This window comes from Cibotium barometz, chromosome 17 (genome assembly GCF_041138505.1).
Source record: "Cibotium barometz isolate CiBa-2024 chromosome 17, ASM4113850v1, whole genome shotgun sequence".
Lineage (NCBI taxonomy): Eukaryota > Viridiplantae > Streptophyta > Polypodiopsida > Cyatheales > Cibotiaceae > Cibotium > Cibotium barometz.
Window position 1 is genome coordinate 46076563 of NC_141062.1, and position 144179 is coordinate 46220741.

At 42.6% G+C, this 144179-nt stretch overlaps 2 protein-coding genes across 2 annotated transcripts; both read right to left on the reverse strand.

The window, feature by feature from the left end:
- Nucleotides 1-299: 299 nt before the first annotated feature.
- Nucleotides 300-70989, reverse strand: LOC147630074 (uncharacterized). Its single transcript, XM_086811697.1, has 20 exons — nucleotides 70550-70989; nucleotides 70109-70196; nucleotides 66931-69458; nucleotides 53995-54109; nucleotides 51208-52146; nucleotides 37998-38376; nucleotides 37391-37911; nucleotides 36974-37106; nucleotides 36744-36868; nucleotides 35911-36557; nucleotides 29656-29770; nucleotides 29418-29534; nucleotides 11633-11736; nucleotides 11309-11466; nucleotides 11134-11189; nucleotides 10805-11015; nucleotides 1166-1630; nucleotides 765-1045; nucleotides 561-646; nucleotides 300-477 (listed from the first exon to the last, which is right to left on the reverse strand). The coding sequence occupies exons 1-20, from the start codon at nucleotides 70840-70842 to the stop codon at nucleotides 315-317; spliced, it is 7524 nt and encodes a 2507-aa protein (XP_086667823.1). The 5' UTR covers nucleotides 70843-70989; the 3' UTR covers nucleotides 300-314.
- A 57700-nt stretch (nucleotides 70990-128689) lies between these two features.
- Nucleotides 128690-132306, reverse strand: LOC147630075 (putative serine/threonine-protein kinase PBL18). Its single transcript, XM_086811699.1, has 4 exons — nucleotides 131007-132306; nucleotides 130588-130845; nucleotides 129660-129797; nucleotides 128690-129511 (listed from the first exon to the last, which is right to left on the reverse strand). The coding sequence occupies exons 1-4, from the start codon at nucleotides 131694-131696 to the stop codon at nucleotides 128870-128872; spliced, it is 1728 nt and encodes a 575-aa protein (XP_086667825.1). The 5' UTR covers nucleotides 131697-132306; the 3' UTR covers nucleotides 128690-128869.
- Nucleotides 132307-144179: the final 11873 nt, after the last annotated feature.

Genomic DNA, 144179 nt, shown 5'->3' on the forward strand with positions numbered 1-144179 from the left:
GGGATCGGGCCTTGCTGGTGAAGCTACAACCGTGGTCGGCACAAAAATTCTGTTGGAGTAGTTTATAAGGGTTTCACAAACCAAGACAAGAGGTGAAACTTTGAAGCATCAGCAATCAATCATATATCTGCATTGCATATTGGTGTCACAGTCTTTGCTTTATTCTGCATTCATTGAAAGCTTGTGATTGCACATGCAACATGTTACTTGTTAGAATGCTGATTAACCCAGAGTCAATGGCTATCCTAAACACAAATAGACATTGAAATACACTTTTCTGACTCAGTGATAAGTTTTACAGAAAACTTCAGATGTTACAGCTTGAAAATAAAGAGAGATATTTTGATCCGTCTAAAGAGAGGTATAGTAGCAAGCCTTTCAAGCAATGAGATCTTTACACCGGGGTGAAGAACCATCCCAGCCTCTCCCGATGGCCACTGCATCTTGCTGCCTCTATTCCATGGAGCTCTGTCACCCCTACAGCAACAATGCTTGCAGTATTCAATACCTGAGCAAACCATTTGCACAATTATACCAACCATATCAAGAAAAGGAAATACCAGAGAGATCTTGATCGCTTTGGTGCACAACAGAGAAGAGCAGTGTCACTCTTGTTCTTCAATGCATATTGCGTGTACACTAGCACCTGGAAACCTCACAAGCATGAGATGTCTGTGTGATAACATAGGCAAAAATAGCATAACCGGAGATGTATTTTCAGAATGCACAGTTTCAGCACAAAAAGGCTTTGTTTCTAGCTTTACCTGTAACACCCCATCATCTGCACGAAAAATTTTGAGCTTTGCATAATGGTGATTGTCCCCAAAGTCTAACTCCATTTCCAACTCCTTCAAGCCATCAACAGGTGGAGAAGCACTAGAGTGCTCAGAGCTCCTTTTCCAATCCCCAATACTAATATAATTACTTGTAAGCATAAGATCCTCAATTTTCACAGAAAAGGAGAGCTCTGCAAGGTCTGCATACAAGGAGGCTTTTCCTGCTTGTTCAATATGCATCTCACAATCCAAAAGATTGTCTGTCTTCCCTGTAGCCCACCATAATGATTGCTTCTACATCAGCTCTCGCAAGCAGAAAAATAAGAGACACAAAGACAAGCATTGCATGCCATTGCATGTAAGCAGAGATTAAGTACAAATAAAAAAACCTTCTGAAGTAGCATCCAGTTGAATTGAAATTTTTGATTCAAGCAGATTGTAAACACGTATGGTGGGCAATAGCACCAGCTCTTGTTGCTCTTGCCATGCAACAATTGAACGACTTGCTTCATGCTTGTCATTTGGGTTCATGGATGCAACAGGGACATGTCTGCGTGTGCTCCGAATAAATAGGTGCACTCCAGGTGTACTCTTTGAAACGCCGGCCTTACCACTCTCGTTTACTTTCGGGGCACAGTAAACAGTGCCAAAAGAATGTGCTAAATTACGTCCTTTGAGAGATTTTCTTAGTCCATACTGCAGTTTCTCAAGAAATCCTAAGCTACGGATAGGCTTTGCTCCTTTGATGTCTTCTGACCAATCAAACTCAGATTCCTTGATTTCTTCATTGGCTGACATGAGAGAAGAACCAGAAAGTGACGGTTGTGTAGGGCGTATGGACAAAAGATAGTTCCCTGCAGAAAAAAACTTGTTCTTTTAATCCTGATTTTGTAAATGCTGTCCTGAACCTAATTTTTAAATGACAGAGATTGTAACCACATTAAATGTTAGTCAAACAACATGTAAGGTGCTGTGATGTTTGAGCACCTTGAACTTGACAAATCAGAATTAATCATGACACGAGTAGAAGTTCCCCCCCCCCCCCCCCCCCCCCCCCCCCCCCCCCTTTGAAATGGCAGAATCCATGTAAGGACATGTCAGAGTCATTCAAAGTAAGGACATGTCAGAGTCATTCAAAGTAAAGGCCTCTCAAGGCTGCTGTGCCTTGGCAATTATCTTAGAAAGGTGATAAGGACGTCCTGCCATGATGGTAGACAACTGGACTGGGAAGCTGGTCTCTCCTCCATCCCGACCTACTTGGAAGCCTTGGATTGATTCACATTAATTTTTGTTTGCGCTTACTCTACATCCACATCAGAGCCCACCACCCGCACTAGCGGTCTGGCCCCATGCCCAGAGGGGTCCTCAATGATAGAGCTTCATATATTTTGCACACCATACACCCCCGACCCAAAGCATCGCGGCCCTCCACCCACCAGATACAGATCCACAAGGCTCTTTGACACCATGACATGCTTCCATCACGAGACCTAATATTCTCTTGGCCATCAGATCGGTATTGGCTGAGGTGGGCATTACCATTAGTTGATCATGGCTAGTTTACCTCATACACAGGGTCATATGCTGATATCCCATGTATACACACTAGTGATAGTTTTTTTTTTAATTCTCTCCCATTTAACAATTTTAAAGCCAGAAGCTATCCTCTCCCATAGTCTTTCCTCGACTGGATGGCTCAACCTTTCTTCAAAAAATGGAACAGTCAATCTTCCCAATGTCTTCACACAGAAAGGGCATGTCAACCACATTATATCTTTCCACAGGAGGGGACATCTTGCGTATCCCATATTTACCATTTGATCCAGGTGGTTGGAGGGCCATTCTTTTAGAGTTTGCAGATTTCCATTTGATCTTTAGTCCAAGCTGTGCAGTGCTATAAATGGAAATCCCATCAATGATCACTATCAACCACATGATGGCATAAGAATCTGAGTTGCAGTTGAGAACGCACTTTTTGTCCACCCATGCAAGATAGGTTTGACATTCTCCACTTGTTTTACGGCAATATTTAAGGGTTGTTTTAGCAGGTATATCACATGACACGCTTTTTAAATAATATTTTTTTTTAAAGGATTTCTGTGGAGAAAGAATACAGATGCGCACTCGACCAAACAGCCACTATGCACAGCCTAAAAAGTCCACTTACTTCATACAACTTGTAGTTTAGATGATTTGTGGATGGGTCATCATATTTATGTCTAATAGTAGGATGAATCACATCAACATTGAGTTGCGATGCTTACTGCCACAAGAAGATAGTAGTTTCTTATGTGAAAGGCCAAATGAAAAGGGTGGGACTCATGGAAAAAGAGTGCCACAACAGGATAAGCCATCTCCAAGTATCAATCGAATTCAATTTCATTTGTGGCATCTAGAAGATAAAAATGGTTTTCTCCCTAACACGTTCACAGCTAGAAGTGACTCCGGGCCTCGTTTGACCCCACATACAGAGACCATACAAGGTATTAGGATTTCGCAAAAAAAAAAATTATTTAAAAAAAAAAACACACACACACACACACATTGATACCTTGAAATACAGAACCTCAAGCCATAAAAACCTCACATCAAAAAGCCTGTAAATTAGAAGGCTACAAACTACTCTTAGACATACCATCTTTCAACATCCTTCACATGCACTATAAATAATTATAACTAGAGCTCATTCCTACATTACTCTTAGATATACCATCACCTATGTTCATAATAATGTCTATTTGGGATCAAACATCAACATATGCATACTGTGAATTTTTGCCACCACCACATATGTACATGATATAGGCTACAATTTCTTCCTGCCACCCTTATCCATATTGCATAACAAAAATCCCCTTCATGAAAACAAATGCCTATGTGGGTCGAAATCTACACCCATAGGCTATATGATGTCTGCCTCTAAGATTGTCCTGCTGAAAAAATATCTCTTTTAACATGCTTAGGTTTACTCAGAGCCTCCATAGTTACCATCTTCTACATATATATATATGAATACAAGTCAACCTTTGCACACCTATAAGTTGACCTCTTTAAACACTTAGCATTGGTTGTACATCATGCCCACTATCTGCTTATAAATAATAGAGCAAATAATTATATCATGCAAACTGTCAAGGTAAGTATATACTAAAGGCTTTACTATTTGACTCAAGGATGTTTGTAGATTTTTTCATAAATTATGGAGCTTATATTGTTATGTATTCTAATATTTTTTTAGTACTTATCAAATAATGTGCATATTTATACATAGTGGTAGATTTTGTCCCAAAAAGTCCATTAAAAAAGTCTTATTTTTATTTGACAAAGATTTATATTTCTTTAAGTTATGTAGACTCCTATATAATTTTGTAAGTCAAGTTTATTTTTGTCACAAACAACAGCAGTTTATAAATCTACAAAGGTCACACTTGTTTTCATTCTTGAAAAAAAATACCAAAATTCATGTATTTTTTAAATTTATACATGGAATTCTAGATGTGTTTTCAAAAAACTATGTTTTTAAGCCATTTTTTAGATTTCACACATATTGGGAGAGAATCTTTTTAGGTAACCCTCGTCAGTCACCTATTTTGCTTGCAATAGTGTTCACATGCATGAGACTTGTGAATATGCCACATGCTGGTAGCTTCCAATGCATGTTGGGTACTACCAATGCATGTCCATAGCTGGCTAGGCCGGCATGCCGATAGCTTCCAACGCATGCTGGTAGCTACCTAAGCATGAAGTAGCTTCCAATGCATGTCGGGTGCTTCCTAGGCATGTTGGTAGCCTCCAATACATGTAGGATTCTTCCTAGGCATGCCGATAGCTTCTAGTGCATGTCGAGAGCTATTATGAGCATTTGGCTAGAATTTAATGGAGTGCAACAGGATGTGTTTTGCGAGAGTTATGGCAAAAAGGACAAGAGCTAAACTTTTTTGGCAAAAGCAATATTAGAATTTAAGATAGACAAGTACCAAAAGAATTAATTTTTGAAAGAATTAGAGAAGCTAGATTTATTAACACATTTTTGTTCAAACTCAAGAAAAGCATACCGTGCTTATCTCGTATAAAATATGGATGAGGCATGCTATTTGTATCATTCAATTTTTGGACAGTCTCCTTCTTGGCATAAGAATAAAGAATCTACATCAAGTACATGGGAATGAAATTGAAGGCATTCCCATGAAGAGACATTGTAAGCATTGGAATTCATGTAGACTCTTGCACCACTTGGCGTGCATGTGTTGTCTTGAGCTTTTGTATCAGTGTTTTTCAAAGTAATTTTTAATAAGCAAGTCTATTCCCATTGTATTATAGAACAAGTTAGGACTATATTTCATAGCAATGTATGTCAGCATGAACTTGACATACTCCAAGAATCCCATTTTGGCATAGAAGGTGGGCATCTCAATGCTTGCACCACACCACTTAGAAAATCCTTCAAAGCCATCTCTAGTGGCCTACACTCTTTAAGGATGTCACATAATACATCAAATGTTGTGACAAGTGCCAACATTTAAGGCCCAAAAAAAAGCACAAAGGCAAGATGGAACTCACCTTGGCATTTGCTTGCAACCATTTGGGAAATAGGGTATAAATATTGTTGGACCCATTGTCTATCCGATGAAGTAGATTTTGGGAAACACGAACTGGATCTCAGCTGTCTGCTTGTTGCTCATTTTATGAATGATAGAAAGGGTCAACTCTGGAATGGAAGTAGGTGGGAAACTGTATTAGATCTGTCACGGAAGGATTCTTTTTAGGGGAAAAAATGGCCATGCCGGGATCCTTGTAAGGTACCCAAGGCTATTCCGAGCAGTTATTGTAAAGTAGCTAGTGAAGACGTGATCATTGTAAAGAGGCTTGACCTGATAAGTTTCTCAAAAAGTTTTAAAGGGCCATAAGAACTCGCTGCTAAGTGGGATATATCAACTTTCCTTTTTTCCTTGTTTGCAATTGGTTTCTTTTTGCCTTGATGAGGTAGGTCCTTCTTGAAGAACAAAAGCATCTTCTATTAACAAAAATAAAGGGCCATAAGAATTCGCCACTAAGTGGGATATATCAAATTTTCCTTTGGGAGTAGCTTCTTTTTTTTGAGATCCGTATTTAGTTCATAGTTAAGATGAATTGCATTGTTTCCTTTGGTGTATTTATGTCCTCAAATTTATTTTGTGTTAGGTCTTCTCAGAAAGATATGGCTTCATCATCAAGGATTGGTCGCCCTAAAAAGGATGCTCAACAATTAGTAATTGCACACTTTCAAATTCCAAGATAATGTTGTGAATTCCGTGCTCGCTGAAGCTCCCGCCCCCCTCCCTGCTCGCGTTGCCTGCACAGCTGCGCCCGTCGCCTTCCCTACCTGTTCGCCCCCTCGCCTCCCCTCGCTCCTCGCGCCTCCCCTTGCCCCCCCGCCTGCCTTCGCTGCTGCGCCCTACATTGCCCGCCGCCTATCCATTAGCCCCCCCCCCCCCCCCCCCCCCCCCCCCCCCCGCCTGCATGCGCTGATGCGCCCCCTCCCGCCTGCCTTCGCTGCCGCCGTCCTGCTTTGCTCGCCGCCCTTCCTCACCTTCGCGCCCCCCCCTTTCTTCGCGCCCTCCTCCCCTCTGCAGCGCCCCGTCCCCCCCCTCCGCCAGCTCGCTTTCCTCCCCTCCCTCTTGCGCGCAGCTCCCGCCCTCCCCCCCTAGGGTTTCTCCTTCGCCTCCCCCCCCCCCCCCCCCCCCCCCTTTTTCTTGCTTCCACCCCCAGGGGGTTTTGTTTTCCTTTTTGCTCCGTCTTCCGCCTCTCTGTGTGCAACTCGGTTCTAGCAGGATCCCGCCTTCACCGCAGCTTCAGACTCTGATGGAGGCTCCTCCCGCCCCGCCTCAGAGGGACTCATCCGCAGCCCCCTCGCCCGCCCCTGAGGACACCCCCATCAGGCTTTCTCTTTCGCCAGAAGAGGAAGCGAGCCTCACCGCAGAGGTGGAACGCCTCCAGGCTCATTCCACCATCTGCCGTATAGTCGGCACTCGCCCCAGCAGAGGGGAGATCAGGGATCTTCTTCAGGCCTGCCTTCTTGCAGATGTGGGCAAGATCCTGGACGTACAACTACTGGGCCGTGGACATTACCAGATCGAGTTCGAGGCCGCCCAGAGCGTTGCCAAGGTCCTTGCCATGAGTCCCCTTGACATCAGGGGTGCTCGGGCTTTCTTCAGACCTTGGCAGCATGGATTTGACCCAGCAGCGGCGGAGCAGGGAGAGCGCCTTTTCCATGTTACAGTTTGCTTTCCTGGACTCCGCCGGGAGTATCTTCCGCTCCTCTCCAGGCTCGGAGCATTGGTGGGCTCGGTACTAGAGACTGGCCCCTCGCAGCTTCAGTGGTGGCCAGAGCAGCTGGGCTACCTTCGGTCAGAGTGTTGGTGTCTGACATCTCCTTCCTTCCTAAGGTCATTCAGCTACCTAGGATAGAGGGGGATGGATAGATCAGAGAGTGGAGTTCTCGGGGCTCCCGAATCAGTGCTTCATTTGCAGGCAGGTCGGCCATCTGGCCAAGGCCTGCCCTCGCAGGAGACCCCGACCCTCACCACAGCAGCAGGCTACTGATGGCCCGCCCAAAGATTCGGCTTGGCAGGCTGCCTCCGGGACACCTGCTTAGGCCACAGAGACCTCGGAGTGGCAGCCTGGACAAGGGCGCCGCCGAGGGAGACAGCCACAGTCTCAGCCTCACTGGGTTCCCGTGAGGAACAGCTTTTCTCCCCTCCAGGAGGAGACCCCCGCGGCGACGACTGAGGACCAAGAGATGCCAGCACCCCTCCTTCACCCCCCCCACCCCCGTCCCCTCCCACCGCCTCGCTTCCACCATCGCCTCCTCCCGTCTCCGCTCCGGTTTCGGCAACGGCTCCCCCTCCACCCCCCTCGCCCCCCCTCCTCCCCCTCCGCCCGCCTCACCTTCCCGGGAGGTCCTGGCAGTCCCCTGGCGTTCACCTGCAGTCCGGAGGGCGCTGAGCACTGACCTCGCTCGAGCATCACAGAGGAGACCTACTATGCCGATTCGGGCTTCACGGATTTCATCTATCCGCAGTCGGCTGAGTCGCCTTGGCATTAGACAGCGCTCGGAGGCTTTTGATTATGCCTTCACACGGCTTTTTGGAGCATAGGGCCCCCATGAGCCAGCCCCCATCCGAGTTCATGTAGTGATACCTCCGGCCCGCGGGGAGGAGGCACTAGACTCAGCGGTGGCCTTCTCGTTCCCTCTATGTGGCCCTTGCGACCGGGAGTGGACTCTAGAACTCGCTCTCAGCACTTTGAAGACTCAGGCAGTTGAGTTTTCTCATCACACGAGCGATCTGGAGGTGACAGATGTGATAGGCCGACTTGGATCCCGGGAGTGTGGATACCTCAGGGATTCGACATTTGGTCATTCGCATAGTGGCAGACTTAGCACGCGACCCTGGATATGTGTGTATACACGAGGTTGCTCTGTCAGAGCGAGAGGCAGTCGCCATGGGCCACAGCCACTGGCGCCTGATCCGGGATTCTTGCAGTACACCGGGTGCGCAGATTCGCAGCCGCTCGGATGGGGACTACTCTCCATCAAAGCCGCTTGCGAAGGCCCGCCGTACGGCTGAGACAGCATCCACCTCAGCAGGGCATCCATGAGGATCATCTCATGGAATGTACAGGGCCTTGGCGGAGCACATTTTATACGCTATCGTGGGTGCTTGAGGCAGGAGCTTCAGAGATGCCTGGTTGGTGGCAGCATTGATATTTTGATGATGCAGGAGCACCACTTGGGTGAGAGCAAGATCCGGAGATATGGTTCGGTGATGCCTGGTAGATGGGACACTTTTTGGTCTGCAGGGTTTGGTCCTTTGGGTGGACAGGGAGGAGTATGCATGGTCATTGGAGATGTATGGCGGCAGGCCATTGTGGATCGAGAGATCATTGTGCCTGGTAGAGCACAGTATGTCATTCTGAGGATGCATGATGAGCTATTGGGCGTGCTCAACGTCTATGCGCCCAATCATGCTAGTGCCAGAGCAGAGTTCTGGACCCAGGTTACGGATGCATTGCGAGAGGCCGCACATTGGTGTGTCGGGGGAGACTTCAACATGCTTGAGGACCCGGCAGATAGGGTGGGAGGCAGTCATGTTACAGTGCACGGCACGAACCTTGCAGCTTGGGACCGGTTTTGCATGTCACTGAGGATCACTGATGCATGGCAGCATGGGGCTTTCTCCCGGTCTCAGGACAGTCTTAGTTTCTCTCGGTCGGATCGCCGGCAGGGAGGGACTAATCTATCACGGATTGATCGCTTTTATGTGGGTGACTGGTTAGGGGAGCGAGGGGGCTCTGTCGGCATTCTCGCTGGCACCTCATTTTCAGATCATGCGCCAGTTATCTTGACATTGGAGGAGAGGACACGGGAGCCCAGCTTGCAGTTGAGGATCCCAGAGAGGGTACTTACAGATCTTAGTCTCGCTGAGGACATTGAGAGGATCTGGCATGATAGTCAGTGCTCTGACCAGGATGCAGCGGGCTAGTGTGCCCAGGGACTCATCGATCTTAGCTCTTTTCTGCACGCTGCAGCTTTGACACGGCTGGGAGAGATTCGCGAGCGGGAGCATCGGCTGAGACGCAGCCTTGCTTCTCTACAGCGCCTTCAGGAGCAGCAGCCTGCATGTGAGTGGGTGGCGTCCCAGCTGAGACAGGCACGCCAGGAGGTTAGAGAGGTAGAGGAGCAGAGACATGAGTTTTACTATCGTCGTCAGGCCTCTCAGTGGACGCAGCTTGGTGATAGAGTGACTGGAGAGTTTTTTGAGATCACTGGACCCCGTCATGCGTGAGCAGGAGTCCGCCAGCTTGGTAGACCGGATGGATCGGTAGCTACTGAGCTCGGGGAGATCAGAGCCATTGCCATTGCATTCTATAGAGACCTGCTTTCAGCGGAGCCAGCCACTGAGGATCGAGATGTTTGCAGACAGACTGTGTGGGCCCATGTGCAGAGGAGGGTCACAGACCGTATGCGTACAGTTCTAGGTGCGCCTCTGTCAGAGATTGAGCTTGCCGAGGCCTTGAGGGTCCTGCCGCGACATAGTTGCCCAGGGGAGGACAGACTGACGCCGGCCTTTTTTATGCGCTATTGTGACCTTTTGGGACTAGGCCTCCGCAGGGGCTTTCAGCATGTTTTGGACACTTGGGTGATGCCGCAGAGCTTTTCAGAGGGCTTGATCTATCTTATCCCCAAGGGGGAGGGAGTATCAGATGATATTCGGCATTGGAGGCCTATTACGATCCTCAATACTGTCTACAAGGTCTTAGCAAAGGCCTTGAGTTTGAGGATCCAGCCCTTCCTGGGGGAGTTGATTCATGCTACTCAGACAGGATTTGTCAAGGAGCGCAGTATCCTTATTTGATAGCTGTGGAGGTCGAGATTGGGTTGCCATAGGAGGATAAACTACCTTAGCAAATTTGGTGTGCGGACGTTGTGAGTCGTTGTGTCTGACTTTGTGTAAGTGTTCGCATCGATTTGTTTGATGTGAACGTGGGATTTGGGGTGAGACAAGAAGAATTGTAAGCAGCGCACATAGAGCAGCAATAAAGAGAAGCCATAGCTTTGAAAGAGAAAATTTTACACACAAAAGACAACAATGAGGAGCTCGAGTAGATGTATCAAACGGCTTCCTCTGTAGTGTAGAGGTTCAATGCAAACCTCAAAGGCACAACAAGCAGTTGGAGAAAGAGACATATGAGGGAGGAGTGTGTAGAAGATTTCAGTTAGTCTACGCAACAACTTTTTAGCAAAAAAATATCACTAGTAGCACACACATGTAAGATCTGCCGTGAGAGAGAGAGAGAGAGAGTAAATTAATGATATTACAGTGCACCCTCGATTTCATGATAGTCTACAAGAGAAACATTCCATGATGCGATCTTGTAGATGTAATTTGCATGAAAACAGATTGACGAGGATAATTTTCACACATTACCTAGATGCATCCTCAAAATTCAAAGATGGTTGCTAATGCCAATCAACAGGTCAAACCTACCAACATTGAACGAGGACAAAGCCTTTCTCAGCTCTCCTTGTAAATTCATCGCATCAAAAGCTCCCATGGAATCATCAATCACGTCACCATCTTCCAATAATACAACAGCACCCTCACCCTCACGATTTGGCCGTCTGCATCGGAGCTCCAATGCAAGACCACTTGCATTATGAATCCGTACCATAGGTGAAACTGTTACAACAATGCCATCCTGCATGTTGGCAGTCCAGCATGAGACATTTTAACGTCAAAACCACAAAATATATACACGTAAAGGGAGATGATAAAAAAATGCAAAACATGAATGAAACGTAACAGGTCTTTTCTACCTGGCTTTGTTTAGAAACATCTACCACGATTATAGGGCCAGAAGATCTTTTATGTCCTGTTCAAATTTTTCAAAAACTGTGATCATCTACAAGGAGTTCTCCCCATTTGGAGGATACAAAGATGCAATCCCTTATGAAATACAAAAATTGAGATATCCAAGAAAAGGATGTCTACCTTCTTTGCTTTCCAAGCGTGTTCGGACAGCAGTGACGCCTGGTTCTGCTAGTGATATATGGACAGAAGAAGACAGGGCAGTGTCTGTCTTCTCAAGATAAAGGAATACTGATGACGATACTTTTGCTGGCCATAAGTCCCTTCGAGAAGTCATGTTCCTTGAAGTGATGACCCAGAAATATGATACATCAGTACACACATATTCTTAAGCCTTCATTTAATTGCCCCTTGAATCTCTAGTTTCTTTTTTCTAAAGGCAGTAGAAACCTAGATTACAGGCTTGAAATGGACAGGTAACATTTTTTTCAAGAGTTGTGAATTTACCTTACAAGAAAGGTATCTGTTGTCCAAGCTGGAATCTTTACAACCTCTTTGTGATTTTTGTTATCAAAGCTACAACAAAGATCCAACCCTGTGTGATTTTCAACCTGTTCACAGCAAAAATGAAATTAAACCATAGTAGCCTTACTGATCCTCTATAGATGTGCGATGTCAAGCTTGTCAAACACAGAAGAAATGTAAATGTGTCCAGAGTGCTTTCAATTGTGTCCCCCTAAAAGCTGACCTTTTTTTTTTTCAGAAAGTGACTTCTATTAAGTATGAAAAAGACATACAACAATCAGAGCTATAAACCAGAAAAGAAACGAATCACCCCAATATGTAAGCTAATTTCAACCACTGAGGAGCATCATGATGCCATGAAAGACCTGTGGTACTAGAGGAAAAGAAGACGCCATGGTCCCACTCCCACATGAATATCACACGCTTTGCCTACGCAAAACGAGAGGGCCCCTGAATACGAGACCAAGTAGCTATAAGAGTATAGATGATATCACCCCATATAGTACTAATGCACTGAGACCCAAAATCTAGACACCCTCAATAGCCTCCGTGCATCTAGCTCTCCAAATCTGCCATGCTGTAATACTCGCAACAATCTCCCAACTGGTGTCAATCCTTTGTCTCGGGGGTGTATAATCAAAGTGAGGGACATCCTGTAATAAACCATGATGGGCAATACCTCTACGAATGAAAATAGCATAATCTGTACCACTGGCCTCATAAAAAAGTTGCGGACTGGACTGGGAGAGCCAAGTAACTGCCCCCCAAGTCACATGCATGTCTTGGCCACTCAATTTGCCCATAAGTTGGGCTACAGAACCCCAAATCTGTTGTGCAATGCTGCATCCCCATAAACAATGTTGTACAGTCTCAGAATCTGCCCCACACCTAGGGCAGGAAGGTGCTACACCAAAAACCGATCTCCACTGATTGGTGGGGAGACCACCATGCAAGAATAACCAAAAGAAATGAGAGATCTGGCTCCTTCTGTATGAGTGCCAAAGTCTATGCCAATATCAGCACTATATCACTGGAAAAATATCATAGCTCTCCCAATGAGGCCTGAGAGTAGGGATCCTATGCATCTATCGAGTGAGGAGAAGCCTGGCATTCCGGACAGCGGTGAAACTGAAAAAAGGAAGGCTTTTCAAAGGATCGAAGGCATCAATCCACTCCAACTCTCCTGGATCCCACTGAAGATATCTGATAGGACTGCCACCATATAACCAAAAACACCAAGAGCCATAAGTCACTATCTGAGGAGAAGGGTCAATCAACCAATGCTTCCCCGAACGACCAACAATTCTTACTAGACTAAGCCTAGTATCTGGGATGATCTCCTCAATCTCCCTCCAAGCATGATAGAGTAAATGATACAATCTGTAGCCTCCTAGCCCAGGAGAGCAATGACCTACAGAGGTATGCCTATCCTCGAAAAACTCGAAGTCAACTCGGATGATAGTCTCCATGAAAGGTTCCAGAGAGTCACTCATGCGGAATAGCTGTATCAATCTGATCGATACGAATGCGAGAGCCCCTAATGTCACATGCACTCTGCACTCAGTGCATGGTGACAAGATGGCTCATCATTAGAAGTGCAGCAGTTGTACAGTTTTAGAACCCAATAGGATGATAATTGTCGTACGCCGTGACCCCATTGTACATCCTCAGTCCAGGATAAGTCAGGCACGAGCTACGTAGGTCATTCCTCAGCCTTAGTGGGTCAGTCAGTCAGTCAAGTCCCTTAACCCACTTGGAGAGAATCATTCATGCATGTAGAGTCAGTAGAAGCCTTAGGGTTTGCATCAGAAAGCACTCTGCATCTTGCATAATATGCATACATATGCCTGTGCATCATTTAGAACATCCCCAAAGCCTTAGGGAATTTACTGGGATTTATCTGGTATTTTTCCCATATTTATTAGTATTTATTTAGCATTATTTGCATTATTGGGCATTTATAAATATTAACTTTATTAAATGACCAACCTCCAGTTAGTATAAATAGGCTTGCCTAGAGCCTCTTTTGTCATTCAGTCTTCATTGTGCTAAGAGCTCTCCTCCTTCTTGCTTTCAGCCCAAGACTAATCCAGCCCTAGAGCCCATAAGCTTTCTTCTCCAGCCCCTTGAGAAACCATAGCTTCAGTCAGCCCTAGGCGCCTGCTATCAGCCTCCAATCAGCCTGTTTTCAGCGCCCAAAGCAGCCCTGATTCAGTCCTCTACAGTCTCCAATTCAGCAGTACATGCATGCGTTTCTGTCCAGCAGCCTCAGGACCTCAGCGTTTCTGTCAGCAGCTTCAGAACACCAGCGTTTTGCAGTCCAGCAGCCCTACAGGTCTGCGTTTCAGTCCACAGCATCCTCTACACTTCAGCGTTTCTGTCCACAGCAGATTCCAACCCTGAAGATTCAGTCTACAGCAGTTTCCAGCCCTGAATCTGTTGTTTGCATCAGTGTCCAGCCTTCTGTGCATCATCCACACATTCAGCAGTCATCTCGTGAAGGTAACATAGCATTCATAAGTGTTTTCAGCATTCTAACATAGTGTAGAATAGTCCACCTTCTTCTTCTCTCAGCCTCAGGTGTGCAGCCCTTCCTCATGCCCTTGGGAAGAGTGCATAGGCTCGAGATCAAGTCATCGAGGTGTTTCTACAGCAGTGTACAGATCACCCACTCTCCGATCCTCCGAGATCTTGCGTTTGGCTTATCTACAGTCCACAGTCATTCTCTCTAAAGAAATAAAGCAAATACTATCTTGTTATCGGGATAGGGGGCCCTTCAGTGGGTAATTCGGGACCCAATCTGGTGTACAGTTCTCATATCTCTCTCTCTCAACTCTTTAAAGTTTGAAGTAATGAATTGGATTGCTAAACTCACGAAACTCAGGATACAGAAGACGGTGTGAGCATTTGTGTGACAGAATCAACCAATACAAAGACTTCTGCTGCATATCACATTGGTATCAGATTCAGATTGTCCACACACACCGTATCCTAGCGTGGGGGCATCCTTGGATGGTTAGATTGCGTTCCGGCACGACCACCAACTTCAGCATCATGTCTACAGGAGAGAGTACTCATCAGCCGGAAGACGTCTCCCCCGAAGGAGACCTTGTTCTTCCGCCTACAGCAGACACCATAGCTCTTCTTAGAGCTCAGAACTAGCTTCTCATGGAGCGTCTCCAACTCTTGGAGGCAGCAGCAGCACGTCCTTCTACACCTCCAGCAGCACCCGACTACATCTCCCTCTTCTTATCTGCGTATCATGAAGCAAAGATTGAAACAAGTGGACAAACGTTGTCCCAAGCTTTCATTCCGTAGTTTTGGCCCTTTTCCAATAGTTAAGAAGATAAGTGATGTCTCAATGAAGTTAAAGTTGCCTGCCAGTTGGACAATGCATGATGTTTTCCATGTTTCTTGGCTAAAACCATATGTTGGTCCAGAAGTGTTTGATGTTTCAGATGAACAGCAGCCAGACGTGGTAGACGAGGCAGAAGTTATTGAGCCTGAGCAAATCCTTCTTCATCGATGGAAGCATGGTTCCAGTCGACGAATTCGTCAGTTCTATACGAAAATCCGAGATCGAGGCACCCACGAAGCCGTATGGCTCGACGAGGAGTTCTTCCAGGAGTACCCCCAGTTATTGGCGGACTACTTGGAAGCCATGAACCTGCCGCCAAGCTAATCAGGAGGGAATGTCACATGCACTCTGCACTCAGTGCATGGTGACAAGATGGCTCATCATCAGAAGTGCAGCAGTTGTACAGTTTTAGAACCCAATAGGATGATAATTGTCGTACGCCGTGACCCCATTGTACATCCTCAGTCCAGGATAAGTCAGGCACGAGCTACGTAGGTCATTCCTCAGCCTTAGTGGGTCAGTCAGTCAGTCAAGTCCCTTAACCCACTTGGAGAGAATCATTCATGCATGTAGAGTCAGTAGAAGCCTTAGGGTTTGCATCAGAAAGCACTCTGCATCTTGCATAATATGCATACATATGCCTGTGCATCATTTAGAACATCCCCAAAGCCTTAGGGAATTTACTGGGATTTATCTGGTATTTTTCCCATATTTATTAGTATTTATTTAGCATTATTTGCATTATTGGGCATTTATAAATATTAACTTTATTAAATGACCAACCTCCAGTTAGTATAAATAGGCTTGCCTAGAGCCTCTTTTGTCATTCAGTCTTCATTGTGCTAAGAGCTCTCCTCCTTCTTGCTTTCAGCCCAAGACTAATCCAGCCCTAGAGCCCATAAGCTTTCTTCTCCAGCCCCTTGAGAAACCATAGCTTCAGTCAGCCCTAGGCGCCTGCTATCAGCCTCCAATCAGCCTGTTTTCAGCGCCCAAAGCAGCCCTGATTCAGTCCTCTACAGTCTCCAATTCAGCAGTACATGCATGCGTTTCTATCCAGCACCCTCAGGACCTCAGCGTTTCTGTCAGCAGCTTCAGAACACCAGCGTTTTGCAGTCCAGCAGCCCTACAGGTCTGCGTTTCAGTCCACAGCATCCTCTACACTTCAGCGTTTCTGTCCACAGCAGATTCCAGCCCTGAAGATTCAGTCTACAGCAGTTTCCAGCCCTGAATCTGTTGTTTGCATCAGTGTCCAGCCTTCTGTGCATCATCCACACATTCAGCAGTCATCTCGTGAAGGTAACACAGCATTCATAAGTGTTTTCAGCATTCTAACATAGTGTAGAACAGTCCACCTTCTTCTTCTCTCAGCCTCAGGTGTGCAGCCCTTCCTCATGCCCTTGGGAAGAGTGCATAGGCTCGAGATCAAGTCATCGAGGTGTTTCTACAGCAGTGTACAGATAACCCACTCTCCGATCCTCCGAGATCTTGCGTTTGGCTTATCTACAGTCCACAGTCATTCTCTCTAAAGAAATAAAGCAAATACTATCTTGTTATCGGGATAGGGGGCCCTTCAGTGGGTAATTCGGGACCCAATCTGGTGTACAGTTCTCATATCTCTCTCTCTCAACTCTTTAAAGTTTGAAGTAATGAATTGGATTGCTAAACTCACAAAACTCAGGATATAGAAGACGGTGTGAGTGTGACAGGATCAACCAATACAAAGACTTCCGCTGCATATCACACCTAAGATGTTGAATGGATGCAACTCTCCGATCCTCCAGAAGACTCCTGAAGGTCTTCCAAGCAAGAACTGTGTATGCACATCTCCCATCCTAACCCCAATGCATATAACGAGATGCACCAAGTGGCCAACCGGCCTCATCCCTGATGAGCTCATTCCACATAATAGGTTGTCTATCAACCTCATCCAGAGACCTATATGTGAAGCCTCCAAGAACATGGCTGTGTCATCAGCTAACTCAGAGCCAACCAATTCCTCTTGACTACGAAGGGGCAACCTCAATCCAGAAATACCAGCAATGGAGCAAAGAAAGATGCTCATTGCCTCTGCAACTATGATATATAATAATGGGGCTAAAGGGCAACCCTGCCGTACTGAGCGAGAAATCTAAAACCGAACTCCTCTATCACCACAAACGAGCACTCTAATGTGGGCATCACGATACGTGCATGAAACTCCAAGTTTGCAAAGCAATGCCCCACACTGAACATCTGGATCGATAATATTCAAGCCCCCCTCTCATTTGGGCTGAATAACTGTGAGCCAAGCTACCCTAGCACGAGTGTCTGAGGTGCCATCCAAACACATCCAGAGAGAATTGCGGATCAATCTCTGCAATTGGCCAATGCACGCACGAGAGAAGCACCAACAAGAGACAATAAACCAAGCTGAGGCAAGCAAAACCTGATTAGCCACCAAAGCTCTGGAAGCTAAGTCTAATCTCCTGGAGATCCAATGGAGGAGCTTCTTCCGGATACTCATAAGTACGGGAGCAAACTGTTGTGCAAGAGAAATATCAATCCCAACTTGGCATCCCAAATATCTAGCAGTGCATCCTCTGCTGATGCAAGTAAAACCAAGCTCTGCACCCCAAGCAACTCTCGGTGAATCACTAACCCAAAAACCAACAGATTTGTGCCAATTAATGAGTGCCCTTGCTGCCAAACAGAACTCCTCTAGTGCTACCCGGAAGGAACATAAGCATATATGTGAAGCCTTCAACAACATGGCTGTGTCATCAGCTAACTCAAAGTCAACCAATTCCTCTTGACTATGAAGAGGCAACCTCAATCCTGAAATACCAGCAGTGGAGCGGAGAAAGATGCTCATGGCCTCTGCAACTATGGTATATAATAATGGGGCTAAAGGGAAGCCGTCCCGTACTGAGCAAGAAATCTCAAACCGCTCTCCTCTATCACTCCAAGCGAGCACTCTACTGTGGGCATCACGATACATGCATGAAACTCCCTTGATCCATCTTTGAGAGAAGCCCATATGACTAAGAGTACCCTCAAGGAAGTCCCAGTGCACTCTATCATAGGCCTTCTCAAAATCCAAGAGCAGAATGGCTAAGGGCTGATTGCTAGCTTTAGCCCAATTGACGATCTCCCCAAATGAGAAAATGTTATCAAAGAGGCTCCTGCCATGTAAGAATCCATTCTGAGTATCATTAATGACATCCTACAAAATTGGCTACAATCTGATGCTCACTGCCTTAGCAAGAATCTTATATGCAGTCCCAAGTAAGGTGATAGATCTCCACTGGCCAATCAATGTCTTATCCCCACTCTTAGGAATAAGATAAATAAGCCCCTCAGTGAGAGAAGAAGGCAAAGAACCTATGTCCCACATCTTCTGGAGAGACGATGTGATCTGAGCCCCAATCTCATCCCAAAAAGTAATGAAAAAAACAAGGGAGAGGCCATCCTCCCCTAGACACTTACCATGAGGTAAGGCATCAAGAGCATGACTGAACTCCTGCATAGAAAAAGGGGCATCCAGAGCAGTACACATCTTCTCAATGATAAAATGTGGCAATGCATTCCAAACCTTCCTCTGTGCCCTGTGTCTCAAATCAAAGTGCGTCTTAGCACTAAGAAGCTAGCAATACAAATCAGTGGCAATCTGTCTAACCATAAGAGGATCTGAGTGAAGAGTGCCATGTGAATCCTCCAACTACCTGACACTATCTCTGGCATGTGCACAGTGTGTATCTACCGTGTGCTACATGCACACAAGACTAGCTTCGAGGTTTGGGGAAGCTTGGAGCCACGCAGGCTAATTGGCGAGCTGAGTTAGGGATAGACTAACAAGCGGGCACCCAAGTATAGATGGGCGGGTGTCACCAGCCTAGACATTTCCCAGTCTGAAAGGGGTCTGGTAGACTCCAGGATGTTTAAATATTTGGAGAGTACAAGCTTTGGGAATGGGAGATTATCCTAGAATACAAAGGACCACACTCCTAAAATGTAGGAGAGTTGCTATTTTTGGCCCGACTCCGATGGAAATTCTGTGCGGTACCTGCTATACCAGCCATCGTACCGGCTGTACCAACCACTGTACCTGCTGTACCAACCACCGTACCGGCTGTACCAACCATTGTACCTGCTGTACCAGCATTTGTACTTGTTGTACCTGCTGTACCAACCACTGTACTTATTGTACCAGCCATTGTACCTGTTGTACCGGCTGAATGGAGAGTTGTACTTGTTGTACCAGCTCTATTGCATGAAGACCCATGGTTTTTGGGGAAGAATCAGTACCCACACGGAGGTATATGGATTATATTGTTGGCTCGGCATTTCTACAACCTATGTTCCGGCTTGGTAGCCTTGTGTTAGGCTGTGTTATGGCATTTGTATAGGGATAATCCGGCATCTCCCGTGGGGAGAGTAAGGCCCTCAAAGCTTGTACATGATATTATTCTCCTTGGGTAATAAAATACTCCAAGGGGGGCATTCCGGCCTCTATGCGGTGTCACACGTGCAAGCTCCATTTTCAGCATTTGTGGATGTTTTGTCCAGCTTTATGTTCTATGCAAAGTGATGATGGATATGTGTTAAGGCTGTGGCCATGTTTAAGTGTTTTAACATGCATTGATGGTATCAACAAGTGTGAAAGGCCCTAGTCCCCCGGGCACCTGCCGCGAGTTACAGCGGGCGCCCAAGTGTGGACGCCCGATGACCAGCCGAGAGCCTATAAAAGGGTGGCCAAGGTTAGTCATTAGTTCATAGAGTCTCGCGTGTCTTTGTGAGAGCTCTATGGTCAGGAGTCTAGATCTAGTGCAGAAGTGCACCTGCTTTATGCAGCCGAGGCCTCTAGCAGTCTCGAGGCCCGCAAGGGTAGCTTCGTGGCGGTATGGGACGTCATGAGGTAGAGATTGGTCGGTACGTCCATCTAGTTAACTCAGCTCGTGACTCGGTGGGCACAACCAAGACTTGTGGGCTTGCCCACGACTGTCAAGGTTGGGAGGTGAGTCAAGCCTGCACCCCCTTCACATTTGGTTTGGTTTGTTTGCAGGTTTCGAGTCTTGTACCAAGAGCGTTCTACGAGGAGATCCTATGGGGATGTCACCAATTGGCCGACCATTTGGTCCATCTCCAGATTTGTGTTTTATTCACATGAGGCCAGGCCGGTGTCTCATGTGAAGGGGCCAGTATTTTGCATAACATGGACGGGAGCTAGACTGGTGCCACCCGTGTTAGCAGGATGGTGTTGTATGGACGGGAGCCAAACTGGTGCCACCCATGTGTTAGCAGGATGGTGTCGTATGGACTGGAGCCAAACTAGTGCCACCTGTGTATGACCTGGACTCTGTTCTATCCATGGGATTGTCACGCCATGGAAGGGCCAATATTTGTGCCGTGTCTTGCCTATGGGACTGTCACTCCATAGGGAGGCTCGTGCCTGGATCTGTCTTACCTATGGGACTGTCACTCCATAGGAAGACCGGGATTTATACTTTCTGTCGTGCCAACATTGTGCCCGACAGGAATGTCTAGTACTTGTTCCATGAACGGGAGATATGTCCATGATACTATTTGCACATGCATTCATGTTTGCATGTCTGGAACTGCTTTCGCGTGACTTGTATTCTTGTGTTTGCCTGCCTGACGTGCCACTTACTGAGCAAGGACGCCTGCCAGTGAGTCGTGAAGTTTGCTCTATCTTCTGACGAGTTTTGTTGCGTGTGAACAGGTGGTAAGTGTATTTCATTTGTTTATTTTATAGCATTATTTCTAACCTTTGTTTTTTTTTTGATAAGGTTGCAGGTTCACTCATTAATGAGTGGGCGGCCTCCTCAATATTTTATGGTGTCCTTTTGTAGGGTGGGCACCCACACATGGGCTATGGCGGGGAGAGAAGCCCTCCCTTAATCGTGTGTGGGGGTGGGTGCATGGCCACCTACCCACCCCCCCTTGGGAGCCTTCGAACTGGCCGCCCCCATGCAAAGGGTGGGTCGGCCAACTGTACGGGGGGCCCCTGGCGCCTCTCTCTCTCTTGCTCCCCATACTATCGGGCAGCTGGAGGCGACTCTTTCTCTCTACTCCGCAAGCGGTTGCAACAGACGACTCTTGCTCTCTACCCCACAAGCGGGCTGTAACAAGCGACACTCTCCCCCTTTCCATCGCTTGGCAACTAGGCGGGCAGCAGCTGCAGGCAACTCCCTCTCTTGCTGGCTGGCCGGCAGCAACCAGGCGGTTCTCTCTCTTGTTGGCTATTGAGCAGCAACAGCAGCCAGTTCAGGGCTTTCTCCCGTGCATGCACAACCGGTCAACAGCAGTCTGCAGCAGCCCATCTCTCCATCAAGCGTGAGCTCCAGTCAGGTGTGTGTGGCAGCCCGATTCAGACCCAAAACAGTCCCATATTCAGGTCTCTCAATACTTGATGCTGCATCCCGGGTATAGTACCACGAACTCACACATATTGGCCAGCTTATACTCTATTGATACCAAAGGTTTTTGCAAAGCTTATTGAAAGGGATTCAAGCAAAGGTCCTTGGTGTAAATTTTTCAAGGGATATTCACTGCTGCTAACACCTGTTCGGTGCAGGGTAGTCCAAGCTTTCGGAGAACCACGGTCTGTGGGTGCTGAGATCGGGAGAGCCAGGCGTTAGTACGGGAGCGCGTGTTTGTGCGTGGTCCTGGAACACCAGTGGGGCGCTCTCTGCGGATTCCAGTGAAGGCACGGGACCGTAGAGACTAGACTTCTTCAAGTGGTTCGCTCTACTTCGAACGTCCACTTCAAGACTATTGTTTGGTAACTGTATTCATTTCAGTTGTACATGGACATCATCTGGTTCATTGAACCCATGGAACATTGTACCTCTTAAATACTCCCAATAATATATTATATATATTGAGGGGGGGGTCGGCCCGTTCCGGCCCCAGTGCTGGTGTCCATTGATCTTTATTTCATTTCAGTTTTTTTCAGTTGTTATTGAGTTGTCCATTCATATTGTGATATTTTAGTTGTGCTATTACGCGCGTGTGTGTGTCCACCCACTTGACGGGATCGATTTCAGGGGATTTGACAGTGGTATCAGAGCAAGCCTCGAAAACGAGCAAGTCGGTAGGTAGAGGAAAAGAGGTCGAAGAAAAGGTATGAGTTTGAGAAAATTGCTGTTTTTCTGTTCATACTGCTGTTTTTTCAGATTCAACATGTTATTTTTACATCGTAGGAACCCGTGATGGGGTTGTGGTCTTGTATGGGTTGTTTGCTTTGCCAAAAGAAGGACCGGATGTGTGTTTTCAACTGTGTAAACACAGAGAGTAGTAGTAAAAGCCAGTCGGCTATGTTTTTGTCACAGAGAGAGAGAGAGAGAGAGAGAGAGAGAGAAGTAGCAAAGGCGTGGCTGTTCATGACTGTGTAACGCCTGAAGGCTGCGCACCTACATGTGTGAAGACGCCAACCGCAAGATCTCCACAAGATCTCCACACTAGACGTAAGCGGGCTGGTACACACAGGCTGGCGCACGTGGGCAGGCGGGTCTTGCACACGGGCTGGTACGCGCAAGCAGCAGCAATCGGCCAGGTGTACGCACAGGACAGCGCATGTGCGCCGGGTATAAACAAGCCCAGGTGCACTGGGTATAAAGAAGCGCAGGCAATCAAGTTCATGCGCAGGCGGCAGATCCTTGTCCACAGGCGGATGGGTGGCATGAAGATGGCGCAAGATTTAGCGAAAAGCAAACGCGTGGAGGTTTTTTTTTTAGCTTTCGTTTTTTTTTTTTTTAAACCCACGCCTTGTTTGTCTTTGCTTTCGTTTTTTGCTGAACCTTAGTGAAAGGGTTTAAAAAACCCAAGTATTGGTTTATAAGTGTTTTTTTTAAAGAAAAACAATAATATATATTTTTACCCCAAAAAAAAAAACAAACAAACAAACACACACACACACACACACACACACACACAAAAGCAAGAGCTAAGTAAGCTTTTGGGGAAGCCTATAAATTCCTCTCAAGGAGGCTTCTTGCCACACATCTCTTAAGCTCTCAAGCTCTCTAGCACTCTTCTTTGTGCAAGTTCAAACTTTTCTCTCATCTTGCCCTCTTCAAGATGTCGACCCAAGAATCCGAGTTGGAGCCCATTCCCGAACGTGAAGACCTGGCGACTACGGAAGCCACCGATTTTCGACAATTTTGTTTCAAAATCAGATTTCCAAGAGTTTAAAGTTGCTCTCGAAGGTTCTTCCTCGGAACGTCAAGCACAAGTCGCCGTGCAGATGCGCCACTACCCTATCTACTCTTTCGGATATGGATACTTTGGCATCTGCTTTAGGCCCCAATATTACTCCAGAACAGTTTGGGCGCGAGCAACGTCCCAACGAGATAGTGGACACTTGGCTACATAAGTGGCGAGTCCATTTTGAGTTTCATCCATATGACGATGGCAAAAAGATCCAATTAGCAGCAGGTTTCCTCTTAGGGAAAGCTTTGCTTTGGTGGAAAGAACTCAACCCTAAACCAACGACTTGGGCACAGTTCGAAGAAGTCTTCAAGAAAGAATTCCTCAAGAAAGAGGATAACTATGATATTGTTGCCCGGTTTGCTACTTTGACCATGACCTCGCTTATGAGGCCTACCTCTAGAAATTTTGAGACTTGCAGATGAAAGCTACAAAGATGGATTCTACTTCTCTTTTGGGTTTCTTCGTAGCCGGTTTACCCGACTCGTACCGTTTACACGTTAAAAACAACAAATGCAAAACTTTGGACGAGGCCATTCATTCCGCTCGTATCTATGATGATACAATGGTCTCTTCCAAATCTAAACCCGTGACCGTGCAGGGGAACAAGCACAAAAAAAAGTTCTCCACACCAATGGCTAGCACGATGGAAGGAAAGTCTTCAGACCAACATTCGAAGAATTCAACTTCCACCCCAACAAAGAAAAAACGTCTCCTTAAGGCTTTGAAGCTCAAGGAGGAGGGACGTTGCTTCATCAGGGAAGAAAAAAGAACATATGCGTAACGAGTGCCTGAAGCAAAAGGGTGCCAAGATTTTGATTTTGAGATTCGTTATCGAAAAGGGTCCATGAGTAGCGTCGCAAATGCGCTCAGTCGAATTAGAGAGGTGAATACTTTGTCGTTCACCGAGATTTCTACTGACTTATTTCAGTCATTGAGAGGGCTTTGCAAGACTTATAGTTATTTTGGTCCATTTTGGCAGAAGATCCAGGACGAGAGCTCATTGATTGACCAAGACTCAATGACTGAGCAGTCTACCATTCAGGTTGCAGGAGGTCAGTGGATAATTTGGAATGGTTTACTATTCCGTAATAATGACAAAATTTGTGTACCACAGATCTCGGACATTAGGTCCAAGATTCTTAAGAAGTGTCACGACGCCCCTTCTACTGGACACCCTGGGGTACACACGACATTATCGTTAGTGAAACACACTCTTTATTGGCCAAAGATGAAAGGGTATGTAGAAGATTATGTTCTCAAGTGTCAAGTTTGTCAAGCTGAACGCTTTAGACAGACTGGATTGTTGCATCCTTTGCAAATCCCAAGTAATAAATGGAAAAGTATTTCCATGGATTTTATTACTAGATTGCCAAGAACACGTCAAGGCCACGATTCTATTTGGGTTGTGGTGGATCGCTTGACAAAAATGGCTAGATTTTTACCGACAAGGAAGACCATTACAGCTACGCAATTAGACAGCAATTTATTGAGCAATTGTTTAGACTGTACGGGTTACCGTAGGACAGAGTAAGTGATAGGGACTCTAAGTTTACAAGCGACTTTTGGAGGCTTGTTTTTGAGAAGTTGGAAACAACTTTAAATTTGAGTTCCTCAGATCATCCTCAATCTGATGGCCAAACTGAAAGAGTGAATCAAATTTTGGAAGATATGCTTCGAGCCTATGTCTCCAAAAGACAGAGTCCATGGGAGGATTATCTTCCTATGTTAGAATTTGCATATAATAGTACTAAGCATATGAGTACAAGTTTTAGTCCTTTCATGCTTATGTATGGTTTTCAACCTCGATCACCTATTACAGTGGGATTTTCAGGACTTCAGCATGATGCAGCATGTAATTTTTTGCAAGATATGCAAGAAATGTTACAGGTTGTGAAAGGATCTACTAGAAGTAAGACCGAGACAGATTTTATTCTAATAGACATCATTCACCCGGAGAGTTCTCAGAAGGAACGATGGTGTATTTGCAAGTTCCCAAAGATTCTGAGACTTTACGGACAGGTCGATCTCCGAAATTATCCCCTAGATACTGTGGACCATTTCGTATTACACGACGGATTGGTTCAGTCGCATGTGAATTGGATTTGCCTTCTCATGTGAAAGTTCATCTTGTATTTCATGTCAGTAGACTTAAGGAAGTACTGGGTGGAACAAACCAGTTAGTTACTCCTCAAGAAATCATAGATGTCGAGGACATGACATTTGTTCCACACGAACCTGAAAAGATTCTTGGATTTCGTGAAAGACGATTGCGTAATACTCTTATCATAGAATACAAGATCAAGTGGAAGGATCGTGTTGAGGAGGACGCTATATGGGAGACATTGACTACCCTTCAGAGGAATTACCCTAGCTTTTTAGTGAGCTCTGGAGTGAGCTCTTAGAGGAAGGGGAGTATGTCATATGCACAGTGTATATCTACCGTGTCTACACACTTATGTGTGTTGGGTACTTAGCCCTAGGCTTTTTAGTACTCACTTGTACTTTAATTTCATATCATTATCGAGTACATCTTTTCCAGCACTCTCACATTTCTCTAAGCTTGAGGTTGAGTGTGTGTGTGTGTGTGTGTGTGCAGGCTAGCCTCCCTCCTACCCAACATTGGTATCAGATCTTGGTTAGGGTTAGGGTTAGGGTTAGGGTTAGGGTTTTCCCCGTGCTGCCCTTCAAAGCTTGAGCTTCAGCCTATTGGCATTAGGGTTTCGCCCTACAACCGCCCTGCCGCCGCCCTCAACTGCCTGTGCAGTCGCTTTCAGATCCACTGCCGCCGTTCACCACGAGATCTTCCGTCGTTGTGTGCTGCCGCCTTCAAATCCGCCATCAGCTGCCTTCAAATCTATGTTTTCCGCCTCAGATCTGCGCAGCCTGCGTTGACTATACCTGCGCCGCCTACATCGACTGGACGTGCGCCACCTCAGATCTACGCCGCCTGCGTCAACGGTTCCTGCGCCACCTCAGATCTGCGCCGCCCTATGCCGACTGTACCTACAGCCGCCGCCCTGCCTTGTGCGCCCAACTGTACCAACGCTGCCCTAAACCTGCCTGCCGATTTTGACCACCTGCAAACATTTTCCCACTTCAAAATCAATGAAATTGTCTCATTTTACCTGCTAAATTTTCGTGCAATTCAACATTAAGCCTAAATTTGCAGCTTTTGGTCCTTTTCCTTTTGATCTCACAGACATTACAGTACATTGTACTCAGTTTTGGGGATATTTTTGCAAAAATTGGCCAGATTTACAGGTTTGTCTAAGGGATTTATAGGTGCAAGTGCTTTACAGGAAGTCTACCCTGACATTTGGGCATTTTCTCAACAGAAATCGCAACATTGAGCAGATTTGTGTTAGCCAAATTTTAAGCTCACATTTGTGACATTGCTCCTTCCTGACATCGATTTGCATGAGATTTGTGCATTTATGTATGCAAAAATTGGGGATTTTGCAGCAATTGGCACTATTTGCATATCTATTGTAGACATTTGCAGACATTTTGGATATTAAAGGCACATTTACTTGTTATGGGGACATTTCCTCCAATTTGGTCTAATTGGCTACCTAAAAGTTAGGGCTTTTCTACATTGAGCCCATTTTTGGAGCATTCGACCAATTTACCTTTGATTTTGCTAAGATATGCGCACTTGCAGCTTTTACAGGTGTCAGTTGATCGTGTTTTTCACGGCACATGTATACATTTGTGGTTTGCTACAATATATGTATGCCATTGTGGACACTTTGCCTGATTTGCATCATCGTGCAGTACACTTGCAGATTTGGGACATGCATATGTATTTCTCGTGGTGAAGGAGTTCCCTTTCAATCCATTGATTATCCTGTTATTTATCTCCCGCATTCTTACGGTTTTGTTGGGCATTGCCTACTCGTGGTGACTTGTCAATTTGTTGTGATATCTTGGCCAACAGTAATAATGACCTCTTTGGAATGCTATCTCAAGAGGACAAGCTCAATGGGGATAACTACCCTATGTGGGCTTATATGATGCGTCATGTTTTGGTTGCCAAGAATGTATGGCTATATATGGATGGCACTAAGGAATGTCCTCTTGCACCTGCTCCAACGGAAGGTGAAGTGATTCCCGCTCACCCTCCTGCAGGTCCACCTCCTCGTATTCCTCCTACTCAGGAGCAGCGTACTTGGGATGCTAGGGATGCTCAGGCCATGCGTTGATTGCTCTCTCGTGCCGCAGGCATATCATTTTGCACATTCGTTGCTGCACCACTGCAAAGGGTGCTTGGGATACCTTGGTGGCGTTGTATTCAAGTCGCAATGAGGCTCGTGTAGCTTACCTTCAGGGCAAGCTTGAGACTGACCGCATGCTTGAAGGTGACTCTATCGATCAGTACCTTACGCATGTGAAAGACCTACGAGAGCAACTCATTAACATTGATGAGCGCTTGACAGATGGCTATCTTGTTTAGACAGTTTTGCGTAATTTGCCTGACTCTTATCAGACATTTGGCACCACTTTGCGGTTGTTGGCTGGCAATGCACCTAATGCGGTCACTTTTGACAACCTTGTGACTCTCTTGCTCAGGGAAGAGCAATCTCGTTTGAACAGAAACAACATGGTGTCTGCTGAGTCAGCAATGGCTGCTCCCTTTCGTGGGAATAGGATCTGGGCCTAAACCTAGCCCATCGGATCCTCCCAAGACAGAGAACAAGCCTGAAAAGAAAAAGCGCTGTAACTATTGCAGGAAACCAGGGCACACCATCGAGGAATGCAAGAAGCGTATTGAGAGTGAAAAAAAGAAGAAGTTGGCATCTTCTTCCACAGGTGCAGATCAGGCCAATTGGGCTACACATGTGTCAGCCTTGAGCCTTACATCTTCATTGCCTGCACAGATGTCTTTTGATGCCGTTGCTTTTTATGACTATGCTCTAAAGTCTGTACTCCATGGTATGCATTGTCTGGCAGATGCATTTCAGGGGGGGATTTTACTTACCCACATGCATTTCAGGGGGGGATTTTACCCACATGCAATTGGTGATGCCTCATGGTCACTTATGCTTGTTGACCCTTATGCTGGTCTATGCTAGACGCTTTCTCTTATGTGATGTCTACTGGAGATGCCTTTTATGTTGTTTTCCCTTGCAACAGGATTGTCTCTACAGTGTTGACATTGTCACTTTCTCACATGTGATGTTTACTGGGAGTGCCTTTTACACACTTGGCCAGTGTTGGCTTGCTCTCATGGTTTTAACATGTCACATGTATATTATTCATTGTGGGATTATGCATCTTTACACTTGCCATACATGCCACTGATCATGGCATCACTGAGAGTTTACCTATCGTCTCATAGCATTGGCTGATGCCCGCCTCGAGCCCCCACTTTTTCTCCCCATTTTCAGCTTCTCCCATTGCTGAATTTTTACTTTTATCAGCCCTACCATTAATGATTTTTCCTCATCGGATCCTACATTGATGAGTTTCCCTCTTGCAGTTTACATTGCATGTCTCACAGGCATGACTTCTAAATCCTGTTGCCTTTACACATACGTATATCAGCTTGGCATTTGGTACTTGCCTTCAGAGGGGTATTATGCAATGCCTCTTGATTTGATGCACTTGATGTCCACATGATCTTTGCCATGCATTTCTGGTGATGCATTTATGTACTACTGTGAGAGGGCTTGCTTCCTTTTTTCACCTCCCACCAGCCATAGTATGATGTATCTCCTATGGATGAAACTTTCTTTTTCTTGCAGAAAGCTGACTCCTATTCAGTATGAATAGAGCATACAAAATCACTGTTGTAAGCCGCTACAAAAAATCCTCATCCCAGAATGTAGGGTAATCTCAAACAACGGTGCCAAGCGAGTCTCGTGGGCCGCCCACCTCCCTCCTCCTCCACCCCCCCCCCCTTTTCCCTTCCCTTCAACTCATGGATCGTCCAGTGGACTACTACATAATGCATGACGCCTTTCTTCTTCTAATAAAAGAATCTATTCTTGTTTTTCTTTTTTCTTTTTTTCCGGGGGCGGGGGGGCGCACCTCTTCTTTCTTGTACTAATTATAGAAAAAGATAACCTTCTTTTCTATGAAACAATATTAGTAAACGGAAGAAAGCTCACAGCATAAATCAGAAAATCTATTTTGTTATGATGCGAGTTTATTGCTTGAAATAGACATTAGAAAGAAATGCTTAAATGGTTAGCTTACCAAGCAACTACTAGCCAACACGGGGGAATTCTTTATGGTATAAGGACCGGCAAGGTTTAGCACCCCAATGACAAAAAGCATCATATCAAGCGATGTCTCGCTTATGGTAATATCTACCTGCAAATATAATAGTGATTCTTAAATATGAATGAGTGGATCATTAGTTTGGACATTGTAGATGCTTATGATTTCAAGTGTGTGCATGGATAGGCCACTCATATGTACACGTTTTCATTACCCTTTTAAATCTTGAAAAAAAAGAAGCCGCCATTTTAGCTCTTTGATCTTCAGCCTGCGCAGGTGCTCGTACGCGGTAAAATATTTCGGTATCCACAGGTGGTATGATCATTGACCTGCAGATAGCCACAGAAGTTCAAGTAAGAAGCATAACTACCATCAAGATGTTGAAGCTTTAGTACGCTATCAACAATACATTCCATGACACCAACTAAATGGGCTTAACTTCTCAGATTAACAGGCCGAATAATTATTTATTTTCCAAGAAACAAAGACTTCTAATAAGTATGAGCAGTACATTACAGAACCACGGCCAAAGGCCCATCAAAGATCAGCTCAAGTTATAAGGTGTGTGGCTAGTCAGTATGGGAGTAGAAGAAAATATCCCATGACCTCATTCCCTAAGAAAGGCAGCGCACCTAGATTCTACAGAAATCCCCAGATGTTGCATATCAACTGAGCATAGACAATTTGGGTGTCATCACTAGCCTCTATGCGTCTGGCTCTTCAAATTTGCCATAATGTGATACTGGTAATGATGATATGATCTCCAAATAAGAATCCATCGCACCACAGAATAGTACAAACTGTAAATTTGGGACCTTTCCCAGAGTTCATCTATATATTTCCCCTCCATGAACCTGGAAGGCCAAGTCCATGTTCCTACCCTCATAGGAAACCCATAAACCAGATTGGGCTATGTAAGTAATAAAGAAACAAGTAACGCACACTATGTCTATCATCAATAACTGCGCAGCACAACGCCATATCATCTGTTAAGTCTCTACAACTTCAGAATCAATGCTAAACTGACTCAATAGCTGATGAGAATATAGCACATGATGGATCTGCACCCAGAACTACTCTCAGCTAGTTAGCCGGATGTTCACCATCCAAGAGATCTGCCTGCTCCTATAAGAAAGCCAAAGTCTAATGGCACGAGTATTCTCATAACTTTCACGATAAGGTCTGAGGGTAGGAATCCTCTGCATGGAGAGCCTGGCATGCTTGACCATATACTCAAAGAAGGGAAAGCTCCTCATAGGATTGTTAGCATCAATCCAATCCCACTCTAACGGGTCCCACTGAAGATAACCGATCAAGCAGCCATTGTACCGCCATAAACTAAACTTCAAGACTCAGGAGTAGGGTCAATGAACCACTATCTCCCCAAATGGCCTATTATCCTCACATGGTCCATAACAGCTCCAGGAAGTAGGTATTGGTCCATCTTAACTGAACAGGGTAGAAGATAGTGGATGCCCCATCTTAGCTTGAGAGAGTACCAAGCAACTCCAATCGGTTTTTCAAAAACCCACCTAGCAGGAAGAGGCAGGAGAAGAAGGAGGGGGATGGGGACTCAAAGTCTAATGGCATAAGTATTCTCATAACTTTCACGATAAGGTCTGAGTGTAGGAATCCTCTGCATGGAGAGCCTGGCATGCTTGACCGTATACTCAAAGAAGGGAAAGCTCCTCATAGGATTGTGAACATCAATCCAATCCCAGTCTCCCGGGTCCCACTGAAGATAACCGATCAAGCAGCCATTGTATAGCCATAAACTAAACTTCAAGACTTAGAAGCAGGGTCAATGTACCACTATCTCCCCAAATGGCCTACTATCCTCACATGGTCCATAACAGCTCCAGGAAGTAGGTATTGGTCCATCTTAGCTGAACAGGGTAGGCGATAGTGGATGCCCCATCTTAGCTTGAGAGAGTACCAAGCAACTCCGATCGGTTTTTCAAAAACCCACCTAGCAGGAAGAGGGGGGAGAAGAAGGCGGGGATGGAGGCTCATGATTCAGGCAAAAGTAATAGTCTGCATCTATCTGCTCTGGCTCTCATTAAGTGCTAGACTGAAGCATCTCTATGATGACTTTTCAAAACCTTCCAAGATGTAAGTGAAGAGGTAGGACCTCTCTCCCATCATGACCACTACACATAGCCAAATGCACCCAAAGATCAACCCGAATCATCCACGTGATGGGCTTCAGCCTTCCCAGATGGATGAGGATGATAACCCACATACATCAGCTTCCTCGTGTACTGTCATGATATGGAGATATAGATTTTTCACATGTATCGAGATATGTACTGCCATGATATAGAGAGATACAATTTTCACATGTCTCTAGATATGTACTGCCATGATACGGAGAGATGTATTTTTCACATGTATCCAGATATGCCTATTGTCATCATCATTGTCCATGCAGCTAGTTGTCTATGTTTTTTTTTTCATGATTGAGTTATCTCATGGAACTATTGTAACACTTTAGTCTACTCTCACAGACCCGCTGGGTGGTATTTTGAAGACGTATAATATAACTCTCTATCTTACTTTCTTTCTACCTCTGGAAAGGTCATGTTGCACCACGCTCTGACAATACATGATAAAAGAGGGAAGGGGCACAATCTATAATCTACCTCTAAATGAATCCAACATGTAGTATGCATTCGAATCACTCCCATTGTGAGGAATAAAAATAGTAGTTTGTAATATTGTATATGAGAAAATCCATCCACGCCTGCATCCCTACAAGAAACCTTCTTCCCACTAGCTTGCAAAGAAGTGCCTTGCATTGGATGGCCAGGTCAATAATACCTCCTCCCGCTTGGACGCAAGGGATGAAAAGAAACAGGCTGTTGCAATTTTCCTCAACCCTTGCACTGTTCTTAATGCCCCCTTCTTGCCCCCCCGCAGCTGTTCTTTGCAATATCAAGCTGTTCGGCCCTAGCCCTTGGCTGCCCCCGTGCTTCCTTCTCCCCATTGTGTTGTAACCCTCCTGCCCTTAAGCCCCCTCTTGCATGCCTGCGACCTCCACCTGCGGTTCGCAGCCTCCCCCCAAGATAGCACACTGTTTCTAGCCCCCCATTTTCCCCCCTCTAGCCATCCTTCACCTCTGACTCCGCTCCTTGGCCCTTTGCACTGTCCTTAATGCCCCCTCGCAGCTGTTCTTTGCAGTGTCCAGCTGCTGCCCCTCCTTTTCCCTCCTTTCGTGTGCCTCTTTCCTGTTTCTCTCTCTTCCCCCCACCTTATTTCCACCTGCTCCCTAGCTTAAGCTTGTTTTTTTCCCAAGGAAGCTATGAGCACCTAATGGTCTTCTCCCTTTTGGAGGACTCCGTGGTAGCCACTCCCTCTTCCCTTCCCTGACGGAGGCAATCCTCAATTGCCAATTTATCAAAGTGAACCTCCCACACTTTTACATATTGTTGGCTCCACAACTTTGAGCTGTAAGCTTGTCCGCAGAACACCTGCCCATGGTCAGATCTGCCACCTTCTACAAGCTGCCCTTGCTTGTGACCGAGGATGCATTGCAAACATCTATCTCTTCCGCAAGGGCTACATCCGGAACGAGTTCAACTCTACCTCCTCACATGTTAAGCCCTTGGCAGCGCCTCGGCATGCAACTCCCATCTGTACTTCGCCAAGTGGAGGCACAAGTTACAACTTCTCTTCGTATTGGTCATAAACCTAACCTTAGGAGTTAGCACTAATTTATAAGTGAGTGTGTACACACTTCATTAAGTTTTGGGTGACCAAAACTCACTTACAAATTATGACCAGCTCGGTGTTCACACACACTGATGTCCCGACTCCCGAGGTGGACATAACCCAATGTCCAGCGCCCAAACCTTATCCCCTTTGTACAAAGAGAGTAACCAGCCATGTGTCCACTCTAGCTTGCTCCACAAAGCACCTCCCTGCCACCTACACTGGACAACTCACCACCTCACTCCTCCTCCTCTCTCTAGAGATTGGCGCCTCCTTCATGAGGGCTGTTGGGCTGCATTTTCTGCACTTTCTCCTTCCCAACTCCATTTCCAAGCTTGCTAAGGTGTTTCTCAAGCTTCCAAGAGTGTTTCCGGATGCTAAGCACTCTCCTACACACTCTCAATGACTGAAATTCAGCAAAACAGCTCTCTTGATTGCTGTAATTTCTGGTCTTTTTGCTGAAAACCCTAATTTCAGCTCTCCTTTCTCAAGTTGAACCATAGGGGAAGCTTTCCCAAGGTTCCCTTCATCCTCTTGAAGACTTTTGCCGTGAAGAAATCCACGGACTTCCATCGTGAAGACTTTCGCTGTCATCGACTCTACTTGCAATTGGTAAGCTTTTATGCTTAAATATGGAAGCAAGTAACAGAAGGGAGGAACCGGATTACAAGATCACATACCCTGTGTAGTGTTCTCTTGTCCTACGTGCTCTCTTGCAGATTGTTGCTCCCTGTGTTGGTGGAACAATAGAGAGCAGATGGCAGGGAACATGGGCACTTGAGAGGGTAGTATTCTTGTCAATTCAGCAATTTACTTCTTGTATTTGAGCAAGTGTCCATCAAATCTTAGTGTATTTAAGTGTATTGATTAGCATTGTATTCAACCAAGTTGAATATGGGACACCAGAGCTAGCTAGCTAGAGTTTGTTGGGATAGCACCATAACCCCAAGGCTCACGGGTGATCTCCAGATAGGAGATTTATGATTGGTTGGTAAGCTAGCCAGCATATCCATGGGTTCCTTCAAATTTTATTCCTAATTTATCTTGAGTTTACGGTAGATCTTGGCCGGTTAGGTTAAGAACAGCCTTTGCAGCAACAGACACACAAACAAGGAAATCACTTGTGGAGTAGGATACCCAAAGCTGCACTGCCCAAACCAGAGGCTTTCATGCATATTGGGGGACTGTGCGAGAGAAACTCAGTACAACTTTTTGAACAGTTCAAAGGAGGATCACATTTATCAACTCAGCGAGCAGTAACACACCCCCTTGTTTTGTAGCTAGGAGTCTTTTCTAGTATAGGTGGCCCACTACAGGTTATCGGTATGCATTGGATGCCGATGGCGAACTTTCACTACACTCCATTGGGAAGTAAATGGAGGATTCACATGATCATTCATGATCTTTTGATGGATGCAGAGCTGCTTTCTTTAAGAGTGGCGGGACAGCAAGGCAAGCACTCCCCTCCACACATGATATGCAGTTCTTGGTGACTGGATGTTTGGTAGATGCCTCACTAGACTTGTTTTGGGTGATTGGGCAAGGATAGGTGGCCAAGGACATTTGAGTCCAATCTCTTCTTTGATTATGATGTAAAGAATGGATATAAGATCTAGCACAGGGCTTCCACTTTAGTTTCTACCAGGTGACCCATTGGGAGAATGATGACACTACTTGAGCCACACATGGGTTCTTTTGGAGGAGACTTTAGAGCTCTGGCAGAAGCAGGAAGATTACATTTATGTTTTGGCAAATCACACACATGGTAGATTGCCTATTTTTAACTAGAGGAGATCACTCACAGGTGCAGCCCTTGATTGTCTTAGCTCAACTTTTCTTTTGGCGGATAACACACATGGCAGATTGCCTATTTTTTACTGGAGATCACTCACAGATGCCCCCCTTGATTGTCTTACTTCACTACACATTCAGAGACAGCATTGCAATTGAGGATACACAAAGACCCATACAATATGGCAGAGGATACGGTCCATACATGTAGCATTATCAAAATGGGGTTCAAAAGCGGCTCAACATTCAGGACCTGAATGTTTTACAAGGGCGTCCCAGCAGATGGTACTCTGTATCCTACTCGTGGAGTAGCATGTAACACAACTAGCACAGTTCCCTGGTCTGCATTCAACCAAATCAAACTAATGGAGACAGCATGGGAGGTAATTGGAAACTTGGCAGATTTCAAGGGCCACAAGCACAAAGGCCATTGCAGTAAAACGTGCGTACTCTGGTTCACATGGTTTGATACAGTTCACAGTGATTCTGCTATGTGGACTGGAGGGTGGAGGACAAAATGATTGCTTTCATGAACGGTGTTAGTGGTGACAGCCCTTGTTCCTGCCAACCTCGGCCACAGGGATTGCATGACAATATTATCCTCGTCACAAGATTCCCTGCGTGCTTTGTTTCAGTAGTCGTCCTCTTTGAGGTGACTTTTAATTCTTGGATTTTTTGTGATACATGATAAGTAGTCTGCTGTATTGGGAAAAACATCCACCTCTCACGGACCTGATATGTTTTTTTGGGGAGACAAGAAGTTTGTTGCATGCCTTCGTTAGTCTGCTCCCTCCACAAACTGTTTACTGGGTTTCCAATTTAAAACATTTGATTGTTCTCTACTTCAAAGAAGCATCTTAGTTGGGAATCTTTATTTAGTGGTTAAATGTACAAGATTCGTTTGCCTAGCTTCTAGGAAAAAAATGGTATGACGGCTTGTATACGTGAATCTCAGTTGAAAACATACCATTTATCTACATGAGCTTCCAAGTATTCAAATATGATCTTGCACTCCCCCATCAGCCTGATCTTACATGGCTGTATGTGCATCACAGCTCCAGCATCCTCCAGGCATCCTCTTAGCAATGGAAGCAGATGCTTTCCGCCTCCTGTTTCATGTAACAAGGTGAAAACGATTCTTCCCACCTTTACCTCCACCTTCGGAACAGCAACCAACACACTGAGAGGGGGATCTTCTGATTCCTGAGCATTTTCCTTTGAGGTATGCATCTCCACTTGAGCAAAGGTGGTGTCTATTGCACCAGCTGATCCCAATACTTTGAATTTAAAAGGGCTTCCAGGTTTCTTAACCATCATTGGACCTCCACTATCTAAGGTCAATCCCTGTTTGCTCTTTTGATTTACAAGATAAACCAAATTGCTGTACAGATCACCATAAAGATCAATGTCCCTGTCCTCTTCCTTTGCCGAATACTTGTATGGGAGGGTTTGCCAAAGCTCCCATGACCCATCACGTGTGCTTGATATATCAGCTAATCCAGATCCAGGGCGATAGTGAACACGGAAAGGCTCACCATCAGCATTCTTTGCACCCACAGATAGTAAGGAGAACCACAACTGTGAGGAATCTCGACGACGCTTCTGATACTTAACCTGGAAAACAAAACGCACTGATGAGATCACCCATTTCTCTAAAATGTATATACAAAAGGAAAACAAACTAAACAGAATTCGATGAGTTCTAAAAAGGAAAAACTGATCCCTGAAGGATGTAAAACCGTACTAGAAAATGTTAAAAAACCCCAAAAAAAAAAATGAACCAGTGTGGCAGTCTGCAACCTTGAAAAGAGCCCTGTCACCTACAAGACTATAGTGCAACACCCCAATCAAGCGATAATTTTTATCCGCCTTTTCCACCGCCATGTACAAATGCTCATGTACATCTTTCACAGCTACAATAGAACCTATTCTCACCAGAAATCAGAACACATTAAACCATTTGATCAGAAGTTGATAGCTCATCAAGTCACAATGAGGAATTAGTATAGAGTCACGACTTTTCAACTTACCATCCGGGACCTCATATCCATGATCCGACAATTGTTCTGGATGTGTTACGTGTGTATTTCTTGATGACTTTATGGGATCGTTTCTGGTATGTGTAGATAAGCCAGATAAAGATGAAAAAAGCGCCAACAGTATCTGTAACAGTGCAAGTAGGTGTTACTTTAGCTGTCAAGAGAGCTAAGATACAGTACCAGACTGCACTAAACAGTGAATTAATATAAGATAGTACTCATTTGAAACATAATTAGTGCGACTCCTTTACTTTTTTTAATAATAAAAAGTTAATCGAATTCATGCTGCCTCCTCGGCACATCGTGGTACGATAGCTGCTTGGACGACAGCTATCGTGGTATGATAGCTGCTTGGACAAGGGCCTGCTGACAGTGAAAATCCAAAGTTTGATATTTTTTGAGCAGTACCTGTATCTCAGACATGGTTATTCCAACATCGATGCCAAGGAAAGACCAATAGCCCTTCCAGCCATCAGACCATGCAGACTGACCCGGATAACCTGAGTTATTTTCAAGCCTACAGGAGATTCTTAAGTTCTCTACAATGTAGTCATTCATCCTTTCCATGCCTACTCCTTTCATCTTACTTGAAGGTAGTAGCTCCTGACTACTTTCCAGTGCTGAATGCTTGCTTTTGGCAATGCTTACCCCTGATTTACCAAAGTGAGAGAGGCCTCTCAAAGGATTCGAAGAATCACCCAAGTCTTTTGGAACCTCCACAATACCAAGCCCTGCAGCCAACATGGAGCTGGAACCAAATTTAGGGATATGACTTATTTGATTACCCTTTACTGGTCTTGAGTATTGCCCTGCTGAAAATTGCAGACTGCATATCGAGAGTTGAGTGGTTTCAAAATACACAGCTTGCCCTTTTACACTTCCCTCAAGTTTTGTTATTGCATCCACCTCTAAAAGCAAACCTGCCGGCTCTGCAATGATTACAAGATGCCAGTCTCAGCTGCATATGATGCTCATACAAGTATAGTGGCATGAATTGAACAACTTGATTTTGTACCTTCGCTTGCAGATGCAGGATTGGTATGTGCCAATAGTAAACACATCCCTAAAAGCTCCATAGAGAAGCCTCGTGTCAACCATGGAAAACTTTTGAAGTGTTTTTCTCGTTCATCCATGCATGATTCGATTGGAGCTGAGTAAAGGCATTGCTGTTTTAATTGCTCATTTTGAGCATATTGCAGAGGCAATGACGATGACCTTCCAAGCCTGGGTGGTGCAGATGGAGAGCTTTCATGCATTAAGCCTTGATTTGTAGCTGATGGGGATACAATTTTCCTCGTAACACCCTCAATTAGAACATTTTTAAGAGAGAATATGTTCCTGCTTTCTTGTAAAAGTATTGACAAAGCTTTTGTGTGCAGAACAAGCATACCACCCTGCAAACAAGTTATAAAAACTATGTAAGGTTCCTCCAACTACACCTAAGCCAATTCATCACACCTACTAGTACATAAACTTTCATATGATTCTAAATATCCAAGCTTACAAATTCAGACAAATCTACAAAATTGAAATAACAGTCACGACTCCTCTAAAAAGAAAATGGAACTTAAGCATATCAACCCTCAACCTTAAAGCTTAACAATAATCAGCTTCAAATGCACAAAGATCCCCTAATCCCCTTGTTTTTTGTTGATCATCTTATAAAATATTGCCATGCACAAGTATCAAACTGACTTAACTTTTAGAGACAAGTTCTGATGAGAATATTGATAGCTTTTGTATGCAGCACAAGCACACAACTCTCCAACGCTCTTGCATAAAGGCAAAATGTTGCTGTCATGATATGATGCTCACTTGTTTTTGGCTGCTCCAACCAGAAAATTTTTCTAAGCATGTGGCTGATTCAGTCACAAGAAACATTTTGAGGTTTTTGGTTTTTTGACATTTTGTTTCAAAACGTTTCATCCCCCGGCAAACCACCCGAAAAAAAAAAAAGCAAGGCTTCATTTTTTGCAAGGAAATTAGCTTCTATTAAGTGTGACCTGATCCCCAAAAAAGAGAGAGAGAGAGAGAGAGAGAGAGAGAGAGAGAGAGATGAAGTCTCATACAAAATCATGTGAAAAACAAGTGAGGCTGTCAAACCAATCCGGGAGTGGAAATGCCATGAAGGCCTTGTGAAGGAAGCTCTCTTCGCTACTATGGCACGTGAGAAGCCCTAAATCCTACCCCAGGGTGTGTACAATATCCTGCCAAATTACTACGAGTGGCTGAGAAGCAAAAATCTTTGTCCCATCTAGAGCTTGTTGTGCATTTGGATCTCCAATAAGACTAGCAATGTTATCCAAGGGTCGGAGAGGTAGCTCCTCAAGGCGTCAAAAAGGCATGCTTGGGGACGTGAGTGGTGCGAGGAAGAGTGTGGTTCACCCATTGACACCATGAAGTCACCTGGATGGGCTGGTAAGCAGGCTAGACAGTCATCGGCTTCATGAGCTTGGAAACTGTTTCACGGGGAAGCAGCTTCAAGTGGAGGAGTTCCTCCAAAACCCGCTCCTCGTGATTGCTTGAACGGAAGGTTCTGGAGAAGGCATCACACAGGACTGTCCAGTTGGCAAAATGGTTCACCGGAAACCAAGTGAACAATTTGTCAACCGACTCTTTTCAGTGGACTTGATGACCCAACCCAAGTGCGCGTATTGGCATGTGACACTAGGCTCAGAACTCCTTGTTGTTGAGAGTCCCTCGTTGGATCGCCAAATTTTTAGCATACTTGTAGCAAACCTTGCTGCCTGGCACACTAGGGATGTGACATTGGACAGTGTCACGGGTTCACTCTATGGCAGTATGACTCCAAGAGTTACTACAAACGTGCGGCTACACTGTCGTGCTTCACTACACACTCACACAACTCTAACAAGGCACCGTGCTTATGGTGTACCCAAGACTAGACAACAAAAACTAGCAATTGGCAAGATGCCAATTCAATACAACACTTGGAAGGAAAGAGAGACACACAGTACACAAACAATGAAGAATAAGAACAATTGCATTCATTCACTAAAATTGATTGATCCTCGACAATCCCAAGATTGCTCTTTCATACAAGTGGTCCATCCCCGGGGTGAGTAGGTGCGCCGTTTGGGCCATAAAAGTGCCCAGCATTGAATGAGAAGTGTGATTTTGGTGCAACCTACTACTAATTGCCAATATTAGGGGAGTGCCACCCACTTGCTCTTGGTGTGCAAGTGACAGTCCTCCAAGGTAAGAGACCTAGTAAATGCCATGGAGCGCATGTAGCCGATGAAGAGGTTGGTTATAGATAGATACTTCCATCAACGGATCACCAACTTGGAGTGCTACTTGTCGCGTTCCCTGACAATTGGACGGCCGGTATTTGTCAATTGGACACTTGTCGGCTGGACATCGGGCAATCTGACAGGCTATAGCAGTATTAATTAAGTGATGAATTGCAGTGTGATTTTACTGCTATGTAGCACTCACTACTGCTAAATAGCATTACTAGAAGTTATGTGGCAATGTAGTATTATTGCTATGTAGCACTACTATATAGCACTATGAGGTGCTTCCTAGCAGTGTGCAATACAACATTCAATTTTGCTATGTACCAAGATCACATTGCTATCAAGGATTGAAAACTCCTTTACAGCAGCTTTTAGTGCATCATATCATTGTGATGGTGTGTTTCACCACTTCTGGAGGAATTTCCTTTATGTCAATGTATTTCCAGCAAGAGAACATATCCTAAAATTCCTTGAGCAAGGCTATCGATTCTCCTCTTGCTCAGGTGTGACATATTTGGCAATGAACATGGGCTTTGGTTCTTCACAAGGGCTAGCAAGATTTATTTCCTTGGCCTTGGTGGAGCCGTCATATAAAGCATGTGGCTCTCCATCTGAGCTTCTTTGAGCTTTCTTCTCGCCATGTATCACTCTGTCCCTGATGTTGTAGGACTTAAAGTACTCGGGCACTTGCCTCATATCTTCCTCTTCAGGCTCGACAAGCTCTTTGATTTTTGCTTCCTTCTTTGCCTCAACCTTGACCTTAGTGAGCTTTCATCTGGCAGCTCGGCAAAGCTTGGCTTGCTCAAGGCCCATACACTCCTTGTCACTTTTATAGACCATTGACTTGGTCTCAATCGTGACCTTATTTAGGTCAGCTAAATAGCACCTATAACACTCCTTTGTACCACTTTATTCTGCTATATAGCAGTTTAAAGTATTGTCTTGCAGTAATCACTGCTATGTAGCAGTTTAAAGTGCTATCTAGAAGTAATCACTACTATATAGCAGTGACCACTCCTATTAAGTGGTCATCACCTTGCTTCATAGTAGTGATCACTGCTAGATAGCAATCAAAAATGATGTATATCAATCATGAAATAGCTATATAGTAGTGATAGCAGTGATCACTACTACATAGAAATGATAGAAGTAAACATTGCTACATAATGTAGTCCTATATAGCAATGATCACAGCTACGTAGCAGTGTTCACTGCTATAACTCCTATGTAGCAGTGATCATTGCTACATAGCAATCATATCACTGATAGCAGTAAACACTGCTATATAGCAATGATCACTACTATATAGCAATCATTACTGCTATTTAGCAATGACCATTTCTATATAACAGTAATGGCTGCTTTATAGCATTGATAGCAGTGATCACTGCTAAATAGTAATGCGATAACTGCTATATAGCAGTTTTCCCTGTTATCTAGCAGTAATCAGTACTGTAAAGCGGTCACAACCTTGATTCATAAGACTAATTACTGATAATAGTAATCAGTGCTAAAAAGCAGTGTGATCTTACTGCTATGTTGTACTGATGATTGCTATGTAACAGTCGTTACTGGTAGATAGCAATGATCCCTCTGCTATGTAGCACTTATGCCTGCTATATAGCAGTAAATAGTGATGCATAGTAGTGTGATTTTACTACTTTGTTGCACTGAATAATGGCACTCTATACTGTGTAGCACTCTGCTATATAGCACTCAAATACGGCTTTATAGCATTATCTGCATATGCATAGCATCTCCATTTTCTGCTTTGTTGCACTCAGTACTGCTATATAGTAGTATTAGGTGCTAGATAGCAGTGTCATCATTGTAAAATGGCACTAAATACTGATGTGTATAGTGAGGACATTGCTATGAAGCACTCAATACTACTATGTAGTAGTATTACGTGCTATATAGCAATGTGGTTTTTCTGCTATTGAACACTTAATATTGCTATATAGCAGTATTGAGTGCTATATAGCAATGTAAGAGGTACTATATAGCAGTATTCAATGCTACATAGCAATATGAGCACACTACTGTATAGCAGTTATTAGTGCCAAGCAGTGTGATTTCCAAATATTTGTGCAATTGTAACTGCCTCATGTATCTGATGCGAATTATTTGTTTATGTTATGGTAGGCTTTGTAGAAGCAGAAAGAGAAGTTGTTTAAAAACTTGAGACTTTGTTACTACAGAAAAATGTATGCATCCTTTCATGGTTCACCCTACCCCACCAGTGATCGGTGATGGGTTGGTTGATGTAGTCCAAACAGGTAACTACACTAACTGTTCAGCATGTGGATACTCCTTTGCTGCAGAAGTTGTGGAAGCCTTTTCTTTGCCATGCTACCACATGTATCATTTTCTGTGCTTTGCCCATGTGGATGCACAGACAGTCCCTGAGAGCACCAAGGCCATGCTTGTCCTCAACACCCAAACCAAAAATATATCTAGAGGCACTGGTAAGTTTTGAAGCTTGTTTGTGCAAATAGTTATGTGTGATCTTAGTGGCTCATCATTCCTAACTACTGTTATTTTCATGTGTAGACTCAACCCGGCCCATATATTCAATGTTTTCATCAGGTGGACAAGTGTCACATGCATAGATGTGACATACTTAACCCTCTATTTTGGCTATGAATTATATATATATATATATATATATATACCTAGATGAATCCAGGAACATGCCCAAATTCACCTTTTAGGAACGTGCATGTTATATACTCATGGTAGTCAACCCACAAGACTATATAACTATCAACTCCATTATGCATAGTATGGACTAGATACTACGACATCCCCATTAACATCATCAGTGCCCAATAGTGGATGTAGAACTCTGTATCAAGATATGCTCTCACACACGCACTCCACACACACACACACACACACACACACATAAGAGCATATATTCACACAAAGGCCTTCGTACTAAGGAGCCTTTTTCAGCATTAACCAGTGTGTTTATGGGATTTCCGGTATGTTGTTGTCCAAGGATCTAGCCAACACCAGTCGGATACTGGTAGGGGCAGTTCCATGAACCTATAAATAGGCAAGTGCAGTTCATTGTGTTTCCATCTGATCCCTCATAGGTGGGACAGCTCATAGGCATAGGAGATTCCTTTTGGAGGCCATATTGGCTATGATCTATGAAAAGATTGATAGATATATATAGAAAATACTATTATGGCAACATCTCTCTCTCTTTTCTTTGTTCATCTTTGCGTTTTGCACAGTTCTTAATACAGGCAGTTCTTCCACATGTTACGTTGTTATCCGAGCCTAGTGTAAGTCCTAGAGGTAAAACGCACAAAACAAAGGTGACTGTTTTTGGTCCAGACAAGAAAAAGCGGCCAAATGGTTCTTCAACATTCAAGTATCTCGGTGGTGCAAGAATGAGGGCAGCCATGGGGTATAGAGGACCCCGGTGGGTATCATGGGGTACGAAGCCCCCAAATGCTGAGCCCAGAAACCATGGTACAACGATGAGGGGAGGAACAAGGGGTTGTAGGTTTTCCAGAAGGGCCCAAGAAAGGTGCAAGTATTCGACTCAAGGAGGGGACAAGAAGAACAAGTGCACGTTTCTCAACGCAAAAAAAGAGCATTAGAGATTGGAGCAATACAAGGTTGCGACAGAAGGTTTTCAAGACAAGCTCCAAGTGGTCAAGAATGCCTCAAGTTTTAGAAGCAGGATGCCAACATGGAGTAAAGGGATGATGTCACTCATCCAAGATCACTTGGATTCCCGTCATCAAGCTTAGCAAGAGGGGACGTCACATGCACAGATGCACACATACTCAACCCTCTTTTTTGGCTATGAATTAGGAGCTTTTTTTTTAGGCATTAACCAGTCTGTTTATGGGATTTTGAATATTTTGTTGTCCAAGGACCCGGCCAACAACAGCCAGGTACTAGTAGGGGCAGTTCCACGAGCCTATAAAAAGACAAGTGCAATTAATTGTGTTATTATTTGATCCCTCGTAGGTGGGACAAGTCATAGGCATAGGAGATTCCTTTTGAGGCCATATTGGCTAGGATCTATGTAAATATTGATAAATATATACAAAAATATTGTTTCAGCAATATCTCTCTCTACTCTCTGTTCATCTTTGCGTATTTGGACGGTTCTTAATACACGCACTTCTTCCTAATGTTACAACAAGAAAACACGGAGTTAATATCAGCATTGTTATGTACCTAGACACTAATCCACGGATCCAATGGGTTAGGGATCTAATCCACTGGGGTTAGGGGGCCCCGAGATTAGGGATTAGCAGGCTGATACTTGGCTAGGGTTCCTGGATTGATAAAACAAGCTTAATGGCCTTCTATAGGGAGTTAGCTACTTTTTTTTTCCTAAGGAAAAAGATCCTTCTAGTAGTTAATAAAAAACACCCACCAAGGGCTAAATACAAACTTGCCTCCATGTGAGGGGCAAGGATCAAATAATCAAGAGACAGAGAGAGATGCACTTCTCCTCCGATTGACCGCTCTATGAAGAGAAGGCTATCTCATACAGGGGGACGGGGAGGGAATAACCACACAGGTGGTCGGTAATGCCAAGTGGGATCACCACCTCTATCAATGAGAAAAGGGCCAAGTTGCCAGAGCCTTAAGAAAGCTTCCCGCTGCTTCCGCATGCGGTCAGACACCATGTACGTTCCCCCACAAACCGTGGAGGGTATGGATGATGTCTAGCCAAATGCTCCTAATGGACTCCGCAGGCAGAGTACGGGTACCCTCGATTGCATCTAGCTATCCATATGTGCCAAGCTCCAATGCTACTGCAAACCCCCATCTATGACATGAGCCGGGTCTCCAGCGGTTAGTAGATGGGGCTAGGACTAGAACTGCCAAAATGCGAAGGTGAGAGACCTAAAGGGCTAGCCCCCCACCTTCGTCCTCAGAAGCCCTGACCACCTTAGCCTCTGTGGCCCAAGCAACAGTGCCCCATGTAATGATATGGGTTGAGGTCCTGTCCATCGTAAAGATGCAAAGAATCCGCTGCCAAACCCGGGCAATCTCAAAGACAATGTCGCTAAGACTCCTAAGGGAGGTTGCATCTCAGACAAGCGACTGGTCGACCACCAATGGCCAACCACGTGCCAAGCGCCAAGCGCCTGTGTGCTATCAGCCAAAGAAAGAGGGTAATCTTTCGAGGCCGAAAACTGTCCAAGAGCCTCTTCCAAAAATCCGAGAGAGAACGCTATGAGAGGCCCTGTGACTACCAATAAACTAATGTGCCAGGGTGCCATCAACCTCTGGCATCTGAATCCTGCGGCCTAGCCATGCTATGTATGCAAAAAAGGGACGATCTAGAGTCTCCTCCGGAGCAGCACGATCATGCCAAGTCCACTCCTCTGGGTCCCACCGGAGGCACCTGGGGAGCTGGCTCTCCCAAATCCATAACCGCCACAGTCTCTCCCTACCCACCTTGGCCGGTGGGGGCCTATGTGCCACTCATGTGCATGAAATCCAATCACCGTCACCCTTTGTAAGGTGACGCCAATGAAATCCTCCAAAGGGGACTCTGATCTCTTTAATCTGCCATGGGGACCAACAATAAAAGTAAGCAAACCACAGCCCTCATCCGTGCCATGAACTACCAAGATAATATCATGCCTAGTAAACACACCTAGCCACTGTGGGGGGGCTGGGTCTAGGACAGGTGTCAGCCACCCCTAGAGAATGGCAGAGTCAATGTCGAGGCTCAGTCTGTCTCTACCCCCGATCCCTACCAGGCCTCTTTCCTGTGCCTCCGGGGGCATCTGCTTGTGTGTAAGCCAATCTCTAAGGGACCTAGCGGGTCCTATGCTCAATGCTCCCATGATACATGAGATCTGGCCCACAACATATGGCCACTTGGTAAACAGATCAAGGGGTTCCAGATCAGGGGCTGTTGAAGACGTTCCTCTAAGGCTACCAGAGCTAACTGCCTAAGGGCCGGCCTCAAGTGATCCTAAGCTCGGAGTAGGCTGGCTGCAAATCTATCCTCAAAAGCTGGGCTAAATCCGCGGGCCCTCATCTTAGTGAAGATCTATCTAGTGCTCTGCGGCGGCAGGGGCTTTCCAAGCCAAGGCCCCCTCTACATCGTGGCTGAATGATCACTCTCTAGGCCACCTTGGCCTGAGCGGGCCTCCCATCACTACGAGGGGCCCACTAGAAGTTCCGGATCAACTGCTGTACCTGACCAATACATGCTCGGGAAAAGGCCCAACACAAAGTAATGTACCACATGGTGGCAAGAAGGACCTGGTTCTCGCCACCACCACTCTATCAACTAAGGAGAGCCTCACAGAGCTCCAGTACAAAAGCTTCTTCCGAATGCTCAGAAGAAGAGGGGTGAGCTGCTGCTCCGGAGAGAGATTGATGTCCCCTTGGCAACCCAAATAGCGTGCTGGAGGCCCCTCGGGATCCACTGGAAAGCCTCAATTGGGAACCAAGTCAGGGCGGGTGTAGAGCCTACCCAGAAACTACATGACTTGTGCCACTTGATCTGCGCTCTTGATGTGCGACAAAACATCTCAATCGCCTCGGCGAATCTCTGGAGATTCCCCACATCTCTCGCTAGATATGCTGATGTGTCATCCGTAAACTCTAAGTCCAACAGCTCCTCCTGAGTACGGAGGGGGAGATGCAGTCCCTGGACTCCCGTCTCCTGAGCGGAGAGGAGACTACTCGGGGCCTCGGCAACAAATAGGAAAAGGTAAGGTGCCAGTGCACAGCCCTGCCGGACCAAGCCAGAAAGTTGGAATCAGTCGCCTTGAGCTCCCTGAATGAGAACGTGACTGTAAGAGGCTGAGTAAAGGCCTGAAACCCCACGGATCCACTCTATTGGAAATCCTATCCAATGCATGGAGCCCTTGAGAAAGCTCCAATCAACCCTATCCTAAGCTTTCTCAAAGTCAAGGAGGAGCACTATGAGGTCCTGCTGCCACAGCCTAGCCGAAGCGGTCGCCTCCCAGAAAGTGAAGATGTTATCCAGAATGCTCTCATTGTGAACAAAACATATGTGAGTGTCGTGAATCAAGTCAGCGAGGAAAGGCTGAAGTCTCCGGCTAATGGCCTTGGCGAAGATCTTGTAGGCCATCCCAAGAAGGGTGATGGGTCTCCACTGCCGAGTCACCACCCTTCTTAGGAATCAAGTGTATCAAACCCTCTGAAAGCCTCTCAAGCATGGCACTTGTGATCATAATCTCATTGAAGGCTGCTCGAAGGCCGCCTTCCATAAGGTCCCAGTGACAAAGAAAGAAGAAAACTAGTAGCCCGCCCAACCCCGGGCATTTTCTCGTAGGCAGAGCCATCAATGCGTCCGCCAACTCCTCTTCTATGAAGGGAGTTAGTATGAAGGACCGTAAAGCAAGAGGAAGCACCTCTCTCGTGTGCCATTAGACCCTCTTGCACGCATCCATCACCTATGGGGATCATGGGGCGCCCGTGAGGAGAGATCGAAAAACATCTGTGGCTATGGCTCTCACATGGGGGGGGTGGGGGGCAGGGGGTGGGGTGTCAAAAACAATAGCTCCATCCTGAACCCGCACCCTACGGATACCATCTCTCCGCCTATGGGGGCCTGCAATCTCAAAGAAGTCCCTTGTGATTTTATCTCCAGCCTGGGTCTAAAAGGAAGATATGGCTTGGTACCTATACTCCACCTCCTCCTCGACGCGCGACAGCAAGCTGACTCTCAATCCATGTATTGCCAGGGGAACTCTCCTGAACATGCTCCTCTCTTGCTCACGAAATCCCTCCAATTTCTTTTGTGTTGCCCCTACAAAAATCTGTTGATCTCACGAACGCCCAAATCTAAGGTGCTCGCGGCGGCAGGCAGAGCCTGAGATAAACTCAAATCCCGCCCTACTCTCCCTGCTGCACATCTCACGGTCCTGTATGAGGCTGTCCGGAATCCTAGTGCTCGAATGCATATCCTACCGTCAGGGGTCCGCTAAGGAAAGAATGACCAGAGCGTGATCAAAGAAAGTGGTGCCCGCTAAGATGCCGATCATGGCCCTGCGACCACAAGCCCACTCATCCACATAGAACCTGTCAAGTCGAGAGAGGCCAGGGATGGTGCTCCTCCTATCGGACCACGAAAAGCACAGGCTCCGAGATTGCGTCCGAACTCTGGAAGATGCCAAGGGTCTTGTCCCCTGAGTGCCAGGATCAACTCCTCTGATCTAGAGTACTCTACACCTGATGAGACTGTAGCCGTGCCTCCTCCGAGTTTGTCCTCTGCTGACTCAATCATGTTAAAGTCTCCACCCATTAACCAAAAGTCAACATGAGGGAGGGCCTGACAGACTGTTGCAAAAGATGGCTCTACCTACTGCGACGTTCGGGGCATCAACATTGAGGAAGCCCACGCAATCCCCTCCAATCATAATGGTAACCCACTGTGCTTGCCCAAAGACTATGACACCTGAGCCTGTCAGCACTGTCAGCAAGAGCTACTCGCTGATAGAAATACAAACTCCTCCCTGCGTCTCCGAGGGACCAAAAGAAGGGGACCAAAAAGTGAGGCTCCAGCCTGATAAAATCTTCCTACAGCGGGTACACCCCTTTGAAAGACGATGCTCCTGGAAGAAAAGAATGTCGATGGGTCCCCCAACTGCAGCTCTATGAAGCTCTCCTCTAAGGACACCTCGTTTCTAAAAGCACTCATGCCCCCCCTAAACCCTGAATGTTCCATGATACTATCCGCATATCAATCTCTGTGGGAGGCGGAACTATCAGAATTGCCCTCCACTCGAAGAGTCTTGAACGAGGGTTTGGATGGGGAATAGTCCTAGGACGAAGGCGCACCAAGTGGATGCGGATCATGTCCTCCATGTGTCGCCACTCTAGCTAAGCGCAAGAGTAGGCATACTCAGAATTCCATATCACAATGTAGGTATCTGTAAGAGGGGGGGAGGGGTACTGTAACTGAGATATGAAGGAACACAAAGAGCGGTTGTAGGGCACCACCTCCCCGTCCTCATCTCTATGGCCTAAGCCTCCCAGCTCCATCCTAGCCAGGGGCTAGAGGGGGGGTGAGAACGTCAGTGATGCAAAGATCATGAAGATGGTGTGAGAGCTTTACTGCCTGCCCCTTGGATGGCGGCAGCCACTGACTCCAAATCCCACTCCGTCCCGGGGGGCTGCGCTCAAGGGTAAGGAGAAGATCATCACACCACTTTCTAGCGTAGAAGGCTTGGAATGATGAAACACCACACAGATCCGAATAGGGGCCACTGTCTCCTCGAAAATAGCAATTCCTTCCACCGGAAGACATCGAAAGAAATTATAATCCACAGGCAATCCCAAGATCCTAGGGGGCCCACCTGGGGACTCTGGCAAAAGAGTCCTCATTAGGGAAGCGGCGATCGTCATCTCTACCATCTCCGAGAGCCGATGAATTAAGCAGCGGACGGAGCTCGCCGGCTGTCTCCGCTCTGGGTCGGGCGCTACAGGCAGGCAGCGGGAGTGCTCTGGAGAGGCGGAGGGAGGGGGAGAGCGGGCTCCGAGGAAGAGAGCAGGGCAAGGGGGACTGCTACGAGAAGAGTCGAAGGCGAGGATAAGGGATGGGCAATGGGGGGGAGGGGAGCGAAGAAGAGAGACATGGGAGCGGATGGGAGTGATCCATCGGAGAGGGAGGGTGCAGACACATGGGAGCGGATGGGAGTGATCCATCGGAGAGGGAGGGTGCAAAGAGGGGCTCGCTTCCAATGGGTCAGATCCAGGGTCGAAGCCATGCTGCCACCGCGCAAAGAAGGCCTAGGCCGTACGCATGCAACCGGCTCAACTGCATAATTCGATCCGACTCCGCTGGCGAGTCAAACTCTACCTGGTAGTGACCATGCCCCAGAGGATGAATGTCTATGATCTTTGCAGGTCCACCAACCAAGCTAGCCTGCAGAAGATCTTTGAGTTGTCCGCGCGCAGGGCGGCTACCGACAATCTTGCATACCAGAGTGGAGGCCTCTAAAGATGGCACAGTCCTAGCAAGGAGCTGAAGGTTCACTTCCAAGATAGATAAACAAGCAACGGCGACCTCAGTCGGGGATGACGGAGCGGCTGCCATGGAGTCATCCTTAAGGGTGAAGACGAGAAGGGGCCGAGGCTTGCCAAAAAAGAAAAACACGAGAACAAAGAGACTGCCGAACGGAATGGGGGGGAAAGGAAAAACCCGGAAATCAGAGGGAAAACTGCCCGGGGAGGGGGGGAGCTTTCTTGCAACTCTGGAGGCCTGGACCTTTCCTCACAGATCGAGGTGGTGACCCCTCTTGGCATTACATACCACTTGTGTGGTTGCAACCCCCCCCCCCCCCCCCCCCCCCTGCGTATAAGATAGCCTTCTCCTCACAGTGCAGCCAGCCGGAGGAGAAGTGTCTCTTCCCTTATGATCATTTGATTCCCGCCCCATACATGAGGTGAGTTTGTATCTAGCCATACGGGGTTGTATCTAGCCCATTGTGGTGGTTTTTTCATTAACCAATAGAAGGATCTTTTTCCCAGGAAAAAAAAAATCAATAGGCCACCTCACAATGTGACGGATCTCCGTGTACAATTCTGTACTTCTACTACAGTGCATGGGCTGGCCAACCGTCTCATAGACCCCACCCCGTCATGCAGGATGCTTCTCCATAATGATGACAGGACTATAACAACGTGCGGCCAATTTGTCTGCCTTGCAGCTTCCAGGACCTGTATCATTCCGATCTTCAGATCCATCTACAGGGGAGAAACGTCATCACCTAAGTAGATCTTGGTGCCTTCCAGGCAGCCCACTTTGCTGTGAAGGCTTGGCGAGTGAGGGCATACTTGAATTTGAAGGAAAGCCTCTCCCACACACACACAATTCAATGGGAAGATTTTATTGCAGAGCCTTTCTTCCATGCATCAAAAATTAACTTTTCAAAATTCCCCACATTACATATAAAACTTATATGTTGAAACATACAGAAAAAAAAATCATACCTTCAAAATCACAGAAAGGCTCTCATAATCATTCGACATTGCGATGTCTATAGAAAGACTTGGTGTACCCATCAGCCTAGACATAGCTTTGCTAACAAGGCTATTTGATGCACCATCAGTTAAATGAAGCTTCCCAACTTCAAAGCCTGCAACCATCCAGCTGATTCTGTTTTGCAGCACTAAATTTTTGTGCTTCCTGATTAGTGTAGAATTCTCTTGTGTATCCATGTCATAATAACTTTCAGAAAGGTACCAAGGCCATTTCAGGTTGGACGAGAACTGTTCTACAGAGAGTTGAGACAGTACATGAGCCCTTCCAGTGTCCTCTTTTGCAGATTCATAAACTGTACCCTGAATCTTCCTACTACTAGAGGTTTTGAAGGCATTCTCCTCTTTACTGTTTCTCAGTGTTCTTCTTTCAAGTTTTGCAATAGATAGGCTTGCCTCTCTAAATCCAGAAGACACAAAGAGTGGACAACCATCCCCCCATGAGAACTCCAACCACAGATCTTTAACCAAAACATAAATTGTTATTCCATGCATACCTAGACTCTCTGACAGTTTAAGCATTCGCACATCCACGATGGGATCCCTTTTTGCTTCTTGCATATCTTTCAGATGTGGTATATTATCCACCTCAATATTCCCCTGATTTGCACTTTCTTGGCTTGTTTTTACACCCTCATCGGTTCTTTTATCATTTAGTATACACTCAATGCCTTCAGATTGGATCTCCACCGAAACAGCAAAATATAAGGATTGAGGATGACTTGAAATTGAGCTGCTATCAGAAGACAGAGAAAAACCATCTACTTGTCTATACACCTGCCGATCATCAAGTTTATTGATAGTCTTGATGGGTCCTTTCTTGTAAGAGAATAGATGGTGATTCTTACAATCTGGAAACTGCTCAAATGCCCTCAAGATAGCTTTTGAGGCCTAAAAAAAGACAGCAATCCGAGACCATAAGTTTCGTAGTACTCAAAACAAAACTCCAAGATAATCCAAATGACAAGAAACTGTTCAAATGCCCTCAAGATAACTTTCAAGGCCTTAAAAAAAGACAGTAATCCAAGACTACAAGTTTTGTAGTACTCAAAACAAAACTCTTTGCAAATTCCTTCCAGGACCAAGATAATCCAAATGATAAGAAACTTGATACAGAATGTCTTAAATCAAAGTGTATCACATGATTACACACTGAATGCATCTCACTGAACATGCAGAAATCAGAAAGTATCCTCTTGATAAAATAATGACATGAATAAAATTCAACTTGTTAATGTTTCCTAATGCATTAGTGTGCGCATAAAATTGCGTTCCCTTTTGCCTCACAAAGTCAAAATGAAAGAAAAAGGAGTTAAGTGTCACAGGGGGGCGTGTGAATACAGAAACTAGTTGACAAAACACAGCATACATTCAGCATCCATCACATCATGAGCATATTCCAATTTCCAATACAGATGTCACAAACATCATAAACATATACATCCTGAAACACCAAAAGATAATCTTGCACATGACACAGCACTAGGGGCTGAAGTTGGGCCAGCGCACATCTCAAAACATGAGGAACCTGTCATAAGAAGAAGCCACTCTGATTATCCCAAAACATTGATGGCATTTAAGAAGATGTGCAAGGCAGACAAGGCCCAGCATGTGGCTAAGTTGGTGGAACTGTAGTGTGAACACATGCAACCAGCAGGGAACACATAATTGCCTGGCTAGACAAGGGACAGGACGCATAGCAAACAGAGGGCAAACAAGAGTTTACAGCAAGCTACACAGGATCTTGCCCAGCAAGTGACGTGCATGAAAAGCCACTCTGATTATCCCAAAACATTCAATGGCATTTAAGAAGATGTGCAAGGCAGACAAGGCCCAGCATGTGGCTAAGTTGGTGGAACTGTAGCAACCAGCAGTGAACACATAATTGCCTGGCTAGACAAGGGACAGGACACATAGCAAACAGAGGGCAAACAATAGTTCACAGCAAGCCACACAGGATCTTGCCCAGCGAGTGGCAAGTGGCATGCATGACCCCAGCACTAGGAACAGTGCGTGCCAAAAAAGGGGAACCTGTCACCCATGTGAAACACACACAGAAGGCATTAGGGTTTCTGACCTGAAGTTGGTGTGCTTAAATCTCTCGACCAGATTTAGCTTGCAAAACTCAAACTTTGGACTTGCTTGGAGGAACTGCCTAGCTCACCACCCAGCCATAGCCTTGGGAGCACCTTTGAGCCTGAGGCTAGTTCAACACCATGCCTGACTCCTCACCCAAGCCCAGATGTCCCATACAACCAGGACCTACCATCCAGAAGTAAGGCTTGAGCCACACTAATCCAAATTTTCATTACCAAGGTCTCTAACCTCTTGGGAATACCATTAATGAGCCTAATCCTCATTTATATAGATGAATGGTGAATGCATCCTTAACTTTAAGATCACTTTTTACACTAGCTCAATTATTAGTAACTTACTAAATTCATGGAAGGCACATAGCCCGACCACCCCTCAGACACTTCTCAAACCCTACATTCTCATGACAGCACTGTGCATTGCAGCCCCCTTTGTATCTAGCATATCACCACCCTTGTCTTCAGTTTTTACTCAACCCAGAGCTCCCATCTCAGGATCATGTTACACTGACCAATGGCTGGGAAACACAAACAGAACTTACTTCATTCGCTAGTAATATCAAAAATCAGCCAACACCAGGTCACCAAGCACCCTGGAGGAGAATTTTCAAATTACAAAAAAGAGAGCATCAAAATAAACTGGCACCTCAGAAAGCATTTTAATTTCATCCAGATGAATGGCTAATGGTATTGCTGAAAAGGAGCCCATTGCTGCAGCCGACACAACATCACTTATTCCAAAAGGAGAAAGAAAATGGTCCCTGCGAAAAGGCAAAGGCCACAAGACAATCTCTTAATCGTATGATGACACTGAGAGTGTTTAAAATATATGAGCAATATTATATGATTATTCCGGTGTGAATCTATAAAATGTGCAGGGTCACAGTCCTTTCATCCAATCTCCCCAAAAGAATAAGAACTCCCATACCCTCCACATGTCGAATGATATAAGTTCTATTTATGAGCACCTTCGACCTTTAACATATACTACATCACCAACCGTTTTACATGAATGATACTTGAATCTGGTCAACACCATTTGAAGGCAGGAAGAAAAGGAAAGAGGAACAAACAAACATCAAGTTGCAATCTTTTAGATTTCTCACTGAAAGAGATTTGGCTTATGAGTTGAGCATGTCAACGTGAGAACACTCTATACAGTTCTGTTGAGCACATATGTACGACAGCATAATCCTACACGCGTCTACATGCCACGTGTCACATGCACCATCTATCCTAGGGTGCTACATGGACATTCTTCGGATCCCTTTTCTGATGGGCCTGAGCATGTTGTGAGCCCTAGTCCTTGGGGCGAGTCACCAGGCACCAACTAGGTCATTACAGTTTGGTCCTGTCGTGCATGTGGCACAAGTCTTTTCTAACTCTCCTTGCAAGCTGTAATGGTTGTACAAGCCCAATTGGACATTTATTAGACCATTGGTCGGGTGTCTGGAAAGGCTAAGTCAGTGTCAAGTCCTCGTCCAAGTCCCGGCCAATTGGGCATAGCCATGTACTTGGCCTGGTGCCAAGTCTCCTCCTAACCATCCAGCCACATATGGCCAACATCCAATGTCTAAAATGGGTTTGGATGCCTATATATAGGGTTGACCTTTGGCCTAAGACATCATCTTGTGGGCATTCTTCTCTGCCAAGGAAGTACTCTCAGCATCAAACCATAGCAAGAAGGCAACCACGTCAGGCTTGTGCAGCAGGGGAAGCCCAATAGGGCATCAGCTTCACATCATCAAAACACAGCCATACAGGTGCTAAAGGTTAACACATCATAGGCGGCCAGCACAGCAGCATAACGCATCACAGAAGCACCCTTCTAAAGGGCAGCTACAGGGCACCTAAGCGCCCAAATCAACCCCAACTCAAGGTCTAATTCAGTCCCAGATGTTCCCCCCATGAACAGCACTTTCTTTCTTTTTCCGGGAAAAAGATCCTTCAATTAGTTAAAGAGAAAACAGCCACAAAGGGCTAAGTACAATCACGAAGGGCTAAATACAAACTCGCCTATAAGGGCGAGAAACAAGTGATCATCAGGGGGAGAGATGCTTCTCCTCTGGCTGGCCGCTCTATGAGGAGAAGGCTATCTCATAAGAAGGGGGGGGGGGGGGAACAACCACACAGGTGATCTTTAGTGCCAAATGGGGTCACCACCTCTATCTGTGAGGAAAGGGCCAGGCCTCCAAAGTCTCAAGAAGGCTTCCCACCGCTTTCGTATGCGGTCAGAACCTCCCTATAGCTTCCCCCACTAACCACGGAAGGTGTGAATGATGTCGAGCCATATGCTCCTGATGGTCTCAGCCGGCGGAGTGTGGGTACCCTCGATGGCCTCGCTACATCTAGCACGCCAGACATGCCAAGCTGCTATGCTACTGCAAATCTCCCAGCGCTGGCATGAGCCTGGACGCCAAACACCTGCGGGTGGGGATGTGATTGGCACTACTACAATATAATAGTGGGAGACCTACTGAAGGGCATGGCCTCCCCCATCCTCCCCGTAAGTCCTGACCACTCTAGCCTCGGTGGCCCAAGCAACAGTACCCCAAGTGATAATCTAGGTCAATGCCCTGTCCATAGCAAAGATGTGGAGAATCCGCTGCCAAATCTACTGAGCCTTCGGGGAATCCCAAAGGCAATGTCACTGAGACTCCTGGGGGTGGCCGCACCTCGGGTAAGCTGCTGTCCGCCCTCCGACTGCCAGCAAAGTACCCATTGCCACCAGACTCCTGTTGTGCCGTCACAACCAGAGGAAGAGAGTGATCTTCCTCAGCCGAAAGCTGTCCCAAAGCCTCTTCCAGAAATCTGAAAGGAAGCGCAGTGATAGGCCTTGAGACTGCCAATGTACTGCTCTTGCCTATGTGCCATCTATCTCCGACATCTGGATCCTGCGGCCGACCCTCGTTGTATATGCAAAGAAAGGGGCATCCAGAGTCTCCACCCGATCCGTGGGATCATGCCACATCCACTCTCTAGGGTCCCACTGCAACCGCGTGAGTGGTCGGCACTCCCGAATCCATAACCGCCAAAATCTCTCCCTGGCCACCTTGGCCGGTGCTGGATCTATGTGCCATGCACGTGTCCGAAAACCAATCACCCTCACCCTCTGCAAGGTGCAGCCTCTAAAATCCTCCAAGGGGTGCTCTGATCTCTCTAATCTGCCATGTAATCCAATAGAAAAAGTGAGCAAACAACTGTCCTCATCTGCTCCATAGACCACCACAAGAATATCGTGTCTGGTGAACATGCCTAGCCACATCGGGGGGGATCGGGTCTTGAATAGGAGTCAGCCACTCCGAGGAATAGCAAAGTCAATGTTGATGCCGAGCCTATCTCTACCCTAGATCCCTGTCAGGCCTCTAACCTGCTCCTCTTGAGGTAATTGCTTGTGTGCAACCCAATCTCCAAGAGACCTGGCTGGTCCCATGCTCAAGGCACCCCAAGATATGTGCGGTCGGGCCCCTAGCATGTGGCCACTAGGTAAACATATCAGGGGTTCCAGATCAAAGGTTGCCAAAGCTACTCCTTTGAGGGCTAGCCTGAGTTGATCCCAAGCACCAAGTAGACTGGCTGCGAATCTATCCTCAAAGGCAGGACTAAAACCACGGGCTCGCATCTCTGTGAAGATCCATCTAGCACTCTGCGGCCACGGGCCTCCAAGGCTCAGAGTGCGAACTGAAATCTAGGCCAAGAGGAAATCCTTTCAAGGCTCACCACCGGGTTGGAGTCCTCTGACAATCAACTAGCCCAACAGGGCACGGCTCTGTATAGCTGGATCAATGAGACCTAGCCCCCCTCTGCTACGTGGCTGAATGATCACTCTCCATGCCACCTTGGCCCTGGCTGGCCTCCCATCACTTCCGGCCCACAAGAAGTTCCGGATCAAACGTTGTACTCGGCCAATACAAGCCCGAGAAAAGGCCCAGCATGAGGCGATGTACCACATGGTGGCAAGCAGTACCTGGTTCGCCACCACCACTCTACCTGCTAGGAATAGCCTCGCCGAGCTCCAGTAGAGAAGCTTCTTCCGAATACTCAAAAGAAGCGGAGTGAGTTGTTGCTCGGGAGAGATATCAATGCCAACCTGGTAGCCGAGGTATCGGATTGGAGTGCCCCTCGAGATGCACTGGAAAGCATCAACTAGTTGCCAAGTCGGGTGGGTGATGAGCCTACCCAAAAACCACACGACTTGTGCCAGTTGATCTGTGCTCCTGATGCACAGCAGAAAATCTCTATCGCCTCCACGAATCTCATGAGATTCCCAACATCTCTAGCAAGGTAGGCTGCTGTGTCGTCTGCAAACTCTAAGTCCAGCAACTCCTCCTGTGTGCGGAGGGGAAGGCGCAATCCTTGAAGTCCGGTCTCCTGGGCAGAGAGAAAACTACTCATGGCCTCGGCGACAAATAGAAAGAGGTACCGTGCCAAAGAACAGCCCTATCGAACCGAGAGGGAAAGGGGGAATCTGTCACCTCCGGCTCCCTGAATGAGAACCTGGCTGTGAGATGCTGAATAAAGTCCTGAGACTCCGCGAATCCACTCCATCGGAAATCCCATCTGGCTCATAGTGCCCTCTATAAAGCTCTAATCCACCCTATCATAAGCTTTCTCAAAGTCAAGGAGTAGCACAATGAGGTCCTGTTGTCGCATCCTGGCCAAAGCTGTCGCCTCCCAAAAGGTAAAGATGTTGTCCAGAAGACTCCGATCCTAAACAAAACCAGTCTGAGTGTCATGGATCAAGTCTGGGAGGGAAGGCTGAAGTCGCTTGCTGATGGCCTTGGCCAAAATCTTGTAGGCCGGAGCACTGGCCCCAACCTCTCTCGGCTAGATAGGTTTTATGTTGACAAGTGGGCTTGCAACTGTGGAGGCATGGTTGGTATTCTGGCAAGCACTACATTTTCAGATCATGCCCTAGTTATTCTGTCCCTTGAGGACCCATGGAGGCATGACAGACATGCGAGCTCCAGGATTCTAGACAGCCTCATTCAGGACCCCGAGATTTGTAGCCGGATTGAGCAGATATGGGCGGGTCTGAACTTTTCCTCAGGATCTGCAGCGTGCACTTTGGATGAGGGCCTTGGGGAGGTCAGTATTTTCTTGCAGAAGGCAGCCCAGAGTAGATTGGAGGGATTTCGAGAGCAGGAGAGGAGTTTGAGGAGGGACCTAGCCTGTTTACAACGTCTTCAGGAGAGTTCCCAAACAGCCCGTGGATTGAGAGTCAGATCGCTGCTGCCCGCACAGAGATTCAGTCCATTGAGGAGAGGAGGGCGGAGTATAGATACCATGCCAGGGCCTCATTCTGGACTTAGGCCGGTGACAGAGTTATTAGAGACTTTTTTGAGATAGCCGGCCCTCACAGGAGGAGAGACGGTATTCGCAGGCTACGTGGCCAGGATGGAGTTATTGTTTCCGATCTCCTGCAGGTGAGAGCCATCGCCACGGATTTCTTCTGATCTCTTCTCACTCGTGCCCCATTATCCCCCCAGGTGATGGATGCGCGTGAGAGGGTCTAGAGACACACGAGAGGGGTGGTTCCCCCCTCCCTTCGGTCTTTCTTATTGACTCCTTTCACTGTAGAGGATTGACTCCTTTCACTATAGAGGAGCTGGCGGAGGCAGTGAAGGCATTGCCTAGGGGAAATGCCCAGGGGCGGATGGGCTTCCTGCTTCTCTCTTTCTTCGCCATTGGGACCTCATGGAAGGTGGCCTTCGCGCTGCCTTCAATGAGATTATGCTCACAGATGCCATGCCAGAGAGGCTCACAAGAGGGCTTGATACATTTGATTCCCAAGGAGGGTGGTGATAGCTTGGAGATCCGGTAGTGGAGACCCATCGAGAAAAGCTAAGACTCCTAGGGCTGTGCCCAAACTTTGGAATATGCCAAGGGTCCTGTCCCCTAAGAATCAATATCATCTCCTCCCATGCAGAGTACTCCACCCCGCAGACGGTGGTTGTGCCACCTCCAAGTCTGTCCTCTGCTGCCTCTATCATGTTGAAGTCACCACCCATGCACCAAAAATCAGCCTGGGGAAGGGCCTGTCGGACAGTGCTCCAAAAGATAGCTCTACTTGTAGCCGCATTCGGGACATAAATGTTGAGGAAGCCAACGGTATCCTCTCCAATGAGAATGGTTACCCATTGAGCACGTCCTGGAACTATGACTCCTGATCCTATCACAGACGACAGAAGCTGCTCACTAACAGAGAGAGACACTCCTCCCTACGTCCCTGAAGGGCCGAAGGATGGAGACCAAAAAGTATGACTCCTGCCTGGTGGAATCTTCCCGCAGCGGCAGGTACGCCCCTCAGTAAGATGGTGCTCCTAAAGGAAAAGAATGTCGATAGATCCCCCCACCATAGCTCAATGCAGCTCTCCTCTAAGGACACCTCGTCTCTGAAAGCACTGAGACCCCCCTAAGCCCTGAATGTTCCATGAGACAATCCTCATATCAATCTCTGTGCGAAGCAAAACTACCGGAACCGCCCTACACTCAAAGAGTCTTGGGCGCAGGCTTAGACAAGGAATAGTCACAATCTGTCCTGGTGCGGAGTCGCGACAAGTGGGTGTGGATCCTACCCTCCATGTACTGCCACTCTGCTCGAGCGCGAGAGTATGCATACTCCATGCTCCATCGATCACAATGGAGGTATCTGTAAGAAGGGAGGAGAGGTACTGCGAGAGAGGTATGCATGAACACAAAAAGCAGCACCTCCAGGCTGGAGGTCACCATCTCCCCTCCCTGGTCTCTGTGGGCAAATCCACCAAGCTCCATCTTGCCCAAAGGCCATAGATGAGTAAGAACATCGGTGATCCGGAGATCCTACAGATGATGCGATAACTCAACTGCCTGATCCTGTATGGAGCGGCCACCGACTGTGGATCCCACTCTGTCTCGGGGGCTGCGCTCAAGGAAAAAGAGAAGATCATCGCGCCATTCTCTGGCGTAGAGGGTCTGGAGTGGTGGAAGACCACACATACCCGAATAGGGGCTATGGTCTCCTCGATCCTGTTTGTCCCTTCTGTCGGAAGACACCGGAAGAAACTATAATCCACAGACTGCCCCAAGATCCTGGGGACTCAGGTGAGAGAGCCCTCACTTGTGAGGCCGCAATGGTCATCTCCGCCGGCTCTGAGAAACGATGAATCAAGCGGCAAATGATACTCACCGTCTGTCTCCTCTCCGGGTCAGGGGCTGTAGGGGGCCGACGGGAATGCTCCGGAGAGGCGGAGGGGAGAGGGGGGAGGGATCATAAGCACGAAGAAAGAGGAAGGGGCAAATGGAGCGACTGCGGGAAGAGTCGGAGGCGAGGGTGGGGGAGGGGGGAGGGCGGCGGGGAGGAGGCGAGAGGGAGTGGGAAGGCAGAGAGGCTGGAGAGGGATGCTGTTGAGAGGTATCCATTGGAGAGGAAGGCTGCTAGGGAAGGCTCGACGAAGCGAGGGTAGGGTCAACCTGCCCCACTAGGCACCGAAGGCCAGAGGAGTTGTCGCAACGAGGAATCGGCTGCCACCTCGGGAGGGGGGGGGACCCTCTCCGTGGGGCTGGAGGGGGCCCACCATCTGCGGGTGGGTGATGTGATGAGGGCTCAATCGGTTCTCTGACAGAACCGAATCCTCCTACATGTTGCCGGCCTGGCGCGCACGGCGGCAACGCTCAGCTCTGGTGCTCGGCCGGCGACCAAGACAAGGGCGGCCAACCGAATGCCACTTCCGGCTAATGGGTCATCCATGGTCAGAACCTTGTGCTCCACGGCCTGGGAACCTGCTCCTCCCTTGGCCCCTGATGAGGACCTGAGCGGGAAGTAGAAGGGGGAACCACCGGGGACGATCACCTAGTCTGACGCCGAAGGCAAACTCTGGCCAGATGACCCATCTATATGCAAATAAAGCATTGGCCTGGAAGGCCGGAATACTCCACTCACTGCATAATGGGATCGCCCCAAAGACTCAGAATAGATATCATGTGAGGCACAAATCCAACGAGGCAATACAAATGCGGAGAGATGGAAACCCCGCTGCTCGTGCGAGGGCCGAGGCAGCAGTGGGGGGGATTTCATCACTCTCCCGATGGCACCACCAATCACTGGGAGAAGAGGAAGGTATTCCTTCTTGAGGCCTAGAAAGCAGATTGTCACAGGAAAGCCTGAAACTCCAGCTAATGGGTCAGATGTCGAGTCGAAGCCGTGCTGCCACCATGCAAAGAAGGCCTGGGCCGTAAGTAGTGCAATGGGGCTCAGTTGGACGACAAGATCAGACGCCGCTAGTGAGAGGAACTGAACCTAGCAGTAGTTGCGCCCCAAAGGATGAATATCTGCAATCTTTGTTGGTGCACCTAGGAGGCTAGCCTAAAGAAGATCTCTGAGTTGGCCACGTGTGGGGCGGCTACCGACAATCTTGCATACCAGAGTGGAGGCCTCTAGGGATGGGACAGTCGTAGCGAGAAGCTGCAGGTCCGCTTCGGAAAATGAAAGGCAGGTAACGGCTGCCTTGGTTGGGGGAGACGGAGCGGCTGCCATGGAGTCCTCCTGGGGGCGAAGACCAAAAGAGACCGAAACTTGCTGATTGTACCGGGGATTGAAACTCGCGGCGGGTGCCCGGGGGACTAGGGCCTTTGACACACTTGTTGATACCATCAATGCATGTTAAAACACTTAAACATGGCCACAGCCTTAACACATATCCATCATCACTTTGCATAAAACATAAAGCTGGACAAAACATCCACAAATGCTGAAAATGGAGCTTGCACGTGTGACACCACATAGAGGCCGGAATGGGCCGACCCCCCCCTTGGAGTATTTTATTACCCAAGGAGAATAATATCATGTACAAGCTTTGAGGGCCTTACTCTCCCCACGGGAGATGCCGGATTATCCATATACAAATGCCATAACACAACCCAACACGAGGCAACCAAGCCGGAACATAGGCTGTAGAAATGCCGAGCCAACAATATAATCCATATACCTCCGTGTGGGTACCGATTCTTCCCCAAAAACCACGGGTCTTCATGCAATAGAAAAGGGTACAGCAAGTACAACTCTCCATTCAGCCGGTACAGCAGGTACAATGGCTGGTACAGCCGGTACAGTGGTTGGTACAGCTGGTACGGTGGCTGGTACAATGGGTGGTACAACAAGTACAGAAGCTGGTACAGCCAGTACAAGGGCTGGTAAAGCAGGTACAGTGGCTGGTACAGTCGGTACGGTGGCTGGTACAGCCGGTACGGTGGCTGGTACAGTAGGTACAGCAAGTACAGAAGCTGGTACAGCTGGTACAATGGGTGGTACAGCAAGTACAGCAAGTACAAATGCTGGTACAAACAAGTACAATGACTAGAAATCATAATAAATGATTAAATACCCTTGCCTTCAGTATTTCTTCGCGATGGAAGCCTCCAAAACAGTCCCCAACAGCCAGTATTCTTCATGGGCAGCCTTCAAGAGAGAGAGAAAGAGAGTAGCCATCATTAGGGCAGCCTTCAACGGTGGTAGAGGCTAGTGTGCAGCAAGAGAGCCTCCATTAATGAAGATAGAGGGCTCCAATTTATAGATTTGGGCCTCCCATGAGCTAAAATGGCAAGAGAAGGCTACAATGACAAGTGGAGAGCCACACAATAGCTGAAGTGACAAGTGTGAGGCCACTTGTCTCGCTTTGATCCATTTTCTAACAAGTGTCAGGCCACTTGTCTCACTTTGGTCCACTTTCTTGCCACATGTCCCAATCTAAGAGATGGGTCCCTCCATAAACTTTATGTCTAAAAATATCCCAATTGATAGACATTCTGTCATAGGCGCTTTGCCAACTCTTGGTATCTGCTCAATTCCAGATGTAATGACGCGAACAGAATTTCCATCGGAGTCGGGCCAAAAATAGCAACTCTCCTAAATTTTAGGAGTGTGTTCCTTTGTATTCTAGGATAATCCCCCATTCCCAAAGCTTGTACTTTCCAAATATTTAAACATCCTGGAGTCCACCAGACCCCTTTCAGACTGGGAAATGTCCAGGCTAGTGACATCCTCCCCAGCTTCTTAAAAGTTGTCCGCAACTTTAAGCTTCAAGCCATATATTCAAGATATAATCATGTCCCATCGATTGGGCGAGACGAGACAGTCTCAAAAATCCAATATAACTGAAGAATCCATGTCCCAAAGAAATGGGCGAGACTAAATAAGTCTCCATAATACCAATATCAAAATCATGTCCCAAGATAAATGGGCGAGACAAAAACAGTCCCATAAGTCCAGATATCATAATCATGTCCCAAGATAAATGGGCGAGACAAATCAGTCCCATAAGTCCAGATATCATAATCCATGTCCCAAGTAAATAGGCGAGACAAAACAGTCCCATAAGTCCAGATATCATAATCCATGTCCCAAGTAAATGGGCAAGACAAAACAGTCCCATAAGTCCAGATATCAGAATCCATGTCCCAAGTAAATGGGCGAGACAAAATAAGTCTCCTACCAACAAGACATCGGTCCACATGACCCTTCGCATAGACATAAGTCCCGTCATGTCCACTTTACCACTTGCACTCCGTGTTGGTACTCTAACCACACACCTTGGATGAGAGGTGGGCTCAAGTAACAAGATAAAACAATCACTCGCAAGCATAGATAACCTGCAGTTCCATAAGCATTTTTGCTACTTGAAAATATTCCGCCTGCCATCATAACACACCATGTGTGCATGGCCGGAATCCACACGGGCACCGCCCGAAAGTCCACAAATGTCCTGCCATGTCCTTGGACTCATATGCATCCACTCATATGATCCATAGACATGCCCAGGTATAATACATACATGCATCCACATGTTTCTAGGCCTGACACGCATCCGCATGTCCCTAGAATATAGGGCAAAGTACAAGATTACGGGTGCCTGGGGATTCACCACCAGCCTGCACCTGATTTTTCCAAATACATTATGAATGAATACATTTCAAACAAGAGAATCTATAGGTACATCCGCCCTACACACAGGTACATCCGCCCTGCAAAAGCCACTTTGCCAACTCTTGGTATCTGCTCAATTCCAGATGTAATGACGCAAATAGAATTTCCATCGGAGTCGGGCCAAAAATAGCAACTCTCCTAAATTTTAGGAGTGTGGTCCTTTGTATTCTAGGATAATCCCCCATTCCCAAAGCTTGTACTTTCCAAATATTTAAACATCCTGGAGTCCACCAAACCCCTTTCAGACTGGGAAATGTCCAGGCTGGTGACAGGGATCCCTCATTCTTTTGTAGTAGCTTTCCCTGCGGAACCGGGTAAGATTGAAACCTACGATCCTATCTCTCGGCAAAGGTCGTGTGAGTGTGCAGTTACACCCACCTGCCTACCTTTTAGGAACCGAGAAGCACTTGGGGCGCTGCCGGAGAGACAAGGACGGGCTAGAGATGGCGGAGAAGAGAGGAAAGGAAGGGGCAGAGGGCGCAGAAAGGAAAAGAAAAGAAAAAGAAAAAAGAAAAAAAAAGAAAAAAAGAAAAAAGAAGAAAAAAGAAGGAAAAAAACAAAAAAGAAAGAAAAAGAAGAGAGAAAAGAAGAAGAAGAAGAAGAAGAAGGAAAGAAAGAAAGAAAGAAAAAAAAAAGGAAAGAAAGAAAGAAAGAAAAAGGGGGCGAAAAAAATGAAAAGAAAAGAAAAAGAAAGAAAGAAAGAAAGAAAAAAACAAATAAATAAAAAGAAAAAAAAGGAAAAGAAAAAAAAAACGGCTACAAGAGGGGTGCGCACACACGGAGAGGTGGAGGGAAGCGAACGGAGGAGAGGCAAGAGGCTCATGAGTCTCACAAAGGATGAGAGAATGCTTCGCACCCAGCACTCGGGAGGCACTAGTCACACAGGATTATGCGGATGAATGTAGCCATATACAACCACTAGATCACACAGAACTTCGTGGAAGGGCCTCATCACTTATGGTTTGGGGTATTTTCAGGGACAGGGGTACCTCTTCAAGTCGTGTGCCTTCCCACTTCGAGTGAGGACAATGTACCGGTTTTTTACTTCATTTGGGATAGATGGCTCTTGGAGAGAAGTCTTGGGCAGGATATCATTGAGGGTCTAGCAATCCAGCCACTGAGACTCGTGGGCGAGACAAGGAAGCACATCTATATTGATCTCCCTCAAGGAATGATTACGGACTCTTGGAGCCTCAAATTATATGATGGGTGTCCTATGAGATACCTGCACTGGGACCCAGTGAGTGGGAGTGGAGGGATGGTTTTAACCCCATGAAAAGCATGCCCTTCTTCAATTACACTATGCGGAACCCCAGACAACCGATTCTGGGCCAAATCCAAATAGTCCCTAGTATTAGACCTCATTGGGAGGCTTATGGGATCATCCTTGACATTCAAAGAGCTTTTTGGCGGAGGTTGTGGCACTCGTACACAAGGAGATTTCCTCTTTTATTTGGCGTTCTCTACATGGTGGCCTTGCCACACCAACCAGTGAATAAGTCGTCGGTGCTAGCCCAGCTTGTCCAAGATGTGCAGGAGCTTCAGAGACGGTCTTCCATTGCTTATGGGAGTGCAGGGGGACACACAGGATTTGGATTGCACACTCAGTCCCGCAACTCAGGTTTGAAGGGAACAACAAAGATATGGTCATGCGGGTTACCCAGGGAGTGGGTCGGCAGTGCCGTCTTCAAGACATGCCAAAGTCAGGCTACGTACCACCAGCACAGAGATTGCATGGAAGATCATCGATAGCATTACAGCCTGGCATATCTGGAAGGCTAGATGCACTGAGGCCATGGAGGGCACTATGGTTTATGATACACAGTGCATTTGCAGGATCTGGTATAATATTATCCACACACTCATGGCCACTTGGGGCAGGATTCAGGGATCTTTGAGGGCTGCAGAGGACCTTGCTGGCAGCACAAGGCACCAGATTGTTGAGATTTCCCCCTTGATTGGTCTGAAATCTCCCTTCTTGTAAACTTTTTCATACTTAATTAGAAGTCTCTTTTAAGGAGGGGGGGGGGGGGGGGGGGGGGGGGGGGAGACACCAGCCCACAAGACCAGCGAATCCAAGCTTAGCTTGAGGCACAACTACAGGGATCTGTCCCAAGCCATCTAAAAGACTTCCCGTTTCAAGGAGTCATATTCACTACCCAAAGGAGATCGCAGAGAGCCTAGAAGAGGCCACAAAGCACGGACCCATCCAAAGCTAGAAGAAATGTCCTTGGACACACGGGAGTGTTCGCTCTCGAGTCTCGACCCTTGAAAAGCCAGAAAAAATGCTCCTTGTTCACATGGAGTGTTCGCTCTCAGAATTTCATTATTGGGAAAAAAACACAAACAAAAGATAAAATTATCAGCAGGCATAACCGCATTGTGTTGAAATAGAGTGAGCTAGCAGAAGGTAAAAAACAGGCAATACATGTGCTCTCTTCTGAAGAACCATTGTCAGTCTGAAAAAAGGGGTGACCACTTTAAAAAGGATTCAACAATGGTGGTCTCATCTTGAAGAGTCAGTATAAAACTAAAAATTATTCTTAGCATATATTTATGTAAACATGCAAGTGCCACATCTACACAGTAGTGTGCATATACACTATACATAAACGGAGGTACCTGCAAAGTGAGAACTCCCATGTCATCTTTAGAGGTCCAACCAATGGAAATACGTATGAATCATCAAAAGCCTGCAAGGCGAGAGCTGCCCCTTGAACAGACACCATACCATTGTTGCCAATTTGTTCATGTTCAGGATTGCTTTTGACAACTGCCTCCCCATGAATGAGTGGGCTAGGAGGCTTCCTTAGCCATCCCTTTGTTTCTTTAGTCTCGTACCAAGGCTGCCTTGAGACATTTTCAAACCTTTCTTCTGGTAAACTGTTTGGCTCCACCTTAGCAGCAGGCCAGACAGTCGCCTCCAAAAGACCCAAACAGATTACTAAAACAGATCCTTTGCCTCTTACTACACCATCTGTGACTTTGTCAATTCCTTCTGAATCCACAAACAAACCAGAAAATTGAAGCTTTGGACCTCTTACAGCTGCTGAAAACCAAATCGTTCTTCTTAAGACAACAGTTGATATGGACTGCTTTATCCAGTCAGCATACAAAACTTCCCACTCACTTCCTGTAGCACTGCTGGTGCCGGTGGCCATTGTGGGCTGATAAGATTCATCTTTAGTATACTGCTTATTAACACTCACCACACCTAGAAACTGCATTAACAAGAGAGCTAAATGAGTGAAGATGGCCAGATCAAGCTTGCAGTCCAGGCAGCCCATAGCCAATCTACACTTTACCATCTCGGAATTTTTGTCAGGAGTTACAAATTTTGCATGAGAGCTCTCAAAATGAACCAATAAGAACGGCTGTATATTACTGTCACAAATCATCTCTGCAGGAGTGGCTGGATCTTTTCCTTCCACCCCTAAGTCCATAAAATTCATTTTACCTGACAGACCTCCTATGCAAAAATCTTCATGCTTGAAATGATCTTTAGCCTGTTCAGGTAAAGAGGTTTGAGGGGCAGGCCCACTTATAAGAAACTTAGCACCATCACCTTTTTTTGTTGGTACCCATCCTTGACCATCTTCATAAACTATAGCTACCTCTTCATCTAAATGACTAGCAGAAGAAGTAACCACTTCACCCTGTACATACCCACACACTAACTCTAGACCCAGTTTATTGGCATTCGACCAGTATGCCACAGAGGCATTTCCCCATGTGAAACGAACGCCAGGCAGAATTACCTCCTCAACAGATTTCACAGAAAACCCCTTGTCAAACTTCTTGAAACCATCGACAGGTAGGTAGTCCAGCGAGCCGGCTAACGTAAGAGAACATGTGCGGAAAGTGCCAGTAAAAGTTGCCATGCCTTTTGTGTTGCTGACCCCAGGCCAATTTCTTTTGTGGGAAGACTTTGAGCACTCTGCTGCCATTTGAGAATATTGCTCTTTTGATTGACTTGCAAAAAAGCTTTCCATAACAGGAAACCTGTTTCTTAGTGCTACAATGCACTTTATACACTTTGAAATAAGCCAATAAAACCCAAAAGAAGCCAAAATGCGTTTGATACAAACACATAAGAACTTATAAATCCCCTTGAAAAATACAGCTAAAGTTTCACAAGCTCTCTTCAGGGCACCCCAAAAAACAAGCAGACAAGAGACAGCCTTGGCCCACTGTATGGAGCTAGTTGGCGATGCAGTTAAGCCATGTTCTTGTGTAACTGCTAGCACTTTACGTCGGGCTACAGATCTAGCCAATGCTATTGCCTCCACCGGCAGCTCCTGTTCCATGCGCGAGAGGTCCATTTCAAGTGATTTTAGGTCTAATTTCTTCCTTTCAAAGTCTTTACTACAACTCAACACATTGAGCTCGTGAAAAACACCCCCACTTGCTTTGTGAAGCCAGAAAGCATAAAGTTGTGTGTATTTATGTCGCAACACCCCTGCTTCTACAGCTTTCTTGAATCTCCTCCAAGAACCATTGGTAATTTTTTCAACTGCCTTCTGCCAAAGAAATCTACCACACTTCTTAATCTGCCGGCTGTTTCTCAATTCATGTGCAAAAGTTGTACTTGGCAACCCTTGTAACTGGCTGACAACTGTTAGAAGAGCTTCCACTTCTACTAAGTTCAGCTGAATCATCGTTTCAGCAAAAACTGCATCCATTCTACTCAGTTGATCATTTTGAAGTTCTGAAATCAATGATACCGTCTCCCACAACAACGTATATTCTCTTGAAATCCCCCTGTAGGTTGTATGTCCTTGTAGGCCAGTCCTTTCCTGTGCTGTTCTGTTAGTTGTCGTTGGTTCTTCAAATGCTGTTGCCAATTGCAAGCCCAAATCTTGGATTAAACAGATTTTGCTGAACGATCCTTCTGCCCGCTTTAAGACGTTGACCAGCCTTGTGATCACAGCCCCAGCTAGTCCATGTGCTTCCTCCACGACCAAACACTTCAAAAGTAGAGAGTAACAATGACTGCAGCCATCGACGGCATTTGAATGGACCTCTGTGGATGCATCATGCAATTCCACTCGAAGTGCTTGCAGCACTGAACTCATCAAAAATGTCCTGAATACACTGCTAGTAGCTTCCTCTCTTGCATGACTTTCAGCAGCTGCATGCACAGCAGCACCCTGCACCAAGTAGCATTTTTTATTGTCCTGAAGCATCGGTCGGGGTGCGTGTGTGTGTTTTGGCCAGGAAAAAGGGGAAAGGTGAATTGAACAGAATTTGCTTTAGTATTGCAATGCGCCATAATAAAACATTCTTAGCTGAAAACCATGCACCACTTTAACATGGAAGATTGTGCTACAAGCTTAAACCTAATAATCCTACCATCCAGCATTACAACATGCTCAAACCTCCTTTCATGCTAGAGGATCATGCACCATGATGAGTTGCTAAAACGTAATTTTTCTAAACTAACCACGCACTTGGTTACTGCTAAGATAATCATATCTAAGGATCAAACCTGGTTTTCCTGAGGTGATCATGGAACATAGAGACTTGCTCAAATATAGTTTCTGAGGTCATCTTAAATGAAAACATGCATAATGATGATACAAATCATGCACACATTCCCGAAGGTATCAAACATGGTGATCATGCACCACTATGACTTGCTCAAACCTGCAATCCCTAATGAAAGATCATACAACATGTAATTTGATCAACCCTTCATTCCCAAAGTCAGCATACATGGTAATCATGCACCATTATGCTTGAGCCTACTTCTGCTGGAGCATTTGCAATTGCACCGGTTGAACTTATGGATAGCTCATACCTGAGGATCGAGCGCAAAAATGGCTTCCCTTTTCTGATCTTCAACAGTCAGGTTGCGTTTAGCAGACCAAAAGCTGTCCTTGAAGGGCCTACAAAACCAGAATGGCAGTCCAATTATACATGCAAAAAAAAAAAGCCAAAGAAAAGGGGTAGAAAATAGTCAAGACCCAGATTTTATGTGCAAACAAGCACCGCCCAAAAAATATATTTTTTTTAAAGAAGATAATAGCCAAAAACAGAAAAATAGATGCAAAACCTAACCAAAAAAAAAAGGGTAAGAAAAATAGAAATTACGATGTAAAATCTAGGAAAACAGGAAGGAGTGGGAGTATGATGCAAAAAAATAAGAATTAATCAAAAAGACAAAACAAGATAGAGAATGATTAAAATATTACAGGAAACACAATCAGCTTATAAGAAAAAGAAAAAACTAGAGAAGCACCTGGGATAGGCGACGAAATGCAATCCACGGACTTCAAGGAAGACTCCAGGAGAGCGGAAGAAAGATATGGTCAGCTTGGCGTGGTCGATGCGAGCATGGCGGAGAAGGAAAAGGCTTGAAGCCAGCAGAGAGGAAGAATTGATGGCGCTGCAATCGAGCTCGAGAGGCTGCAACTCCAGGACAATCTGCGAGAACTGCAGATGAAGAAAGACAGGGTCCAGAAGGTCCTTCCGCAGAATCCATGGCCGCAGTAGAGAGGCTATGACCTTCTGCAAGTACTGCAAAAGGCCCATCCTCCCTCTTTGGAAAACCTAATGTTCGCCTGTGTATGCAAAAACTTCGTCGAACTCCATATGTTGATACCTGCGCTGTGGAAGCCCTGGTACGAAAGCTTTGTGCTACGCCATGGCCGTGTGTTAATGACGCCCTGTTTGTTGCCAATCCTCCACTGTCAAAAATGCCAAAGTTCTAGCTCCGTGGCTGCTAAGCATAGCTTCCCGCCACGTTGCTTCCTGTCATTCGCTTTCGATATTAGAAACATTGTGTGTGATGCGTGTGTTGGGAGGGGGGGGAGAGAGAGAGAGAGAGAAATATTAGAGAGAGACCCCAAGACTATATATTGTGTGTGGTGTGTGTTGGGAGGGACTATATATTGTGTGTGATGTGTGTGTTGGGAGGGAGAGAGAGAGAGAGAGAAATATTAGAGAGAGACCCCAAGACTATATATTGTGTGTGATGTGTGTGTTGGGAGGGAGAGAGAGAGAGACCCCAAGACAATATAGATTGTGTGTGTGTTGGGAGGGGGGAGAGAGACACACACACACACACCCCAATCTCTTCATGTCAAGACTCAAAACCAAGCTTGATTTTTGACTGCCACCCTTGACCTTCAAAATTGACTTGGTTGGTGAAATATAACAAGTTTTTTTTGTATTTTAGTGTAATTTTTTACCGGCATTTTAAAAATTTGCAAGTATTTTATGGCCAAAATACTCAAAATGGGCATGACAAGAAAATCAACTCATATGACATCAGGAAAAAGCACCAATATGCTCAAATGGCCACCTGCACGTGGGCAGAAGCCAAAACAATGACTAAAATGTTCAGAATGACCACCCATGCATGAACAAGGGCTGAAGTGTGCATATGAATGCCCAAAATGCACTAGACGAGAGCCAAGATGCACGGGGACATGTGAACACCCTTAAGAAAATCCCTATACACATACCCACATCACAATGCATATGAAATGACCCAATAATAAGTGGTTGCACAACCATGTAAATGGGCTAGAGAAAGGAATGTGAAGAGGTATGGGCAAAGAGTAAATGGGAAGAAACTCAACTATTTGGAAAAGTGTTGGGTGTTATGTGTGAATGAGCACAAATGGTTGTGGGAGGAGTTTTAAAACCCTAGCGTTAGCATTGGATACCTTTTGTGTTTTTTTGCATCATAGAGCTACCTATCTCTATTTCTAGCGATAACCATAGTAATGCATCCCATTATCTTAATGGGCTTTTGACTAGTCATGATCATTTCGCTAGTCATACATCCCTCGTTATACATGGGGATGACACTTCACATGTTGATGAGCACATCATATACCATGAGGAGCATAGGCTTGAGATTCTAGTATTAGATATGTTGGGCTACTCCTCTAGAGTTGTCACATGTGGAGAGATTTTGGATACGACCACTACTCCTAGTTTTCATAGCATTCCTGGCAGCATTCATGTGGATCAAGTTGTTGTGATTGAGCAGTCAGGGATAGTGCATGAGAGTAGTGATGAGTTTCTGGAGGCGAGACATCATAGGAGTATGCATATCAATCATATTTTTCGCATATCCTATGACATTGACTTCAAGAGCTTTACATTTGATCTAGGTATTTTCTTAGATCCAGTGAAACCACTAGGATCATGGGGAGATACACCGTCCAACCAAATACCAACTGGTTCATCACTTCAATCAAATTACCATAACCAAAAAATTAATAAATAATCTTAAAAGTATAACATAGCATAAAAACACAAGAGAGAATCATTGGGTGCAATCTATCCCCCCTCAAGAAGTGTCAGCTCCCTTCCATTTCTTGAGTATTTATGCTTTATTAATCAAAAATAGCCCATAAGCCAAAAATAGATGCACGCTTATGCATGGGCTTGCCCTTTACAAAAATGGGGGTTGCTTTTTTGGAAAAGTGTTCCTATCTAAACACTAAAGGATAATTACAAAAAGAACCCCAAGGGCTAATTCATGTGCAAATAAATAAATCCACGCCCAATATAACAAAAGTAGGCGGCTCAATAGGTCCATGCCCGAATACATCAAAATGGGGCGGCTAAATACAAAATCTCATAGTAGACACTATGGCAAAAATATCAAAATGAGAACCATCCTGGTAATAGCTCGCACCATATCGCCGCCGCTATCACGTCCCAGCCAATCGGGCTTACGAGCACAAGGCCCGTCAATCTTACCAACCTACAAGGTTGTCCATTTAAACACACTACGAGTTGGCAACACGTGCTACAAGTCCACGACAGCACATAAGTAATAAATCCAACACTTAGTTCTAGCTATCCCTAATTTCATATGTCCTACACATGGAATATTTGGAATCACCCAAGTGCCATGCTTTAAACATAGTGGTAATTAGGTGTCCCCAATAACCACAAAATAATGGACGGACAAACTGTGACATCCCTCCTGCCCGGGATAGCAACTGTCCTCAGTTGCATCATATCAACCGGCCCGTGTTTGAAAGTAAGATTGGATAATGTCGGGATAGGCGCGGAAAAACCGCTCAAGCATCCATTTAGCATTTTCGCGAGGATGATTTTTGAAGGTCAAAAGATATCTATTATATAAAGTACCTGTGTGAGTAGTAGTGATCTCATGGTCAATAATAGCCTTAGGTTGAAGTTCTTTTACTTGGTCAACAAGACTAGGTGCTTCCTCATATACAGGATGTGTAGGAATTGGTCCCCTATAAGGTCTCAAAAGACTAATATGAAAAGAATCATGAATTCTCCAATGAGAAGGAAGTGAAAGCCTATATACTAGGTCATTAATCTTATGTGTGAGTAGTAGTGATCTCATGGTCAATAATAGCCTTAGGTTGAAGTTCTTTTACTTGGTCAACAAGACTAGGTGCTTCCTCATATACAGGATGTGTAGGAATTGGTCCCCTATAAGGTCTCAAAAGACTAATATGAAAAGAATCATGAATTCTCCAATGAGAAGGAAGTGAAAGCCTATATACTAGGTCATTAATCTTATGAGTAATTTTAAAAGGACCAAAAAAACGAGAAGCTAACTTAACAACACGATTAGTCTCAACACTTTTAAGACATATCTTTTCAATACGAAGCAAAACATATTGACCTTCTTGGAAAACCATGTGCTTCCTTTTCTTATTAGCTTGTTTAGTGTATTTCTCTTGTGCATTAGAAATAGCTTTACGAACAAGATCATGAATAGAAGTGAATTGATCAATGGTGAATTGATCTGCAGCTTCAATAATGTGTGACAAACGAGTAATAGGAGTAGGTAAAACTTTTCCATGCACAATTGCACAAGGTGCCTTTCTACTAGTGGATGAATGCGGTGTGTTGTTATATGCAAATTGCAAAATATGGATATACTTATCCCATTGTTTAGGTTGTGATGAAACATATGCACGAAGTAAATTCAATATTATGCTATTTTGTCACTTTTGTTTGACCATTAGATTCAGGACGAAATGCAGTGAAAAAATCCAATTTAGTACCTAGATTATCAAACAATGTAGTCCAGAAATCACTGCAAAACTTAGAATCTCTATCAGAAACAATCACTTGAGGTGAACCATGATGTGTGAAAATGTGTTTAACAAACAAATGTGCAGTAAGAGTCTTTTTACAAAAGGAAGAAAATATGCTTGTTTGCTAAACCTATCAACAATGGTCCAAATCATATCATTATGGTTCATTAGTAGTCAATGGAAAACGAGGATAAAATCCATAGAAATCTGTTCCCAAGGAGTGTTAGGAATAGGAAGTGGCATGAGTAAACCAAGTTTCTTACCCTTATAACTTTTCACTTTTTGACAAATATCACATTCAGACACAAATTTAGCTACATCATTTTTCATTTTAGGCCAATAAAAGTCATTAGAGATAGTCTGGAATGTAGATGAAACACCTCGATGCCTCGCATAAGGTGGCTGATGTAATTCCTCTAAAATAGAATGTCTAAAAGGTTGAGTAATGCATAATCTTTTCTGGAAGAAAAGATATCCATCATCATAGGAATACTCAGCAAAAGGAGTCCAATGATTTTCTCTCAATCTAGACCAAATATCACTAAAGTCAGGGTCTTGGTCATAAGTCTCACACATAGAGTCAAAAGATGTATTCTCAATCACAGAAATATTTTGAATGGAAGGTCTTCTACTCAAAGCATCAGCAACTACATTTTCTTTGCTAGGTAGGTATTGAATAATAGGCTGAAAACTTTGAATAAAAGCTACCCACTTAATATATCTATCCGAAATAAGTGGTTGAGTACTAAGCTGATTAACCAAAATTAAAAAAGTTTTCTCCCTCTTCCTCAAAGCCCTTTTGGCTTGAGTATGGCTCAAAAGTGGTTGATCCTTACCCTCAAAAATTTCTTGCAAACAAACATTTTTACCATGATGTATAAAAGACATTGTGTGCTTTGTATAGTCAATATGTGGTGTGTACTCATGTCGAAAAGGCATTCCCAAAATCATGTCAATACCATGCAAAGGTGCTACTAAGACAGTACGTTGACCCAAAAATTGTGCAATAGAAAAAGCAATATTCTTTACTTTTTTAGTGCAATTATACTTTTGGTTTTGAAAAGCGGTCTTTACTTTAAAATGAGAAGGAATCATGTCAAGATGAAGAGCATGTGCAAGACGTTTAGAAATAAAATCGTGTGTACTACTATCATCATGCAAGATTGTGATTTCCTTATCTGGAATTTTTTCCTTCATTTTAAGTAAATTATGTGGTGAAAAAGAACGAGGATCAAGGTTAGAAGTACCTTCTTGATCAGATTTACCATTGTACTTGTTACCATCAAACTCTGGCTCGTAGTCGTCGTCGTAAGCATCATCGTCATCTCCATTGCCAGTGTCTTCATCTCCATCCACCATGTTAAGCCATGCCATTTGCTTCTTCTTCTTCTTGTTGTTGTCATTTGGACACTTATTATCATAGTGTCCCCTCTAATGGCAAGTATAACATCGAACATTGCTTGCTTTTTCATCTCGAGGCAATGAATCTGGAACATCTGTCTTCTTTGGTTCTCCACTCGCTCCATTGCTATTGTTGCCAATCTTTGCTTTATTGTTGTTGTTGTTGGCCAATCTTTGCTTTATTGTTGTTGTTGAATTGCTGACTTCTTTGATCTTGACCATTGTTAAAAGGTCGCTTGAATGAAGAACACCTGTCAAAACCACCGGAAGATGTCGAATCTTTGGAGAATTTAGAAGTGTGATTCTTCTGTTGGAACCTTGGCACACCATTTTTCTTTTCACGATTTAGAGCAAGAGATTTAGCAGAGGAAAGAGTGTGAGGACGAAACATATTAACCTCCGCTCTAATCTTTGGATCCAATCCTGAGATGAACTTCCTTTTAAGACGCTTTTCATCCACTTTTTCTATAGATTTCATTTGAACGAGAGCATTCCAAAAATTTTCAATATAGGTTTGGACATCCTCCCCTTTCAATTGCCTAAGAGTGTCCCAATGCTGTCGGCGGGCTTTAGCCTTATATTGAGGAGGTAAAAAATGTCTCTTAATTTTGTGCTGAAAATCCTCCCAAGTATGAGGTTTATGCCACCCATTCTTGGTAGCATTCCACCTTAAAGCAGCATTCTGAATCAAGTGATTCGTAGCACATTTGACCTTGTCTTTCTCGAAAAAATTCTCTCCCGAAAAATAGGCATCCAATTGGCTAATCCAAGTCAAAAGAGTGCATCCTTCTTTCCATCAAAATTTTGAAAAGAAAAAGCATTGCAACTAATGCGAGATTCTTTTCGAGCTGTTTAAGCATCTAAAGTTGCTTACACGGTTCGAAGAATAGAATCGTTATCATTGTCATGCTTATGCCTTTTACATGATTTCAATTGGTCTTCTAATGTAAGTCTATAGTGCGTTCATTGACCAATTGTGCTTGCAAAGCTGTGAGTTGCTCTTGAATAGACGGAAGTGCAGGCAGATCAGCCATGAATGCTAAAAAAATAAAGATAGGAAAGCTAAAAAGAAATAAAGATAGGAAAAAGTTAGAAATACTTACATGATTTTTCACTCATGGTAATAATTTTGAAGTTCTTGAATCCCGTGGCGATTAGAAGAGCGGTGTGGCCATCCAACGCAATCACCAAAGTTCTTGAAGTAATCTTGAAGTGTCGGAAGGTCGCTCGGTAGAAAAAATATTGAGAATCGAGAGTGAATTTAAGCTTTGAGAAGGCGTAAAATAACCAAATTTGAAAATCCCGCAACTTTGAATTGCTATAATTTTCTGAGCCGAACCAAAATAAGAAATTGAAAATATTTCAAGTTCGAAGCCAAGCCAAATTCAAACGATTTTCGGGCTGATTTTGATGAAGTTTTGGCTTGAAGAAGCTTTGCATATGAATCTCCTCTTATCTTTTTAGACCTTTTTGAGTAAAGCAAAATATGTAATTTTTCTCCACCCTTGATTTCTGCAGAGCTTCCTCCACCGTTGCAAATTCAAATCCTTGGATCTTCCACAAAACCTCTTAGACAGGGTGCAGGATTTATGCAAGAGAACACGTTGAACGCGTCTGACGGAATAGATCTTTGAACCGGTTGTAAAATTGTGAGCTAATTTTCCCAAGCAAAGAAGATGCGCCATTCGCTGGCCTGACGGGCGGGAATTAGTGTAGTCGAGTAGAAGCTTTGTGTTAAAGCTAAGCTTAAGCTTTAGTTCAGCTTTATACTATGCCTTGTTTAAAGCCTTGGATAAAGTCTTTACCTCATGGATATTTCCTTGATGTGACTTGAAAAAGAAACCTTCAACCAAGCCTTCAATTCCCTTGATTTTCTGAATTTTTCTTCTTTCACAGAAACCAGAAAGTTGCACGTACCTTCTCTCTTTCTTTTGCAAGCCTTCCTCCCTTTGATTTTTCTCAATATTTTTCACCTTCTCTCCCCCCTTTGCTCTGATACCACTGAAACCACTAGGATCATGGGGAGACACACCGTCCAACCAAATACCAACTGGTTCATCACTTCAATCAAATTACTATAACCAAAAAATTAATAAATAATCATTAAAGCATAACATAGCATAAAAACACAAGAGAGAATCATTGGGTGCAATCTATCCCCCCTCAAGAAGTGTCGACTTCCTTCCACTTCTTGAGTATTTATGCTTTATTAATAAAAAATAGCCCATAAGTCAAAAATAGATGCATGCTTATGCATGGGCTTGCCCTTTACAAAAATGGGGGTTGCTTTTAACACAAGCTTAGGAAAAGTGTTCCTATCTAAACACTTTTATGTGAATATTTATCTTAGAAATTAGTGTTAGGTATAATCTTTACTCTATTGGGTTTCTTTTCAGATGACTCACTACACGACCGGACCATACCTCTCCAGGATCCATGTACTATCTCATGAACAAGATCTTGGACTCTCTCAGAAGCCGACATGATTGCCTTCGCATTTCATCATCTCTTGTCTATCTCGTTGGATTGGAGGATATTAGAGAAGAGAGCTGCTCTTGCTCAACATTTTGAGGACCTTTACTTTCCCACTCGTGTTCTCAGGAGACAGTGATGGTATTGCATACATAAGATCACTGCTATTACCAGTCAAAGAGCATCTCACTTGTGATGATTTTGATCCACATTGACTTAGTCTCGAGATGAAATTATACGAACCTCTAAGCTATGATCTTAGAGTCTATCGCAAAGCTTATAGAATTCTTAGGTATTATTGTAACTTCATAGAATTATTGTAACTTCATGTGTCTCTGATAGAGCCTATCTTGCAACATGTCTACACGTGCATACATGCAATCTATGTATTCAAGAATTTTATCTTCTTTTAGCAAGATTGATCCTTGTATAAAAATAAACAGTAAAGACTTTATGTTTTTTTTCTTTATTTTGTTTGCATATTGTTTTCTATTGTAATGTTAAGTGTAAATTGAATAATGTAGCAATGGCCCAAAACTTGCCCCATGTTCAAAAGTAAGAAGCCATTGATATTGCATTCCAGCATGACCGATAATAGGGTGCTAGCTACTATCGGAATCGTAGGGAGCACTACTTTGGTCAACCCTACTAGCCTTAGTTCACATGAAAACATATTTGGAACCAAACTAAAGCATATTTTAGTATGGAGATAGAGCTTGACTATCTACCTACCATACTATGCATCAAATTATGTTTAACCATGATTATGGAAAGGTTGAACCTTGTAAAGAAATATAGGATCCATGGTAGAAGCATGTATACCTTAGATAATGAGTATTTGGTTAGGTTAAATCATTTGAGTTTGTATCTCTCAAACCAGAAGTTTTGCTATAGGCGGGCAGAATAAAGGAAAGGTTGAACCTTGTAAAGGAATATACTAGGATTAGTAAGCCTCTATACCTTAGATGAGTATTTGGTTAGGTTAAAACATTTGTGTTTGTATTTCCCATACCATAAGTTTGTAATAGTTGGGCAGAATAGAACGATTCTAGTTGTTTAGAACAAGGGGTTGAATTTTCCCAACGATGTAATAAATTTTCAAGAAAAAAAGATGTCTTTTGTTTTTATAAAGCTTGTCATTTTTAAAAATTGAATGGTTGTTGTGAAAACTTTTAAGAAAAAGAAGATTTTATTTCAGACAACCATGAGTCGCATGGGCAAGCTAATCCAAAACGTAGTGCTTGCTCTGTGGGAAGAGTTAGATAATGATGTTAAGGAGGCAAATCCTAGCCTACAACCTTCCTAGTGCCTGCTCTGTGGAAGAGTTAGATAATGATGTTAAGGAGGCAAATCCTAGCCTACAACCTTCCTAGTGCCTGCTCTGTGTGGAAGAGTTAGATAATGTTAAGGAGGAAAATCTTAGCCTACTCCCTTCCTAGGAAAAGGAAACAACCTTGTAGAAGCTGTTTGGAACTAGATAGATGCTATGGATCTATATAGTAGGATACAATAAATGTAGTAAAATAACACTAGCTCTATTAAGAGTATAGGAGTTTCTTGTTCAAGATAGAGAAATCACATAGAGTCTAATCACCTAAATTAAGATCAACTCAAGTGGGAGGACATGAAGGCCTATTTTCATTGAAGGTTTTTCCCTCTGGGATATCAAGAGGACAAAAAAAACTTTCTCAAGAGGGAAAAAATATTGAGAATTATCATTAAGCTTATGCAAATCTTGTTCATTTTGCTCCACCCATGGATGAGGTGTCCCTCCTTCATAGGTTCATCTAGAAGTTAAACCCTCCAATGGACACTTTAGTAAAAAATGCAAAGCCAACTTCAATATTTGAAGCGGTCAGAATGGCTGAGGATTTTGCTAAGGCCTTCCCTAAGAAAGCTTCACAGTCAAAGAGATTACCACCTATTGCTCCCCATAAGAGATCTTTAGCTCTGGTAAACAATTCTAATTGGCCTAATCCAAATCAGAGCCAAGGAGAACAATGCCAAGGCTCCAAAAGTATGGGACAAAGAAGGGATTTTTCTCATACTAGCATGTCAAAAGGATTGCAATAGCTTCTAAAAGATCATAAATGTTTTTAATGCCAACAACTAGGGCATACGATGAATGATTGCCCTAATGCCCATGTTGTTGCTTATCCAACTCAGAGTGTTGTAGGACCTTGTTATGAAAGATCCACAATATTTGTTCAAAGTAACCAGGGACCCCCACCCCAACATTAGGGAACTCAAAGAAGGTAGTTCCCAACTTAGTCGGTCCAACTCAGAGTGTTGTAGGACCTTGTTATGAAAGATCCACAATATTTGTTCAAAGTAACCAGGGACCCCCACCCCAACATTAGGGAACTCAAAGAAGGTAGTTCCCAACTTAGTCGGCTACATCTAAAGCTATTATAATTACTAACCTTGAAGAGGAAAATAAGGGAAAATTCCATGCTATTGTGGAACATCAAGGTCAAAACCAGTAGTTCTCTGACACAATAAGTTACCAAGGTAAGACATTTAAGATTTTAGTCAATTTTGGAAGCACTCATTCTTTAATCTCACGAGCCTATAAAATGGTTGTTCGAGAGGTTATTGAACTCAAGGAAAAATTGATGTAGCTTTTAGAAAAGGGTCAAGTGTATCTCTGTGGGGTACACCAATACTTTTTTAGATAAAGAAAGATGGAACCCTGAGATTATGCATTCATCACAAAGGGATTGAATCAGTTCACCATTAAGAATAAATATCCAATCCCCAAGATAGACAAACTTTTAGATCATTTGTATAGTGCTCAAATATTTACCGAGATCGATTTGCAATCAGGGCACTACCAAATCAAGATTAAAGAGCAGGACATTACAAAGACTACCTTTAATACAAGGCATGGACAGTATAAGTTGATAGTGATACTCTTTGATTTGACCTGCTCCCAATAAAGAAACCTCCATATTGCCAAAATCTTTATGCAAGATATACTCTGACTCCACAAATTGCCTTGAAGAATAATAAGCAAGAGGGATTCCAAGTTTTCCTCTCGATTTTGGACAAGTTTCTTTGAAGTGGTGGGAGCTTCTCTTGATCTCAGTACTACTTATCATCCTAAGACTGATGGTCAAACTGAAAGGTTTAACCAAGTGATTGAGGATATTCTTTGAAGTGGTGGGAACTTCTCTCAATTTCAGTACTAGTTATCATCCTAAGACTGATGGTAGAATTGAAAGGTTTAACCAAGTGATTGAGGATATTCTAAGTGCATATTGTGGTCATGAGCCAAGAAGATGGATAAATTATTTACATCTAGTGGAGTTTGCCTACAATGCTGCTTATCACCGAAGCATCGGTATGAGCCCATTCTAGGTGGATTTTGGTTGGTGGTGGCTAGTAATAAAATTACCCATGGTATTATTTATTTAGTGGTATGTAGTTTAAGGCTCATGCAAAACAAGAGTCGTGCGCTCTATATTAGTTCAAAAAGTATAAAGTGCATGCACGAAATTCAAAAGTTGACTTTAGCTCCAAAAATCTATAGTTTGCATGAAATGCATAAAAGCTATGGCTTGGCCAACCATTCATGTAGACTATGTACATGTAAAGGCTCTTAAGCATCCTTTTAATATATAAATACCCTCCCAACCAATGGAGAAATCCATGAAGAGATTGAAAAGTGTACTTTGCCCAAAATTCAGTGCAGTACTATGAGATCACCCTTGGACTTCATTGTCAAGCACTTCCCAAGGTAAGAATTTCGAATTTAAAGTTGTACTATCTTTAGAAGTGCTAAGAAAAACTTATGGAGTTATTGAGGAGGAAGGAGGCTTTTCCTTCTGCCCACTAGTGGTCAGTATGCAGAGCACCCAAACTCTTTTACCCAAGGTACTATACATAAATTATAATTTTCTTACTATTTTACATTAAAATATAGTTTTTTTAATCTAAATTCAACTAAGAATGCAATCAAATAATTTTTAATAAAATTTCCTAGTCCAAAGATCACTAAGGTCTAGTCTTTATCCATTTTGCATTAAGTTAATGCCTAGATCTTAGTAAAACTTTAGAAAAGTAAGAAAACTCTTTTATCTTAGACCTTAGAAAAATAGATGCGATGATTTACTCCCAACTTTAGAATGATTTGTTTATTTATTTATCAAATTGTGAAAGAAGCTTTAGGCCAATTTTATTTCTAGAGAGAGAAAATTGGTCTAAATAAATCAAATTGATATAAACCCAAGTCTATATTAACTCTTAGGTTAAATTATGAGTAAAGGGATGTAATTAAAAGGTTTATAATTAATTATGAATTTAGGATTAGCCTTAGGTCTAGTGGAATTAGAGTGGTAGAGAGAAAATAGCTTTATGGTATAGGAAAATTACCCTAATTAAATAGAAATTAATAAAAATTGATTCAAACAAATCCTTTGAGAGTTGGTGCAAGTTCAACTAAAGAGTTTTGGAGAGAAAAAGCCTTAGAAGGAGAATTCTAGAGAGAGAAAGAGAAGTGACCTTCTAAGCAAGTAAGATTAGGTTAAAAACCTTAGAAGTAACTCTACAAAATCAAGTTGAGAGTAGAATAAGTCAATCACTCTCAAGGAAAGTAAAATTTTAGAGAGAGGAAGTCGAGAAACTCTCTTTCTAAATCAAAAGTTGTGCATATCTCTAGAGTGCATTTTAGGACATGCAACTCTATCCTAGGACTTAGGAAAAACAATGAGCTTAGAATGTGTGAATCTTAAATTAGTGTCGAGTATAATTTCTCTCTCTAGAAATTGAGAGAAGAAGTCATAGGATATGTGTGTGTTTAGAGAGTCCTTGAAATTGAGCAAAAGGGTTAAAGAGTGGTTTGACTAGAGAAAATGATCCTTATGTGAGGACCCTAGAAACATTTAGAATAAGTTGGGGTTACACCCTTAGGAATCTTTAATTGATAAAGATCCTTAGAGACCCTTATGCTAGAAATCTATAAAAAAAGTTGGGATGAATCCCAAAGCTAAATCAGCCCGTGAAATTAAGAAGACCTTGCCAGGGTTATGGACGATCGCTCGTGCGACGATAACCCATCTTGGTTGAGGATGTGGGTGCGCTTTTAGCATGAAGTAGCTTCGTTGTGTACCAAGCAAGGTAGTGCCTGGCAACTAAGACATAATTGTCAATCACATATATGGCTCCTTACGTCGATTCCTGGAGTGTTCATGTTTTTGGGAGTGATGATGATGACTAGCAGAAGTGACTCCTTTGGATGGGTACATAGGTATTTGAGTCAGGTGTGAGACGTGAGGGCTCCTACGGTCAGCACAATGGTCCAGGAGTGTTTGGGCTCAGTGATGTGTACCTTCCCCATCTAAGAATCATGGTTGTGGCACAAGGAGATTTCTTGATGGTTATTTGCAGTGGTCTATGATATTTTGTGATGATGTATTTGAGATGATTATAAGACTTATGATATTTATTTGGCTTTTTATATAATAACAATTAAAGTACTTTTATTATTATTGGAAAGAAATATTTATTAATGGAGTATGTGTGTGAACTCTCTGTTCAGTTTTGTGTGTGTGTGTGTGTGTGTGTGTGTGTGTGTGTGTGTGTGTGTAATGAAAAAGAGAACTTTGGTTATAGGTGTGTGAGTTCACACTGGCTCCATAGGTCTAGTGGTAAGGTAAAAGGCTAGACCCATAGGATTGGAGAGGCTAGGTTGAGCTTATAAAACAGGTCTAAGTTATAAAGAATCAAACATTCAAAAGTGAGTGGCAGGGTGGACCCAAGATTATGGGTGCTTTCCAAACTAAGACCCAACTTGTTTTGATAACAAATACTTAGGGAAAATAGAAACTAGGATTTAGCAGATTATGGTAGAATGGTTGCCTTCATAATTAAGGAGACCCAACTCGTTTTGATAATAATAAATACTTGGGAAAAATATAAACTAGGATTTAGCAGATTATGGTAGAATGGTTGCCTTCATAATCAAGGAGTTAGGCCATCATGTTGAGCCTCGATGGGTTACCTAGAGGAATCATGTTCAATTCCTTGTGTAAGGATTATTCTAGTTCAGTTATATGTGATAGTTTCCAGATAGCCAAACATTAGGATATTGATATATGAGGCCCCAAGTGAGATACTCTACACTTAGATTAGTCTTTTGTTGTGTAGATTTATAGAGTTACAAATGGGCGTGGTCTCACACAAATGGAAAGTATTGAAATATTTGTAATGAGCTAGTGGATTTTAACCTTAGGTTTAGGAATATATTAAAGGTTGTGAACCTTAGAGTAGTAACACATATTAAAGCAGTCTCTCATATTAGCACATGTGTCTAATATAGGTACCACATAGAACTACTTCCATCCAAAACTTATGTGGAAGCTACTGGCCTTTAACCATCTCCATGAGATTCATGTTTCATCTCTCAACAACATTTTGCTGTGGTGTATAAGGAGTTGTACACTAATGCTTAATGCCTTTTTGTGCCAAAAAATCTTAGAATGCATCCGACATATATTCCCCCCCCCCTTGTATGAACCCTCTATTTGAACTAAGAGTTTGCATTTTTAAGCCAGATTCATTTTCAACCATAGTAAAAACGAAGTGTTGAAAATGATAAAATACCTTTGAATTTTATTTCATTGGGGAAGACTAGCTGTACTTGTTGTAATCATTAATCAATGTAATAAAGTATAAATTTCCTCCCAATGAAATAGTCTGCATTGGACCACATACATCACTGTGTATGAACTGAAATTTGTGATTGGATCCATCATTCTCTGGGAAAGGTTGGCAAGAAATTTACTGAGAGGATGCATCCTTCACAAACATATCTTGGTGGTGAATCAAGTTGAGGAAGATCCTTCTAACAACCCATGTTGTTTTGTAAAAGTATCAAACCATCAATAGAAGTATGACCAAACCTAACATGCTAGAGATGGGCATCTTTCATTGTATTAGAAGTATTTGCCAAACAAGAGCAATATCACACTTGTCATACATGTCAAATTTATACAAACCACCTATGGCTAATGATCATGTAAGCTAGCCTAAGGGTCCAGATTTTCTGAAAATTTTAGATTAAGGTTCTGAGGGGCCAATTAGATTAATCCAAATGTAGGGAGGAGATAAATTGAAGAAATAAAGAAAATCCCCCCAAAAATGAGTAAATACTCACATAAGATGAAGAGTTGACTAAGGACAAGGTTATTAGTTAAAAAAGAAGAGATATTTAGAGGAAATGATGCATTTTTGACACCTCAGTGTGGGGGAATTTCCCTCATGAAGGAGGCACCTATTTCACATGTGTGGTGGAGTTTTAAACTCTCAAATAATGAGATATTTAATCTCTTCTCTCTCCTGTTTCAACTAGAACCAAAAAGTAAGCTAAACTAACCTAAAAATGGTCAAAAAGTGACCAAACTGATTTGGAAAATTCTAGAATCAGTTTGCTTGGTTAGAGGCTTACTTTTTCCTATAAATAGAAGCCTTCCCCTTTGTAAAAGCTTAATAGTGTTTTATGCACTGTTACTCTACTCCTCCCTAGAGCCAAAAACATTGAATTCATTGATAATTCACTTGTTTTTGACTATTTCCTCTACAAAGAATTGGTGGCCACTCTTGATCCAAGCAAGAGTAGAACCCTCAATCCCTCAAGCGAAAGGATAGCTCACAAAACTCCATGTAAGTTAGAAATTCTACTTTTTTCTAATTCTATTCTATGGTTTTATGATTTCTTGCTTCTTTTTAATTGAAATTGGATGCTATGCCTTGATGGAAAGGCTTCCCCCTTCCCTTCATTGAATTCAGCCCTTCTTTATCCAAGATGTGTAATCAAATAAATAGAGTTAAACTTTTCGTATTGTTTTCTCTTAAAAAATGAGAATAAATTAGAGTGCTAAATTCATCTTGGGGTAAACTCTAGAATTAGAGTGTAAAATTTGAAAAATGGTCAGCCATACAAAGGAGGTTATGGCAAAATTTTCTTAAATTTTGTGGAAATAAGTTTTATCTTTATGTTATTCAAAAAGAGTAATCCCCTCCGTTTGTATATTCTAAAAGTGTTATTTTCATTCTATGCATAGAAAGATGCATATTGGAAATATTTTTATTGTAAAAGCATAATTTTCATTAGAATTAATTTCTATGCATAGAAAGATGCATATTGGAAATATTTATTATAAAAGTGTTACTTTCACCAATATTGATTTTTATGCATAAAGTGATGCATAAAAGAATTTTTTTAATTATAAAAGTATTACTTTCATCAAAATTGATTTTATGCATAGAAAGATGCATAAAGAAATTTATTTTTATATCAAAAGAGTTATTCTCATTAACTTTGATTTTATGCATAGAAAGATGCATAAAGGAATTTATTTTTATTTCAAAAGAGTTATTCTCATTAACTTTGATTTTATGCATAGAAAGATGCATAAAGGAATTTATTTTTATTTCAAAAGAGTTATTCTCATTAACTTTGATTTTATGCATAGAAAGATGCATAAAGGAATTTATTTTTAATTCAAAAGAGTTATTCTCATTAACTCAGAGAAAGATGCATAAAGGAATTTATTTTTATTTCAAAAGAGTTATTCTCATTAACTTTGATTTTATGCATAGAAAGATGCATAAAAGAATTTATTTTATTTCAAAAGAGTTATTCTTATTAAATTTTAGGATGGATAGATGTGATGTGAATAGAAGTGATGAGATGTCATGTGAATCAGGATGTAACTGAATGATATGGGATGGAAGTGGATGTATGTGAAAGAATGGATGTGGATGTATGTGAAGGAATGATATGGGATGGAAGTGGATGTATGTGAAAGAATGGATGTGGATGTATATGAAAGGGTGGATGTGGATGTATGTGAAGAATGGATGTGGATGTATGTGGAAGAATATATGTGGAGTGAATGTGATGAATATGAACGAGAATAGATGCGATGAGATGTGATGTAAATTGGATAGATATGAATGATAAGGGATGTGAATGAATGATACGGGATGTGAATGAATGTGATAGCATGTGAATGAATGATACGGGATGTGAATGAATGTGATAGCATGTGAATTGGGATGTGAACGATAAGGGATGTGAATGAATGAATTGGGATGTGAATGATAAGGGATGTGAATGAATAAGATGGCATGTGAGTCAGGATGTGAATGAATGAATTGGGATATGAATGATAAGGGATGTGAATGAATGAATTGGGATATGAATGATAAGGGATGTGAATGAATAAGATGGCATGTGAGTCAGGATGTGAATGAATGATAAGGGATGTAAATGAATGTGATAGCCTATGAATCGGGATGCGAATGAATGGTATGGGATGTGAATGGATATGATGTCATGTGAATCAGGATAGATGTGAATGAATGTGATGTGGTCTAAATGAGATGTGTTGTGAATGAATGTGATGTGGTCTGAATGAGATGTGTTGTGAATGAATGTGATGTGGTCTGAATAAGATGTGATGTGAGTGAATGTGATGTGGTCTGAATGAGATGTGATGTGAGTGAATGTGATATGGTCTAAATGGATGAGATGTGAATGAATGTGATGAGATGAGATGTGGATATGGGTAAATGCGAGTGGATGAGATCTGATGTGGATATGGGTAAATGCAAGTGGATGAGATCTGATGAGGATATTTTAGGAAAGAAGTGATGAGATAAAAAATAATGTGATGAGATAAAAAATAATGTGATTAGATGAGAATGGAAATTTATATGAAATGAATGTGGATTAAGTAATGTTGATTATTGTGGAAAGACGAGAGTTCATTATAGAAATTGTATTTATGACCTGTTTTTAAATGATTGTTTTATGTCAAGAATACTGGGGAAGCATTTTGACCGTCTTGTGAATGAGGTTGTGGAGACCTAGCTGATAAAGTTGCAACAGCTGATGGAGAGTCAACGGAGGACGTCTCGCGTAGCAAGGTCGGCCGAGGTCTTGACCAGCCTCGGTTTGATTTAAATGGTGAAATCCGGTACGGTGGATGAGGGACCAAGGAAGCGGCCTATGAGTGAAGCGCTAGGTGACCTGCGAACGATCCTAGAGGGTGCTGACCATACGGTGCTCGATCCCCACAAGTACGTCAGGGAAGATATTCAATAAGAAGTAAGAGTTGTTTTCTGAATTCGGGCATGGATCTGGTTGATTGACCTTGCTGGTCCTCAACGGATGAGTCCATGGCTCTTTTATATGGATCCGTTGGTTGATCTTGCTGATCTTCAACGGAGATTCCATTTTGATATGTGAATATATTACCGGTTACTATGAGCTAGGAACTATCGTAAAGGCCCCTGAGTGGTCAGGTGGTGAGCGTTCTGGTTGCCAATGATGCCATAGATACATCGATTTGGAAATAAGGATTCAATCGGAGATTTTGAGGATTATGATCAGTGACACAATGGTTTCATTAAATGATTGTTTTTAAAGATAGATAATGTTGAGAAAAAGGCAATTTCGTATTGGGTGTGTAAGTGGTGTGACTAGTTTTAAGTTTGCATGAATATCCGGCTAGGGGGCCTGGGAACTCTTTTCCCTGGTACCCGGGACAAAACTTAACCAAATTTTTAATTGGATCCCATCACTATAGTGGTTGGTTGGGTGGTTGGCTTGGGCAGTTGGCTAACCCAAGGGACTGGATGGGGTTAGGCTAGACTGATGGATCCCTAAAATGAGACTAAATTTATGTTGGTACGATAGATGAAGTAAATCCCGGATAAAAATTGTTCTATGGAAAAGAATCAGCGAATGTGCCTCTCAATGAGGAAAAAAGCGTTGGTCTCTATGATCCAAGTGCAATCTTTCCCTGATCTGACTATGGGACTTATAGGTTCGGTCAGATCAGTTCAGTTAGTTAAGGCTTTTGACTACGTTAGAGAAAAGTTCAGTTAGTTAAGGCTTTTGACTACGTTAGAGAAAAGTTATCTTGGAGGAATTGCCCGTGGCTTTCCGGGCAAGGGAAGTTTTTCCGGGTTCAGTTTTGGAAGAACCGATGGATTAGTCTCTTGTCTGGATATCCGTGGGTGAGGCCCCGAGTGTGGGACCCTGCCCTGTGCAAGAAGTGCTACTACCGCTGCTAGCACCCTAGAATTCGTTGCATGGTGGGGTGAGGGATCTCACAACTTTGGTGAGCTTTGGATGTTGATCTCCAAGGTTCAATTCTTATCATAGCTTTTAAGAGATTTACATGCATGCATTTTCACTTTTAAAAACTTATCCTTTTTTAACCTACAACCCCACATATGCTCGATTGTTTGTAACTTTAGCATCTTGTCCTTAAATCATGAACATAACCAATCATTATTCCATTGTTTTTAATAAAGAAAATAGATTTCTTAATTAGAAAGTGATCGGGGGTGATCCTAGAGTTGGTCCTTTTTTTGTGTGAGTGCTACATAAGGATTGTAAAGGAAAAAAATTGGAATATGGACCATATCAAACATTTTGTAAAACATGATTTCTTGCGACAATGTGAAAATAATAGAGTTGTGGGAGATTGTAGTGCATTGTTAGGAAAGGTTGCATTATAGATGTGTGAGAACATGGCAATATGTAAATGGCATGTCTATGCATAAGGTTTTTCTAGTTTGAATTCCAAACCATCACAACATAATCCAATTCAATCCATTCGTAGCTCTTATAAACATAAAAGGACAATAATTATTTCTCACATATGGTTTTTAGAAAAGAATCCTCCTAGTGTCTAAAATGATTTTCCCCGAAACAGAAATTTAAAAAGAACTTTCCAATGTGCAATTGGAATTAATTGAAAATAGGTAAAAAGGACCTTAGCCTAAGGCTCCAGATTTTCAGAAATTTAAAAAGAACTTTTCAATGTGCAATTGGAATTAATTGAAAATAGGTAAAAAGGACCTTAGCCTAAGGGTCCAGATTTTCAAAAAAATTTAAATTATGCTCCAATTAAGGTTCCTATGGACCAATAAGATTAATCCAAATGTAGGGAGGAGATAAATTGAAGAATAAAAGAAAAAACCCCAAAAATGAGTAAATGCTCACATAAGATGAAGAGTTGACTGAGTACAAGGTTTATTAGTTAAAAATTAAGAGATATTCAGAGGAAATGATGCATTTTTGACACCTCAGTGTGGGGATCTCCCCTCATGAAGGAGGCGCCTATTTCACATGTGTGGGAGAGTTTTAAACTAAAAAATAATGAGATATTTTTATCTGTCCTCTCTCCTGTTTCCACTAGATCCAAAAAGTAAGCTAAACTGACCTAAAAATGGTCAAAAATTGACCAAACTGATCTGGAAAATTCTAGAATTAGTTTGCTTGGTTAGAGGTTCAATTTTTCCTATAAATAGAAGCCTCCCCCTTTGTAAAAGCTTAATGGTGTTTATACATTGTTACTCTGCTCCTGTCTTGAGCATTGAATTTTTTAATAATTCAATTGTTTTTGGCCTAATCCTCTCCAAAGAAATTGGTGGCCACTCTTGCTTCAAACAAGAGTAGAACCCTCAATCCCTCAAGCCAAAGGAAAGCTTACAACTCCATGTAAGCTAAATTTTCTTACTTTTTAATTTTAAATCTATGGTTTTCTTGATTTTCTTATTTTACAGTTGCTTGAATTAAATTCAAATGCTATGCCTTTGAGAAAAAGGCCACCCCCTTCTCTTCTTTACAATTCAGCCTTTCTTAATCCTAGAATATTAGTTTAATGATTATATTAAACTTTTCTTATTGTTTACTCTCTTGAATTCTGAAAATTGAGTAGATTAGAGTCCTATATATCTAGATTGGGTAGAATGATAAAAATGAGAAATGGTCAGCCATACAAAGGAGGTTATGGCAAAAATTTTTAAAATTTGGAAAAGAAAGTTTGTTTTTATGTTATTCCAAAAGAGTAATTCCCACCGTTTGTGCATTTTAAAAGAAATATTCTAATTACTCCATGTACATATTCAATTATGAATATGCATAGATATCACTCATATTAATTATTAAAATTTATTTCTATGCATAGAAAGATGCATAGTGGAAATTTTTTAATTATAAAATTATTATTTTCATTAAATTTGATTTTATGCATAGAAAGATGCATAAAGGATTTATTTTTATTTTAAAAGTGTTATTCTCATCAAAATTGAGTTTATGCATAGAAAGATGCATAGAGGATTTATTTTTATTTCAAAAGTGTTATTCTCATCAAAATTGATTTTACGCATAGAAAGATGCATAAAGGATTTATTTTTATTTCAAAAGTATTATTCTCATCAAAATTGATTTTACGCATAGAAAGATGCATAAAGGATTTATTTTTATTTCAAATTGATTTTATGCATAGAAAGATGCATAAAGGATTTATTTTTATTTCAAAAGTGTTATCCTCATTAAAATTGATTTTATGTATAGAAAGATGCATAAATAATTTATTTTTATTTCAAAAGTGTTATCCTCATTAAAATTGATTTTATGCTGCATAGAAAGATGCATAAAGGATTTATTTTTATTTCAAAAAGTGTTATTCTCATTAAAATTGATTTTTATGCATAGAAAGATGCATAAAGGAATTATTTTTATTTCAAAAGTGTTATTCTCATTAAGTTGATTTTTATGCATAAAAGGATTTTTATAAAAGTGTTATTCCCACTGAAGTTGATTTTTATGCATAAATAGATGCGTAAAGAATCTTTATATCAAAATTAGAATTCTATTAAATTCTATGGTTAAATTCTATGAAATAGATGTGAATGAATGGATGGATGGATGTGATGTGAATAGAGGTGATGTGATGTGAGGTGAATAGATGTCATGAGATGTGATGTGAATCAGATAGATGTGAATGAATGGATGGAAGGATGTGATGTGAATAGAGGTGATGTGATGTGAGGTGAATAGATGTGATGAGATGTGATGTGAATCAGATAGATGTGAATGAATGGATGGATGGATATAATGTGAATAGATGTGAATGAATGGATAAATGTGATGTGAATCAGATAGATGTGAATGAATGGATGGATGGATATAATGTGAATAGAGGTGATGAGATGTGAGGTGAATAGATGTGATGAGATGTGATGTGAATCAGATAGATGTGAATGAATGGATGGATGGATGTGATGTGAATAGAGGTGATGAGATGTGAGGTGAATAAATGTGATGAGATGTGATGTGAATCAGATGGATGTGAATGAATGGATGGATAGATGTGATGTGAATAGAGGTGATGTGATGCGAGGTGAATAGATGTGATGAGATGTGATGTGAATCAAATAGATGTGAATGAATGAATGGATGGATGTGAATGAATGAATGGATGGATGTGATGTGAATAGAGGTGAATAGATGTGATGAGATGTGATGTGAATCAGATAGATGTGAATGAATGGATGGATGGATGTGATGTGAATAGAGGTGATGAGATGTGAGGTGAATAGATGTGATGAGATGTGATGTGAATCAGATTAGATGTGAATGAATGGATGGATGGATGTGATGTGAATAGAGGTGATGATGAGATGTGAGGTGAATATATGTGATGTGAATTAGATGGATGTGAATGAATGGATGGATGTGAATGAATGGATGGATGGATGTGATGTGATTAGAGGTGATGAGATGTGATGTGATTAGAGGTGATGAGATGTGAGGTGAATAGATGTGATGAGATGTGATGTGAATCAGATAGATGTGAATGAATGGATGAGATGTGATGTCATGTGAATCAGGATGTAAATGAATGATATGGGATGTGAGTGGATGTATGTGAAAGAATGGATGTGAATGTGTATGTGAAAGAATGTGATGTGGATGTGTATGTGAAAGAATGTGATGTGATGTGACATGAATATATGTGGATGTGAAGTGATAGATATGAATGTATGAATAGATGTGGGTAGGTAGTTGTACAGGTGAACGATTGGATGGATGTGGATGAATGAGATGAGATGTGTATGAATGAGATGAGATGTGTATAAATGAGATGTGGGTAGGTAGTTGTATAGGTGAACGATTGGATGGATGTGGATGAATGAGATGAGATGTGTATGAATGAGATGAGATGTGTATGAATGAGATATGATGTGGATAGAAGTGATGTGATATAATGTGGATAGAGTGTATGTGATGGGATGGTTATGAGAATGGATGTGGTGGATATGAATGAATGAATGTGATGTGATGGATGTAAATGGATGTAATGTAAATGAATATGATGGACGTGAATAGATGTGATGTGATATGAATCGGGATGTGAATGAATGAGATGTGATGTAAATTGGGATAGATGTGATATGTGATGAGAATGGGAATACAGATGAAATAAATGAGGATTGATGTGGAACAATGTGGAAAGACGAGAGTTCGCTATAGAAACTGTATTTATGACCTATTTTTAAATTGATTGTTTTATGTCAAGAATGTTAGAGAAGCATTTTGACCGTCTTGTGAATGAGGTCATGGAGACCTAATCTGATAAAGTTGTAACAGCTGACGGAGAGTCAATGGAGGATGTCTCGCGTAGCAAGGTCGCCGAGGTCTTGACCAACCTCGGTTCGATTTAAATGGTGAGCTTCCGGTACGGTGGATGAGGGACCAAGGAAGCGGCCTATGAGTGAAGCGCTAGGTGACCTGTGAAGGATCCTAGAGGGTGCTGACCATACGGTGCTCGGGCTCTAGGTCGCCAAAGATACCCACACGTGCATTGAGGAAGATATTGCAACAAGGAGTAAGAGTTGTTTTTTGAATTTGGGCATGGATCTGGTTGATTGACCTTGCTGGTCCTCAACGGATGAGTCCATGACTCTTTTATATGGATCTGTTGGTTGATCTTACTGATCTTCAACGGAGATTCCATTTTGATTTTTATAAGTGAAAATATTGCCGGTTACTATGAGCTAGGAACTATCGCGAAAAGGCCCATGAGTGGACAGGTGGTGAGCATTCTGGTTGCCAATGATGCCATAGGTACACAGATGAAGGAAAAATTGAAAATTAAGATTCAACCGAATATTTTGGAGGATTATAATCAGTGACACTATGGTTTCATTTTGAGACAACTGATTCTGTGAAAAAGGCAATTTCATATTGGGTGTGTAAGTGGGACTAGTTTTAAGTTTGCATGAATATCCGGCTAGGGAGCTTGGGAACTCTTTTCCCTGGTACTCGGGACAAAACTTAGCCAAATTCTTAAATGGATCCCATCACTACAGCGGTTGGCTAACCCACGGGACTGGATGGGGTTAGGCTGGACTAATGGGTCCTTAAAATGAAACTCAATTCTATTATGGTACGATAGATGAAGTAAATCCCAGATAAAAATTATTTTATGGAAAAGAATCAACGGTTGTGCCTCTCAGCAGTGAGGAAAAAAGCGTTGGACTCTATGATCCAAGTGCAATCTTTTCCTTGATCTGACTATGGGACTTACTGGTTCGGTCAGATCAGTTCAGTTAGATAAGGCTTTTGACTACGTTAGAGTAAAATTATCCTGGAGGAATCGCCCGTGCTTTTCGGGCGAGGGAAATTTCCTCGGGTTCGGTTTTGGAAGAACCGAGGGATTAGTCTCTTATCCGCATATCCGTGGGCGAGGTCCTGAGTGAGGGACTCTGCCCGCGCAAGAACTGCTACTTCCGCTGCGAGCACCCCTGAATTCATTGCGCGGTGGGGACAGGGATCTTTCACACAAACACATTCTTGAGTCATGTGAAGTTAACCTTATCCTCAAGTTTGAGAGTTCGCAACCATTGATGCGTTTTCCCTTCTAGGTTCAGCGAGAAAGCATGAATCACTGTTACATCACTGACTAGCCCACAGTTTCGCATGTGGATTTAAAAATCTCTACATGTTGAATAGGATCCCCATCCCCATCCCCATCCCCACATGTTGAATAGGATCCCCATCCCCATAGAATTTTTGAACGAGCTTGGAAATGGTGTGTGGCTTCATTTGGGAGGGTCGGGATTCTAGAGCAATGCCTAGTTCCCTGACCATTCCTTGGCTATATTCAACAGATCCGTCCTTGTGGCTACATTAAGATTGATGGTGTGTCCACCCTTGGTCTTTGAGGAATTGCTCCCCCTACCTAGACCTCTTCCTCTTCCTATGTTGGCTCTTCTAGGCATCTCCGGTCTATGGGATGGTCCTGGCACTTCACTTTGGAATGGCTCATCATTAGCCGTCTCTGTACGCCTTTGCAGAATTAAGATTTCCATGTCCTGGAGGAACATATGATGATTGATCATCTACTCGATGTCCTTTTTGGTGTACAGGCGGTCTTCCAATTTTCTTGCCACTCTTGGTAGATTATCCTCTTCTTCTAGGGTTACAAACCCTTCCTTCGCCTTTGGGCTCTTCATTAATAGGTTCTAAGTTTGGAATTTCTCCCTCACTTCTTCCCATGACTATTTTCGGCTCTTTACCCCATGATTGGAGTAAGTTTACACTTCCCATCTCCTTTTGGTTGGCTCTCACCCTTTGAGTATCGAGCTCTTGTTTCCTTAAGCTTAACTCTCATAGTTGTCATTTTACCTCGATTCTTCTCAGATCTAACTCTACTTCCTCTGAGGTTGGGAAGAATACTCCGTCCTGGCCGTACTTTCTATGTCTCTTCTTATTCGGGAGGTGCCAATGTTTGATAGCCTTGAATTTGAAGTTTGGGTAGGCACTTCTTGCCTTGGACCAAGTCGAGGCGCTGGTTGACGGACCCATGTCCACAGATTATGCTTCTTCCTCATTGCTGGTTTGGAGACCAAGAAATCCCTAGGCTATATCAATGATACTGCTAGATCTGGAAGAGGAGGGTGGTTTATCCTCTTCCCCAAACCCAAAGTATCGCAGCCCTTCTTCGATGGATTTTTCACTACTAGTTTCAACAGTGGTCAGATTCCTTAAGACACTCAAATGAGTGCTTACTGAGTGGCCTGAACCCACACTTTTTTGATAGGAAGATCTTGGGTGATTTGATGCACTATCGTCTTCAGGAGTGAGGTCGTCTCCGCGGATGAGCTTTCCAGACCTCAAGTGCATGTATATATGATTTGATAAGCTATTTTGCTGCCCCAATTAAATTTTGGTTAGATTCTGTCGACTTGTTTCTGAGGCCTGAGATTGTAGAGAACAGTTCATGGCGTGAAGTGTTAGAAAACAATTCACATCGTGAACGATTTTTTGCACTTTCATGTGTTTAAATTTTTTGCTTTTGGACTCAGAATTCCACGTTACCTTGTTATGATTTTCAATTTTCTCAAGACTTCCTTAGCCTTAATTTGACAAAACCAAGTCCGTGAGTTTGATTTGATCAAGGCGTGAAATTGCAAAAAAAGTTCACGCCGTGAAAAGATAAGGTTTCACATCGTGAAAAGCAATTGATTCACGTCGTGAACTAAAAATGGTTCACGCCGTGAAGGGTTCTAAAATGGTTCACGTCGTTGAAATGAAAATGTTTCATACCATGAAGTACTTTGAATATTTCACGTCGTGAACGATTTTTTGCACGTTCATGATTCTTAATTTTGTCAGATCTCGTGGTGTCAGTGGTGTCAGAATAAGGCTACCTCTTTTTGGCAAGGTAATCTCGTGAATTATGGCGTTGATGTCGGGAGTGGTTCACGGCGTGAAGTTGCAAAAAATGGTTCATGTCGTGAATGATTTTCCTACTGTTTCACATGGGAACTTCCCGCATCGAGACTAAGGTGATTTTGGGTGCAAAATACTTATCAAGCTGTTTCCAAAATGATTATGCCACGCCTAAGGAGTGTAATACAAGTTCAAGGCACAGTCAATGGCTCCTTATTTTTTTTATTTTTGTGAATTTTTGAAAAGAAAGAAAAATAGATCACCAACCTGCTCGTTCACATTAATGATTCCAGTGATGCAAATATTAAAATTAACTAGAAAAAAAAGTGAGGCTCTCTTCCAAGACCACTCTACCACATAAATACACAACAAACACATCCAATTTCTCACAATTTTCACTTCCACACAAATCTTATCCATTCATTTCCTAGACAATGCACTACCAGAATGCAAAGGCAATCATGAATCTTATGCAATGGGAGCTGAAACTCTAAGAGGAAGGAAGAAACAAAGGTGTTTTCTTGGTAACGCCGCCAAAAATGTTATGGGCTACCACACCTCCAAGAGGGACTTGAGTCCCTTGAGGCCTCCAAGCTCACTTGTTAAGCTCCACCTCCACGCTATCACCATAGAGTCGCTCGCCATCGTCGCATAAGGCAATCGCTCTCTCTCACTCTCCAACACAAGCATGCAACATACAAGCATAAAAGAGGCACAAGTGCAAGAATGCTCTCTCTCAATATCTCTCAAGACACAAAGAAGAGCTCTCAATAGCACAAAGGGGGATTGTGTTTACTCATTATGAGAAAATACCTTATATACATTTTGCCCTTATTCATACTTGGGCGCCCAAAACGTACTTAACTAAGACCTTGTGTGGTCAATATCTCATAATGTACAACTTTTATAGTGCCTTTACATGACACTTATTAATGTCCTCAATTGGAGGAGCATACTTGTTAATCCAAAATGGGATTAACAGTGTTCAATGTAAGGCGATGGGTAATGATCTCTCACAATGGCTATATTTACCTTTTCCAAGTTCACAGATACACGGATACACGGATCTTATTGTTCTTTTTTGGTACTCTGACCACCGATGATATCCAATCAGTGTGCTCCATTTTACATAAGAAACCTACTAAAATAAGTCTATTGACTTCTTCCTTGATGGTTCTAGAATAGGTTTCATTATATGTGTGAGGTGTTTTTTTAAATTGGCCTTACACCATCCCACCAATGGTGGAATCCTGTGCTTGTAGACTTCTGAAGGGACATCCAAGTCTAGATGGAAAAGACAAAACAAAGCTATATATATGAGGGAAGTTAGTTCTAAAGATAGTAACCAAGAAGAGTAACGAAGGCAAGTCTCTTCACAGTACAAGAACTATACGATAGAGAATATGAAGTTTTGTCCACAACACCAAAAAGACAAAAACCAAAAGAGACAGGGGTGTCTTATGATGGTCTGACAGACATGATTGGTTATAAAGGCATCCTATTGCTTTGTTGGGTTATTTTGAAAGTATTGGTACTCGTCTCGCATCTTTTGATATATTCCATGGCATCTCCAAAGAGTATTAGTCACCACAACCTAGCATAGAGGACTTTTATGGCAATGATTTCACTCCCAAATTATCCTCCAAAATAGCTCCGAAGTGGGATTCCCTCTATCCATATGATATACCAATAGGCCATATAGAGATCTAGAAATTTTTACATGCATAAATATAAATTTTCTATAATACCCTATGTGCTCCATGAGTCTTTTGGCTTTTAGGTCTCTTAAGTTCTAAAATAACTCGGATCTTTCCTTTATCAGCCTATGATCCCATTTTTGGACACCACATGCCCTAGGATTCTACCATTCCTAACCATGAATTTATACTTGTCTAGGTTGAACACAACCCATATTACCAACATCTCTCAAACACTTATTGCAGATGAGAGATATGGTCTCTTCTCAACCTTGAGGTCACGCAAGATCTTTGTGAAGATCTCTAAGAATTTCATCGTTGGTGTATTTATATGTCCAATGGCATTACTTTGTATGCAAATGTCCAATCCTATGTAAAAAATGTGGTATCCTGAAAATCCATCTAAGAAGCTATAAGATTCTTTTTTTGCTATCCTTTGTAAGCACATGATGTTCAGTTTAAGGCAATGGGTAATGTTCTCTCACTATGGCTATATTTACCTTTTCAGGTTCACATATACATGGATACATGGATCTTATCGTTCTTTTTTGGTACTGTGACCATCGGTGATATCCAATCAGTGTGCTCCATTTCATATAAGAAACCTACTAAAACAAGTCTATCAACTTCTTCCTTGATGTTTCTAGAAAGGTTTCATTATATGTGTGAGGTGTTTGTTTGATTGGCCTTACACCATGCACCAATGGTGGAATCATGTGCTTACATAGACTCTTGGAAGGACATCCAAGTCTGGATGGAAAAGAAGAAACAAATCTATATATGAGGGAAGTTAGTTTTAAAGATAGTGACCAAGAAGAGAAACAAAGGCAAGTCTCTTCACATTATAGGAACTATAAGATAGAGAATAGGAAGTTTTGTGCACTAACACCAAAAAGAGAGAAACCAAAAGAGACGGGGGTGTCTTATGATGGATGGGAATAAGATGTTAAAAAAATTAACCTGGCACAATCAAGGGAAGAGGCCAAAAAGGTTTGGATCTATACTGACTTGACCCGTGCTGAGGAGGAGATCAAATGAATGGAGTTAGTCAAGGAATACCGAGCTATGTTTGCATGGAGTTACTTGGATCTCAAGGGAGTCCCTCTCTTTGTGGAGTCGACTGAGGCTGAATCTATGGGATTTTGTTCTATGAAGGTTTTAGCAAGTTCAAGATCTATTTTTAAGACATTAAGACTTGGCTTCTTCCTTATATCCTTTTAATTAAAATAAAACTCCAGTGCACGGGCTCGACATAATGTAAATAGTATTCTTCGTTCTTGAGGCTAGGTGGGCTGCTTGTTCTAACATGCATCGGCTTTTTCATATTTTTTAAAGAAGCTTCTCTACTTTTAAGGAATTCTCTAAGGAGTGCATGTGTTCTTCTAACACCTGCTTTCTGTCTTCATCTTTGTCTACCAGCCTCAAGGAACAACCTCAAGGTAAAGCTTGGCTTGAAGTTGCACTAAAGCCTAAGTGGTATGACTTTGTATTTCTTAGGAGTTGTTTCTTCTTGCGGTTTTCAATCAGCACAACCCCTTTGGGTTTTGAGAGTATGGAAGATATGGTTCTAATAGTAATAATGTCAATTTTATCTTCATCATAGAACTTTCCCTTGGTTCTAGGATATGTGTCCATTGTAGCCAATAGATGCATCCAAGTTTCCTCCTCTTCAGGGTTCGATAGTGAAGTAATGAAAGTTTTCTCATCATGCTCGTACCTTTTATAGCTATGCTCACTACATACAATAAATTTTAATCTCTTTGAACGTGTTGTCATATCAGAACTTGATAGGTGCCCTGGTCACATCTCTGTATACGAATGGTTCTTTAGGTTCACCTTGATGGTACTATCCTCCTATCAGAGGTACATATCTCTTCCCTAGTAGTGGATTAATGTAAGATTCCTCCTCGGCCTGAATAATGAATATGCTTTACTTCAATCCCCTGTAATCATTCCCTGTTTCTGAATACAAGAAAATATTATTTTTTCTTATTTTTTCCTAGTGAGATAAAAATTTCTAGAGAGTGGTAATTCAATATTGAAGATATTTTTTGGATATATAAATTCTACAAATATCAAAAATATGCTTCCTTGAAACAGAAAATCAAAATAATTTTTCCAAGGTGCATTAGGAATCAATTAAAAATGATTTAAAAGACCTTAGCCTAAGGGTCAAGATTTTTTGAAATTTTTGGATTATGGTCCAATTAAGGTTCCTATGGACCAATAAGATTAATCCAAGTGTTGGGATTAAGGTTCCTATGGACCAATAAGATTAAGGTTCCTATGGACCAATAAGATTAATCCAAGTGTTGGGATGAGATAAATCCAATGAATAAAAGAAAATACCCAAAAATGAGTAAATGCCCACATAAGATGAAGAGTTGATTGAGTACAAGATTTATTAGTTAACAATTATGAAATATTACTAAAAAAATGAGATATTTTGGAGTAATCATACAATTTTGACACCTTGGTAAGGAAAGGGGGAGCCTTCAAGGAGGCGCCTATTTCACACATGTGAATGAGTTTTAAACTCAAAAATATTAAGATATTTTTATCTCTCCTCTCTCCTGGATCAAACCAAATAAAAAAGGGAGCCAAATTGGTCCAAATCTTGTCCAAATTCAGCCAAACTGAAGCTGGAAAATTCTAGAACTTAGTTAGATTGAGTTAGTGGTCTCATTCTTTTGTATTCTCATCTGTGAACTAGACTATGCCAGTATTACCTTAAACTAAGTATATTTTTTATCATCCCCTAAAAATCCTCTACATTTTGGAGAGATTGGAGCTTCTCTCTCTCTTCAACCTTCCTTGGAGCTTTCCTCAACATACTAACCAATTGATTAGTTGGGGACCTCTCCTAAGAATAGAGAATCAAGCAAAACAAGAGGTAAGGTGTGACTTTATGGTTTTTTCTCAATCTTCTAAATGTTTTTCACTTCTCAACCCCTCTCAAGCTTGAGAAGTATTCAATTGAATGGTTTTTCAATGCAAATGAAGCTCTCTAATGAATTTTAATGATTAATCACATAAAGTTTACATTTATGCTTAATTTAGGATATTTTTTATGTATATATCTCTCTCTCCCCCAAAGAATGGTCATTCCTATGGCCAATTCTCAATTCAAATGATGCTTCTCATGGAGCAATTCCTAATTCTAAAATCAAACTCTATGCTAGTCAAGCTAGAGGCGAAAGAGATGGCTTTTTTATGCTTTAATGTTACATAAATTATGATAAACTTAGGAATTAAGTCCATAAATTGGATATTGGTCCAAATGATAGTTACTCTATCATAATCCTATTACTAAGTCTTATTCTTTTAGAAAATATTAAAAATTATCAGTAATAGTAGCGGAGCTATAGTAAAATTTTTAAAAATTAACACATAAATCATTTTTTATGCATAATGTGAAAAGAGGACTTCCTACCATATTCTAGGATTAGTCATCCTATGTTAAATGAATAATTCTCATCATATCCATGGAAAACTAATTTTTAATGTTTATGTATAAATAGTTAATTAGAGAAAAAGAGAAATTTTTAGTAATTTTATTTTTATGATAAAAGAGGAATTCTCATGATAATGGAGATCCATGTATTCCAATGGAGAAAGAGAAAAGTTAGAATATTAAAATAATGGATATTTTATTTAAAAATTAAAGAAGAATTTTAGATAAATTATTTTATGCATGAATAAGTTTAAATGATAAAAGAGAAATTTTCATCATATTTGGAATTCAATCATTTAAATGAAAAAAGTAGAATTCTTGTCATATTAGGATTAATGGATATTTTTATTTAATTTTTAAGAGAAATTTTAGTTAAAATTATTTTATGCACGTATAAATTTAAATGATGAAAGAAAAATTTCCATCATATTTGGAATTCAATCATTTAAATGGAAAAAGAGGAATTCTTGGTATATTTAGAATATTGAATATTTTTATTAAAGAAAAGAGGAATTTTAGATAAAGTTATTTGATGAGAGGAATTCCCATGACATTTAGATTTCAAGCAATTAAATGTAAAAAGAGGAATTCCCATGATAATTGAGATCCAAGAAATTAAATGGAAAAAAGATAAATTTTTAGTATAATTTAATTTATGAATATTTATCAAAAGTGGAAATATGGGTAGAATTGATTTTTGTAAATCCCATGAATTCTTTTATTCAAAAGAGGAATATTGAATATAATTCATTTGAGAAATTGAGAAAGAATATGGAAATAGTCAATCGTCGAGAAAAAGAACCTTTATCTAAGCCAAACAATTGGCAGAAATTTAGAAAAAGTCCCATTATCGGTATCGAAGTAGGAAAAGCTACTAAATGTGAATGGATGTGATAAGATGTAAATGGGATGCGATAGGATGTGAATGGATGTGATAAGATGTAAATGGGATGCGATAGGATGTGAATGGATGGGATGCGATAGGATGCGAATGGATGTGATAAGATGTAAATGGGATGCGATAGGATGTGAATGGATGTGATAAGATGTGAATGTGATGTGATAAGATGTGGTGTGATGAAAATGAATGTGGATGAGATGTGAAGTAAATGGATGTGGATGTGAATGATGAGATGAGAATGAGATGAGAGGATATGTGAAAGGGTGATATGGGAAGTAAATGGATGTGGATGTGAATGATGAGATGATGAGATGAGAGGATATGTGAAAGGGTGATATGGGAAGTAAATGGATGTGGATGTGTATGCGAAAGAATGTGATGTGAATATATGTGGATGTGAAGTGATAGATGTGAATGTATGGATAGATGTGGATAGTCGTGCATGTGAATGATTGGATGGATGTGGATGATGGGATGTGTATGAATGAGATATGATGTGGATAGATGTGGACGTCATGTAAGGAGGATAGAATGTATGTGATGGAATGGGGATACAATGAATGTGATGGAATGGGGATACAATGAATGTGATGAATGTGAATGGATGTGATGTGGTGTGAGTCGGGATAAGTGTGAATGGGTGAGATGTGATGTGAAATGGATGTGATGTGATATGATGTAAATTGGGATAGATGTGAATGGATGATATGTGATGTGAATGGATGTGATGTGATGAGATGTGGATATGGGTAGATGCGAGTGGATGAGACTGATGAGTATAAATGTGGAAAGATGTGATGAGATGGAAAATGATGTGATTGGATGAGAATGGATGAAGGACGATGGGAATACATATGATTAGACTTGGATTAAGTAATGTGGATTGATGTGGAACAATGTGGAAAGACGAGAGTTCGTTATAGAAACTGTATTTATGACCTGTTTTTAAATGACTGTTTTATATCAAGAATGCTAGGGAAGCATTTTGACCGTCTTGTGAATGAGGTCGTGGAGACCTAAGTAATAAAGTTGCAACAGCTGACAAAGAGTCAACGGAGGACGTCTCATGTAGCACGGTCGACCGAGGTCTTGACCAGCCTCGATTCAATTTAAATAGTGAACTTCCGGTACAGTGGATAAGGGACCAAGGAAGTGGCCTATGAGTGAAGTGCTAAGTGACCTGTGAAGGATCCTAGAGGGTGCTGACCATACAGTGCTCGGGCTCTGGGTCGCCGAAGATACCCACGCGTGCGTCGAGGAAGATATTGGAACAAGGAGTAAGAGTTGTTTTCTGAATTCGGGCATGGATCTGGATTGACCTTGCTGGTCCTCAATGGATGAGTCCATGGCTCTTTTATATGGATCTGTTGGTTGATCTTGCTGATCTTCAACGGAGAGTCCATCTGGATTTTTATAAGTGAATATATTTTTGGGTACTATGAGCTAGGAACTATTGAAAAGGCCCTGAGTGGACAGGTGGTGAGCGTTCTAGTTGCCAATGATGCCATAGGTACACTGATGAAGGAATAATAAAAAATTAGAAATCAATCGGATATTTTGGAGGATTATGATCAGTGATACTATGATTTCATTAAAAGATTGTTTTGAAGTTAGCTGAATCTATGAAACAGGCAATTTCATATTGGGTGTGTAAGTGGTGTGACTATCTTGAAGTTTGCATGAAGCGCCAGCTAGGGGGCCTCGAAACTCTTTCCCCTGGTACCCAAGACAAAACATAACCAAATTCCTAAACGGATTCTATCACTACAGCAGTTGGGCGGTTGGCGCGGTTGGCTAACCCATGGGACTGGATGGGGTTGGATGGACTAATGGATCCCTAAAATGAGACTCAATTCTGTTATGGTACGATAGATGAAGTAAATCCCGGACAGTCCTTGTTCTATGGAAAAGAATCAACGGCTGTGCCTCTCTTGATGAGGAAAAAAGTGTTGGTCTCTATGATCCAAGTGCAAGTCTTTTCCTCGATCTGACCATGTGACTTACGGGTTCTCGGTCGGATGAGTTTGGTTAGTAATAATGACCTTGACTACGTTAGAATAAAAATATCCCATGAAGGAATCGCCCGTGCTTTCTGGGCGAGGGAAGTTTTTCCGAGTTCGGTTTTGGAAGAACCGAGGGATTAGTCTCATGTCCGGATATCCGTGGTGGGTGAGGCCCCGAGTGAGAGGCTCTGTCCCGCGCAAGAAGTGCTACTTCCACTACTAGCACCCCCGAATTCGTTGCGCGGAGGGGGCAGGGATCTTTCAATTAACATCATTTGGTGCTAAAAGAGCATCCAAGAGAATCACATCATAATTGGTGGATTAACATCATTTGGTGCTAAAAGAGCATCCAAGAGAATCACATCATAATTGGTGGATTAACATCATTTGGTGCTAAAAGGACATCCAAGAGAATCACATCATAATTGGTGGGCCTTTCAAAGTCAATAATAGTAGCAAATGTATGCTCATAAGCCACACAACATTACTATAGCTATTCCTAAATTGCAATCTTCTAGTTTGAGGATAATTTTTGAAGGTTTTAGCAGCTTGTTCCCCCATCTTTGCCACATGTTTTTGGTGGCTATGCTCACTCTCTTGCTCCTCCATCTAGGATTGCAGTTGTGATCACACCCTCTAATTTGGTTGGAATGGTGGCATTCATGTCATCAACTTCAAAGTATCTACGCAACAAGAACATCTTTGTATACTTTGAGTGGGTTTTTCTCGCTTTCCTGGTCATCCTCATTTGTACCTCCTAAATGGCTTCATCCATCGGTGGACTTTATCCCAAGCTTCTCATTTCTTTTTAAGTACTCGACCATAGAGATAGTCATCGGGGCATAAAGGATTTTTCTCTCAAGGCTTCCATTTCTTCCTTAGGTTCTAGACATATGGAGGGCATGTTGGATATGGTCATTAACTCTTCCTTTGAGTTAATGTAAGAAGGCATGACTTTCCTTTTGATGGTCTCACTGACACCCACCACACCCATTTGGACTCATTCCATTCTTCGATGTTCCCTCCTAGCATCCATAGATTCTTTTAGCATAAGCTACCTCTCATGAATCTCTCATTCTTTCACGATATGGTCATGTATCACTCTTAGGTTTCCTGCATCTTTAGGCTCTACGTGCTTCTTCCTAGCTTCTAAGGTCTTTTACCACTTTCCTATTTTCCCATATGTTGTTATCCCAAGTGATTCTAAGCTCTTTTACTGCTTCCCTATTTTCTCCTTTGGAAAGTTGGTCTTTTTGTGATTCTTGGGTCAAGATGTTTTCTTCTGAGATACTTCCAAGATTGGCTCTCAAAGTCTCAATATAGAAGTCTTGTGTGGAAATAACATGATTAGTCCCAGATGTTCCTCTATTTAGTTAGGTCCACTACACACCAAGTCGTGCTTTGCTCAACCTCGAGATCTCCTATCTTGGGTAAGGTTATTATTCTTATAGTTTCTTAGGAAGGGGTTCTTCATGTTTCATCTTGGTTTGTATCATCTTCCACAACTTTCTTGGCCATTTATGTTGAAATGAGTGATGCTAGAGTGCCAAGTCACCTAGCCAAGTTATCCCACATAAGCTATCATAGCTTTGTTGTACTCTCCTCATAGAAAAGAGGACCATTTCAAGTAATGCAAAATGTAGCAAGCTCTCAAGCCTCTCTATGAGTACAAGTCTCAATCTTGTAACCTAATTGAGCTTGAGTCTTAAGCTAAATTAGCTTAGTTCATTCATTATGTTTGTCATTATGTATCATCCACCCTAGCTTAGCTTAGCACTAATCACATGTTAATTAGATTAGGATTACGATTTAGATAGTTGATTGTCACTAGGGAGCTTGATCCATGAATTTCACATGTTAATTAGATAGTTGATAGTCACTAGCTTGGTCCATGAATTTCAACAATTTCCAAGAGTTTGTCTATCCTATCCACATCAGGATTAGTCCATCATCACTACTTCCTTCCATCCCTCATTCCCTCGTCCAAAGTAATTTGGATAGGAGGTTTTGTAATATCTTTAATTTTAATATATCCTAGATCATCCCTTGGATTCTAATTTGTTTGCACTGTCATCCCTATGGGGGCTTGTAACACTATTTGGTCTTTTGCCCTTGATTCTCATGTTATGTCCATGAGGATTAGATCATCAAAGTTTTCCACTCCTTGTTCTTATTCATAGGTAATTTGAGTGGATTAATATGGAATATCCTCAATCTTAAAATTATTTGGTAGTTCCCTCGGGTTTTCCTCTTTGGTCTCATTCATCACCTTATAACTTTAAGAAGTCCTTGGCCTGAGTGGTTCTATTTGAAGGTTCATTTGGTAATTCAGGTGCCTTCTACTTTTTCTTTTCCCTTTTCTTCTCGTAGGAGGTTTTGATGTATAAGATGTCATGGACTAGGCTGCCTGATCTTGTAATTAATAAGCTTGGGCGCCCTTGTCGTCTAATCATGATCTTCAATGGGACTTCTCTTTTATCGTCCAAAGAAGATGTCAGACAAGATACATTGACTATCCCTAATCATGTGGTAGGAGATGACATATTCATAGGGGGACTTAGATTTGTTAACTGCTTAAGAGGGAAGTTCACCGAACAAATGATCAATGCCACACTTTGTACACCTTTTATCCAATGTCGTAGGTGGATTAGTAGTTAACCCTCATTGGACAATCGACCACTTTATGAGGGCCTTGACATCTAAAGCAAGCTAAGGGAGATTGCCTTAGTGCATTGATATCTTTTGGTTTGGTAAGCTCCTATTGGTAAGCTCCTAATGTTATTTTCATTAATGAGGTCAACTGGTGCATATTACATCAAATGTCATGGTTGGTGGGCCATGTGGCGTTCACCCCTTAGTGGACTTGAGTTAGGGTATTCGACATAGAAGTCAATCATGTTAGGAGTTTTGTCATTAATTAGCTTCTTGACTAGCCCATAGGAGTGGTTCCTAGTGGGGGCTGGCTGAGGAGGTAACATTGGAGGTGGAATCTCCATATCCCTATAAGGATTCCTAATGACAATTTGGTTCTTGCTGGAGTAAGCTGATACCATTGGGAGGTGGCACTATTAAAGCTCAAAGCTAATGTTTGTGAGGGTGTGTCAGTAATGCAAGCACTCGAGTTAGTCTCATCATTCATTGGGCATGGTAGAAATTGGTGGATTCATGATTTTTGTATTTCCTACAATACCCACACCATTGATTTTTCCTCTAGCTCTTAGGATTGGGTATTTGTGAGCAGTGTGGTTGCTTCTGCATATAGCACACCACCATCTAGGAGATAAATGATAATGGTTTGACTCCCTCAGTCTAGCTTTGAGTACTCCTTCAAGTCCTTTGATCACAGCATTAGCACTCGTCATAGGGTGACTTGGCCTTCTTTGAATCATGGCTCTTAAGCATGGCTCTACATATAGCACACCACATCATGGCTCGTAAGCATGGCTCTACATATAGCACACCACATCATTTATCATCTAGGAGATAAATGAGAATGTCTTGACTCCCTCGGTCTAGATTTGAGTACTCCTTCAAGTCCTTTGATCACAATAGTGGCACTCTTAGGTGGCTTGTCCTTATTTGAATCATGGCTCTTAAGCTGGGCTTTGTTTTAGTCAATGATTCCGACCTTATACTATATGTGGATGGGATGTTAGTGAAGTTGTCATCAAAGTCTATGGTATTCAAGTAACAGTCCACTAGTGTTGATGCCTTTGTTGGCATGCAACACATAATATAGTTGCGTGCTTCTCAATCCTTCCAAGAATAGTAAAAGCAGCTTGGCTTGGTCGGGTTTCTTCTTAGAAGAACACATGCTATTTAAGTTCTTGATATTATTAATGAAGTCTCACTTCAAGCTACTTGAATTGATAGAGTTGAGTTACTGAGCTATGCTTGATGCCCGTTTTAGAGAATCTTGTTGTAAATGCAAGTTCTAAGTCTTCCATGGTTTCTCTTTGGGAATATTCTAATAATTAAAACTAGATAAAAAATGTTATTCTCTAAGGTTAAGGATCTATCTTTGTTCTCTAAGGTTAAGCCAAAATCATCTATCTTTGTTTGAGGATCAGCCACTCTTTCTACATTACTACTATAGACTTGCTTGAAAGAAGTCAGATGGCTATAGGGATCTCCCATTAAACTTTAAAATCAACTTGGCTATAAGAGGGTTAGTATCCTAGGATGGCCATACTTCATTTCCTCCTTCAATCCCTTGGTAGGTATGATTAGTTCTAGGAATGGCATCTATATTTCTTCTTGTGTCCTGGTTTATGTAAGTTCTCAACCCAGCCTCTGTTAGTTCTACAAATGGATTAGGATCCATTGCAATAGCCATGTGTCTAGGTTCCATTCCAAGAGGTACTTGAGAATAGGATGGTCCCACAAATTCATAGGTTGGCACCCCAAAAGATACTTCTCTTGGTTGTTCAGGGGGTACAAAGCCCTAATGTGTGATTGGGTATCCATATACCAGTGCTCCAAGAGCTATTGGTACACTTGAGGTCCTATATTTGTGGCTCTCAACTCTTATGATTCCTCATCCTTTCTAGATTGGTACAATTGGTTCAAATGGGGTTATCAATGTGATTCTTTCTGAATGCTCTTTCTTCCTAATGGTTCTCATCCCTATGGAAGCTTAATGTTCCTCCCATATCAAGTCTAACATGGAGGGAAGTCTGAATTTGGCTTCAAGTTTGCACAAGTCATTTCCCTTGTGGAATAGAAAGAAAATTCTCCTCTTGTTTCCCCCACTGTGCTTCCTGGCCTTGGGGTGATTTCCTTAGGAGAGGTGAGGTAGAGGTCCTCAATTTTCTTGGCCTCAAAGTCCTATGCTCTAGATCTGTATTGGATGGGAAATCTCCCCTTTCCTAAACCTTTATGTCATTATCACTTCCTTGCATGTATATATTATCATTCTCATGTGTATAGGTCATTTGATCTCATTGGCAAGATGATAACACATGTGCTGACTAGGGGTGCATCCAAAAACTTATGGTTTCTCATCGCATCCCTCTGTACAGTGGGGATGTTAAAGAGGCTATCTTTGGCATCCTCCTACTAGCCTATATCACCTTGATTGACTCAAACTCTCCTTAGGAAGAATATGTCTCTATTACATTTAGAGGTTGAGCCACAAGCGGCTATGTGTGAGCTCTTCAACTCTCGAGGCTCCTATTGGCATGCTAAATGATTGGAGACTAGAGGAGTTGTGTTCAAATATACATATTTTCCTCTAAGTCTACATAGAGAATTCTTATCCACCAGGAGGCTTGATGATAACTTTTGGGTTATCCAAGATCTCTAATTCATTCCCTAGCATCACCAAAAGTGACCATCTCTCCAAGAGCACCCCATTAATCATTAATGTGGATTAGAATGTTTGCATTTTCAAGATAACCATAGCATTGTAGCACATAGGTTTCACTTGCCATTCTAGTGTGAACTTGTTCCCCAGTGTTCATGGCTCATCTCTCTCTAATTTAACAGGCTTCTTGAGCTCATTCTTGATGATTCATCCATGAATACTTGACGCTCTCTAGGCTCCATTCTCACCTCTGCGGAAGCTCGATAGGGTTTATTTCCCATAATATTGATCTTGTCTCTTCCTTTATAAAGGACTCTTGGTCTGCTTCTGAACTAGTGTCTGGTGTTATTAGGGAGGTCAACTTGTGGTCAAATACCACTCCCTAACATCAGAGCATGAGACGAAGTCTCATAATATTGATCTTGTCTCTTCCTTTATAAAGGACTCTTGGTCTGCTTCTGAACTAGTGTCTGGTGTTATTAGGGAGGTCAACTTGTGGTCCAATACCACTCCCTAACATCAGAGCATGAGACGAAGTCTCATAATCAAAGGTCAGGTTAGAATATGACTAGGAAATGATTTGATCTGATTACAAATGCATAAGCACTTGATCCAATGCTAGAATCGCTTGTAGAGATTGTTTTTATGTGTATTTTATGATTTTTGAAGTTTTTTATGGGTTTTTATGATCTTTTTATAATGTTTTTATGGTTTTCAAAGTTTTTAAATAGGAAAATAGTAAACTTATATGGAAAAAAAAGAACATGCAAGATTCATACAAATAATATAATTATGAATTTTTTTTATCTTTTCTTGTTTTTCCACTCTCTGTATAACGATCTAGATGCAAGATGCATACAAACAATGCAATTACGATTTTTTTAATCTTTTCTTGTTTTTTCACTCTGTAATGATTTGGATATATGATAGACAATCTGGATTGCAAAAATGATCTCAATATTTAACGATCCAAACTAGCTACTACTACGATCCAATGATCTCAATGTCTTGACGATCCAATGATTAGATCAATAATTTTAGTATAATGACAGTGATCTGGATCATAGACGGTCTAAAGATAGGATCAACGATTGAGAATAGACCATGATCTATATTTGGAATTTTTCCAATCCCAAAAGGTAACAATCTAAAAATAGAGGCAATCTAGGTTATAAATGATCTGAATTATGGGACAATTTTAGAGTGCGATCAGTGATTCGGACTCTTGAGCTGAGATCGCGATCGAAATCTAATGATGTCAAGGTCGGTGATATGGATTTGGGATCAACAATCCAATTGTGCATTAATGATGGTAGTATAGCTGGCATTTATTTCTATATGCTTTCCATGTACTGCAAAAGACTTTACTCAACTTTATACCGTCCTTAAAAGAGAATATTTGATTGGTACTTTGATAGCCCCCTTTCTCAAAGCACAAATATGTGGTAATGAGGATCATTTACCATAAACAGTCCCTCATTAACCACTTTTTATTCTTTAATCAACCATATGATTATCATGAATTTTAACAATGTGAAATCTAGACAATCCAGACCCTGATTGACGATCCAAAAATTAAAGAGTTCAAAAAACACAATTCTTTAAGGATTTTTTATTTTTTAGGGTTCTCACAAATACTGTCACATGGCTCTCAAAAGCATGCATCCTACTTGTTAGTGGTGGAGCTCCAAGTCTACATAAGCCATCTCCATCTAGCCATCTAGCCACATTTGGCCACCATTCTAGTGTAAAAACTAGGAACTTTCGAGTGCCCTAGTGTCTAAACTAGGAAATGCGGAGTGCCCATGTGCTCACCATAATAGCTACTCCTCATATAGGAGGCCTTACATATAGCACATCTATCACCCACCGCAATAACAACACGAGGGAAGACAATTGAGAAAATGCATTTCCAACACCCCCCTAATGTCCACCCTACTGTAGGTGAATTACCTTTTCTTGTTGATCCAAGATGCAATTCCAGGCCCAATCAACGAGAAATATATTTTATGTTATCACAATCTTCTACCCAATCAAAGTCAAAAAATCTAGTCAAGGTATCACCCAATGTAATGCCATACCCAATGGTACATTTAATGTACTTTAGCACCGCATTCAAAGTCAAAAAATCTAGTCAAGGTATCACCCAATGTAATGCCATACCCAATGGTTCATTTAATGTACTTTAGCACCGCATCCTTGCCTTCTAGTGCTTCTCTCGAGGTTAATTTGAGAACCTGCTATACTAACTGTAAAGCTGATGCAAGCATGTATTGTATAGAAAGATCAAACTTCCCACCAACTTCCTATACTCCTTTGTATCTTGGAGTGGATAAGCATCTTCCATAGGTAGCTTCACATCAACCTCCATGGGTCTAAAAACCATTGACTTGCACTTAGCCATGCCAAATGACTTCAAAATTTCTCATGTAGGATTCACTAACATTCCGAGTACATTTATTCTTGTTGAGACAAAAATGGAGGCTATATGCTAGAGAAAGACCAAACAAAAATGCATAAGTTACCAAACCAAGGCTAGTATTGTGTACAAATAGTGGTCAAGCTAGCCATAGGGGCGAATGTCTCGAGAAAGTCAAACCCTTTGACTTGTGTAAAACCCTTTGCCATGAGCCTTGCCTTTTACTTATCCACCAATGTACCACCGGACTTGTACTTAGCCCTCCAAACCCACTTAGTGATGATAATATTGCATTTTGAGGACAATCCATGTGTGGTTTATCATAATTGAGTCATCATAATCTTGCTACATGGCACACTGCTAATTGGGATCTACTAATGCTTCCTCAAAAGTAAAGAGAATGTGGGGAGAGGGAGAGCTTCAAACCCTAGCAAGCAAACACACACACACACAAGAGAGAGCAAGACACGAAAGAGATGGATAGCTGAATTTTCTTCTATCTTCTTCTTCTCTACTCAACCAACATAACATAAAGATAAGAGTACACACTATATGGGTTAGTACTCAACTCCTACAACTACAAGGGTCGGTCCATAATGTGAACCCGACTAAATGAGCTGGCGCTATAACTTTGCCAGTCTCTAGTAATCCAAAATGGCTATCACATAGCCTGTCATCCCACTGGCCACATATCACCCATAATCTCACCAACCATGCCGATGGTGTAGATACGGAAGCTATCACCCAGGTGGGTCATCAATGTTCGCCATAGCACTAGTTGAGCTCGATATCTCAACGCTCCCCCTCGAGCTCAACTCCACACACTACACTCCAAGTAAGCTCCTAAACCTGTGGAGCTTCTCTGTGCCCAATGCCTTCGTGAAGATGTCAGCCACCTGACATATACCAGATCTACATCTCCTGCTAGAACCTTCTCCCTCACAAATAATGCACCTCAATGTGCTTCGTTCTAGCATGACATATTGGGTTACTAGCCAACTGTATGCTGCTCATGTTGTCACAATATATGACAACTACCCTATCCACGGGCTCTCCCATGTCACCAAGTAGCTTCTGAAACCAAGCTACCTCACAAGCTACCATAGCAGCACCCCTGTACTCTGCCTCTATACTCGACAAGGCAATTGTTGGTGGCTGCTTCTTACTGCTCCAACTCACAGTAGCACTCCCAAATAAAAACATAAAACCACTGATAGATCTCTTGTCTGCAATAGTACCAACAGCTTCTGTGTAACCATGCAACTGTATCTTTGTACCAGCCTCAGAAAAATCCATAATCAACTATTAACTTTATGTACTTGAGGATCCATCTAGCCGCATCCAAGTGTGGCTTCCTAGGGGCTTGCATAAACTGACTCACAAGTCCAACAACATAGCTCAAGCCTCTCCTTATAATGGTCATGTAGATCAAACTACCCACTATGCGCGTGTATGTAGTGGGGTCCTCCAAACGCTCACCTGTATCTGCGGCGGAAAGCTTTGTGTTCTACTCCAATGGCACTGAAATAGGTTTACAGCTTGTCATACCATACTTGGACAACATGTCCAAGCCATACTGCCTCTACAATAGCAAAATGCCATAAGGTGATCTCACCACCTCTATGCCCAAGAAATACCGCAGCTCACTCAAATCCTTCATCTCAAACTTCTGCTTCAAAAGCATCATGACATCATGAATGTCTGCATCACTATCACCAGTGATAATCAAGTCATCCACATAGATGACTAATAGCATGATCCCTCTATCTGTCTTTTTCACATATAGTGAAAAATCTACATTGGATATCTAAAATCCAATGGTAACAAGATACTCTCCGATCTTGTTTGACCATGCTCTAGGTGCCTGCTTCAAACCATACAAGGCTTTACGTAACCTACACACAAAATCTCGATGTTCATCACTCTCATAACCTGGTGGCTGCATCATGTACACTTCTTCTTGCAAATCACCATGCAAGAAAGCATTCTTTACATCCATTTGATGTAGAGACCAACCCTTCGCTGCAGCCATAGCAATGACAGCTCTCACGGTTGCCATTCTTGCAACCGGGATGAATGTCTCCTCATAGTCTATGCCATAAGTCTGCGCATAGCCTTGGCAACCAATCTTGCCTTGTACCTGCTCACTGAACCATCAGCATTGTGCTTGACTTTATACACCCACTTACATCCAATTGCCTTCTTTTCCTTAGGCAAAGGCACTAACTCCCATGTTTGCATTTGCATCCAATGCTGCCATCTCCTTATCTATGGCATCTTCCCATTTCTTATTTTCAATTGCCTACTTAAAGCAAGTGGGCTCAACCTCCTGTATTGCTTTTACCATGTAAGCATAATGACGGGCTATATATCCATCATATCTCAACCTGTCAGAGCAGGGTATATAACCCTCGTAGACTTGCATACACTTGGATCACTACCAGGTCCTCAAAATAGCCCTGGTTCTCCTTACACCAGGAGTAACCACAGACAGAATGCCAAGCTCCTCATCAAGGCTCTGCTTAGAGCCACTAGAGTCACTATCCACATATGAGTGACGTCTGACAAGTTAGACACAAAAGGTTGATCTACCTTTTCCTTCACTTTTCGTGATACATGTGTACCTGCATCATTCCTCAACCTGCCTGACCATGGGCTAACATTGGATCCTCTACTCGAGGACTCCCCATGTCCACTCAGCACACCTGTGATTGCTACTCTACATGTGGTGCAACATCAGCACTTCTTACATCTGCATCTTCTGTTGCCGCTCACTACTGGTGCATACCAGCTACTCATCTCATTGAAGAAGACATCTCTACTTACTCGCATCTCACGAGTGGTAGAGTTATAGCATCTATAACCTTTTTGCTCCATAGCATAACCAATGAAGATGCATTTCTCTACCTTTGGATCTAACTTTGTTCTCACTTCATAGGAACATGTACATATGCAATACATCCAAACACTGTCAAGTGAGACACATCCCATCTTATGCCTGTAAACTTCTATTCAAGAGTCATACCACAAATAGCTACAGTGGGTGTTCTGTTCATAATGTACATAACAATTGCTACTGCTTCTACCCAAAAGTAATGTGGCATATTCTTTTCAGCCTTCAAGGCACGTGCCATTTCTGCAATGTGCATGTTTTTCCTTTCTGCAATACCATTCTGTTTGCAGAGTGTACCTGCAAATAGAATGTACCTGTTTGCAGAGTGTACCTGCACGTAAGCTGCCTCTTGATTCCCTGCTTTCTCAGGAAATTGCTGAACTCATTGGAGAAATATTCTCCCCCACCATCTGATCTTAGGCATTTTATTTGCATGCCTTTCTCCTTCTCGACCAAGGCTTTAAATCTCTGAAAGTGAGCAAACACCTCACTTTTCTCCTTCATGAAATAATCCCACACTTTCCTAGTGTGGTCATCAATGAACGTAACATAGTACCTGCAATTGTTGCAGTCTTGGTCGGTCCCCATACATCTAAATGTATGACATCCAATGGCCTTGCACTAACATGCTTTTCATGTGGGAAAGCATGTTTGGCCTGCTTACCAAGTTGGCATGCTTCACATACCTTTTGTATATCGTCAACCTTAAACTTTGGCGAACCTGCAACAATATTTTGGGCCCACATAGATTTCAATCATTGTACATTCACATGACCAATGTGCTTGAGCCATATGTCAATATCTGCAATGACACCTATTCCATGCGCAAATATGGCTGCCTTTATCTCAGGCATGTTCACATCCAAAGTACCGCCATTTATGTTACCCTTTGCAACCAAGCGACACTTGTTTTTGAAGTCTTCCACAAAACATCCTTGAGGATTAAACCTCACTTACAGACCCTGCTCAACCATCTGTCCAATAAAAACTAGATTCTTTGTAATATTTGAAACATGAAGTACATCAGCCAAGTACTTCATTTTGCCATCCTACATAGACAATGGCACTTTACCAACATGCGCAATGGGATGCACAGTATCATCACATGTTTCTACATAACCTGGTTTTTTCATTTTCTGCATATCTCTAAACATCTCAGCATGACAAGTCATGTGGTTAGAGGCGCCAGAATCCACATACCATATATCTTGAGATCCTTACACATCCCCTGTTATGAAACTAAGCATGTGCTGCACACAAACAGCTGCTCACTTCTTTCATCACCTCCATGTTTGCTAGATGATGCATAGTTGCCTTGCTGCAACTTCCCACTTTTAATGTCATTCTGCTTTTTGTAGCAGTCCTTTGCCATGTGTCCTGGTTTGCCACAGTAATAGCACTCTATGATATTTGCATTTTGATTTCTTTGCCAACCACCTCGGCCTCTTTGGCTCCCCCTACCTCTAGACTAGCCTCTTACACCTGTGTATGATTGGCTGCTATGAATCATTGGACTGTTGTTGTCCAGAATTCTGATTTCCTTGTCGGCCACCACCTTGGCCTTGACCTCGGCCTCTACCTAAATTAGAGTAGAAGGCCTGTTCCGAGGTGTTCTTGCTTTGTGAAGAAGAAAGCCTTTTCTTCTATGATCAGCATAGATATCAAGTCCTGAAAGTTGGGAATATTTTCCCTAACTGCAATGGAAGTCTTAAATGGCTTTGCCAAGCCCATTCAGACAGACACTCACCAAATCATCATCCTCCACTAATACATTGGTAGACCCAAGGGATTCAACAATGCCCTTGATCTTTAAGGCATATTCATTGATGCCCTTGATCTTTAAGGCATATTCATTGATGGACATGGTTTTCTTTTCCACAGTATGCAACTCTTGTTTTAACCTTTAGTCTGGAACATCTGAACCAGATTCTGCCATGCAACTGCTGGAGTGTTTGCATCCTGTATGTGTCCTATTATAGTATCTGTGACACTAATTGAAAGCCAGTACATGACTTTTCTTGCACCCTGATTCCAATCCTTAAATACCTTTATATCTGCAGGAGTGGCATTCTCCTCAGATAACTCTGGAGGCTCCTCATTGTGTCTCCTTCTACATAATCCCAAAATCCTTTACCCATTAGGAAATTGGTCATTCTAGACTTCCAGGCATGGAAGTTATTCTTATCCAGCTTCTCACTAACAATCTAATTAATTCCGTCAAACATGTTTTCCTGCAACAATCAAATAACCTGCAAACAGACAACTTCTATATGCAACCTGTAATATAGCAGTATCTCATGTAATTGTTTGCAGCAGAGCAGTACTTCAGCACAGCCTGTGTGTCACCAAATGTGACCAGAGTACATGTACATACACCCAGTATCAACAATACATGTGTAAACCCTGTCTACACTTCCAAAATGTACTGCTGCAGTGCAATAACCAGATTTCGAGCAGAAACAGTTCTCTGCCATATGCGCCCAAAACGTGAATCTGGCTGAAAACATGTTGTCCAATAGACGGTATACCTACCCTGTCGCTCCGCTCCCGCAAAGACAGCTCCTCAATCAGAGATGTGTAGCTCCCAGAGCTACTAAGAGGGTGTTGTACTAAACCAAGAAGGGGATAGAGATGATGGTGCTCTTACCCATGTAGTACCGCTTCCTTCCTTGCTTGTTCTTGCCTCTTCCTTGCCTCCTTAGATTTCACACGAACCAAGCTCTGATACCATAAAGAGAATGTGGGCGAGAGAGAGAGCTTCAAACCCTAGCAAGCAAACACACACACACAATCTCTACTCAACCAACATAACATAAAGATAAGAGTACACAACACTATATGGGTTAGTACTCAACTACTACAACATACAAGGGTCGATCCATAATGTGAACCCGACAGTTGGCGCTATAACTATGCCAATCTCTAGTAATCCAAAATGGCTGTCACACAGCCTGTCATCCCACTGGCCGCATATCACCCATAATCTCACCAACCATACCAATGGTGTAGATGTGGAAGCTATCACCCAAGCGGGTCATCAATGTCCGCTGTAGCACTAGTTGAACTCGATATCTCAATAAAAATTTGTTGGCTCCTATACTTTCATTATCTCATCCATCAAGGTCATATTGACAATGTGAGTGGAGGCCCTCTTCTACTCCTCCATTATCTTGGATCTACAAAACAGCTGTTGGATGTTCTGTGCTGACGAAGCTTTCCCATCCAAGAGTTGCTTCACCCATTTATGACATGGCCCCTCTCTGTGGTGATGCAAGATTCTCTTCTTCATCAATCTAATGAATCCTCTTGTGGAGCTAATATTGTCTAGTGGATGTATTAGCTTGGCTACTTCTTTGTTGAAGGATAGTGTGGATAGAGCCTTCTTCTCAAGTTATTCGCTAGCATGAGCACCACACACTTATCTTCTTTGCCTCTGGGTCATATAGTCCCTACCCCTTCGAATCTATAATGTACCCCAAGAAGATACACTTCTTGCTCTTAGGATACCACTTGGTTCTAGTTGAATCTAGAACATGTACAAAGGAACGTACACAAAACAATCACAACCAAGTGTTTGAAAATATGCAAGTGAAGGTTTCTTACAAGAATAAGCTTTTTGAGATGTCATTCTCTTTGCTACCTTTGTGTAATTATTGTTAAGGATATGCATAATAATGTTATATGCCTCAAACCATAAGGTACTGAGCATTCACTTCCCTTTAAGCATACTCCATGCCATCTCCACAACTATGTTATTCTTATACTCTTTGTAACACGATTTTGTTACAGAGCATGAGGAGTTGTCGAACCTCTCTCTTGATCACATGCTCCTTGCAATAGGCATTGAAAACTCATGCTATGAATTCTCCTCCTTCATCTATTTGAAAGTTCTCCAGGTTCTTTCTTGTCTCATTCTCAATTTTAAATTTTCCAAAAGCTTCAACATTATCTCCAAGAAAATACACCCACATATTCCTACTAAAGTTGTAGATCATTTTTAAAAAAGTAGGAAGAACTACCCAATGCAACGGTTGCATTTTATCACAAAGATATGTAGAAGGACAAACTCTAGAGGATCCTTTACACGATTCTTTCTCTCTTGTGGAAATGCATGTGTCTGATGTTTCTTTCCCATCATACAAGCTTCACATGCATTTGACATCTTAGAAAATGCTGGTAGATATGCCACAATTCATGTCCTTTGCATCTCTTTTAAGAACACAAAACTCAAGTAAGCGCTTTCATTCCATAGCTTGCTTTCGTAACATCAGCTTCGACTATAAAAGTTAACATATCATACAAGTTATTGCATTAGATTCATTTGCACACGATTTTTCCAATCTATGATGATTGCATCAGCCTTATCAAAGAGAACCTTCAAGTCACAAACATCTATGGCACAGATAGCAAATTCCTCTGTTTGGTATATAAAGGACATCAACACACTACTTTTTAGTATCACTATTGCTAGAAATAAAAGAAATAGTATCTATTCTCATGGTTGAGGATTTAGCATCACTCCTAAATGGACTCCTCCACATGCCTCGGCGGGGAGTTGTACCATCCCTTTTAATTGGTCGTTTGTTAAAAATCTACACTATTGATGCTCCATAAACCATTGGGTGATGATAAATATTTTGCCTTTGCATAGATCTCTTTGATTGCCACACAAATAGCTCCAATCCGTCTTTAGCACTTCAAAGGCTTCAAAGTGTCATTCTTCTCATCTGTTTCCTTCAATCTACATGTTTCCTTCAATCTTCTCATCTGTTTCCTTCAATCTACATGATTTGATCACATGAAGGCTTTTTGTGGTAGAAAGACTTTGCCTTTGATTTCTTCTTCTTCTCAAAAGCATCGAGGTTACTGTCAAGCGTTTTTCTGAGAGGTGTTTTGGGCTTGTGTACATATGAATGCATGGCGTGCAATAAAACTTGGCCGTGGAATGCGTTGCCAGGTGTACAGGGTGGATGGTTTTGTGTTTGGCTTGTGCAGGCCTGTCCGGAGTAAGGTCAGCTATGCAGGTGATATTAGTCGTTTGGTTGCCTGGGTGTGTACGCGTCCCCTTAGATGAATGGGCACTCGAAGCTGTATTCAAGTGTGTGGAGGCATGGGCAATTAAAGATGAAGGGATGTAGCCAAAAGCATTGGTGTGAAAAGGAATAGCATGGTGGCCATTTTCCAAAATAAATAAAATAAAAAAATAAGGATCAACGTGGCCAGCTAGTAAGACCACGTGGAGGCTAGAGTTGCAGCCAACGTTGGCCAGCACGTGAAGGAAGGATCGCGAGAAGTTGGCGAGTCGGCGGGTGATGCGCAGCTGCAAACAAAAAAGAGAGGAGGCCGCCTTGTGGAGAACAGCTTGGGCGTGTGCAGCCACAGGCGCAGGAGTGATCGTGCGGCAGAGTGTGTGGCTAGGCGCAGCCGGGAGCTACAGTGAGCGGGCAGGGCGAGTCGGGTTTTGAGGTGGTGCAGCCGCTCTGAAGAAAGAGAGCTGGCGACGGATGGTATGGTAGCGCAGCTGACTGGCTGACGGCGTGGATGCAGGTTCCTTGGTGAAGAGATACGATTGGCTACGCAAGTAGGCAAGAGGGCGCAGAGCTTCAGGCGCAGGAGCTCGGGCTGGTGAAGGGCCGCCGTTGGATGAGAAGGAGGGTACCTTTGCTTGGGCTGGCGTTACAGGTGGTCGTGTGACTGGAGCAGCGGGACAGGCTGGCAAAGAAGAGAGGGGGTGATGGTTGTCTGCGAGTGTGGAAGCATCAATGGGTGCTGAAGTCAGGCAAGACAAGGGTGGCGTCAAGGTGACAGGCTGGCAAAGCGTGGGCTGGTGTGGGCCGCGTAGGTGAAGCCGACAGTGGACAGTGTGAGCGGGTGCCGAGTGAAGCAGAGAGAAAGACAGAGGTGTTGCTGCTTGGCTGGTGGGGCCGGTAGCACTGCAGAGAAGCTGCAGTGTGGCAGAGGAAGTGAGGTTGTGAGGCTGGCAGAGGATCAACACAGAGAGAGAGAGAGAGAGAGAGAGAGAGAGAGAGAGAGAGAGAGATGTTGGTGTAGCTACTGCTGGCGACACACACAAAAGTGATGGGCTGCAGAGAGAGTTGAGGGTTAGCTGGTGGGGCACCCTCTGAAGAGAGAAGTGGCCGGGTTCTTTCTGGTGTGATTGGCACAGCATGCAGGCGAGAGGTTCGCGGTGATTGAGGATGTGGTGTATCCTCGGCAGTGACAGGTCAGAGTGTTGATGGTTCGTGTGGCTGAAGAGGCTTGGTCGTCAGACGCAAGGTCGTAATTCCTAAGGTGGTGTGGCTGTGGTGGAATTCCCTTGGTAGTAAATCCAGGCCTGAGTCTTTGTATGGTTGTGTGAGTAAGGCTTCTATGTCGAGAGAAGCTTGTATGAAGTGTTTACTGGAAATATATTGCTGGGTGTTTACTTTGGTTGTTGGTGCCCCTGTTTTGTGCTGTCTTTCTGGCGTGGGTGGTGTGGTGATTGAACAGTGAAAAGTGTTCCAGCCGGTGGCTAGTGGTGCCCCCGTTCGTGTTGTTGTATCCAAGTTTGGGAGGTGAAGGGCTATAGAGGAAGTGGTCTTTTTTTCTTTTTTTCACCTCACATTCTTCTAGTGCCCCCACAGAGGATAGCTCTGGTGTTGTTCTTTGCCTAAAAGGGCGTATGTCCCACTGAGGAGAGCTCAGGGATTGTTACAGGTTTCATGATGTGGTCTTATCCAGAATTTCATGGCGGGAAGGATGAAGATGTGGTTTGACTTCTTGGAGCAAATGGAGTTGGCATGCATTAGCAACCATGTTACAGATGAAGAGCAGGTTTTGAAGTTGATAAAGATTTTCTTGAAGGGAGATGCCCGAAGCTAGCTCAAAGATTTTGAAGTACAGAATGCGGCATGTGAGCTACATGGTGTTTTGACCTTAGACAGGTTGAAAGAAGGGCCTTTGGAGCATTTTCAGCAAGCGGAGGATTCTAGTGTGCTTTGGCAGGAGTTGAGCATCTTGAAGCAGGTCCATGGGCAATCACTGGATGATTTTGTGAAGGTATTTACATGTTTATGGAGTAAGTGGTGTATGACATTGAAGTAGGAAATTCCTCCTATGTTTCTGAAGAAGAGCTTGTTTATTGATGGTTTGCTACCCCATTTGAAGGTCAGGGTTGAGTTGAAGAATCCCAAGTCGTTTGATGATGCAGTTAGGGTTGCTAGGGAAAAGGAAGGCAAGATTTTGAAGCAGATGGAGATGGGTATTTATCCGTATGAAGGTGTTGTGTCTGCAAGGGATATGCATGTAAATTTGGTTGAGGTGGATAAGAGTCCTATGCAAAGTTTGATTAGACAGGAGCCTCAAAGGCCTATACAGGTGCAAAGGGGGATGTTTTATGTGCCTTCTGATTTTTTTCCAAAGTCTTTAAAGCAGGTGAAGGTGGATGAAAAGCAGGATGAGGAATCTAGGTCAAGGTTTGAGACAAGTGAAGATGAGAAGTTGCCATTGGATTCTTCTTTGGATGGGAACATCATGGTTGTACATGACAGTGATTTGGAAGGTTCTATTGAAGATCATTTGCATTTGGATCTGGATGATATGCATGCACATGGAAGCAAAGAGGATGATGCCTTGGGATTGGCTGATGATAAGAAGGAAGAGGAGTTGGATACAGGATGCTTTGAGGATGATTCTTTGCCAGATTCTACAAGGGAGGAGGATGGGGTAGAGACTTGCGAGCGATGAAGTGAAGATGGTTTGTGATGCAGATGTGGAGAGCATGGAGGAAGATCCTATCATTATGGATTTTCTTGGACAGCTTGATGATGGTATGGTATGATGAATGATGTGGATGATTTTCCATTTGATGCATTATGTGCTGGGGAGTCTTTGGACGATGATACTAGGGGGGTTGGCAACACTCAAGAAGATATGCATGTGGATTGGGTTGATGAAGAGCGTTGTGATGTGAGTATTGTGCTTGAGGATGATATATGGGAAGTTGCTAGCCTTGATGAGCAGGAGCCAGAGGTGGACATGGATGCTGATATGGTTGAAAGTGTAGCTAAGGCTACTTTGCGTGTTGCTGAAATGCTAAAGGCAAAGTCCATGGATGACAAGGATTCTGAATCAGTTGAGCTGTATGGTTGTGAAGAGATGCCTGAATTAGAAGAGCTGGAAGTGCTTGTGGACACTGCTGATGGAAAGGATGTGGATCTCAGTGTGCAGAAAGGTCAAAATGTTGGAACCTGGCCTTCACTGGTAATGATGAATGGGATGCTAGATGTTGCAATGCCACAGGTTTTGAAGACGAGGAGGTTTCTTGTGGGGGTGAAGTGGACGTGGATGATTTTCTAATGCATATGGTTGATGTTTGGTGTGCAGTGATGCAGCCATGGTTTTTCACAGATACTGGGGAATGGGATGGTGAGTTGCAGATGTTTCCTTTTGATCCTGGTGGATAGCTATTGGACTTTATCTTTTGCTGCTGAGCATGAATGCTCTAGCAGATGGAGGGGTTGGCAAAGTATGTCAGGCGTTTTTTTGAGAGGTGTTTTGGGCTTGTGTACATATGAATGCATGGCGTGTAATAAAACTTGGCCATGGAATGCGTTGCCAGGTGTACAGGGTGGATGGTTTTGTGTTTGGCTTGTGCAGGCCTGTCCGGAGTAAGGTCAGCTGTCTGCAGGTGATATTAGTCGTTTGGTTGCCTGGGTGTGTACGCGTCCCCTTAGATGAATGGGCACTCGAAGCTGTATTCAAGTGTGTGGAGGCATGGGCAATTAAAGATGAAGGGATGTAGCCAAAAGCATTGGTGTGAAAAGGAATAGCATGGTGGCCATTTTCTAAAATAAATAAAATAAAAAAATAAGGATCAACGTGGCCAGCTAGTAAGACCACGTGGAGGCTAGAGTTGCAGCCAACGTTGGCCAGCACGTGAAGGAAGGATCGCGATAAGTTGGCGAGTCGGCGGGTGATGCGCAGCTGCAAACAAAAAAGAGAGGAGGCCGCCTTGCGGAGAACAGCTTGGGCGTGTGCAGCCACACAGGCGCGGGAGTGATCGTGCGGCAGAGTGTGTGGCTAGGCGCAGCTGGGAGCTACAGTGAGCAGGCAGGGCGAGTCGGGTTTTGAGGTGGTGCAGCCGCTCTGAAGAAAGAGAGCTCGCGAGACGGATGGTATGGTAGCGCAGCTGACTGGCTGACGGCATGGATGCAGGGTCCTTGGTGAAGAGCTGCGGTTGGCTACGCAAGCAGGCAAGAGGGCGCAGAGCTACAGGCGTAGGAGCTCGGCTGGTAAAGGGCCGCCGTTGGATGCGAAGGAGGGTACCTTTGCTTGGGCTGGCATTACAGGTGGTCGTGTGACTGGAGCAGCGGGACAGGCTAGCAAAGAAGACAGGGGGGTGATGGTTGTCTGCGCGAGTGTGGAAGCACCGATGGGTGCTGAATTCAGGCAAGACAAGGGTGGCGTCAAGGTGACAGGCTGGCAAAGCGTGGGCTGGTGTGGGCCACGTAGGTGAAGCCGACAGTGGACAGTGTGAGCGGGTGCCGAGTGAAGCAGAGAGAAAGACAGAGGTGTTGCTGCTTGGCTGGTGGGGCCGGTAGCACTGCAGAGAAGCTGCCTGTGGTGGCAGAGGAAGTGAGGTTGTGAGGCTGGCAGAGGATCAACACACACACACACACACACACACAGAGAGAGAGAGAGAGAGAGAGAGAGAGAGAGAGAGAGAGAGAGAGAGAGAGAGAGAGAGAGAGAGAGAGATGTTGGTGTAGCTGCTGTGCTGGTTGGCGACACACACAGAAGTGATGGGCTGCAGAGAGAGTTGAGGGTTAGCTGGTGGGGCGCCCTCTGAAGAGAGAAGTGGCCGGGTTCTTTCTGGTGTGATTGGCACAGCATGCAGGCGAGAGGTTCACGGTGATTGAGGATGTGGTGTATCCTCGGCAGTGACAGGTCAGAGTGTTGATGGTTCGTGTGGCTGAAGAGGCTCAGACGCAAGGTCGTAATTCCTGAGGTGGTGTGGCCGTGGTGGAATTCCCTTGGCAGTAAATCCAGGCCTGAGTCTTTGTATGGTTGTGTGAGTAAGGCTTCTGTGTCGAGAGAAGCTTGTATGAAGTGTTTACTGGAAATATATTGCTGGGTGTTTACTTTGGTTGTTGGTGCCCCTGTTTTGTGCTGTCTTTCTGGCGTGGGTGGTGTGGTGAACAGTGAAAATGGTGGTGCCCCCGTTCGTGTTGTTGTATCCAAGTTTGGGAGGTGAAGGGCTATAGAGGCAGTGGTCTTTTTTTCTTTTTTTCACCTCACAGTTACCAAAGCCCTTCCTCCTTTCCTTTCTTTGCATTTTTAGTGAATGCAACATCACCATCATCTTTGGCTTTAAAGCATATCTCCTCCTCCACCTAGCATTGTGATGAGCTTCTCAAAAGTAAGAGGTGGGTTGCACACTTGTGTGTTTAGTGAGAGGCAACCAAATTATCATACTTCAGGGGTTAAACTTTGATGCACCTACATGCCAGCTCTTCACTAGGCTTGGTGATCCCCACTAGAGGCAACCAAATTATCATACTTCAGGGGTTAAACTTTGATGCACCTACATGCCAGCTCTTCACTAGGCTTGGTGATCCCCACTATTGCCATTTAATCTCCCAGATTCTTTATTTGTATTATGAATTGCTTTATTGCTTCAGAATGGTTGCTTCGGAATGGTTTTCTACTCCAAGATGATTCTTTAAGTTTTATATACTTGTCTGATTCCTCATCTCATACTTCAGAAGCTATGGTAGTATATTGAATCAGGGTTATCACCAAATAAGTGACGCTGATGACAATAGCATATAACGTATCTATGTTCCTCACCTTCACACCAAAACGAGAGTAGGATCTAGCAATATAGTCTATAGTGGATCTGTTAAATTTGGAGTAGGACCGCTTTGCACAATCCATGTTGGCAATTTTTCACAAGTCATATGAATCAAGAATGGACCTAATCTTAAACTTCCAAAGAGTGTAACTTGTCCCATCCAACTTCCCATCACTAAAAGGTGGAGGGTGGGAACAAGCGGCGGCGTGATTTGTAGGTTGGACCATCTCTCCCAATCTACCTTAAAATAATAAACTACCAAAATAGCAAACTACCAAAACAAGATTTACATAGAGCATGTGTGCTCTTATACCATGTAGGTCAACACAATACTAGAAGCAGAAGCATCACAATACAAAACATTGAATTACTTTTCCAAAAAGAAGTGGAGAGTAAATAATATTACTACTTACAAACTTTGATTAGAAACTAATGGTTAAGGAGCTTTTATGGCGATCTAGAGAGACTCTAGACATAGGATATCTTGCTTACAAGAGTGCCTGAACACAATGAACTCGATGATGAACAAAGACTTCCAAACTAGTCTATATATAGTGCCCAAGATCGGTATAGACATAGGTCTCGACCATGTCGACCAACCCATGACTTGGTCCAAAATGACCAAATGATCATACCATCCAATGGATTAGTAGCATATTACAACATAGTAGATAGCTTGTGAACTTCCCACAGCTATTTGAGTCCGCCTAGACCCTCAAACGGCCAGTGTCATCATTTTGTAGTCACGTTCACATAACCCGCACGAGCAAGCATCCTACTTGGCACTCTCTGCCAAGTAGGATGCTTGGCAAAGAGTGCCAAGCATCCTACTTGACATTCTCCTGCCAAGTAGAATGCTTGTTTGTACGAGTTATGTGACCGTATTTGTGAGCGTTGGTTTGTGTCATCGGTTTGTTGTCCACAGTGCTCAGAAATGGGGTTACATAGCCTGCACAAGAAGCATCCTACTTGGCACAGTGTGAAGTCTACATATAAAAAAAATCTCCTAACCATCTCAGTACATTTGGCCACCATCTAGTGTCTAAGCTGGGAACAAATAGCTACTCCTCATATAGGGGTACAAATAGAGCACATCCATCACCTAACACAAGGGTGAAGCATTTAGCAAATGCTTTTCCAACATGGATTGGATGTTGATATTAGAGAGCTAGTGAAACGTTTCATAAAGGCTTAATTAATAGGTATAATGTAAGCTATGAGGCATCAAAGTGTGGGTCTAAACCTTGTTTGGTGTGTGAGGAATTGAACTTATTGCTATAGGAATTGAACTTATGGTCTAGGAAGATGAATAGAATTGAGCCAAGGTGTTCTCTCACCTATTTTTATGAGATAGCTAAACCAACATCAAATTAAAAATGTGGTTAACAAAATAGTGATTTTTCTCACAAAATTAGTTACATGGCAATTCCCTCGTATGAGAATCTCTTCTCCCTCGTCTTAAAAATCCAAATCCATAACTTTGTGTGTGGTTTTCTGTTCTCTCCAGGTTTTTGGAACTGTGTCTCTTTCATTAGCTGCCTTTAGAGGTCATATTTTACAAAGAAGGAAGAGCCATTAGTTTGATTAAACACATTTTCATCACCAAAATGAACAGCAATTCTAAAGACAGTAGAGGCTTAATAGTATTGCACACAATGCATCATCATATTCTTACTACACTGAAAGCTACAATTGTAGGTGGGTTTAACGTGGGAGCATTTGATTCTAGTTTCTGTGATTAAGAAAGAAGAAATAAGATGGCTTAAAGCATGAGAGCTAATCTATGACCTCCTTTGGTCTCAAGGTCCATTACTGGCATCATTTTTCATTTTGTGTATGATCTGTTTAACTTTCCTTTCAGTGCCATCATCAAACATCAAGCTTCACAGCTCTATTTACTAAGGGTTGTCAGGAGGAGGACTGTTGACATGAGTGATCTTTCCACAATATTTGAATCGCTCTCTCGATGTCTTCTACTGCTTCAAGTTGTATCTCCAGCTGCTTGAAGTGGTATCAATATACTAGACTCCTCTTCATTTCCTAAGAGTCTTGTGCATCTCTAGCTTGCCTAATCATGGAATCATATAGCTCTGCTAAGGGCCCACCATTTTATCAAAATCACCTTGACCAACAAAAGATTGCATCCCATTAGAAAGGTTGGGTACATAATTGTGTACTACAATGTAAAGTGTACAGTTTTAGGTCCATCTTGGAATATTTGATCCCCTGTTCAAGAGCAGTGGACAGGGTTGTGATGACACCGCCTCCTTGGGAGGAACTGATGTGCATAAATCTCCTCCCTCTGATGAAAAGAAATCAACATAATATGCATGCACATGTATAATATCATCACGCTAAAATTTAGAGAGGAACTCTTTTTCTTTAAAAGGAAACAAAGAGGAGGCTCAGTGCTTTTAATTTTCTTAGACATCCGTGTCTTTTATTTTCTTACTCGTGTTTTTGGCAGAGAAATTTACCCGCCCGAGAAAGAATCAATCTGTACAAAAAGCGTGGGTGGAGGTTTGGGAGAGGGAGATGCTTGCAATAGTGCTCTAAAAGAGAATGCAATCTACACTTAGGCAGGTGATGCTTTTAGAAGTCTTTAACACGCCCTAGAGGTGCAGATGAGTAATCTTGCTGATGATGATGACCAAACTGCTCCCTTGCAAAACTAGTTGCACAAGATCTAGGTGGTATAATGAGAGGCTTTAATGGAGGGCTCTCGATAAGATCAAATTTTGTGGGTGATCTAATGTAAGGTGGTCTCTCTCCATCCAAAATGCTAGCCTTGAAAGAAGACCATGGCGCCAAGCTACGCAGCGAACTCATGGCAGGCACATTCACAGCATTGTTTGAAGGTTCTTTCAATGGAAAACAGGTTGTGTAGCGTATTTCCTGCACAGATTTCACCATATCCAGAGCCACCTTCATTGTAGGTCTTCTTATTGGGTCGTTTTGTAAGCATTGGATGGCAAGATCGGCGATGATTTTGGCACCCTTGGGTGGGAACCGGCCTTGTAGTTTCGGATCCATGATCAGAAAGAGTCTTTCCTCTGCAATCAAAAATGGCTTTGCCCATTTCACTAGGTTCTGCTTCACACCTTTCCCAACCCTCGCATCCATGTTCTTCCTGCCACTTAGAAGCTCCAATAATACTACACCGAAGCTCCAAACGTTACTCTTCAGTGTGATCACACCTCCATTCACCATTTCGGGTGCACAATAAGCATTTTCCTGCAAGTTATGAAATCAAAAACCTTGTTAGTCCCTGGCAACAAATACTGTCTCCAAAATTGTATATGCACAAAAAAGAATGACATACAATCTGATCAACTCAAAAGATTTGTTGCCATACATATAATAGGTGCATTCAAACACATACTCGTGCATTGCTTGAGCTGTTGGAATCTTGAGCCTGCAGACTCTGACTGCTGCTACTCACAAACCAGTAACCCGAGAGTTTTGAGCTATAATCTGCATCAACTTGTATGTGGGACAATCTGAAATCTTTGTACAAAATCTGCCAAAATTGAAGGCAAGCCGATTCAGTGAGTCTAGAAACGCTACAAGACTCTGTCAATCTTTATAATATTTGAGTCTTTACTTACTCATGATCTTTACAGACAACTCCCCCACCCAGATCAGACAAAGGAGATTTCCCATCCATGAGGGACAGGCAGTGGGGATTATGTCTGTAAACCCCTCAATCTGATACTGGTTTTTATGAAGAGAAGGTACCATATATAAGTACGAAGCAGAAATCCTTGATATGTAATTAATAAGTTGAGATTTTCATTCATAAAAGGCACCAAGAAAAAAGCTTTGAAAGAACTTTGATGATGAGGACCAACTGTTTACTCGAAACTTCAAGAGTTCAATATACAGAAACACCACATATAACACGTGCATCCAAGGGCCATTTTAAAGCCATTTTCCTATGGATTTTGAGATTCTTTTTGCAGTAGATTTTTGCCTAACCAATGGTGCCAGGGTCCAAACCTCGGGCCTGTTTTTTAGTAGACCCAGTCGCAAGCACTGCTTGGTGGAAAGGATTTTTGAGAGTAAAGACAACACTTCTGTAGATCCCCTTAGGAAAAAAAAAAAAGACCCCTTACGACTATAGAGTTTGTATCTCCATAAAAAGAAACCCTTTGTTGAACACTCGTGCTATCTTACATAATTCTAAGTGGCTCCCTCAAGACCCCAAAAGAAAAAGGTAAGCACTGAGGAGAAATCTAAAGAGTTACACAGAAGCAAAGGCTAACAAACATCACACAATGGCGACGATGCAATGGTCATGCATAACTTACTTGTTCGGGACATTTCTCATGCAGACTGGCTAGCCCTTGAGCTGCACCATGAGCAATCTTCATTCTAGTAGGCCAATCCAATGGGGGAGAATCTGATGCTTCAAACATCAGACTGTGCAGGCTTCCTTTCTGAAGCTTCTCATAAACCAGAAAACGTTTGGATATCCTATCCTCGGCATAGAACCCTACAAGCTTGCATAGATGCGAAGCATGCAGGCGAGTGATGCTGGAAAGCTGAGACATCCACTCCTTCAAGCCCTGGTTGATTCAACAATAAATACAACTTGCATCAAGAGAAGCCCATACATTTGCTAGCCCAGAAACAATCATCAAATTTCGTCAACTATGGATCAAGAGATAAATCAATCTAATAAATGAAAGAATAAATATGATTATTAAGGTCACTAACTGCTATTTACCAGGTGTGATTTCTCACAGAGTCTTATGATTAGAACCTCCTGCTCCTTGTCTCCCTTGGTACCAGCCTTGATAGTCCCAGCATAGCTAATGTTGTCATCGCCAACGGAGCTATGAGGTGAAAAGTGTTGGCATGCAGATGAAAGATCTTCAAAAGCAAAAGACTTCAAGCCCAAGGCCGTGGCGGTGGCTTCTTTGGGGGGAGGGAGGGGCTGCAGTTCCCACGGGAAAACCCTGACCTTGAGTGCCCCATGGCTGACGGAGCCCGTTGAGGTCTGCTTGCCAGCAACATCGTGTGATTTTGGTGATGTGGAAACACCATTCGCATGGTCAGTGGGATGGGGTAGGACATAACCACTAGGTTTGGGAGAAGGCTGTGGGGATGGTGATGGTAATGGCATGGGTTTGCTCTGAGTTGCCACATCAGAGAGAGTAAAGCGATTGCCTGATGTTGATTGCCTACTTTCTCTGCTGCCATAGCTAGGGTGTGAAGATCTTAGTTTAGGGCTGCTGTGGATTATGAACTTTTGGGCATTCTGAATCGCTCGTACCTTCCTTCTGAAGCTGGGAGGGGTTGATAACACAGGCCTTGGCGACGACGATTGCACCTCTTGTTCATCGCCCACCTCGTCAAGCTTCACCATTTGCTCTCCAACCTTCTTCTTGGTTCTCTGCACTGGAAAACAGCCCATTTGGATCCCTTGGGCACTCTGCTTTTCCGCTGCTTTTCTTCTTTTAGCTTCTCGTTTTCTGCTAAAGCTCGGATTTGCTGAAGCCAATTGCTGCCCACATGAAGGTTGCTGAAGTCAAATGCTAAAACTTGGACCCATTGCTGCCCACGTGAATGAAATCCTACCCGCGTTGGGAAACGGTGCTTTTCTGCTAGAGCTGGATTTCGCTCAAGCCGATTGCAGCCCACGTGGGAAAATGGTGGAATTTGCAGAATCCGATTGCGACCCACATCGGAAAACAGAAAATTACAGGAATCGGCTCTGGTGGGCGGTTTCTTTTTTCCTGGTTTTTGGCCCAGAATTTGCTTTCCTATAGCTCTTCCTGCTGCCCACGAGGAGGAAATGCTGAAAAGTGATCAACCACTTACAATCCAACAGGTGAGTGGACGATGGTTTTAAAGGTAAAATACAGTGGAGGATGGAGGCAAAGAGAGGGGTGGAATGGAAGCTGTGAAGGGAAAGGCGAGAGGGGTAGAAGTCTATATCATGGGATGCAAGGTTATGGAAAGGAAGGCAAAGTCTTGGGCGATGTTAGTCAAAGGTTGGGTTTTCAAGAGATGGGGATATATCGAGAGAGAGAGAGAGAGAGAGAGAAAACAAGCCATATGAGAGACACAGAGAAAACAAGACTTATTCAATTATTATTCAAGTTTACGCGGATAAGCAGGCCATGGAATTTTCGGATTAGAAAGGAGAGGGGGCCCTTCACCGCACCTAAAGAGACGGCACAGATAGAGGCGTCAGAACTCGGAAGCTTCTTTTGGGCACCACAGTGATCGCCACCGTGCACAAAACACCACACGGCACAGCCTCCCCCTCTCTCTCTCTCTGTCTCTGTCTCTGTCTCTCTCTCTGCTACAGTGACGGTGAAAAGCAGAAACCTAGCAGAAACAGTTGGATTAAGTACACATACAAGCAGATGTTGAGGGCGGAAAGCCTGTTGAGAAGAGATGGCGATGTTGAGTTGTCATGTGCATGTGCTATCACCTCAAAGGGTCGGCCCCTTTGCTGACTCCTTGGAAAATGAACTTGGTCAAAACCACCGCCAGAGAGCTCATTTATCATGCAGAGTATTGGGTGTGAAGTTTTCAACGAGGTTGCAACAACAATGTTGGATTCAGCCTCTCACACTCCATGTGTGGGAAATTATTTTTGCCCACCTTACTTCTCACCATTGGATTGAAGGAGAAATTAGGCTCCTTGTAATTTTGAACAAGCAATTTAATTATAAATAGATCATAAATGAGCACACTCTCTCTCATACACACAATGACGCATGTGCGTGTGGAGGTGTATGTGTGTGTGTTTGTGTGCACGTGTGTGCAAGAGAGAGAGGGCGGGGGGCAGGGGGCGGTTCTCCCATCCATTCGAGGAGGCTTATTTGAAGATTAAACAACTTCCAAGCTAAGTTCTCGAACCGTGTGTGTTAAGCACATGCACCAAGTACCAGAGCTTCATGATCAAATCCTTGACTTTTAATTTCCACTTACAAATAAATTAATTATCACTTTGCTTCATAAACAAGGATAGTAGGTAGTATTTCCATCTAAGCCAAAGAACATGGAGTGCCCACCCCTTAAAGTAAAGTGATCCTTCTAGAAGGGTCAACTCACCAAGGTATGGTAGATTATTTATTGAAGAGAAAGACAGAACTTGGAACTACCCAAAAGTGCCCTATTTCAACGATTTAGAGGCTTTTATTGTTCATGTTGCTAGAGCATAAAGGTTATAGTGAAAATTATCTTTTGTGAGTGTATAATCAAGCCACACTACAATACATAAAATAAAGGAAACAAGTACAGAGAGACTTTAGTAATGAGAGGATTGTAAAAAACGAAGCAACCCATAAAGTTTATCTCATGGATGAGCCACTCTAAAAATTAAAGCTATATGATAACATTTTCACATCTTATTTTATTGTTAAATTTCTTCAAAATGTTTATATTTTCCACACAAGACTTGGCACGATATTATTCCCATTATTTTTTAGGCAAAGACTTATTACCTAATGTAGAAGTTATTTCGATTTTATCATCTAATGTAAAAGCTATATGATAACATTTTCACATCTTATTTTCTTGTTAAATTTCTTCAAAATGTTTATATTTTCCATGCAAGACTTTGCACGATATTATTCCCATAATTTTTTAGGCAAAGACTTATTATCTAATGTAAAATTTATTTCGATTTTATCATCTTTTTTTCTTTTAATAAAGACCCATAACCCATAACATGGAGACGATCTAAAAAGTCTCTCAGTCAAATGTGTGCCCATCTTTTAAGCTCTTAATCAAACTCACATTCTAACTTGTATCATTTCCTTATTGTAAATAAATTTAACTTCCTCACTTTATTGAAATAACAAACTTTTCAATTTATTAAGTAAACTCAATATAATTTGAATCACAAATTTTACAAAATACCATCAACATCTAGCAGCACACTTGGGGGAATCTATAGTAGCATGTCATGCCTAGGAGTAGTATTTTTATTAGGTTTACTTACACACTCTACATTTATAAGGACTTTAATAGGTTTTTTTTACTTCTAGTGCACTTGGCTTTCTTACAATAAGGGGGATTAAATAACTTGTATACTTATTGAGATGCTAAATATATTCACAAAGACATGAGAAGCGCATCTGAGATGCGGAGGTTTCTTAAAAATGAGGGCCTTGGCACCTTGAAGGTGCTCAACTAGGTAAATCTATGGCTATATACTCCTTGCTTTAACTTTAAGCTTCTACTTAGTAAATTAAGCAATGATGCTCACATATTTTATATTCTAGCTCATGTGAAAACTAGATGGTATCACTATTATTTATGTGAAAGGAACTTTGTCACATTGGGAATATAAGACGTTTTATAAAGGCTAACACCTTCGAACTTTTATTTATAAAACACAAAAACAAACACATCTCTATATGTATACTTATGGATTGAAAATATTCTTTTAAAAAATCTCATATTGAGATGGGCTATACTTTAGCATGTCAAAATTACTAACACAAATAAACATTACACCTCTATCTATCATGTATATATATATATATATATATATATATAGCCATGTTGATTGAGGGAAAGACATAATTTTTCCTCTTGAATACATCATAGCATTAGAAACATTCTTGAGAAAAATATGAAAAATTAGTAATGGGTTGAAGTCTTGTAAATAGGAAAATTTCAACAAAAAAACGATGCACCTTTTATCATGTTGTGTATAGGTTGTGACCTTTTGTTGCACTTTGAGTCATTTATCTTACAAAAATGCTATTTTAACAATACCTTAAAAATAATGCTAGTTTAATAATAACTATAGTTTTTATGATGTAAAACCATTAGAGCAACTAACTTTGAAACTCACATTGTGACTTCCATTCATTTCCTTATTATAAATAGATTTAATTCCTCACTTTATTAAATATTATAATTTGAACCTCAAATTTTAAAAATACCATCAATATCTAGCATCAAACTTGGGGCATCTATGACAAAACTTGTGCGCATAGAAGATGATATTTTAATTAGTTCTAATTACATGCTTTACATTTATATGAGTTGTATAGGTTATTAGCTACATGTGTATTTGACTTACATGAGGGTTATATTCATCTTAAAATTGGTAAACATACAGGAGTTAATAATTATATTCATAAAAATATGTGAAAAAGAACTATTTTCAACCTCAACGTGCATCTAAGGTGGGGGCATAAATTGCTTTCGTGCATCAAAGGTCAACTAGGAAAACTTACAATGGTGGTAGAATCCTTACTTTAACTTTAGCCTTTTTCAATATAAAGTTAAATGTTTTATTATATTTCATTGCTTAAAACATTCATGATTCATGTCTCTTTTAAAGACACTACGCCTTTACCATGGTAAGCTTTATCATGCAAACATTAAAGTCCTTTCAAAAATTTAAAAAGCAAAGTTAACATTAGGGGTACTTGCCTTCCCACTAAAGAAATTCGTGTCTCTTTTGAAGACACTACACCTTTACCATGGTAAGCTTTACATGCAAACATTAAAGTCCTTTCAAAATTTTATAATTCAAAGTTAAAATTAGAGCCTTATAATAAATTCTTTTAGATGGGTACTTGCCTTCCCACCACTAGAGAAATTCAAAGTTAACATTAGGGCCCTATAGTAAATTCTTTTAAATGGATGCTTGCCTTCCCACTAGAGAAATTCAACCATACCCTTAACACTAGGGCCTTCCCTGTAGAAAATTCTTCTAGATGGGTACTTACCTTCTCACTAGAGAAATTCAACCTTGCCCTTAGGTCACACGTTAAAGAATGACATGTTCTAGATGGTGGTGGGTACTTGTCTTTCCTACTAGAAAAATTTAACTATGCCCTTAGGTCACACTTCAAAAGTTGGGCATGTCCTATTGGGTTGAATTTCTCCATCTATATCTTTTGGAAGAAGACTAAAGGCCACTTTATTTTATCCTTTTGGAAATAAAACTACACAAATTAAAATGTTATTGAAGCGTATATTTTATCCTTTTGGAAATTACAAATCAAAATGTTATTGGAGAGTATATTTTAACATTTTCATTTCACAAAATTGGGAAGAAGCTTCCATCAACCAAGAGCATCAAGATTTTTCTCCTAAGCTCTAGGAAAAGAGTTAATGTTTCAAGAGTTTGATTTTTGTGGATGCAATTTTGATTTGTAACATTTTTTGAATTCATCAAGAGTTTTCCCCTAAACTCTAGAAAAAGAGTTTAATGGTTCCATAGTATTTTTTGTCTCCTTGTGTTTTTTATTCATGCAATTTTGAATCTCAAAGATGCTCATGTTTTTTGTATCCTACCAAATGGTATTGCTATTGTTATTTATCTAATAATGTTAATGTGCATTCATTTAATAATAACAATATTTTCTCCTCAAATTAGGGTGAACCATATTATTACATGTCAAACTTATACACCTATTCTCTTCTTCTTCTTCTTTTCTTTTTTCTTTTTTTTTTGCTTTTTTTCTCATTTCTCTTTTTCTTTGCTTATTTTCCCTATTTCTCTCCTCCTTCTCTTACTTCATCATCTAAATTGTGTGACCCTTGGTTCTCTCTTTCCCCTCTTTCTCCTTCTTCTTTTCCATACAAACAAATGTGTGCCAATCAGATACAAAAGATAAGTACACACCCCAAAATGAGTAGATAAGAGGGTGTACATACGCACGGGGGAAAAAACCTCCTAATGAGGAAAAAAGTACCCCAGCGGTCCTAAGTGTGTTCACACACATCTCTACCATATAATGCTACAAATCCCCCTTGGAGTGATGATGTAAACGTGTACAAGGTATGGTCGATCAATCCTGAAAAAGACATTAATCCCAAAGCTTTACGAAAAGCTTCAAATTTTTCACGAGGAAGAGCCTTCGTGAATAAATCTGCCATGTCGTCATGTGTAGGCACATAGACCAAGCTGATCTCTGCTCTACAAAGAGTCTTTCCCTAACATAGTGGTAATGCACCTCAATGTGCTTAGTGCGAGAATGAAACACTGGGTTCCTCGCAACTGCTAATGCGCTCTAGCTCTGTCAGTGAAAATCATAGTGCTAGACGACTATCCAACACCCAAATCAACCATAAGACGTCTGAGCCACACACACTCAATTGTAGCTGTAAAAGCTACCCTGTACTCAGCTTCGTTCTTCCTCTCAGCCACACCATTTTGCTGAGGTGTGTATGGCACTGTACATTGATGCCTTATGCCTTTTTTTGCCATATATGCATGAAATTCTTTGGACATATACTCCCCTCCTCGATCTGAACGAAGGGTGCCAACTTTACATTCACATGCATTTTCAGCCATGGATACAAAGTGCCTAAAGCACATAAAAACCTCTGACTTCTGCTTTAATGGGCATACCTAGCTATAGTAATCATCAATAAAAGTCACGAAGTAGAGATATCCCCCCAATAGATGGTGTCATCATAGGACCACATACATCACTATGTATAAGCTATAATTTCTTAACAGCTCTTAGAGATCCATCCTTTGGAAATGATGCTCGATGCATTTTACCACGAATACACCCCTCACATACATGTCTAGCAAGGTTCTCAAGAGTTAGCAACTCATACACCATATCATGCTTTTGAAGGCGTAAAAAATTACCATAATTCAGATGGCCAAATCGTGCATGCCATAATTCTGCATCACTCATAGCACAAGTCGTAGCGACTGAGTAATCATCATGATGCAAATTCTCAAATACATCCATCTTGTATAGGCCATGAAACAAGGTACCTGGTAATGATAGAATAACCATCATTTCTACCCTGAACTGTACATCTGTCATCCATAAATTTCACCATCAAGCCTGATAAGGCTAAGGCTGAAACTGACAACAAGTTCTTCTTAATGCCTGGCACATATAAAACTTTGGAACGAGTAAATGCGCCCCCATTTGCAGCAGTGAGCACAACTCTACCAACTCCTTTGATAGGATATGAGGAACCATTTGCACATGTGACGATTCCTATACTTGGGACAGATTCTAGAGATGATAACAATTTTTTTTGTGAACTAATGTGGTTACTAGCACCACTGTCAAAGTACCAAGCATCCGATTATGCCACTAACATGCATACATCATTAACAGAAGGGTCATAATTGCAATGTATAGTCCATGCACAATCATCTTGAGCAAAACTTGCAAATTCCTTCTTCTTTGCAATTGGTGCAGATGCATCAGCCACCACAGCCATGCCCAATTCTTTCTTTTTCTCCTTCTCTAGCTTTTTCTTGCACTCATTTATGTAGTGCCCTGGTTTCCTACAAATAGTGACACTTGCCCTTCTTTTTAGGCTTATCACCTTCTTTCTCTACATCCTTACCAGAGCATTCTCATTTTGACTTATAGTCACCATGCAAAGAAGCTTTACCTTTGCCTTTCTGACTGGCAACAAAAGCTTGGTCATCGACTCACATAACAAATCTGTTTTGCCTAGACTCCTCTTCTTGCAAAAGTACTGAACCTAGCTCATCAAATGTAAGGGCATTTTGATTTCCCATCATCATGAGTCTAAGGGTAGAGGCAAAACTCTGATAAGAATGCGGCAATGCATTGAGAACTATGGGCACCAATGTACTATTAGGATATATCGCATCCACACTAGCGAGCTGCTCCTTAAAATCTTTGATCTTGGTCAAGAAGTTGTCCATTGAGTCTCCCTCATTCATGTGCTCAGACTCTAACTGTTTGCGCATATATGTAACATGTGCTTCATTATTACGCACATGGTATAATGCAACAAGTGCATCCCATGCCTGTTTTGAAGTCTTACATGATCGAATATGAGGAATAATGCTTCGCTTCACAAAAAGTGCAAGCAATGCATGTGGCTGTGCATCTCTTCCATCCCATCTCATTTGAGCCGCAGTGGGAGGTACTGGTGGTGCATGTGGAGGAGCCACATTTGTATCAAATTCTACTTCAAATGTACCTGCAGCACTGGTTACACTAGTAGTTGTGAAACAGGATGAGTTTCACTACCACTTACCACATCCCAAAGGCCTTTAGTAACCAATACATGCCTCATCATATAGGACCATAATGGGTAGTTAGTCCCATCAAGTTTGTCCTCAACAGACAACATGTTGAATACATCACTACTGCCAGCCATGACTATCTACCAAATGTAAAATCTTTCAACACACTGCAAGTACTCATCAGTATTCATTGAATGCAACCCCGGATGGCTGCCAACTGACTAAAACACCTGGCGAAAGTATGATGGTCGATGTTGTTATAGACACTGTAGATGCTGCTGCACACCAAATCTTTGGCATTGCACAACCCAAACACCCAAAATCGAGTAGAACCAATCCAAAATGATGCCTCTCCAGAACGTCAACAAAAACCTTGCGGTGCCCAATATGCACCGCGAGCCCCGAAAACTCAGTATACTTTGTATACAACACACTATAGTGTATACCTTCTTCTCCTAAGAGGGTATCTCAATCAGAGACAGAAAAACAGGGTCATGGAGGAGGGAGGCAGACTACTAGACCAAGTCTCAAGGAAGCTAGCTCTAATACCAATTTTTGGAATTAGGGTTACAATTGCAACAATGCACACACACAAGATAGAGAAGCTTGAGAGCACACAAACTCACTAGATTAGAATAAACAAATGTGTGCCAGATACAAAAGATAAGTACACACCCCAAAATGAGTAGATAAGAGGGTGTACATACGCACATGGGAAAAAACCTCCTAGTGAGGGAAAAAGTGCCCCGGCGGTCCCAAGTGTGTTCACAGACATCACTACCATATAATGCTACATCCTAGCACTACGAGCAAGCATAAATTCTAATAAAGAAGAACACATCATTCAACACATGGCCAAGGTCATTGACCATTTCCACAAGCACATGGAGAAGTACAAAGTCCATGGCGGTGTGTTGAAGTAGGAAAAAAATACTAGGTGTGCAATGGTCTTGGATGGTTTTGATGGAATTCTCATAGCAATAGCAAAAAGGAGGAAAACCATGCAAATGTTTTTGGCATGTACAACCCCTCGATTGGTACGCGCATCTACCAGGCATGGGAGCATATTTGCCCAACCTTTATCTCAAGGCTCCAATCAACAAGTTTTTGAGATCAATGAGTTCTTGAGCTATAAGAAATAAAGCAAAGGAAGGACAAAGTGTGAGACAACATAGCCAAAGTCCAAAATCTCATTGCATATAATGCCCAAGGAAAAAAATACCAAGAGACCAGGTGTTGTAGAATTACATCATTGTTAAGGTCTCAACTTTAAGATTTGTTAAGGAGTGCAAAGAAATACTTCATTGATGGGGTCTTAACTTCAAGATTTGTTGACAAGTACAAAGAGTGGAAGAAGTGGGAAATTCAAAACATTATATGACTCCTTCTAAGGTTGTTTAAGTGTCCAAGGATTGACCAGATTATGATGATCCAAACATGGATAATCAAGCCTCTACCTCTATATCAAGGTCTAGCACCACCCACAAAAAACTTCATGGGGAAAAGGAGGAGCCCCAAGATGCAATAGAGGCAAAGGTGGAAAAGGAGTTTGTGTCCATGATGCAAGAGAAAGTGAAAGTAAGTGGTGCCAATCCTTCTAAATTTTACCCACAACATGATCCTATTTGGTGTACCATTTGTAGTGGGAATAATATGACAAACAAGTGTCCCCTGCATGCTCTAGGAGGTATTACAATCAAATGTGTGATAAAGCGGGAAATCATGCTACTTGAAGTTGTTCGTATGGAGCAAGTAAGCAACCTGTAGCTCTATTTTAGGAGCCACAAAGACCCCAACATTTTGAAGAAACCTTGCCACAAGAGGAACAAGATTCACCCTGGCCAATGTTTTTGTAATGATATATGTGACTACATGTCATTACCATGTGGATTCTACACAATAGAGAAACTAGTAAAATTGCATGAGGTGCTTTTATAAATGATATTTTGAATCAAACAAGTAAAATGGTTGCTCTTCTTACCATTTCTTTTTTTTTTTTGCACGAAGCTAGACTCTTGTTTGTTGCTTTCTCATTTTCCATGCCTAACTCTATTTCATTCACCTTTGAACCATCTCCCAAAACACTTTCTATAAGGTATGAAACTCCTCTATGTGTGAGATCATGGTAGATGATTAAAGGGAGATTTTCTATCTAGGAGATGGGAATTTTAGGTGCAACAAGAGTGTGCAAATGATATCTCAGAGCTTATGGACTTGGAAGAGGGGGTATTAGGATATAAATAAGATGGCTATGTGAATTCCATAAACAAGTTCCCTATTATATTGAAACCTTCACATTTAACTTCTAACAACTCACCTAGCAAGTTATCCTTTTGCAAAAGGAAGCATCCCTATTGATTGGTAAAGAGTCATCAGATATTTTCCTAATGCCTTTGTGAAGATTTCTACACAATTCTATGTAGATGAGGGTAGTAGACCACCATCTCAACCTCTTCATGTATGATAGTGATCTCCCCCTTAGTGGGATAAAGTGGAGGGAGCCTCCTCCTCCACATGATGGGGTTGTTTAAGAAATACCACATCAAGGCTCACTACAATATTCCTTGCCTTAGGGTCGTAGATTTGGTAATCATTTGACTCCACATTATACTCGAGGAAGATGCACTTACAGCTCTTTGAATCCTATTTGGCCCTTAATGAGTCTACAACATGCATATAACAATCACATCTAAATGTTTAAAATATGTGCAGTGTGATCCCCTTTAATACCTTTGTATAGCTTATGTTTGATATGTACTACTACACTATTTGTGACTGTCTTAGCCCAAAAAGTGTTTAGTAAACCTTTCCTCTAAAGTATACCCCAATCCATCTCCATGAGTGTGTAGGTCTTTCTTTCCACCATAGCATTTTGCTTAGGAGTATGACACACTTAATCCCTCATTCCTTGCAAAAACACATTGAATTTACTTGATATGAACTCTCCACCCTAGTATGTGTGAAACTTATTTAGCTTCTTTAGTATCTCATTCTCAACCATGCATGCTTAGCCATGTTATAAACTTATCAAGATTCTTGGACTAGCATGCAGTAGGAAGAACCACCCAGGGTGGATATCTTACCAATGGATGAGTTGAAGAGGAGCCCTTGCTTTAAAACTTGCCTCCTACAAAAAGGGTTGCCAATGCTGCTTGCTCATCATATAAGATTCATGTGCATCTAGCTTATCTAAAAACTTTGGTAACTTTTCCACAATCCCACTCTTCTACATCTCCTTCAAGATTGCGTACTTAAATATCTCATGCAAGAGCCTATTCATGCCCATATCGGGTTAGGCAAAAAAAAAAGTAAAAAAGCTTGTATGGGTCGATCGGTGTGACTTTTCCTAACAACATTGCAGCATCCATTATGACTATACCATCTCAATCAAAAACTGAACCTTCATGTCACGATCATTGATGGCCAGTCATCTTGATATGAAGACAACTGAAAGTTTCTTAGAAACACCATTCTTTAAAATAAGAGAGATAGTGAATGTGCCTTTGGTGGCTGGGTATTTGGCATTATGCCCGAGACCACTATTGTAATGGTATCTCCTACAAGCTATAGAGATGTGTATTAATCCTTCTAACTATTAGTCATGTGTTAGGATGCTTCCTTGTTAATGAGCCGAAATCCATCAAAAGAACTTGATTGGTCTATGTTTGCATAGATCTCCTCTATTCCACAAATAACTCCAACTCAACTTTAGCACGATTATGTGACCCCTTGTTGTTAGTGGGATATATTATGAATAGATCTCCTCTATTGCCACAAATATCTCCATGTCAACTTCAGCACCACAACCTAACCCCTCCTTGTTGGTGGGATGTATTGTGCCATCCTTCTCATCTGTTGGGCTGGGCAATCCTTCCAGATGTGGCTAGTCTTTTCACAATAGAAACATTCGACCTTCTTTTTCTTTTTCTTTTTCTTTTTAGATTCCTTTCCCTTGCTGCTATATAGAGAAAGCTACATCACCTCCATTTCTCAACTTTAACTGCAACTCTTTCTCAAATAGATAGCATTGCATAGAAATCCTCAAAAGAAAGAGGCAGATTCCTTTTCTTGGTGTTCAATAAAGTGGCTAGACCATCAAACCTTGGGGGCAACTTACTCAATGCGCCTACATGCGTACCTGCGTTGCTTATTATCACATGATTCCAATTGTCACCATCTAATCATGTACATCTTTGATCCTTATGATGAAAGTCTTTGTTGTTTCTTATTCCTTGAACTTCTCCAAGGTAAGCTAACTCTTAAAAGTTTGAATCCTTATCTAATACAATGTCAAAGTTGTTGTCATCGTGGTGGTGACATGCTAAATCAATATCATAATAGAGTCATTGGTGATGATGTCAATATCATAATAGAGTCATTGGTGATGATGTCATGTAGAGTATATTTATCCTTTCTCCTCCACTCCAAAACAAGATTTGGATCCAATAGAATCGTTTGTGTTAAATCAATTCTAGATCCAATATTACAGTCGACATCACATCAACCTAAATAAAAGTCTCCCACAACTCCTATGTGAAGATAGAATTGCCTTTAATTTGAACTTCATGAGGGTGAGATGAGGATGTAGTTGGTGCCATTTAACTTTCCTTTGTCAAATGGTGGTGGTCAAGCTCTTGTCGTTACGTTTCCTCTAGAATTTCATCAAAATATTATACTTACACAATCTAATAGCAAATTCAAAGCCTCAACTTTGATACTATGTAAGAAAATATGGAATATGCATTAACGCAACAATATAATAGGATCTTCATAGAACAAGACTGAGAGCAATAGTTATAAAGAATAAAAAATATGATTACTGTAGAGCAATAGTTATGGAGAATAAAAAATATGATTACTATAAAGCAGATTATACAACTAAGTTGCTTCCATTCCACCCATGTGCGTGCTCGTGTGTTAAGGAGCATTCATGGA

Bases quoted from the DNA above. Each gene is read 5' to 3' on its own strand.
- LOC147630074 (XM_086811697.1), bottom strand. From the start codon at position 70,842: ATGGGCCTTTTGCAGTACTTGCAGAAGGTCATAGCCTCTCTACTGCGG. The intron at 11,190-11,308 runs GTAGACATCCTT...AAATTTGAACAG, and splicing joins ACGCTTGGAAAGCAAAGAAG to GACATAAAAGATCTTCTGGC. The intron at 1,046-1,165 runs GTTTTTTTATTT...GGTGGGCTACAG, and splicing joins ACTGGATGCTACTTCAGAAG to GGAAGACAGACAATCTTTTG.
- LOC147630075 (XM_086811699.1), bottom strand. From the start codon at position 131,696: ATGGGCTGTTTTCCAGTGCAGAGAACCAAGAAGAAGGTTGGAGAGCAA. The intron at 129,798-130,587 runs GTAAGTTATGCA...CAATTTTGGCAG, and splicing joins ATGAGAAATGTCCCGAACAA to ATTTTGTACAAAGATTTCAG. The intron at 129,512-129,659 runs GTATGTGTTTGA...CATAACTTGCAG, and splicing joins ACAGCTCAAGCAATGCACGA to GAAAATGCTTATTGTGCACC.